At 37.1% G+C, this 115,566-nt stretch overlaps 1 protein-coding gene across 1 annotated transcript; it reads left to right on the forward strand.

The window, feature by feature from the left end:
* The first annotated feature begins 264 nt into the window (after positions 1–264).
* Positions 265–100,711, forward strand: OTOG (otogelin). The gene is made up of 56 exons (XM_032691064.1): positions 265–316; positions 418–478; positions 597–651; positions 1,886–1,976; positions 9,547–9,639; positions 9,872–10,026; positions 10,405–10,523; positions 10,912–11,117; positions 12,386–12,516; positions 13,323–13,429; positions 14,298–14,407; positions 15,215–15,340; positions 16,601–16,709; positions 17,296–17,342; positions 17,995–18,140; positions 24,532–24,664; positions 25,645–25,822; positions 27,639–27,763; positions 29,229–29,441; positions 31,023–31,188; positions 31,692–31,766; positions 33,721–33,764; positions 34,948–35,104; positions 45,198–45,305; positions 49,404–49,542; positions 49,802–49,936; positions 51,008–51,154; positions 51,762–51,881; positions 52,746–52,862; positions 54,010–54,166; positions 55,173–55,199; positions 57,993–58,160; positions 60,193–60,471; positions 69,451–69,568; positions 70,224–70,303; positions 70,705–74,432; positions 75,044–75,212; positions 76,169–76,305; positions 77,591–77,680; positions 78,043–78,226; positions 81,053–81,273; positions 82,169–82,307; positions 83,026–83,220; positions 84,028–84,240; positions 85,007–85,111; positions 85,477–85,587; positions 86,783–86,884; positions 87,338–87,436; positions 89,294–89,334; positions 90,462–90,537; positions 91,425–91,603; positions 92,405–92,509; positions 93,008–93,127; positions 94,443–94,488; positions 99,065–99,144; positions 100,417–100,711. The coding sequence occupies exons 1-56, from the start codon at positions 265–267 to the stop codon at positions 100,615–100,617; spliced, it is 10,635 nt and encodes a 3,544-aa protein (XP_032546955.1). The 3' UTR covers positions 100,618–100,711.
* The last annotated feature ends 14,855 nt before the right edge of the window (positions 100,712–115,566 follow it).

A 115,566-nucleotide genomic window follows, 5' to 3' on the forward strand; every position in this document is an offset into this window, starting at 1 on the left:
GGCGAGGTCAGCGGCGGCACGGGCGGACAGGAGAAGGGAGAAGCGACAGCGGGACCGCCCGACAGCAGGGATACCATCAGCCCGGGGACGCACAGCGAGGGGCGGTGTCCGGGGTGGGCGCTGGGGAAGGGCAGGGCCGGGGGGCGGAGGGCGGGAGGCTGATAAACCCCCGGTTCGCCCCACCCGGAAGGGCGGGATGAGCTCGAGGCGCAGGTAGCGGCTGGAGCTCTGCGGGAAGTCTCCGCTGCTTTCCAGCCGTCCCGCATGGAGACCCGGCTCCTGCTCGGGGCGCTGCTGTGCGCCTGGCTGCCGTCGGGTGAGCTCCCGCCGGGCAGGGCGCGGGGATGAGGTGGGATGGGATGGGAGAGAGGACAGGGCAGTCCTGGCCGTCGCTAACCTACCGCCTTTGCCTTCCAGCCTTGTCTCCATGGGGCGCCTGGGCGCAGCTCCCTGCCGACGGGGATGTGCCGCTCCGCAGGTAAGAGCCGGCCAGGGCACAGCGGGGCTCCTTCCCCGCCGCGGTGATGCGCGGCGGGAGGGCCGGGCCGGGTGGGCTGCCCGGGCCGAGCCAACCCTACCTTGTTCTCTGCCCGCAGCCGAGGCAGCGCCGGGGGACCTCGGACAGGAGAGGACCTCTCCGCGGCGATGCAGGTATGGGGGGAGAGCAGGGCGCTGTGATGGGGCAGCTGGCGGGCACGGCAGTGCCGGGAGCTGCGGCACCTCCTCGGAGAGGCTGGGATGTGCAGCTGGGATGTGCAGCTTCCCTCCGAGGAGCCTCGGGAGGAGAGCATCGACCGCGATGCGACCAGGGCTGATGAGGTGATGCGGTGCCGTCGCTCGTGGCCCCAGGTGGTGGCAGGTTTGCCCGGCGAGACCCTTCTGAGGGGGCAGGTGGCGTCGGATCGAGGGATGGCTGTGCTGGCTGTCTTCAGGATAACGTGCTTCTCAAATCTTGCTTGCATACGTCTGTACATTACTGCGATACCATCAATATTTCTGGTGACTGTTCTTTGTAATTCTTAAAGACTTGTCCTCGAATGTGTATTTTATCCCACTCACGAGGAGTGTAATTTATGAATGAAAGAAAACTTGGGGTTTGAAGTGTTTAAGCAGTGAGGAAAAACTGTATGGGTGTATCTAGAGCTTCAGCTCCTTCAGAAAGCTATTTGTTGTACGAAGCATCCTTGCTCAAGGGAAAGCTGAGGTCTGGTCTGGCTCATCCAGCAACAATTGCTTTGTGGGAGCCTTTTTGCTTCTCAGTAAAAGTAAGTGAGCTGGCAGTATCAGATCACTACAGCTCAGCACTCAGGTTTTTGGATGTGGTTTATCTTGGCAACTCCACTATATCACTCATGGCACGTTGCTGAAATGTAATTAGGGTGTGTGGTTCCTGCTCCCTTGTTTGAGGGTGGGAAAAGGAAAGTTTGCTTTGTTGTCCTTGTTTGTGACTCCACAGAGGAGTTGCCTTTCTTTCTGCTTTCTTCCTGCTCTTTCTGGGAAAAGTTCAGCAAAGAAAAAAATGTCACATAACTGCAAACAGGTAATGAAATCAACCACCAATAACAGCAAATGCTCATAGATTGAGGTTCTCCCCCTAAGAACTCAAAAAATAGCAATAGACTCTTTGTTTCCTTCTGTGTTAGCCTACTGAGCAGGAGTCTTCAGTAAGAAATATGTTTGGGTGACTGGAAAAAGAAAAAAGAACTATTGCACTCTTGAGTAGAGTGACTGTACTTTTTACTTCACAGTGGAGTTTTTGATAATGTTGTAGTGAGCAAATATGAAGCAATGAACTTAACTAAAACTGGTAAATTTACTGATAGACTCTGAAGCGATTTTGAAATTTCTTGGTTATAGCTGCTGATTTATTTGTTCTTTCTGAAAGGAGTCTGGAATGGCAATTTATAACACCTCATCTACTACAATGTCCTTGTCTCGGAACAGGAGACTTCACAGTATGAAATGTGGACCATCCAGTAAGTTATTTATGTTTCCACGTGAAATCTCTTGAACTTTATTTTCTGCATAATTTAATTATTTTTTAGAAAGAAAAAACCCTAAAATAACTAATACAGGTCTTTGTGGTAAAGGAGGCCTGTTCTTATCAACCTCTAAGATCCATAGGAGTGGGATAATTTGTTATGGGGTTTAACGTAGCTTTAAGTTTACACCTGGTTCTGGTTTGATCATTTGAAAGACTGTCTCTAACTGCAGTTTTTCTAATAAAAAGCTTTTACTAGGGAAATCTGCTCTTGTAGTGATATACCTAAAAAGGTGGATTGCTGCTGGGTGCCATTAAATTGTCTGCCCTGTACCTTTCCTGTGCTTGGAGGTTTTTTGTTTGCTATGTTTTTGCTGAGGTGATCTGTGGATGCTCTTCATGTGTATGGGTTAGCAAGATAGGGTGCCTTAGCCACCAGCTTGCAGTGGTGGGTATTTTCTTGAGGAATGTGTGTGTTGGTTTTTTGATTTGCCTTATTTTCACAAATGAAGTGGACAGGCTTAAAATATTTTTGCTGAAGGGTAAAGATCCTCTGTGTTAACTTTACAGAAAGGTCCATGTTATGCTTGTTCTGTACAGAGGAGAAGTATGAGGCAAAATAATTCCCAGTAATTTTAGTTAGTGATACAAAACCTCTAGTTTCTCTTCAGTTAGCCTGATGGATTGCACTGGATGTGGGACCAACCTGATAGTGAATAGTGTGGATTTGTACCCCATAACTTTATAGCACAAAAGGCAAGATGTGTGGAATGTGTAATCACTCATCAATTGTGATTAGGGTTGTGTCATCTCCAGAAGCTTTTAATATCTTTAATACACACTATTTTCAGAAGCTTTTGAGAAGTGTGCAACTAGATGTGGAGGAACAGTGCAAAAGTTTAGAGAAACATAGTATTGCTCAAATAAGAACTATTACTTATGAATCTCTCTCCATTATATGAAAAAGTCATATATGTTGCATATGATAAAGTTGCTTTACAAATATAGCACTCTATACTAGTAAAACTCCCTCTCTTTTTGAGGGTTGCATTGACTTACTGACCAAGAAGTACTTATGATTTCATTTTTTTTAAACTAAATAAAGCAACTTACAAAGAGAAGATAAGCAAATCATTCTGAGAAATTTGCTGCCATAATAATTATTTGTTTCCCTGAGTTTATTTTTTTTCTAGTCAAAGCTCCTTTAACGGGACTAGTGGATTTCATTTTTTGCTTCAAAGCAACCAGCTGGGAAAAAAAAACTTGTAAGATATGTTGTGTTACTGTTCAAGTGTGCAATAAAACACAAGTACATAAACCCTTTGCAAGATTTCTATTAAAAAACCCTTGCAAAGGTTTACGTGCAAGTTTATTGCCTCTTAAATAGGCCTAATATTTAAGAAAGGGGAGAAAAAATTAGAACGAGGGAGAATGAAATGGGTAGAAAATTTCTCATGCTAACTCATCACATGTCTAAACTTCTAAAGGAGGATGCAGTTACAATGGCAAAAATAGATTTCATTGCTCTCTGCAGATGTAATAGTACAACCTTTCTGGTTTTTTCTACCTGATATTTCTATGAGGCAAAAATATTACATATGGATTTTCCATTTCTGATGTACTTGCTTTGGAAAGACAATGTTGTTGAAGACATGCTTTAAAAGTTATTAATGATTGCTCATACTTGAAGGCAAATAAAATTAGTCTTATTAAACTTTTTAAACAGTGTAATACCCAGCCCTGGAACTTTCCTTTTTAAATTCCAGTAAACTCTGTGTGGGAAATGGAATCCATTGTTGTCTGTATGTGAAAGACATATTGAAAAACAAAACAAAAGAATAACCTGATCTGCTTCATACAAGAGTTTTTTTTGCTATCATGCTCCAAATACTTAGAAAAATAGTTTCATTTTGGCCTCTCCAATTTGAAGAGATGCAAGCTGCTATAAATCTGCCCAAGGACTGGGATTTGCACCCATTTGAGGGTATATGAAATAGTAAAGCTTTTTTTTGTTAAAAAAACAACTCACCAAACACCAAAAAAAAAAACAGAACAAGAAACAATTCCAAAAAAACTGCTCTCCCTAGTTTAGCAATGTCTCTAAGAAAATAATCTTTGAAATAAAACTATGGTAGAATGAAATATAAGTTCATTATAATCACAGGCAATTCATGTTGCAAGAATATTTTTTTCTTGCTTTTAGTTGCTCTATGGAGATAAACCAACATGTTTTATGTGGAATGAGTGCATGACTTGTGCAATAGATCTCTTTACCTTGGTGTAATATTAGTCAACTGAAAGCAGTTCAGAAAGCGAGGTCATGTCTTATCTGTCAGTTAAACAAAAAAGTTGCTACAGCACAAACAAATGCCAAGAGATAAATTCTTGTGTTAGTTTCTTCTGCCTAGGGAGCATGGCATTTAAAATGTTTATCATAATAGTTGACAAAGCTAACACATGGTTTACATAGCTTTTAAACTTTTAACTTCTTTTGGCACAAATCTGTTTTTCATGTAAAATTAAAAAAACAGTAAATGAAGTGAAAAAACCAAGCCCCAAACAGAAAACTGCAGAGCTAATATGTAAGCATATAAAGAACCTGGGACAGGCAAAACAAATTATTTGTGGAAGTATTCGAACTACTGCTGAAAATTTATAATATGTTTTATAATTTATAATATGCCAAATTTCTTGTGTCGAAATGCTGTAGCAGGCACGAGTCACTGTTACTATAGAAGATACTTGTCCCTTAAAATGTGTACTTGAAGACTGATTTGAGGAGATGCCCACGAGCAGAACATCTGCAGCTAACTGGAAGGCTCTTGGAACTGAAGGGTTAAAATAGCATCCTACTCATTCACCTCAGAATCCCGAAGAAAATTTTAGATCCTAGCGTGGCCCAGGGCTGTATTGCATCCTGTGGAAGCATGTGCCATCTGCCTACCATTGAAGGCAGATCCTTTCACAGACTATGAAGTTGAAAGGCAAAAGATAATGCAAGAAATACTTGCTCTGTTATTTCTCCACAGTCAAAGGCAGTGGAAAACTCTCAATAAAAGATTGCACCTAGAGAAAGTGTGTGATGGAAATTATGCAGAGTTACAAAATATAAAATTTAAAGAATGTTGACAGCAAAAATTTAAATAATCCATTTTAAGCTTAACTTTACTTTTTTTTAATGTGTGATCTAGGTCTAATGTAAGCTTCTTGAAAATTCTTATCCTGATCTGCTTTTCTTTTTCACTTTTCCATTTCAGAATAAAATTTAATTTTTAATTAATTGATCATTTTAGTACTTTTACCTTTAGACAAACCTCCCTCCTACACTTGCATGGAATTTTAAAATATGTCATTTTTTAAAGAATCCTAAAAAATATTTCTTATTCTATTTTTGTCTATTTCTGTAAATGACTCTCTGGGACTCTAAAACTGTTTGGGTCCAAGTTGGTGTATAGGCACAATCATATGAACTGAGGGCACAGGTTGGACCTTGTATTTACCTTACTTAAGTAAAACTTTATCACTTTCAGATCTCTAAATTAGTCTTTCATACTTAAACTTTTCTGTCCAAGTGAATCTAGTAATCGATATCCTGAGAAGAAACCTGTCTCTGTTGCTTTGCATTAAACTATTTTTTTCATGCCATGTCTTAAAAAACAATAACAAAATACAGAATTTCAACACTAGTAAGTACTTAATGTTTTACAGAAAAATAACCTATAGGAAAGTCCACCTCAGCCACAGCTCTTCAAGAATTAGGTGTGCTGGTGATAATGGTGTATTACAGTGAGGTCAAAACTGAGTTGGAGCATCTGTATTCATGTGATGGTTAAAGCAAAATCAACTATTTCAAAGTTGATGTGCATGGTAATCTCAGTAGTCAGTTGTGTTCTTGAATGAATGTGCAATAGATGTCTCTTTGATTTAGTATCTTAACTTTTGTGTGGAATACATATACATGCTTGCTTTGCAGTTGGATCTTTGTGCTCTGAGGGGTGAAAGTGGTTCTTTAGTGACTGTATCTCACTTCATGCTGAAGGGCTTCACACTATATAAATTACTTTGAGCTGTACTTATTTTATTCTTCATAGACATTAGATCAGAAGAATAAATCATGGATAAGCAAGCCAGGATGTAGAGTTTGTTTGCATAAATTCAAGGGATCTTAAGCACTCATTAGAGAGGAATTAATGCAAGAAAGTAAAATAAAATGTGTGCACAATATCATAGATGCAATATATATCTATAATACTATTTCAAAGTGTGCTTTGATGAAGATGCAGGATGACTTTGAACAGTTATTCTGATGCTCCTAAAGCATGTCTCTTTAGAGAACATAAGCAGTAGTCACTTGTGTGAAGGTGGACACTGATCTCCAGAAACCCTTGCAGTCAAGTGCAAACAGCCTAGATTACAGTCGCACTTTTTCAAAGGGTCTGATAAATAATGGGTTTGAGGCCCTGCTACTGCTTCTAGAGTGGCAGCACTGACCTCAAGGCTCTTACTGCCTGACACTGAAGAATTTAAAAGGGGGATGAACTGAAAAGGAGGTTCATGCACCCAAAGGACTAAAATAACCCTATGTGCATATTGTATGGGATTGCAGCCTATTCAGTAATTACCTGATGGTTAGGATATTTAAGCTGTGAGAACAGAGAAGAACTCTGACCTGTGTTACGAGGTGATCCCGAGTCTTCACCCTGCTCAATAAAAAGGGAATTTGGGATGAGTAGCTTCATGACTGCAGTGGTCAAATTCTGCAGGTTGTAGTGGCAACAGGTTAGAAATCCCTTAATTACCTATGTGAGTCAAATCATATTACTTAGACCTACCATTTTCTGCTAGAAAAGTCTCACAAGTTTTCAGTTTCAGATTCCAACCCAGTGCACTCAACTGGCATAATGTCGAAGGGGAAAGAGGAGCTGAGAACTTTTTAGTAGGTGTCGCTTTCAGGTAAATGAAAGACACAATATTCTTCCATAACTTTTCCCAGTTCTAGTTTTCATTTAGTCTTGATGTTTTTTTCCTTTTCTGCAGCTATTAAAATGTGTCTCACGTCTCTGGGGCAGACATGACATAACTTTTCCATAAACTTTTCCATTTGGCATGGTCATATGGGTTAGCTTATTTAGGGAGCTTATATTCCTTTAATGACGAAGATCAGAATTTGTTCCCGATATCCTATGAAGTATTTGTGTTAATTGAGTGGAGTTATATGATTAAAGGAGGCCACTTTGTTTACAGTAGTAGGAGCACTAAATGTGATCTGAAACAATGCTGCTTTTCTCAGTACATGTCTAAGGATAACTATTATTTGCACACACAGCTCTTCTATGCAATGTAAGGAAACATACTTTACAGTGATGTAAACAGGGATAGAAAGAAATACAAGAGCTATGATTATTATATTTTCTTAGAATCTTACATACTCAGAAGAAAACTTTGTAAAGAAGAAAACACTCATCACTGAGTCATTTCACCTCCAATTCAGATTTAACTCCCTTTCTCTCTAAAAGAGAGCCTGGGAGATCCTTCCTGATGACAACAAGGGCCCCCAGGCCAGCTGACTGTGTTCACAATCTGAATATACATGGCTTGAAGTAGGTTACCTGAGCCACACTTAGAGGGGAATCATTCAACCTGAAACATCAAAAGGGGACTAACTTCCTCTACAGCCAAGAGGAACATGACTTGCAGTCTAATTGCACATTATTGTAACTGGGCAGGCAATAGGGCAGAATCTTAGAGAAGCAAAGAATGGAGGCCTGAGCTCTGGTTACTCAAGTCTCACAATTCTCAAGATGAAAGAGCAGAATGTCTGCCTCTCTTGACATGAGGAACAAGGCTTTTGCATTATTGACAAGACTGGTCACTGTGAGTATGTAAATGAGACTGCTCAGTCAGAGTAAGTAGGAACCTGTCTACATGCTGCTTGCATTAGTTTTTATTGAACTCAGGCTGACCAGGCAGGCAAAGGAGCATTGCCTTTTACTTTGTCTACCTGCTTTGTTCTTTTCAGCATGGCTTCTATTTTTTTCTTTTTTTTTTTTTTCCCCCAGTGTATATGTGGGGTGCATGTTGAAAACAAAGGTATTAAAATTAATTGTTTGGATATTTTCAAAGTCTTCAAATAACTAATTAGTATTTATAAGGTGATTGCAAATGGAAATAGCACTAATAAAACATACTGTCAAATTTTGTTGGAACTTAGTAAGGGTTCTGTAAACTTGTAACTGAAAATAGTATTTTGTAAAAATCACATGGCTTTAAGTAGATGAACGCGTAAACTTTTTTCTTTCATTATATTTTGCTGTAATATTCTTGATGTCTTCCTCATTCTAACATTATGGTATTTAGCATGGCGTAACAATAATGTCTTGAAATTGGAAGAGAGCAGGTTTAGATGAGATATTAGGAGGAAATTCTTTACTGTGAGGATGGTGAGGCACTGGAACAGGTTGCCCAGGGAAGTTGTGGATGCCCCATCCCTGGAAGTGTTCAAGGCCAGGCTGGATGGGGCTTTGAGTGACCTGGTCTAGTGCAAGGTGTGCCTACCCATGGCAGGGGGATTGGAATAGATGATCTTAAAGGTCCCTTCTAATGCAAACCATTCTATGGTTTAATGATTATTTTTCAAGAATGATGTGTTTATAAAGATAAAGAAAAGAAGGCTGAGTCTTTAGTTTGTTTCTTCCTGAAACAGTTTCTTCTGAGCAACTTGTCTGCAGCAAATGCAATCTCAGTTTGTGTTCTAAGGTGCAAAAATTGCATAATTATATAATAGGCAATTATTAAAATTCAAATACTCTCCTAAAAAAACTTTATAGGAACAAGTATTAGCAAAATAAGTGAATAGATCACAATTGTTAAAAAAAGATTCAAGCACAAAGTTTGAATTTAGTAGCAAGAAACTTTATTTCTGCTTGTGCACATCTTTCTTTAAACTGTGAAAACTTGTTTGGTCATATTTTGATGAGGATCTTCCCAGGGAAAATAAAAAACCCAGCACCTCCCTGCCCCAAGCCCAAACCTGTCAAGTTGCAAGTCATGGATCTGTGTCTTTATGGAAAGTGTTTGTGGTTTGTACAGTTACAAGCTGAAAGATAGAAGGAGGACAGGCAGGTGAAAAATATACAACTGGCATCTGAACATTTGTATTTCTAATGTATTGTATTTGCTCTCATCCTGGCAGAGCTTACCCATAGGGTATTACTGGTATAAGTAAGGATATAGGCACTGTGCTTTTTTTTGTGCAGTATTTGTTCACTTCATCTATTCATTACTTAGGGGACTGAAAACAGGTCAGACTAACACATGGAACAGTCATTTTGATTTGGCTTCTCTACATCTGTAATGTATTTGCTAAACTGACTGTATGTTTTGAGGTGAAGCTTTCACAGTATTTTTCCTTTTCGTGGAGGCCAGTTGGATTCTCCAGGACCCTTCAATGCTAAGTCAACCTCTCCTGTCATTCATGTAGTGAATTTCAGCTTTGGTGAAAGCACTGGGTCTTAAGAAAATTATCATAATTTATTTTTATTATGCCTTGTTTTCTTTCCACTCAGATTCACTTACATGTTTTAATGGAGGTGAGTGTGTCTACATGGAGCTGTGCAACTGCAGTCGATTTAATGCAACTGGACCGAGATGCCAGACAGGTGTGTAAAAAGAGAAAACTAACTGCAATTCTGAGGTTGTACTTGGGTTCCCACAACTACAAGAATGACTGCCCTCTGCCTAAAGGTTCCTTTGTGCTCTAGTGTTTTTCCCTCTGATTCTTCTAAGTGATAACATTTCACAGCACGCCACATATACTGTGCCATGTCAACTAGAGTGTGAATAAAAAAAACCAACCCACTGCTATGTCTAAAGTGACTCTCCTTTTGTTAGTGTATAACACAGGTGCTGAAAGAGATCATATATGCAGAACATGGGGCCAGTATAATTTTGAAACTTTTGATGGACTCTATTATTATTTTTCTGGGAAATCTTCATACGCACTTGTGAGACATGCTGAAGTAGATGAACAGAGCTTTTCCATACAGGTAGGGAACCATGCTTCTACATTCCTTTTATGTTATTGGACATGCTAAGAGATTAAAAATTACTTGAGATGATACTATGGGGTTGTAGAATATAAGATAGATGTAATTCTACCGTGTTGTGGGCTGCCAGTTACCACAGCACAAAATATAAACGACTGGAATAAAACTGATGTATGTGCTTCCAAAGCTTGTTTTGTTTGCACAAAGCTGTGAAGAGACCACAGCTATGAAAACATCACTCAGTTTTTTGTGCTAGAGTGGGACCAAACTACTTGTTCACAGCTGAGTGTGGGATTGGGGGTATTAGTTGTGTGACATGTGGATTACAAAGAATTTGATTAAAAACTTGGCTTTGACGCTAGTGTTTTTATTTGGCAGGTGAATAATGATCCTGAATGCCATTCTTCTCCATATTCCTGCAAAAGGTCCATTAGTTTATTCTTTTCTGGAGATGAACAGATAAAGATGAGCAGTGAAGTCACCTATAAAGGCTTTGGGTAATTCCAGTCATGTTTCTGATGTTCTAGTTACATTAGAATTAATGTCATGGTAACATTTTGATAGCGAAGATGTAAACTTATTTGTATTTGTTGATAGCTTGAAAAAGTATCCAGACCACAGGTGCAATAATTACTCCCCATCTACAGAGTAGTGTCTGAGGAAGGTGATATATATTGGTGTTATATAGTATTAAGAAGTATAACCATTGACATTCATGCTTTGATTTTTGCTGTTATTTGCAACTTCATTTGGTTTAGTGGAGTTAGTCAGTATTTACGTTAGGAATTTTCAGATGCATGAGGAAGTCATTACATCAGCAAATAATTTATTTTTAATGGTTATATTTTCTAATGTAATGTTGTTTTTGATTCTGTGTCATTTCAGAGTACGATTACCTTATATTATTGGAAACTTACACATCCAGAAACTAGCTGGATACTTCCTAGTCAGGCACCAGTATGCCTTTACTCTGGCATGGGATGGTACATCTGCAGTGTATATCAAAATGGCACCAGAGTACTTGGGCAAAACACATGGACTCTGTGGAAACAATAATGCTATTCTGCAGGATGACCTTGAAACTAGTTATGGTGAGTATTTAAGATGCTTCCTGTTGTATAATATGTGGGTTTTTTTTTTCAGGTGAAATAAATGTTTCTTTGCTTAGTTTTTAATTATAATGCTAAGTAAATTTAGGATGAACAACTTTTGTAATGGAAAATACAATGTGGAAATACTTCTGGTAGATTATACTGTTAGTGAAGGGGACCAGTTTCAATACAGTTGAGGCTCTGGGGAGGAATATCTTAAAAAAGCTGCCTTGCTCAATTACCTGCAATGGCATTTGTACTTCAGTTTCCTGGGACCTGAAAGGTAAAATCTGGTTTTAAATGTTCGCTGTTCTCTTAGCAATTGTGCAGCCTGTGGAAGCCTGAGATACTGCTATTGGAAATAAATCAAGAATTACTTAATCAAATAAATGAAAACTGTCAAATTGTGTTTGATCTGGCATTTCATTTATGGTAACACTCAGAATTGACTAGTGATCCTTCATTATTAACTTCAGACACTTCCAAAAGTCTTGACTTTCAGTAAGTACTGAGTGAAGACCTCAATAAAATAAACAGGGAAAGAAAAACAGGTCTCTTGAAAGGTATTTCAAGTTAGGCTATAAATACTTCTGGAAATCATTTTTGGGCTGTTTAGCTCTTTGCTCCCCTCTAACACTAGGGTATTTCTGTAGAGTACTACTCCAAAACTCGGGGTAGATGTGGGTAATCCAAGCAGTAATCAGTGCCACCACTTGTCCATGATGGATGATAGTAATAATGATTAGCTAGTTTCACTCTAGCATGGGCATTTCTACTTATGTGAAAGTGTCACACCCTGCTTGGCTAATGCAGACAATCATTTTGAACTGTTGCAGTGACCCATGAATGCCTCATCTTTCTTCGGTTTTACACTCTCTTAGGAGCTTCATATAAAATAGAAACATAGACCTATATATATATATATATATATATATATATATATATAGTTTATTAAAGCTCTTTTTTTTTTTTTCAATTAATGGACTAAGGGAGGCACAGCCCTCCTCACTTAAGGCCCTTTCTTACCAAATTGCCTGAGTATGCTGCCTTCTGCTATTCTAAAACCCCTTCTGTAGTTCCTTTTAAAAGTATTTTTTGCTTCTTGGAAGTACCAGATCGATTTTTAACTGATTAATTTAGTAGTAGGAAGGGTTGTGTGTTCTCTTCTTAATGTGTTTTGATTATTGAGATGTTTCCCTGGGAAATCCTATAGAAACGCTATTGTTCTTCCAAGTCACTGTGTGACTGTATGTGTGTGTCTTGTTTAGGAAAACTGACAGATGATGTAACTGAATTTGTAGAGAGTTGGCAGGAAAATCCTCCACAAGGAACACCCAACTGGGATAAATCTCTTCTCAATGAACCACCGTGCCTGACACAAACCCATGAATCTCTACAGGTTTGGATCAACACAAAACCATTATTACAATAGTTGGTGATTCTAATTAGAGCAAGAGTTTGACTTAATGCTTTGAAGGAGACTAGAAATATTCAATCTCACTGGAAATATTCAAAACTCTTTGGAGAAATGAATTAAAGTGATTGCTGCAGTAGATCTTCTCATCATCTCATCCTGCCTCCCCCCTTTTCTTCTGTATTTCTTGATCTTTTCAAATATTATATTGTCCGCATAGCAGCCAATAGAAGTGTTTGAATATGGAGCTAAATGAGTGAAAAGTTGTAAAACAGAGTTGTGTTTTAGAACTAGTTCCCATTCCTTCCCTTAGGAAACATAGAAAGAAGCAGGGATGCAAAACTAGAATGAGAGCACAGTTAATTTGTCAGTGTTTAAAAATGAATTATTGTTGCTTTTGTCCATAACGCTGAAGTAATTTTTCCTTTTAAGTAGTATTTCCAGGATATAACCCTTAAATGAAGTGCTTTGAAACTAAAGCTGATGACAAGCATGGTTTATTTCTGTTACCTGTTACTGTGTAATTTAATTAAAATGAAGACCTTTTTCAGGTTATTTTGGCTTAGTTGTAGTTCCCTTGGGGAAGGAATATGTTTTACTATCACTGGTATGATACTGGTTATGGATACTCTGGCATGTAGAGCAATATGTTACTAGACACTGCTTCTAGCTGGTGAGAGGAAAGTGATTCCTAGTCAGAGATGTCTGTTCTGATTTTCCATAGTATTCTATTATATTCAACTTATGTTTATTTTTTAAAAACTTCACAACAGCTGTCTCTTTCATTTCAGAGGACATATGCTCTGTGTAATATCCTGTTACATCCCCCATTTAAACAATGTCATGAATATGTGAGTCCTCTTTCTTTTATGGCAAGCTGCACAAATGATCTTTGCATGTAAGTGAATGTTTTGGTAACAAAGCTGTTATAAAAAAAAAAGTCCTTGTATCATGAGAATGAATTGTAAATGTTAGCGAGACTGATTTGTGTCTTTTTCTGCATATTTGTTTCTGTCTAACATTATTATTTTGTCTTTGCTCGTTTGTTCTAGTTTTACTGCAGTGGAACACTGTGGAGTTGTTCCTATTTTCTTTGGTATAAGGGTGACCAAAGTCAGGCTGTGATATCTTCATAATTTGTTAATGTATCTCCTGTGAATATGGCATCTGTTTTGATTCTGAGTGTGCAACATCCTTAGTATTAGTATAGTATTACTATAATGAAAAGTAATAGTGAAAAGGTCATTTTGGTATCTACAAGCTGTATGGTAGCCACTGTAAAGAGAAATTTGATTACTATTTGAACTTATGCTAACATATCACAACCTGCTATGCTCCTTGTCCAAGCAATTTTTACCAGTTAAATCAACAGGCAGGACAGAAGGTAATTTCCATTTGCAGTACCACTGTGACTCACTGGTGGAAATCTTACACTTTCTTGTGAGTTTTCTGCAGTGTTAGCCCTTTTGTAAAACTCAAGAGCTTTATTCAAGTCTGTTAATACTGCTGTAGGTCTGTCTTCCATGGATTTATTCAAGAAATTAGTGTGAGGTCTCAAATATATTGATATTCCTATTGATGATCTGTCTTCAAGTGTGGCAGAATGTCTAATCCATTAAAGACTTTTAACCTAGACCAGCAGCACAGTACAATTTTAAAGCAGGTTCAAACAAGACGGTTGTATGCAATGCAGGAGCATTCATGAGGTTTTGATTGCGTGTTTGAATGTAGGTAGAAAATAATACGCCAGTTTTTATTTGTGTAAGGTCAGCAGCTGATAATGCAACTTGGTGTCGAGCACTAACTGAATATGCCAGAGCATGTGCCCAAGCAGGAAAGCCACTTCATGGATGGCGTGTGCACTTTGAGCAGTGTGGTATGTAGATGCTTTCATACTTGGAAGTGCTGCTTATTAGCTGCATTTTGAAAAGGATGCTCTTCATAGTTTTACTTCATTGTCCTTCCTCCTAGTTTGGATTCCTATAGCTCTTAATGAAACTGTTGAGTGAATGAAACTCACTTCAAGGCTACATAAATGAGATGGGATTTCTCTTTCATGTGTATAATTTTTACTGAATGTATTTAAAGTACTAAGCTTATTCCAAGGTGATTTAAGAGCCTTCTTACTAAATGAGATATTTTTAAAGATTAACCATTTTTATTTTCATAGAGCTACTCTTTCAAATGTCTGAATCTTCGTGGCTTTCTCATATGTGTATCATGAGTCTTAAAAATAAATTTAAATTACACTTGCATAAGTCTTCATTATATAAGTTATCTAAAGTTTGAAAGAGATTGTCTAATTTGTTCACCTACCTGTAATACAGGATCCAAACTGCTTTGTCATCCTGGACAGATTTCCCCTCTGGTTCCAAAAATCTCTGTTAATGGATGTTCTGACTGTGATGGTCTGAGTAGTTGAATAGCTCTGCTGTGAGAAAATTTCTGAGTCTCTCTTGGTGTAATTTAAGATTATTCCTTCTTAAAGCACCTTTAATAGACAAAATGTGAATATATATAAATATGTATCAATTCCGTGTGTGTGTTATGAAAGCCATTTTTCTAGACAACAGATACTCGATTGACTTGCCAAAAAGTAAATACCTGAAAGAAACATGAGCGATCTATTTAAACCCTGAGGCATTACCACAATATCTTTTCTCTACCTGTTTCTATTTTTTAGTCATTACCTGTGCTGAACCCTTGACCTACAATGAATGCATCAACTGCTGCCCTGTTTCATGTCATCAGCAATCACAGTGCATTGACAGTGAGCTTTCCTGTGTTGATGGATGCTACTGTCCAGATGGTAAGTTTTGCTTCTCAAATACGTATTGTTTAATTCCATATAACTTTGAGGTTGTTCTTCCCCAAGTTTACATCTCTATATGGCCTGACTAGATTAAAGCATTCCCAGGAGCTCTTTAGAAATGAGGTGCTAATGGTGTGTGGATGAGTGACCTTAATTTCCTTACTGATGACAACCTTTTCCTCCTTCTAACAAGTAGCAAGAGATTTCAGCACAGATGCACATCCTAGCTGTACAGACCACGATTTGAATGAAAAATGGTGTTTGCTCTGTTGTTATAGGACAGCCATCCTCCTGATTGTGGTGGTTGCTGCTTGGTTTTTGAGGAGAGGGAAGATTATTTTCGTGGGTTGGGTTTTGGGTTTTGTGTTTGTTTTGTTTGCTTGTTGCTTTTTTGGTTTTTTTCTGCATTTTTTTTTCTGCATTTTTTTTCCTGGAGACTGCCTGCAAGGTTACAGAGCTTAGGAGAGCTCAAAAACATGCCATGAGTAAAACTCGTTCATGTGGCCATAAACTGGTTTTCATACTGAGGTTCTTACACTGTTCTATGGTTCTGGCAAGTGATGTATTTACAGTGTGGCTTATAGCAAAACTTTACCCTCATCACCAAAATAGACGTCGATGTCCAGTTTTCCTCTAGTTACTGATTTCTCTTGGGTACATATTTCTATATAAAAGAGGATAGAGGAAGTTATGCCATGGATCTTCAAGTCATGCCTCTTATATGTACCCTGATTATTTATAAGTTTAATCATCTTTATTATTTATTGATCATTTTACCTTTTATGGGTTGTAAAGGCTTTTAGCTTCTGGCTCTCTAATAACAAAATAATAAACCAACCAGAAAACACCAAAGCAAAAACCTATTTCAGCAAAATAAGGACCAAAGAGTACCTTAAAATGGGCAAAGATTTGTAAATGTGTTTAAAAAATAAACCAAAGGTACTCAAAGAAGTGTAGCTTGTGTATTTAGTTTTGTTTTTTTTCGTGTGTGTGGTTTCCTCCCCCCCCCAGTATTAAATATTTGTTATTCATACTATATTTAGTGTATCTCAGGCAATTTAGTGATTTGATATATGTAATATAATTTATTTAATAAAATTCAAATGCACTTTTTTTGGTGACAATTACTAACTACGAGTCTAGAGTATATTAGCATACAAGACTATTTGTGTTGTTCTTGAATATACTTAGTAATGCTCTGTCAGTCATTTGTAGGGGTATTTCTCTTTTTTTTTCTTGTTGTTTTATTTATTCTAGGCTTAATTTATGAAAACGAATTGTGTGTCAAACCTATGGACTGTCCTTGTGACTACCATGGAAGTTTCTTTGAAATGGGTTCGGTGGTTTATGAGGAATGTAATAACTGGTGAGTAGTTTTGCTTTTTATGCTGTGGACTTCATCCTTTCGTGGTCATAAGACACAACTTCTTCAAGGCCTATTTCAGTTGGACATAACAAGCCTAATGTAAATGTGACACTAAGCTGATGTTTTTGAGAATTCCTAAGGTAATTTTATACATTTGAAAGAAATCCATAGGAAGAGAAAGTGCCTTTTATTGGATCACCTTTATTGAAGAAAATGGATGAGCTTGCAGATGCGCATCTTTTTTTCCACAAGAGTTCTACTTTTAAGTCATAGGATTCAAATTGCTTGTGTTTTTTCTTCTCAGTTTTATTACTCCTTAACTTTTTTAATGATTATTAAGGATCTAAAAATAAATGAAAGTGTTACTGGATGCACGGATGAAATTTCAGCTTATTGTATCTTCATGACAAGTTCTTGCCACAGCTTTCAGGCATTCTAATGACTGTGATATCTCTGTACCCTTTTGTAAGATGGAAGACACTTCATGCTCATTTCACAGAGAAGGAATCCAGGAAGAAGAACTGAGAGACAACTGTATATGTAATTCACAAAATAAAAGTATGAAACCTTTTTGTTTTGATTTCAGCACCTGCATTGGAGGAAAGTGGATCTGTACAAATCTTACATGTCCAGGTATGTGAAAGTCTCGAATACTTAACTTTTTGATAACTGAATTCTTCAGGTAAAACATGATGATATTTCACTTACATAATTTGCGTTTTATTTCTATCTACATATAAATGCATCTACAGACTAAGTAGATTAAATATTAAAATGGTCTGAATAGCAGGCATCTGCCTTTCAGCTTAGTGCAGCCCATACATCACCATAATGTCTCTGGTAGATGACACTAGCTGGTCATTTATTTTCTTCAACCAAATTTTCCACTGCAACCCTCACTTGACATCATTATGGCAAGTTTGATTTATTTTACTCAGTATTGCTGGCTTATCAGTTAACAGTGGGAGTGCTTAATGTTTCTGAAAATCAGTTTTAAGAGCCACAAATGAAATACCCACAATGTAAGGATTACACATATTTTTGCTTCTTCTTGGGGGAAGAGATGTTGAGGTATCCCAGCCAGGCATCAGGTACAAACCCCACTACAAAAGCAAGGATAAGGTTCAGCTGTTTAACTGTGTTCCTAGTGCCTGGTTGTAATATGAATATAATTTCATAAATTATAGAATATTATCACAGTCTATAAACCCTACAGCAGTAGTACCTGTTGAGAGTGCACTGTCTTTGCTGCATACTTAAATGCATTACTTATTGTGTTTGTCAGCTGAATGCTCGGTTTCAGGAGACACTCATTTCATGACCTTTGATGGGCGCAAATACACTTTCCAAGCTCCCTGCCAGTATATTCTAGCCAAGAGCCGTACATCTGGAGCATTTACTGTATCCTTGCAAAATGCTCCTTGTGGACAGGTAAGTCTTAGCATTTTCTTATAGTGTTTATGTCTTGAAGGGTCTATTATTTGGGGGAAAAAAGTATTAAAAAAAAAAAGTCAAGCATATAATAAATAGTAGCAACAACTTTCTGTAATGATGTAGTTGGACAGCAACAGAGCAGAGAAAGTCTCTACCTAAATTCTCATGTTTGCTTGGGATAATAGGGAAGATTATGCTAGTGTTCTGATTCACTGTTCACTGAGGTCATTCAATAGCATGTGGGGGTTCATGCAGCACACCCTGGATGATGACTTCTTTTCTTGAGCTTTCTGAGTACATCTTTTTGAACTTGCAGCCAGCACAAAGACTACTGCTTATTACTGCTTGAAGGAAGAATGACTTTATATCTTCAATATAGATTTCTTTTTTGTCTTTGTTCTTGCAACTTGAAATTTGCCTTTACTTATGTTGATATGAAAATGTTTGGTTAGGTTTTTGGGCAGCTTTCTCAGATTTGTTTATATAAATGCATTTGTCTTACTGTTGCTAAACTGGTAGCCTTTACAGTTGTTTTTAACCAAACATCCATGTGTATGTAGGTAGCTGATACTAGCAGTGCTACTAAAGGTGATATTAAGGGTACTCCTACTTTATATTTGAAGGTTTCTGGTACTGTACACAGAAATTGCCAAATGTTTAATCTGCCTTATATCCAAGACCTATTCTCTTTCCTTTGTTGTGTATGTGAATTTCTGAGCATGTATTATAAAACTATGTGTGAGGTATGGAACACTGGTAAGATTTTTGACTACATTTTCATTACAGTCTTGATAGGATGAAAAGCATAGTTGACTGAGTTAAGCCATTTTCTGGAATCAGGCTTTTCTCACTGGCTGAGTTCTACATGTGTTTGTAAGGGCAGAATTTGGCCCACATTTGTATTAGGGTCATGATGCCACTGTGGATGCCTACTTACTAAGTTGCTGGACTTGCAGTAGGGAAAAGATTTTGTATCTTGGCCAAATTTGTCTTCTGTCTCTAATGGTCTTCTGTAATGATTTTTACTTAGAAGCAACTGTGCAGGTATTTGAAGTGTATATTGCCTTAAACATAACATTGTAATTCTAGACCACCTACTTACTATATGTTAGGCCTATATTGTTACACAGTTCACATAAAATCAGATTTAGTGCTATTACTTTGTACTTCTGTGGAGGTAGCTACTTATGTTTCATTGTATTAATTTTCTTTTGTGTTCTAAATAAATATATGATCCTGCAAGTCCTTTTACATTAATGATTGCAGTCACTCTTCTCTGCAGCTTATATTGTTCATGCACTTGAGATTTCCTTGGGAAGAAAAATTGCTGTATAAGTTGTCATGCTACACTTTCTAAAGGCACATTGCACTAAATCCTACTTCTCTGTATGACAGAAAATACATTTAAGCAGAAAGAATTCTTATTAAAAGTGGCAGTGGCAAGTTTTTTATACTAGAAATTATGTATTTGCGATCCAGGTAAGAGATGGGAGACTGAGTGCAGGGAATCCCCTCATCTCAGTGATAAAAGTTGAGAGGCAAGAAAAATAGCTTAACTGGATAGAGACAAAATATATTTTACAATTAGATGATCCTCAAGTAAATGTCTCTTCTATGGTTCCTAGGAGAAGTGTAAAGACACCAGGTGAGATATGTGACAGGGCTTAGAAGTTACCACTGTTGAAAAAGTGGATTCCTGTGTTGCAAATACAGCTGCTTTAAAATGCTCTGATAGCCTCTAGCTGTTTGAGGTAGAAGCATTACAGTGGGGGCTGTGAAATGAGATCTTGGCAAGGACATGCACATTAAAAGAACTTCTGGGCTTTAACCTCTGCGTGCATTGTTCTTTGGATTGGGAAGAATCTAGTGATCCTGTATTTCCTGTTTATGGGAAGATTGAGAGTGTTTCAAGATACAATATATTCGGTTAGTGTTACAATTCCCCACTTCAGGTGCATATTTGGCTTAGCTTGTTTTTATTTTATTAATTCATTAATTCATTGTTTTTATTTTATTAATTCATTAATTCATTCTGGGCTAAATTTGGAGTCCTGAGGAGCTGATTAAGTTACTATCATTTAGAAGAAAAGAAATAAAAATAAGAACTTTGAAACAAAACATAAACATAGCCATAAATCTGTTCAGTCAGTGTCATATTCTCAGAATTTCGTGGAGTCCAAAAAGCTTGAGAAAGGTGGTTGTATATAGTGTAGCTGTACTATATCATTGAAGAAAAGCAAAGGAAATCTCCAGAGAAACACTCTGGGCAACTCTTTTATCAAATGAGAGTTGAGGCCTGAATGACTTCTTGCAGAAGCCCACAGTGAGGAACCTTCCAACCTGACCTGTTGAAAATCCCATCAATGAACAACAGAGGTCTGGAGCAAACACCTGTTGTGGTAATGGGCAGGGTATGAATATGTGTCTCATTCCTTGTGCTACAGAACAGTTATTCTGTGTGCAAAACAGACAGAATTGTGCCTTTTGGTTTAGTTGTTGTGATTACTTTTTGCTGGGGAAAGTGAAAATGGAGTTAGTTGGCTTTCTCCAGCACTGATGAGATTGCAAAGTGCTTTGTAGTAACTCCTGGTTTCTTCTTCACCCTGACTTAGCAACTCTGCTTAATGGTGTCTCTGTGTCAAAGTGATTTGTAGGTGAAAAAACAGATTCTCTTGGCTTTTACTATGTGTGGGGCTTCATACTTCACATAGCCTTTAACAAAGGTAACCTGATCAGTCCCTAATAGTTATAGGCCTTTACAAAGGTTTGAGTGAAGCATTCTGGATATCAACAGTCAGATGAGTGATCAGAGGATTATGTGATATGTTCCAGGGCTAACTTAGTTATCAGTGTACAAGTGGTAAGAGGGTAGTGAGAACAGTTTGTGTAGTATAAGGCAAGAATGTGGGGTTTTTTTCAGTGCAGCTATTCGAGTGTCTAATTATCAGCTAGCTGGTACCACTTGGCAGAAGAGTACTTTTCAGTTCCCCAGGCACCGTCCATTATCTTTTTTCCCATTTATAAAAATTAATGAATTGAAATGGGAAGCTAAAGGATTTGTAATGTGGAATCTCCTATTTCTTGATGGTTTGAGATTTTATGTACTTCTTTAAAAATGCCTTATCACTCTCATCTTATTCAAGCAGATTAAAAAATGTGGAAAGAAAATACCTGGGGAGATTTTAGCTTTCTGAATTACAAAGAATCCAGTCATCTGAAGCCTTAGAGCTGGTGACATAAACAGTCATCAGGCAACAAGTTATTTGAAAACGATGTGAAATTTTGTTTAGGCACTTTTTGGAAGGAGAATCAGTCAAATGATCAGCACAGCTTAACCTTATCTGAGTTTCAGGTGACAACTTTGCTGGCTTTGTAGTTTGTATGATGAGAAGGTCTTCTGAATATAGATTTTTTTTTTTTTAAAGTGTCTAGTGAGAGAAATGACCATTCCTGTGAAAACACCTGCTGAAAGCTGACAGGGGCAGTGCTGTGAAAGAAACAGTTCATTGGAACAGAGAACAATTGTCAGGCTGAATTTCTCCTTCAGTTTCAGCACGAAGGAATAATAAAGCTTTTGTTGATATCCTGTACTAATGTATATACTGTGGAGGGTTGTTTTCTTGGCTCTGGTCTCCTATGCATGTCACCTGCCATTCTTTTATCTTCAGCTTCTTAAAAAACCAACAGTGTCATCAATTTATAGCCATTGTTTCTGAATGAAATGCACAGAAACTTAATTTCTTAAGTAAAGAGGCAAGACAGCAAGATACACTACAAGGCTTGACTTCACAAGAGAGATGTCTGTCTTCACTGTCAGTCCAGGGAAACTGGTTAAGCTGATGAAATATCTCTAGTTATTTTTATAATTTGCTATTTTCATTTGCTTCATTTTATCATTTCAGCTGTTGGTGAAAGATCACTGTTGAATTAGTCTCTAGAGACAGGGAAATTCTGCATGTAGTTTTTAATCTTTGCATACTACTGTGTGTATTTATGTGTCCATGGTACTTGAAGAGCTGACAAATGATCTCTTTGCTAGTTCAGCATCTGTGAAATCCATGTGGTAGCGTTCAGAGATCCTTGCAGCTCTAGTAATGGTTTTCATCAAGCAGGGCAACATTTGCCCTGTATTAGACAAGTCCCAGTCAAAGTCAAGAGTTGAATAAAAGTGTAAATCCGTGAACTGAGCATTGTAATCTCTTTGCTCTGTGAATGGTGCTATTCACTGTATAATTTTGCTGTTTGTGCAACTGTCCAAGGGTCATTTTAACTGTATCTGTTTCAGTGCCTCTTTCAGCACTGAAGATTGTTAAAATTTCACAGTTTCATCATTAGTTACGCCTTCACTGAAGGCAGTGGAGCTGAACAATGCAGCCTCCCATACCTGTGCTGAACATTTCTGGGCTGCAGCACTGTTCCAGGTCCAATCAATGGGAAATTTTCTGCAGTGAGACCTAGACTGCTCTTTGACCAAGTCATTTCAGACATGTCTGTATATGTTCTGGTATATAAGACTGTTTGGGGGTTGTGCTGAAAACGGTGTTAATAATAGAGATATTTTTGTTATGACATTATGAGATGTTGAAGATGCATAATTAAGATGAGAGTAAAATGAACAAATAGTGTGACCAAAATGACCAGACCCAATTTTTGTCACTGTTCTTGAATACCTGTTGAATGTTTACAAGGTCTTACAGGGAAGGAGGCTGAACAGACGAAACAGCAGTTGAGTGCTTCCCCATTTCGTCTGTAGATGGCAGGGAATGGACAGTCTCTCGGCTTTATCCAGCTACACCAAGCCGGTGTAAATAAGCTGATGTCTCAGAAGCTATAGTAGAGAGATTTGAGGGTAGCAGGAGTTGCAGAAACCTAATTTTTTCCTAGAGCAAAGAGAAAGTAGAATGCAGACTGGAATTATGATGTCTTTCAACATGTAGCAAGGTCAATTACAGAATGCTGACATGGTATAGTTCAAGTCATCTCTCAGTCCACCTCTGTGCCTGATTCTCTGTGATAGAACATTTTTCTTTTTAAAAAATTAAGTAGTGATCAAATTAATTCTTTTAAGAAAAATCTGTTAATCTGCTGTGATTGATAAACATGCTTTAACAAGCATCTTCCCACATTGGCATTGAAAGCCAAAGTACCTGTATTTACTCTAGAAGATGGAAGTCCTGTCCTGGAAACTTTAATTGGATTGACTAGTGTTAGTCATCTGTCCAACTTGTTTCCAAGTTATTTGGTAAAAGCAAATTTGCTGCTGTGGTGTGTTGCAAGTGTTCAATATTCAGTAGCCCTCAGACTTGTGCTGCTTTCCACATGTGGTGTGATGTCTAGTAGAAGATGACTACAGCAACAGTTAAGTAGTTTGGGACTTCACTGAGGTACCCATCAGTTTCGGTACTTGACTGAGTGAAAAAAACCCCAACTTAAAAAGCTTAGAATAAGTACACAATAGGTGACTTTTGTTTTGATGAAAGCAGTTAACTTGAATTCAATTCTTGATTTTTAAGCTGTTCTGAAATTTCTTTCTGTAGCTTCTTTATGTTGTGAAACTTTTGCACTTAAGTCTAAATACTTCTGTTTTTTAGAATTTCAGTCAATTAGCTGCTATTGGTTCCACTGAAGAGGGTGGATGTAGAAATACCTAATAAGGATGATGTAGTTTGGGGGTTTTTTTTAATGTTTTACCTGGGCTTCAATGCAGTATTCCTTTTCATATCTATATGTCATTTTGACTTAGAGAAGTGAAATGAAAATGAGAATAAGCATGGTAGTAAATGGTAGTAACAATAAACAAGTCAGGCCTGTTGGATGTTGTGAAATTGTATGCTCCACGATGCTGCCTTTCTTTCACCAGTATTCATCCATGGAGCTTATGAACATACGCCACGACTCCTCTCAGAAATAATCAACTTATATGCTGTTTTAAATAATGATTCACAAGATACTTCTGTCTTTCATTATTGTTTGCCTTCAAAAGAATTTTGTATCTTAAATATACTTTAAAAGAACCTGGGTATATCAGAACACTTTAAAGTACAGACTTGGATTTCAGTGCACTGAAATACAGATAATGCAGCCTTGTTTGTGAGCAGTAATTCAGCCTCAGTGGGTCTTTAATCAGGGGGTTCCATGAATTGCAGGTGTCTATGTGAGAATTGTTTCTCTTTCTCTTTACAAATCCCACTTTTGAGCTGTATTTGCATTGCAGGTTAGAGTTATTGTTAAACATATATGAGAAATCATTCAAAATACTAAGTTTTCTTACTTAGCTGTGAAGCTGTATGTTTTACAAGTGCATTCTGCTAAGAAGGAAGGTATAACTTAAAATTTTTCAATCCCCACTAAGTATACCTTTACTTGTTTGTTTTCCTCTTACTTGTAGAACCAGGATGGATCATGTATCCAATCAGTCAGCCTTATTCTTAAGCAGGATCCCAAGAGGCAAGTGACTCTGACTCATTCAGGAGATGTTTTGATTTATGACCAATACAAAATTAACCTACCTTATGCAGATGGTAAGGAATGATATATAAGCATATAATTCTTATCAAACACTAAAGAAATATTTTATTGACATTTGTTTACTCTCGGTGTTGCTAACATACTGAAGTTAAATGGCATAGTTTAGTATTAATGTTGTTAATTTTTTATGAGTGTTTTGCCAATTAACTGCTGGCATACTTTTTACATAATAGGAGTTGTACATTAACTGTGTTGGGCTGGTGCCTCTTAGGTTAAGATTGTGTTTGTTCTAACAAGTCCACATGCCACCCCTTACACTTGCAAGGTTGGTTAGTTCTTTTCTGAGGGGGAATTATTTTCTCTGATTCTTGAACTGAATAATCTCTTTTTCCCTTTTTGGTAAGCAACTCAAGTAAATGTAGGTGAAAGGAGCCCTCTTACCCCTTACAGATAAACTACAGATTTTCAGATGAAAAAATTATTTTGGTCCTTTTTTTTTTCTTTTTAGTTTTTAAATCTCTCCCTCTCAAAGATATGTTATTCTACTTACGAATATGTGACTGTGTTCTGTGAGATTTAATGTTAGCTTTAATGAGAGCTTTTTAATGAAATCATTAGTACATTTGATGTCTGCAAGACCTTGGGTCTTTGTGCATTTCACAAAAATGTATAGGCTTTAATATAGGAAGCATGTGCCTGGTGTTAGGATTACTTTGTCTACAAGAAGTGGTCTGCAGTGTTTGTATCTTTAAATTTATTTAATTTAGTTTACTTTCATGAACATTTCAGTGAACTCTCGATGCATTTTAAAAAAGTGGTGACTCTCACAAGTTTCTTGTTTTCTTCTTAAAAGTTTGAATCAGTGTAACCTTACGTGAGAAATCAATGATTAGGGGAAAATAGGGTCTTAATAAGAAAAAATGCAACTCTAGATAAAACTTACATGAACCAAACCCAGTGAAATGACAAGAAACAAAATGTAAATTACAAACAGGTTTCTTTTGCCTTTCAACTATCTGTTTTTACTCACCAGAATTATTTGAAATACGGAAACTGTCCTCTGTATTTCTGCAAGTAAAGACAGACATTGGATTACAGATCCTGTACGACAGAAAGGGACTGAGGCTTTACCTTCAAGTGGATGAACGGTGGAAGGACGATACCACGGGCCTTTGTGGGACCTTCAATGGGAATACAGAGGATGATTTTTTGTATGAATAGCTGCAAGATTGCTATTTTTCCAGTATATGAATGTCTACAGTTAGTGATAGATCAAGTGTGTACTGAAGCTGAATGGATAGATAGCAAGAATAATTTATTTTGCAGTTTTCCATTAGTGAGATAGATAGGAGGCTTTAGTTTGCTAACAGAAAATCTGCATGATATCAAGCCAGGTTTTGCTTAAAATATTTTAATATAAAAATACAGTGAAATATGTAAGGTACTCAAGGGCTAATTTATTGGAAAGGGTTTTGTCCAAAATATGAAGTGGCCTACATAAGGAACTTTCTGCCTCCCTGCAAGCCTCTCTTTTTCCAGCTCCTGTTTTCTGTTGCAATTTCTAACCTGCTACCTCTGACAGAGCCTCCATTGTTCAGTGCCTGCAGGTCAGCAACAGGAATTGGCTGTTGCCTGAGCTTCTCTTGGTTGTGATGCAGTGAAAGGTGGTCAGAGCTGCCTGAGCACTATAGTCAAGATTACTGTTTGTCCAGCTTCTTTGCAACATTTCTCTCAGAGATACTGGAGAGCAAATTGGCTTCTGAGGGATTAGAGCAGCCAAGTAGAAGTAGGAGAAGAACAGGAATGTAGAGCATGACAGAATGTTTCTTTTACCAGTATAGGAAAAGAAAGAGTAGGAGAACTTTTTTCTCTCAAAACAGTTGGGTTTTTTCTAAATCAAGAGTAGTTGAAAAATTAAAAAACTTTCCATTATAGTTCCCATTTGGAAACACACATACACACACAAATATGCCAGTGGAGTTTTGAACAAATCTATCTTACTGATAAAAAAGTATTATCAGAATATTATTTATTATGAGACTAGGAAATATATAGACAAGATCTCAATAAGGAGATTATTTACGTAAAATTACTTAAAATATTTCTCTTTGACAAATAGTTTGATAATGTGTTTTTGATGACAGTCTTTGGATTGTTCTCATATAAGTGAGAAGTTGTTCAATAGTTCAGTATTTGCAGAAAGAAGTCCTTAAACTTGGGAAGTTATGAATTGTGCTGAGACATGACACAGACTATGGTGTGCAAGCATTTTGATTTGTGTACAAAAAACCATGATCCATGCTAGATTTGAGAGACTTGCCATAGACAGTAGTGTCTTTTGCAACACCTCCACACCCAGCTATTTTACCAGCAGAAATACTACTGATTGTGTGCCGAAGGCACTCTTTTCCCTAGACTGAAACACCCCATATTTAAATGCACAGTTTTGATCGTTCTCCCTGTACAATATTACTGTGCCTTGGTTACTTTGATCACAGTCTTTATCATTCAGCTTCTATTGCCCCTCTAATTAGCTGGGCCTTATGGATATCTGTTAAATTGGTTTTGCAGTTATATTTCTGAATGCTTATATTTCTTTCCCTTCCTCTCCCTTGCAGAGAATAAAGAGCATGGAAATACAGCTACTCAGAAACAGGCAGGAAAATATAGGTAGAGGATAGAGAAAAATGGGTCAGATATCACTGAGAAGCAAAAGTAGGAATAAGAGAGTGCAGACTGTCAGGACAGTGGTGTGCCCTCCTTCTCTCTTATAAAAATGGAACTTGGTCTATTTTGATCTTTCCTTCAGTAAAAGGTATCTAACAACTCTAGTTCACATGTTGTCTTTCCTTCCTGGGCCTTTGCCTGGAAAGAAAGAAGAGTTGTGAAACTTAAGCTGACAGTGCTTTAGAGGAGAGAGCATGAGAATGTGGAGCAGTGCAAGGGGAGCTTGAATCGACATGGTAGAACTGAGACCATTCTGTACATTCATTGTATCTTTTCTGACTGAACTCTGTTTTGTGAAAGATCTCCAGTTGGAGTAACTGAAAGCACTCCAGAGCTGTTTGGAAACGCGTGGAAGACTTCATCGGCGTGCATTGTTGTGCATGATAGTTCACAAATGGATCCCTGTGATATTCATCTGCAGGCAGGTGGGCAGTGAAGGCCAATTGTTATTGGCAAATTACTTTCTACTTAGTACATCTGTGCCCATTTTCCTAGTTGGATCAGGTAAAGTAATAACCAGTCCTACCCACTGAAATAATTATTACTTACAGGTAGCGTGTGCTGAGTTCAATCCCCTAAGAAATCATACTGTGTATTGTTTAAGGATTTTGAGATACTTGCAGAGACACTTGAAATACCCCCTTTTAATTTCTGGTTTTCAGTTATGCTTTATTAATTTAGACATGCATTAAAGGTTGATAGTATGTCTAGTATTGGTGATGCTGCTAGTTAAGATGGAAACTAAAAACTATTGCAGCATTCACTTTTGAAAATAATGAAAAAATTAAATACTTGATTTAGTTGTCTAGTATTGAAGAGGATGAGTAGGAGAAAAGTGCTGATGCACTGACAGTCTTTAGATTCAGCTAAAAGGGTCCAGTTGGGGAAATATGCTAGTGGCTGATGCCATGAGGACCACAGATGGTCACTATGTCATCCTTTAATAATGATGAACTTTTTTGATCATCAGTTATATCCATTTCACAGTTCCTACCACATCTTGTCTTCATCTCTACACACTTGTTGAGACATAAAGGTAAAATGTTAAGGGTTTACCTGTACTTTCAGCAGTGCTAGGGAATCATCATGCCTCTTGCTAAAACAGCATCTGTCTTTTGAGTATTTATACAATAGGCAGTATTAAGAAGCTGTATTCTTTGTAACGGGTTTGGATGTGAATGTAGAAAGAATTAGTCTGTATAGGAAGTCAGAAATTCTGGAAGAGGGATTTTGAAGTCCTAGTTTATACATTATACTCTTTTTGGTGGTAAATTTATCTCTTTATTGGTATGCTAATATAGCATATTATTTATTTTTACCACTATTGCACAACTATTTAATTCATTCAGAATTGAGATATTCAGGTGAGTGCTGTGTTTGGAATTTCTTACACAGCTATTTGATACTGCTCTTGCTCTCCTGTGTGACAATCCATCAGCTCTGGTGCTGGGTGCAGCCTTAGGCAACTAAAGCAATAGGTAATAGATTATTTTTTACAGTACTGACCTATTGAAGTATTTATTGGGAATGACTTAAGCTAAAGTGATGTGTAATGAAATATGTGTTCGCCAAAGGCACTGGTTAGTTTATAGCACCTGTTGCCTAACTCAACTCCATGAATCAGTTTACAGGTAGAAGACTTGACTGTAGGCACTGCCAGCATATTGTAAAGTTTTCTGAATACCTTAAAATCATACCAAGAACAAGCTCAACACTATGAGCAGCTAACTTTTTTTTTTCTACTGTACGGTTGCATAGATATCAAAGATAAAAAGATTACGTGGCAGAAGTATATAACCATGACCAGTTGCATTGTATAGAAAACACTTTTTGTTCCAAATCTTTTTAAACTCCTTCACTGAAACAGTGTTTAATCTGTTATTTGTGTAGCCTCTTATGCAGCGGAAGCTTGTAGCATCCTTACGAAAGATCTTTTTGCTCCATGCTACCCCTATTTGAGTCCTGTTCCCTATTTTGAGCAGTGCAGAAGAGACACTTGCAAATGTGGACAGACTTGTTTTTGCTCTGCTCTGGCCCATTACGCTCATCATTGCCGAAGGTTCGGAGTTGTAATAGATTTCAGAGGAGCTGTCCCAGAATGTGGTGAGTTTCCTTTCACTTCTAGTCTTAAATAGTTACTGTTGGAGGACTTTAGAATGACATTTGGAAAATAAAATTAATATGATCTTTTAAATGAGGAGAGAATTAATCCCAGCATGATCTTTTGCACACAGGACAAGGTTCTTTTTTGTCAGGACAGAATTTAGTACCAGTGTTCTTAGAGGATTGCTCTTTTACAGTTTACTTTCTTTAGTTTTTGGTTTGAAACATTGCAAAGATTTTATTTTTAAGTAGTTGGAGGGCTTCAAATATACACAGAATTTAAAATATATCTGAATCTCTTATATGCCATCGTGTATCTCATACCATGTAGATATTATTCATGAGCTGCATATATAGATTTATTCGTTTCTTCATAGGTGCTAGGTTTATCTAATTCTTTAAATGAATGAGGTGAAAAATGATGGTAATGTATTCAGCAGTTTTAGTTGGATTACTGCCAACTGACTGCTGTCTGACAGTCTGTCTTAGCTTATACTCTTAGTGTCAGTGACGCTGAAATACACAGAGTGCTTAGGTAAGTGTTGAAAATTGGTATTGTTGACATGTAGTTTAAAATGAGTAGAAGAATATAAATATTATAAAGGTAGCCAAAGGTGACAGCTTCACAAGTAGAGGAGTGGGATAATATTATTAAACTTTTTCATTTATATTAACCTCTAGTGATGCAAAAGATATTGATAGGACATGTAGTGCCCTCACATATGTTTTTTAAAAATTATAGAATTGGAAACCCTATAAAAGAACCTGAAACTGGTACCCTTGATGTTTCAGTAGGTTTGGCTCTATTAACAAGGCTTTTCTAAGGAACATACAAGAATTTAAGATCTAGTAATTGTCATCATATCGTTACGTCACGTCACAGCATTATCCATGTTGTAATGCATGATAAAGATGATATAGGAAAGTTGGTCCAGTTCAAGTTTCTGTATATATATCTGAAAAACTGACTTGCTTGCATTCATTTTGGCATGAATGGCCATGCCCACTATGACTGAATGAGTCATTCAAACCATTTGATTTTATTTTACTTTTCTAGAAGCAAGTATAGTTTTCCTGTAATATATTCTAAAATTCATGCTTCTAGGGTTTAAAATATGTGAATCTTTTTTGTATTTCAAGAACTTCAGATTTTTTTTTCTAGTAGCGTAGGAGACATATATATAGATAGATAAAGATATATAAAAGAAATTTTAAGATGGTATTGTGCAACATCTGCAAAGTATATACATTTTATGTATTGCTTTCAACAGTTTATTTAAGATGCTCTGGGTTTCCAAAAGCCCACGCACAAGGGCCAAGCGTTTTCAGAGTTAAGAGGCAAAAAGGCTTCAGTTGTTCAGTTTCCCCAGCGTAAATCTGGATTAACTGCACAGGCTCATCGCACTTGTTATTACTGTGGATTTACATCTGTGTAGTTTACACCACATAGTGCCAAGATAGCAATTTTAGTGGAATTTAATGTGATTGGGAACGAAAGAATGGAGATGTTTATCAGAAAAGTGTTGGGAGGTCCTTGAGTCTCTTGCACTGTAATTTGAGAGACTCATTTCATTTGGACAGCTCTTTCATGTGAAGATACAAAGGAGTACAGTACTTGTGTATCTACCTGTGGCAGAACCTGCCAAGCACTGTCTGTGCCAGAGACATGCAGCAGTGATTGTGTTGAAGGCTGTGCTTGTCCCTCTGGAATGTATTTGAATTCCAAGACTGAACGATGTGTACAGAGGTAGGTAAAGCTGCGGTTCTGATAGTCACACTCGCTCTTTTAGACCACTGCATTTGCAAGTCAGAGTGAAAAGCTAATAAACATGTAATGTTGTAGATGACATGCATCTGTAAACTTGTCAGAGTCTTAGAATGATACAGAACTGATGTCTGTATTGCTTAAAAAAATAGCTCTTCTATAATATGGACACTCGTCCAACATCATCAACACTAGTTGTTACATTTTGTCTGATCTTTTGGTATATGAAAGATAGGAAACATAAGGTTCTACTTGCTTACTGATTTGGTTTGGATGTGCTTGAGTTATATGGCAGTATTGAGACCAATTTCTTGGTTTTTAAAAAAAACCAACCAACTGCAAAACACCCAGCCAACCAAAAAAAAATCCTCACCAAAAGCAACAAAGCAACCAGTTGAAATTTGAACAGCAATTATGTCAGTGGGAATTTTTTTTTTCTTTCTTCAGTTTGGGTTAATCAGTTTCATGTTTTTTCTCTACTCCAGAAATGAATGTCCATGTTATTTTCACGGAATTGACTATCCCCCTGGAGAAAATGCTATGACATCTTTAGGCAAATGGTAAGATACAAAACTGTGTTTTCATGTGACTAAATGGTATCACTTTAAGAGTTCTGTCAAATCATTCTGGCTAGAATGCTGGGTTTTGTTCTTTTGGTATTTTTTTTAATGGAACACACAGAGTAAAGGTACACCTGTTTTCTATGCATATTTGACAGAGGTTCTTTAGAACTTAACTAAAAGCAGAACAGAACAAATAATGTCTGTAATGGATATCACAAGTATTATCAGCATAATACTTCGGTTTGTTGTAAAGGCCATATAAGAGATTGGTATTTTCAGACACCTATTCAATAGGGGCACTTAGACTCATTTTCACTTTTATCAGCAGTCCATAAATATTGATCATCATAAATCTATATCTTAATCATCAAGTTGGCTCATTTTTACCTTAGGGCAGATTTCCTGGAGAGTGTCAGGCAACCCATTCTGCATATGGGGCTGTGCAGAGGCTGGGTGCAGTGTTGCCTTTGGTATTGCTTTGCCCGTCACCTGGGTTATACTGTGGAGTCCTTGAGAACTTTCCCTGCAGGGCTTTGAGGTCCAAACAAAACTCCAAAAGTATTTACAGAATGGCTGTGGCACATGCAGAATTTGATTCTGAATCTGCTGACTAACTGTAAGGACACTGGGGATGTCGTAGCCATTGCAAAGAATGGAAGAATAGTGCTGGAGTTCACGGGCTCAGGTTCTCTAGTGAAGCACAGGACATGAAATTAAGCCAGTACTGCTTCAGTTTTCCCTGACAACGAGTTGCAACCAGAGCTGCTACCATTTTGTGAAAGTACTGGACCATTTTGGCTTCCATTAGACAGGAGCAGTCAGTGTTAGGTTTCTCGGTGCTTCCCTGCATAAAGTATCTTGTTAGGGTTGAGTTTTCTGCAGTTTTGAACTGTTTCATGTAGGGGGAAAAATGTTTTGTCTGTTCCTGTCTGTGTGGTATTCTGCATATGTGAGTGAGTAAACATGCTACAACTTTATATGATAAAGTAACTGAAAATTTTTATTTTGAGTATTTGATTAGCTTGGAATTCTTTGAAATTTTTTAGGTTCTGATTATGAACTGTAGTTCCAGGTGGTTCTGATAATAGCCACAGTAGGCTGTGATTTCATATTCCTATCATTTTGCTGAAGCAAAATTACTTTGAGGCAGCATGAGGATGAAATTTAGCAATTGCTTCACTGTTTCCTTTTGTGAGCCAGTAACACTAAAGTAATTGAAACATTCATTTTGTTATAAATGAGATGGAAATCCGTGATCTTGTCAGATATTTGCCGGTAGGTACCTGTTTGTGATTCATGCTAGGAGTAGTTGAGAGAAGAACAAGTTACTGATCTGCTGTTACTATGCTGTGCTTGGGTAAAAGTCACTCTAGTACAAAATATTGTTGCAGATACAATAACTTGTGATTTTATTATATTCAACATTGGGGTTTTGCCTTCAGCTGTGGGATAACTTAAGAACTGTTGGTGTCATCAAGGTTTTCACCTAAACTAGTAGCTTGCTTTTCAGCAGAGTTCTATGATTATGGTGAGAAAAATGGAGCGTTAAGAGTTTTCATACATGAGTACATACCCAGAACTTACTGTATCCTATGCATATGTGTGTTTAGGGTTTGGCTTTGTTGCTATTGCTCCTTGCATTTTTGTTTCAGATAATAACTTTTTTAAGTTCGTGGCTTGGTTTATTATTACTGCATTGATATTTAGGGAGCAGTGTAGTGGTATATTTCTGTATGTATTTTGTTGTCAAGCAAGCTATCTTAACTCATAATAACATCATGTATAAAGCAAAAGTTTGAAGTGTAACTTATCCACTGTTCTAATGTTCAGTGCAAACATTTATACAGTTACTTTTTAGTGACTTATAGTGCATGCTTCATTATTAAATAGAAAATATTAATATTTCAGATCTTCCCGGCTCTCATTACATCTCTGTATATTTTTATTGCAGCCATTGCAGTGATGGAGTAATGAATTGTGATAACAACATAATAGGTGAGTGAAGAGAGAGGTAAAAGATACTTCAAGTCCAATGAATACATATTCTCCAATCCCTGTGGAACCTCTTGCCTGTAGTAGAAGATTGTGCAATGTGTACAAATTAATAACTTCCAGGAGAGGATCCATAATTTAGAAATTATATGGTTGTGTATTTGAAAACAAGGCTGGTGCAAAGAAGCAGTATAACTGTTTAAAATACTGTTAAATCTGAGCAACTTTTTTCCCCAGTGCTTTAAAATATTATTTTTTTTTTTAGATTGCTAATGCAGATAAGCTTAGCTGCATGATAAACAGCAGACTTTCAGTAGGGCAAACAAAAATTTGCTTTGCCCCATAAAACATGAGTGTAGGAATTGGATACTGGCATTAATTTTTCATGAATACGTTTTCTTTCTCTCCACAAACTCTGAGTAACAGAAATATGAAAAAAAAATATTTATTTTGTCATACTTTGCAAAACAATGTAACAAGTACTTTTTCCATTACGGTATATTTCATATATCATTAAGTATTATGGTCCATACTCATGTTATAATGTGTTTTACTTCACTGAAAATAACATTTGTTTTTTTGAGGTTTCCATTCTGGAATTGCCAACTCTTTGACCGGAAATTCCCCATGCACTTGAAGGTGGTGATTTTACCAATTTTACAATTTTCCAGAACCTCCTTAACAAATAATTAAGTAGTAAGCAAAACCCCAGCAACCAACCAAAATCAATTTAACACACTGAGACTACTTCTGGCATTTCTGGTTTGTGTACACAGTATGCTCAGTGCAGCCCTAAAGCAATTTTGCAAGAGAGTTGTTTTATTCATGGTCAGTGCTCCAGCATGGAAAGTCATATCTAGTTCTCAGATTCTTTGTATCTTTTTCTTTCTGTTGAAATATGTTTCTCTTTTGGTAGTACTTTGCATGTCTGGACTGATTCCTGACTAACCATTTAGAGAGTCATGTCCCTTACTAAAGGAATATATTAATTTCAGTATTATATGTGAGATTTATAGATGTTCTATGAAGTTAACTATGTTTAGGAATGAGAGGCAATTGGATGTTTAGTAGTATTACTGGATTTTATACTTCCGTGTCATATCCTCAATCTAAATTTATTGCACACACTTACAGAATACAAAATTTCAGCTTTGAAGATCAATGTGTTTGTCAATTTTTCCCCCAGCACACAACTGCCCAGTCGGACAGATTTATATTAACTGCACAAGTAATCCACAAGTTGATCCTGAACTCAGCAGAGAGAGAACTTGTGAAAATCAGCTGCTAAATCTCACTTTCTCAGCACACCTTCCTTGTGTGTCAGGTTGTGTCTGCCCACGAGGGTGAGTACAGACAGATGTGCATCTTTTGGTGCACAAAACATAAATAAATTACTACCTTCAGTAGTGATTGAGTAATTAATTCAGCCGAGGTTTTCTACTCAGCAGAATTCTGCTTGGAGAGTGTGAATTGTCAAAGGGTGAGCATCCAACTTGTGAAGGCTTACACCACAATTTTGTCAGTTGAAGTCATAATAAATGCTAAACCAAGAGGCAAGAGGAGCCAAAGGTCTAATATCTCACAACAATAAAGACAAAATAGCAAAATGGCAATGAAATAATGTGATTCAATCCTTGTAGTGCAGCAGAACTGTGTTTATCTACAAATTTTTTTCATTTATCTAAGCTCTTATTTGATTATTTTGCTGAGGGAAACATGTTTCTTCATTTATAGGCATAATTTTCAATATTCTCTCCTTCAAAAGGGTCTTTAAAGCTTTGGGAATTTATGTTGATAATGTGCAGATGAACTTTTGTTGTGTTTTGAAATCAAGCACTATATTGATGAGGGATTTTTGAGTATAAAAATAAGTGTGTTTAAGTTATGCTGGTTTTGATGGAATTTAGTTTCTTGAGCACATAGCTTGAAGGTTTTGAGTATTATCACTTTTAAATTATTGTTTATACCTTGTGAGCCACCTCAAAACAAAGAGTAGAATCCAGAGCCTCACTTGATCTGGGTTGAAATAGCTCAGTTGAAGTGTGTGGACTCGTACTGATTGATGTGTGGATATTTCTACGTTATGGTAAAAGGTTGCTACTCAGAATTCTGGGGTTTTACCTAATCATTCAGAAACATGAAATGTCAAATGGTTCGCATGAAATGGAACCTGTAATTAATCCAAGTCACAATATGGTACTGGGGTGAAAAAGTGCAGTGCTGAGGAAGATTTTGAAATTACCTGGAGGTGAGTATTTTCAGAATCACAAAAACTCACCCTCCTAGACCTGGCAGATACCCTTCAAAACCAGTAGCTACCTTCAGCAGCACTCAGATCATATAAACTTCTTATTCTCTGCTGTTCTGCTGTGCATAATCTCTGAGGTTGTGAACTTTTCTCCTGCTTCCTGGTTCTGGAATTTAAACAATTAAAATTATTTTTAGTGTTGGAAGGCTCGCTGTCAAGTGTTAGTGATCCCAGAGCTCTGGTAATATGGCTGTATATTTAAAGGAGGCAGAGTTTTATGATTTCCTAGGAACAAAAATAGAAAATTAAGAAGTTTCATCTTTACTTTGGCAAACTGAATTCTGTTCTCCTAAGGCTGTACGCTGCCTGTAAAGATACTCACATAAACTTTTTTGGTTTTTTTGGGGGAAGTGGGGGAAACATAAGGAGAGGTTTGTTTGGTTTTCAGAATTTTATCCTCAATGCTTAAGGTAGAACTAGGAAATGGTTTTACAAACCTAGAATTTGAATTAGAGTTTGAACTAGAATCTGTACTGAAGAAGTAGAAATTACAAAGTTATTTGCAAGCTTGTCAAAACTGATATCTTTTAAATATTCAGCTCTAGTGGTCTGATATTGCTCGTATATTTATGTTGTTACTTGAGATTGCTTTAGGAAAAATTGAGATGATCCTGAAAGTGCATGTTTTTAGGTGTGCTTTTGGAAACATGAGAGACTTCTGCTATGCCTTGACCATGCAGGTTTAGGAATTTTAATAATAGTTGCTTTTGGATAGAATCTGTTAGAATTGAATAACCCTAACATTTTAAGTCAGTCACTGAATTCACACTCCAGTGATTTGTACTGCAAATTGACCACGTTTGAGTCAGAGCAATACAGTAAGGTAAATCTAAATTGTTGGAAGAGAAAGATAGATTAAATACCATTGCCTTCACACAGTACCTTATCCTGTGTTGATAACAGTTCAAGTAGTGCAGAATTCAAATGCACTGTGAATTTGTGCAACTTTAAAATCACCTTTCTAGGCAATCAGTTCTTGCTGGTGAAATATAAAACTGAGATGACACTGTCCACTTCAAAAGGGTGAAACAGCCACAGAATTTATTTGATCTTAACGTTAATCTTAGTCCTTTATTCAGGCTTTTGCTCCTTTTCCAGATCTTGTATCTGTTTATCTTGATTCATTACCTGTAAGCTAAACAGACTTAAGTAGTAATGAAATCAGTTTAATGTATTTGATTAGTTGATTTAGGTAAACTAATGAAATCAGTGAAATAAAGTGAATATGTCACAATTAAGAAATCTGTATTGGAAACTACATTTTTTCATGAGGAAGGACCTTTCTGATCTGTTTAGTGGGCTGATTATTCCTCAGTGATACCGTGAAAGGTACTTAACACAAAGAGAAGGAAAGAACTTCTTTTCACAGAAAAGGTGTTAAGATTTCAAGAGGACAGTATTTTTATTTTGCAGTCTTATTTTTCTAGTGTCTAGTCTGAAATATTCTTTCAAGTACTTTACTATTTCTAGCATTCCTTCTTTCTTGTGCTCAGAATACATTCTAATGGTCCTTGCATAAAGTGGGGATTAAATACGAAATAAGTAGATCATAGGGAAAAGTAGCAGTTTTCTCCAAGTGTGCTTCATTTGTCCTTCTTTTTAATCTGTAGTGAGTAAATCAGATGCAAATAACCATGCTTAAGTAAATACTTAAATTTACAGGAGATCATTCTATGGGTTATAGTTCTTATGGTACAAAAATTATGATTATATACTTTCCCTCTGTTTTAGAAGTTGTTGAGGTTACTTTCTAATGTTGGTCTACCCTGCTTTGTTTGACATATTTAATGGTTTTTAAGATTTTATTCGTTTTTTCTTACTGTTTTTCATCTCTCACTATTTAGATGGAAATTTCCTATATTTCTGTGCTGCATTTCAGAAAAAGAATTAATACTCTGTTTACAGCACAGTTCATAATCTTTCAAGTTCAGTCTTTGAATTACATTTTCTGCTTCTGGGTTGCTATGACTCAAGTGATTTTTGCCTTCCTTAACTATACACAATGTGCGTGATTTGACATGAAGACAGAATCTATAATCAGACTACAGAAGAAACAAAGAGCAAAGACACAGTGGAGAAAGAAAGAGAGGAAAAACAGTAGTATCTTCCTGTATTTCTGCATACTATATAATGTTTACCACAAAAGGACAAACAGCCAGCTTCTGTGCATTGTTCCTTATAGCTTGCTCTTAGTGTTGCTGCCAAGAAAAACATTCATTTTCCTGAAGGAATTATTTTTTTTTCCACTTCCCCCATTGACGTCATTTTGCCCTCTGACTGCAGCATGAGTTGGATTTAACTTCATGAAGTGTACAGCTTAAAATCAGTACTGTAGATACAATGTGTGTAGTTTTGTGTGGGTATTATAACAACTGGAGTCAATGACCTTAGAGATCTTTTCTAACCTAAATGATTCTATGATTCTAAGAGCAGCCCTGTAGGCTTTTTGAGGACAGATGCTTTTATTTGGACTGAGTCATGTGAATTGTTTTGTAATGTGCATTAGTATATATTCTAGATCATGTTATCTATATACATTTCCAGTAACTGAAATATTTAGTAATTTCCATTTATATTTTACACTAATGCCACCTTGTTGGAAAAAACAAGAGACCCTCCAGCCCCTAAATATGAATAATAAATAAGAATTCTGAGAGTTATGTCAATAACTTGCACTACAAATTGTCTCAGATGCAGAGTAATGTTTTCTATTACTTCTGTTGCATCTACCTAATAGATCTTCCTTATTTTTTCCCTTTTGTGGTTCTATCCCCTCTATAAGCTATGTTAATTAGACCATCTGCTATACAATTAACCTAAAAAGAGGAGTCTCTGCTAATTTCTCAGTATTTTGAAACAAAAGAAATTGTTGTTGTGATTAACTTCATTTGAACTTTAAATCATAACCAACTTCTCTTCCTAATCATAGTTATAAAACTGGCTGTAATTTTCTCCTTGTTTCAGTGACTTTTTTCCCCCCTCAATGTTAGTAGTGCAAGGCAATAAAAGATGGATTCTCAGGTGGCTACTAGTAGTGATTATCTGTCACTTAATTTCTCACAGCTCAGCAACATCCAATACCCAACTGGATATTTTATGGAGTGTCAACAGACTGTCCTTACAAAAAAAGCAACATCATTACCAATTATTGATTACAATTACCAAGAACAAATATTTTGGGATAACAATTCAAAGTATGAAAGGAACACTTATATACTATTTCAAAATAGTGTGCTCCATTTTTCCAAGTATGTATATTTATTTATATGGTCTGTGAGCCTGCAGGAACCTCAAGAATACTAGACAGAATTGCTGTATCAAAGTTTTCTTTTTTTCCTCTCCACTATATCCTTTAATTGCCTATAACTGTGTGAGCCACCTTTTTAAGCAGCATCTCTGAAAATTTTTTTTCTTATGTAAATTTTGGAAAAACAAAACCACTCCCTCTATCCCTGCCCCCTCCCAGAAAAACATTTCATTTTACAAACTTTACACCCGTGGATTTCTGCAGATGTGGCTTCTGGTTGACAGTTCATGAAATGGGAAAAGTTAACAGGGATTTTTATTTTCTTGATGCCAAAATGTATGTAATTTATGCAATGTTTTCTTTTCAAACAGTTTAGTGTTATAGTTATAGTCATGAAGACTGAAATCTGTGGAACCAGACTTTGATTCTAGTGTTCCAGTGTCTGCCTCAGTTTCTCTTCTGAATTAGTGGTGTGGAGTTACAAGGCAACAGTCTCCGGTGTGGTGGGACAACACTCCACCTCTGCAGACAACTGTTATCATTTATGACAGAGAATATTATCTTTTGTGCTGAAACTGGACTCTACTAAATTTGGGGCAATTTAACATAATAAGAATTTTGTCTGTTCCTTTTTTCATCACTTGTTGCTCTCATAAAACAAAACTATGAAAAGATAGTAAATTCAAAACTGTGGTATCCTGTAATTGCAATGAAGTTTTGTAACTAAGGCATGTCATGCCAGGTTTTCTTTCCAAACATCTCTAAATTATCACAGTATTTCTGTGGTGGTGTACTATATCAAATAACACATAAGGAGCTTAATTTCATTCTTGGAAGGTTTTCTCAAAAAAAACCAAAAAACAACTCATCACTTTCTAATTTTCACAAAGAAAACAATGAATTTTGTCATCTTATGAACATACCAATGGACAATCAAACCTAGTAATGGGGGAAGAATGCAGTTGAATTTCAAATATTTTAGAAAACTATCTTTATTGAAGTAATTATATTGACTATATTATGTCTTCAAATATGTCTCTGTAGATGAAATCAAAGTCTTGTGCTTCTGGTGTGTGTTTAATATCCTTTTTCGAAAGGTTTCTCCTCCTCAGTTTAAACTCAGAATTTATTGTTTTTAGTATAAAATAAAAAGTGTGTTCTGTTCAAACCTCTCTTCTGGATGGCCCTGTTGTTGCCATTGGGTTAAGTATTTTTAATATTTTGCTTCATCTGGTTTAGGCAGTGTTTTGGAGAGGTCTGTCAGGAAGATTTAATGTTTTCCAGGCAAATCCCTCCATGGATACCATCATAGCTATGCACTCCACTATTTCCTCAGGAAAATAGAGTTCTGTTACAAAGACTACATCAACATTCCTGTATTTGGGTGCTTCAGTATTCACACTGAATCTTATGCTGTTTTCCATTTCTGATGGCTGTACAATCACAGGATGCTAAAGGTGCTGGATTAGAGCTCATTTCCAAAGAATACACTTATTGCAGTGCCATCACAAGACAACCCAGTTCTTTTCCATCTTCTCCTTCCTACCAGACTTGCCGCTTTCTTTGATACATTTCAGTGTTCCTTATTTCTTCTTGATTGCCTACTTTCTAGTTTACACTATCTGCAAACAGATCTCTAGGGTTTTTTTTCAGTACTTGTATTCAATTAACAGTGAAACTTCACCAGCATAATTCAGAGTCTTGAGCACCTTTTCATATTACCTTTTGTCTTCTGACTTGTTTTTAAGAGAAGCATTGAACTCTGTCAATTGGTTTGAAAGGAATACTTCTGTTACCTTTGTGGTTACTTTATGAAATTAATTTTCTTACAAAAATGTGGTATTTATCGAAACTTGTTAATTAAATCAGAAAAATGTTATACCAAAATACCATTAGTGTATTTCACTTCTTGTGAGTTTCTTTGAGAGGAGTTGAGGATTTTGAATTAGTCAAGCTATCTTTTTGGGGGTTGTTTTGTTTAATTTTTAATTTCCACTAAAATGTAAGCAGATACTTGATCTGATTGTAAAAAACAAACAAACAAAAAAAACAACAAAAAAAAAGAGGTGGTGTTATTTACTGTCAATGATGATTAAGTCCATTGTCCCACCACCTCTAGTTAAATCATCTTTGTTGAAAACTGCTTCAGCTATATAACTGAATTCTGTCATCTGACACATAAGTTACCATCTTCTTTTACTGTGGATTCAGAATTTGGAGTCAAGGAATATACTTTGATCTGTATCTGCAAATATACATTGATTCCCCCCAGAAGCATAATTAATAAAAATAGGTTCATGTCCCCCCCCGAGCATGCAATTCTCTTCAGAAGAACTGGTGCTGACAGAGTAGGAAGAGCTTATAGTATCCTCTTGGCCATTCACAAACAGCAATGTTTGGTATCTCAGTTTCCCCTGGAGTCCTGCCTTACATGCTTTTTAGCACTGAATTGTACCCACAGCATTCTTAAAGGAAATTAGGATGAAACACAGGATGTTGCATTGAAATGCATACCCACATTTTATGCAGCTCTCAGTATAACATAATTTTGCTCTGTCTGCACCAATCAGTAGGTGTGTGACGGCAGAAACTTCTTTCTGTTTGCGGATACTTTAGAGGAAGGACAGGCAATGGATGAGCCAAATTTCAGGTGTCTGTGTGGGAAAGGTTGCAGAATAGGGGAAGCTGGATGAATCCTTGTCCTCTACCACTTGCTCTTGTTTTTCTTACTCTCATGTACTTCTGGTCTTTAAGCTGCTACTACCATTTCTGTTTAGGGCCTGCTCTGCTTAGCACCAGTATGGTGCTGATGCTACAGCTGATTGCAGGAGAGTTTCCCAATCCAGGAGGAAGCTGCACAAGTGGAGCATCAGTTAAAGCATCAAAATCAGTCATTAATACTTAAGGATATAACAAGGATACTAAAAACCTGCCAAACATTCTACAAAATTACTTAATATTTTGGTATAATAAGCTAAGAGAAAGGGGAAGAAGAGGTGGACTGGAAAGAGCTCCCCAAACAAAAAAGAAAACACTCAGCGGGATTATGGTAACTCTCCCTGTCTAGGCAGTGTGTGGACAACAATTAAGCCGTTAGGTGCTACAATAATGCTCTTAATATCTGCTTTTCTTTTGAAATTTGTTCATCTTTTTTTCTGGTTAGGCAAGTCAGGGGTGGTGGTGGAATTCTGGTATTAGAAATACTACTTGTTGCTTATGTCATTCTTTTTTGCTTCCCTTAAACTCTTGTTATAGATGTTTGTAGGAAGATTTGTGAAACGGTCAGAGAGAAAATTTGTTGTTGGGGCAAAAGTATTCATGGCTGCAAGAATCAGTTGACAGTAGGCTGTTGCCTGAGGGAGGGGAAGGAGCTTGTGCAATACATAACCTGTTGAAAACTGCTCTGCTGGAAGCTGGGAGAGAGTTATTTTTTCATGTTTTGGTCCAGAACTCTGTGCTTTGCAGAAGCGAAGAAGGGTTTGGTGATTCACAGGTGACATGTTGCTTCTAATGATGCCAATAATTATTTCCAAGACTATTTACATATCTTTGTGTGAGTGAAGAAAGCTACAGGTAACAATGAGATGATAATAGAAGTGAACATTCAGCGTGGTGAAGTGTGATAGCTGTCCTTGTGTCTTTGCAGTAAGTATAACCATCAAGAAAAATTTCAAATACTTCAAAGAGGAGCTGTGCAAGGCATCTCTGTAGGGTATTTGTGGTGAATTCTTAGATCATTGAAATCTATCCATTTGCTTGGCTTTACAAGAGAGAAAACTGTTATCATGTCTTTTTTTTTTTAATCCAGTGTAATAACATGAGGGAAAAACTGCATTTAGTGTTACCTTGTCAGTGTGATCTCTTTGTGTCTGAATGTCGCCTGTTCAGTTCTGGGGAGCTTTTCAGTCTCACAGTTGATTGTCTCCAAGTGACAAAATACTTGAAATAGGTATGGGTTACAAAGAACAATTTACATACCCTGGAGGGAAAGAACGATTTTTAAGTTTAGTCGGGAAGGGGGTTTACGATGTTCTGTGTGTTCCCATTAAGAAGCACTACAGAGTTGCAAATTTCTGTCTGAGAAATAAGACATAAAAAGGAATCTAAGTCATAGTATCCAAAATACCAGTTCATTAATATGAGTAAGTAAAATGTTCCATGATAAGTGCCATGATGAAATCTTTCCTTTTAGATACTAGGGAAACAAAACAGTATCGTCATCCTGTTTGTGCCTCACACCTACAATTTCTTGCCCAAATTACAGTGCTACACGTCAGAAACACCAAATCTGTGTTCTTAAGAAAACTGTTGGGAACACAGGCAAACCTGTATAAAACTTACATTACTACGGAAATTTACTGGAATTCTAAACACACCTTGGAAAAAAAAAAAATCTTATCAGCCCAACAGTACTGTTTTCAGGGACTGTTTATTTCTCAATACAAATACATTTCAAATGTTAGAAACAAGGATAATCATAGATTGCACGGTGCCTGTAAGGAATCCTTTCACTATGTCACTGGCACGTTAGTTGTTCCAGCTGATTGTGTTATATCAAGTGGGATCCTGTATAGGATCAAAACAAGCTGGAGCCACAGCAGTTGGAGTGAAAGATGCTGCTGCAGCTTATCAAGAGTGTTTCACAACTGTCATTTGGCAGATTGATTTGAGATAACAGGTGTTTTTTTATCGGTTATTGAACCTTTAGGTCCTATACTGGTATCCTTTTACCTATCCAGTAGCATTACAATATTTATTTTTTTTAATAAAAGAAACACAACTTTCTTGGGTTCAGTGAAAAGATAGTTTTTTAATAAAATAATTCAATACTTCTGGTGTATTTCCTGATATTTATTTGTAGAATCCACTTGAGCTCTCTTTAGCTTTCATACTCTCATATTTCAGATTTTCTGGGTATTATTAAAAGCTACAAACATTTTACTTTAAAATTTAGACCAGTTGCTTTATTTAGTCTTGCTGGGCAAGAATTCCTCTGTTCTTTCTCTATTAAAGCAATATTTTTAACAGCTGTGGGTTGTTTTTTTTTTTTAAATCTGTTACTCTAGGAGTTGTGATTATAAGCAAAAATTTATAGCATTAGTCTTGAACTGTAAATAGCTGTGCATATGGTTATCTATGTTCAATGAAAATCTCCCTTAAAGACAGGGAGGATATTTCTGCCAATAAAATGAAGTATATTTGTAATTGCTTCCATGAAGGTGCCTGTCATACAGAAATACGTACTCAATTTCATGCAACGAGGGTAGCTCTTTTGATATTGATTGAATTATTCACAGAGCAAGAGGTGTAACTACACCTACAGGAAAACTCTGCAGCAAATTAAAACCCTTTAAATTAGGTAAAGAAAAGAAAAGAACCAGAAGAAATCCTCATTTAAAAATTCTAAGACTAAATATGCCAGTAATTTTTGATAGTAAGAGCATATACCACTAGAACAGAGAGCCATGCTGGCTCCCATGTCTCATGAGTGATCTCTTGGCTTAAGTTAAATACAAGTTAATTGGCTTATTTACAAGAAATTTGGAGAAATTTAGAGGATTTCTAGAAATTCTTAGTTTCCCTGAACTTAAAATTTTTCTTAATGAATCAGTCTTCACAGGGTTAGTAATTGAAGTGCTAGTGCCCAAAGTGCTGGTACTTAGTAAAGATAACATATTCAGGTACCTGTGAAAGGAATGTATCAAATTACTTATCCATAATTAGTAATAAAATTGTGTCTTTTCAATTTCAGAAGTTTTAAAATATTATTTGCTTTTCGCTAATAATAATGCTAATGATTTTAAAGTTTAGGAAAATACTGTTGTATCTAGATAGCATCTATACTGCTGCTGAATTTGCATTTTTGTTCTTTTTTTGACAGTCTTGTTAAACATGGGGAAGTGTGCTTGGATGCAGATGAATGTCCATGTTCATGGAAAGGAAAGGAATATTTTCCGGGGGACAAAGTAATTTCTTCCTGTCATACCTGGTAAGCAGAGGTCTCTTTAAGTGATTATTTCATTTTAGTTATTTATTTGTAGATTGATTTTTTCCTTCGTGTGTTTTAATCATAAATTTCACAGCAGATTATGGTAAATCATTTACTTTGATTTTGTATTTACATTTCTTCAAAGAGGTATTAAAATGACATTGGCTTAGGGTTTGTTGTTTCAAAGAGCTTTTACATAACAAAATAATAGCTATTTGGGATTTTCTTCTCTTTTAAAAAAAGCTTGATTTAAAAAAAAGTTTGGGTTTTTTTGTTGTCAAGGTCATCTAAACTAATATTCAATGATTAGTGTTCCTAAAGTAGAGGAAAAGTACTTATATAACACCTTAGTGACACTTGTTAGAGCTTCTTATTTATTCATTTTCACATTTAGCATTAAATCTGAGCAGTCTAACAACCAAAATATAACCCTGTAGCCATAAGTATACACCCACTACAATGATAATTTAAGGAGAGTACTGAGCAACATCATGTACTGAGCATGGTAGCAGATAAATTGATTGCTAATTTTGCATATGTGGATAACTGATGAATCAATTGGCTTTAAAAGGAGGTGTTCCAATAGGCAAGGTTTGATAGGATCACTCAAATACATGCAGAAACCTATTCCTTTTACTGTCCAGTGTTGTGAATGCAGCCTATAGGTACAGCTATGTTACCCTGTGAAGTTTTCTTGAGCGCTCAGTAGAATGTGTTACATTACCATTTTAATAAGTTTTACAAGAGTGTGACAATATTCCACATCTGCATGATCCTGAAACAAACTTTTTTCTTGATGGTCCCCATCTGCTTTCTTCTCTGACCACAGCTGAACGTTGCAAGCTGGCACTGAGCAGTGCTATTTGTCTTACCAGAGCCTCAGAAAAATCAGCTGTCAAGCATGGAGATGCTGAGGTAGTGGTGTAGCCTCCAGATTCTCTGTAGAGCAGTTCCTTCCTTTTATCCCCTTCTTGTAGCTCACCAGGAACGTGTAACTGGGGTCACCTGGTGAACTGCTGCTCCTGGCCTGCACAGCTTAGTATAGCCTGGCACGGTGAAGGCTTCTCCAGTCAGCACTAGTCACTGCCTTGTCTGGATGTCATTGCCCCCTCCAGCCTTGTGCTGACTGCCTACCTCTGCCTCTCGTCAGGTCCTCAGTATCTACTCTAGAAGAGATTTGTAGCCCTTTGGTCGACTGGTGAAGCGACTTACAAGCCATCTCCACTGGGCAGGCAGGTAAAGCGACCGGGTTATTCACCCCCTTATTTCCAAAGGCCTCTCCATTTGGACCTGGTGTGGGATTGCTTGCATCAGAAAGAGTTTATTAGATCCCATTTAATCTGTATGAGACTTCACCAAAGGCAGCTGCAGTGCAGGCAGAAAGACACTGGATATTTAGCTTTCTCTCTTTTTTTTTTTTTTTCTGAGGCCAGGCTCATTAATTCATGTACAGATCTTTAAGGCTGTCATGGTTTTTCTAGTCTTCCATGTCCAGAAGTAAAGATAGATTAAGTGATAATAGCTTTTTGGCAATCAGTTGTCTGCTGACAGATGGGAGTCTGCAACAAGGTCTGCTTCATACAAAGCATATCAAGTCTTTGAGTCTGCTGTATGTGTATGCAGGGGTATATCTGATATGTTAAAGGAAATGTTCAAAGCATGAGAATACTTCTGTGCAAACAAACCCACTTAGGCACTCATAGAAGTTATAATTTAGTGGTTTTTAGTGCAGAGAATTAGTGTACATTGATATTAAATATAATCTTACTCATATAAGATGTAGTATTCAAAACAGCTATTAATCTGATTTATCTATTGAACAGTAAAATGGCAAATAAAATAATTTCTTAAGTTGTCAAAACTACCTGTGAAGTGCCAGGAACTTTCAACTCAAGCTCTGGGATCTTACTGAACTGTGGTTCTGGGTTTTCTGATTTTTGGTTTTTGTGCAAGTGCCTGAAATTTTTAGGATGTGCTGTCAAGGTTCTAACAGAAAGAGTTCTGATGCTGAGGGTATGACAGCATTTTGGTGCTGTGCTATGCAAGGTAAGATGGGTGGTGCAGTGCTGGTTTGCTGTCATGTGTTGAGACCATTGACCAACTGCTGGTTAGTGTTCGTGGGCTGCTGAATTGGGCCTTTTGTTCTTAAACAAATACTTCTTGGAAATATGTTTTTTTAAAAAGCTTGTTGAAGTTTGGAAGATGCTGATAGTTCTGCTTTTCCGAGTAGGGCTCTCTAGATCCTGATAACTAAATGTTAGTTCACTTAGTATGAAACAAGCCTGGTGCAGAGGACATTGAAGACATTGTGTACCTCTTAATCCCTCCCTTCTGACTGTAAACATGTTAAGACTCCTGAAAAAAGGAAAGTATGAAAGGAGCTCCCTACTCTTTACATGTTAAGAAATGTTTCCACATGAGTCCTTAACAGATTGGCATGTGGAGGAGGATTTGAATAAGCCAAGAGTAAAATTAAAATCTAATGTCTCACAGAGAACATGAGAAGCAGTACTTAGTCCTTCAGTCCAAATATAATTCCTTCCATCTGCCCCTCTCTTGATCAGCTTGATTAGGTTCCTGCCTTAGGTGCTGCCTTGAGGTGACTAGGGTTAGCTGGGCGAGCCCTGCTACTGTCTCCTTGTGCTTTGGCACAGCAAACACTTCATATATCATACTTTTAACTTATTTTAGCCATGTACTTAGTGTATTTATATATGTACCTACACAAAACACAAGTGCTGGGGCCAAATCAATGACGGGATAAGCAGAGTCTTCGAAAATCTGGACAAAGATTCCATGTAGGTGCAAGTTACCTGATAAGGGAACAGGAGGAAGACGATATTAGTATTTGGAGCTGCTTAGATTTTCTAGATATTTGCTACTCTTTTGAAAACAGCGGTGTTCTGACCCTGTGATAGCAATATGAACCGAGAAGGAAAAATTATAATGACAAAAAGTTATACTGAGAAAAAACTTCATACTGCTTGGTGCTTCAGTATATGAGATGCCAAATGTTAGCAATTTATCCACTATTTCCATAAGTCAGGTTAATACATTAGGTGTAAAATGTGAAACATTCATTTAATGAGGAAATTAAAAATAATTTTATTTTTTTTTTTAAAGTAAACTTAGATACCATAATTACATCACATGCTGTATTTAGTTTAACCTGTATTTATAAATATACCTGTAGTAAAGCTGTATCGGGGCACCAGCTCTGCTGTCTTTATCAAGAGAAGTTTTTTAAGTATCCAGGTCATTTAGAAACATAAAAATAACATTTTAAAGATTACTTGTGGATATGGGAAATAAAATTATATCCACTATTTATAAAACTTAAGTAGTTTCTGAAAAAGTAATTTAGATTGCAAGAGGGTGATGCGGAAAGAGGTTTGATATCCAATGCTGCAGAACCTCTTACAAAGCAAAGGGAAAGTCTGAACAATCAATTATATGTGTGATGAAAGCCCCTTGATACTTAAGTTGGCCATAGACAGAACTTGAACTATTCTGGAAACCCCTAAGATATTAGGCTAGGGTTTGGGGGTGACAATATGTAGACATCAGGAAAAAAATAAATCCAACAGCCCAAAACATGGTTCTTTCAAGGAATCTAAACAACAAACTGAAATGTTTCCTCTGTAATTCTGTGAAATTCCCACTCAAGCAGAGAATGCATAAAGACTGGAGTAACAGGACATGTTATTTTTTGATTCTAAGATTCAACTTGTATAGAAAAACATGTTCAGTGAAAAGCTGAAAAAGAAAGCTTTGTCCTTGTGGCATGTTATTGATGTGCCAATAGGGAATAAATTGTATTACTTTGGGTGATTTTTTTTTCTTGTTTTGATGTCTATATTTTCTGGAGCCTATAAATTCTAGCAGAATAAGAAGCATAGACAGGATGAGTTCAATGTGTACATTTTTTTTCCAGAGAATCAATTTATGTATGCTGCTTTTGGACAACATTTCAAAATGCTTCTGTCCACACTCATCACACTTGCATGCCTTTTATTTTTTTACTTCTCAGTGTAATAGCTGTAATAATTTTTCTGGGCTTGCAGCTGATATTACCGTTATTGGTCATACATTTTTCAGCGTTTGCCAGCACGGATCATTTCAGTGCACCTTCCATCCTTGCCCATCAATGTGTACTGCGTATGGGGACCGGCATTACAGAACGTTTGATGGACTAACTTTTGACTTTGTTGGAACTTGTAAGGTTTACCTAGTTAAGGTGAGATTTTTTTTTTTTTTTTGGTAAAGCCTCTCTAAAACTGGATTTAAAACTCTCCCTTAAAATCTACCATTCTACTTATTTCCTGTCTGTACATTCTATTGAGTCCTACATACTGGTTTTTCATTTTTGATGTTGTCTAGAATTTGAATCATACATAGTATAATAAATATACGCTGAGGTTTCTGCTAATCAAACTTTGTATATATACGTATTTATATTAGTATATTTAAAAGTCATCATTTGTTTTTTTTTTCAGGGTACTTCTTCAACCAGTCTTTCTGTTATTATAGAGAATATTGACTGCTTTAGTACTGGAATCATTTGCAGAAAAAACATTTTCATTAATGTTGGAAAATCTTTTTTAGTATTTGATGATGAGACAGGAAATCCAGTAAGTTTCAGTTTCTACCACTGATCAAAATGTAGTGTATGTACTTCTATGGGTGTTTCTTCCTTTCATTACCAAAAACTTACTGTGCCACTTTAGTAGCAAAGGTGTAAATATCTTTACTGTGAATGCTGATCATATCTGTATTGTTCAATGGAAATATTAAACAAAATCTTGTCTGTATTTGACAAAACTGTTAGTTGAGATATTGTAGCTCTTTTGTTTAGACTTGATTCCTGTTTAATATCTTAGGAAAAATCCAGATGTTTTAAAGTCAGTGGGAATTTTGGTTTTAAGTCCACTAGAACTTAGAATTTTCTGCTCTGGAACGTATAAGAGGAATATTTCTATACAGTTAAAAAAAACCCCCAAATTACAGCCCCTGGTATACTCTATAGCCTGAATGTAATTTTTATTTTGACCAAACTGCAAATTCTATTGCTGTAAGCATTTAGTATTTCTAGCAATTTTAGTATAAATGGTACTATTTACAGCTTATAGACTGACTATTTAAAGGAAGTTGAATCTCTCTGTTTGAGATATTATGTAGTTAAACCAGACATCGTAGTCCATGCTACAAATAAATTGGAATCTGATTGTTACTGGATGAAGAGAAGAAAGGTTTATGTAAATGAGATTGTAATCTATGGATATATTTGGACAGTTCCTTATTTCAGGACATTGTTCCATGCGTCTTTATTACCTATCCATAGTAGAAAAAAAGGCAGGTGGCTGAGAGTGAATTAGGTATAGTTGAGGGGAAAATCATAATCAGGAACCTTAAAACTACTCTTATACCTCCCAGATGAACCATTAACATTTTAACCTTCACTCCGATTGCTGTTACCCATCCTGTAAATTTGATAATCAACTTTTAAAACAGGAAAGTCATAAAAATACAGTACAATTCCAGACCCCTTTTGCTTGAGCATTTGCCCCTTTGTGGCCCTCTGTCTGCTTTTGGACTTACGTCTGAGCGCCATGTAGTTCATTTTATTTAGGCATTTCATTTCCTGTCAAGTGAACATGAAGACATTGCTTCCATTATAAACTCCCTTGTTTTATTTTGAACAGAGCTTATCTAGTTACATAGACCACGTACAAAAATTGCAATTATGGAAAGCTGGATTTTTCACTGTTGTTCATTTTCCTGATGAACATATCACCATTCTTTGGGATCAGAGGACAACAGTTCATGTCCAGATGGGTCATCAGTGGCAGGTAGGTGAAAGTCAATGCTCTTATTGCCATTTCTTCGAGGTGTTTATGTAAATCTCATTAAATAAGACATATCATTATACAGAGAATAGACAATGTGTCAGAAATCAAGGAGAGAAACATTCAAAGTACCTTGTCAATTACAATATTTATTCTCATTGATTTTTTTTTTTTTTAAGTTACTCTTTACCGTATAGCTGCTGTAACAACAGAAACAAATATCTTTGGGGAAAAATTCTCCTTCAGTACTCATTCCTTACATGACTGGAGTAGGTGTTATTTTGCTGAAGCAAAAGAAGAGCACGTAACTGGCTAACAGCTCACTTCTCTGAACAAAAAATCAGCTCCTTTCTCAAAGGCTTGGGGATACATAGTTGAAAGGGAATAATACTGGCATTGTCAAAATAAAATATTCTCCATAGCTTTATTATCACGAAAAACTGAATTGTTTTGGGTGAAATTTAGCTAAAGAGGGATCAAAACCTGACAAATTTATAATTAAGTAGCTGAAAACAAAAGTTTTGAAAGTTGTTATGGGTGGTAGCATTTTGTCACGTGAAAATGTTTTTATATATGTATATGTATGTGTGTGTAATTTTTTTTCCCCTAGGGTGAATTGACTGGATTATGTGGAAATTTTGATTTGAAGACAGTAAATGAATTGAGGACTCCAGATAATTTTGAATTAACAAACTCACAAGAGTTTGGGAACAGCTGGACAGCTGTAGAGGTACATAGTAAATAGAATGTGTTTGTTTGTAGATTTTTTTTTGCTGTTATGTCATATAATTTATCTAGAATGAAATCAGAAATTCATTCCTGGAAGTATCAGTAAGACAGCAATGGAAATGACAATATCAAGGGTTCTTACAGATGCCATAATCTGTTAAGGAAAAGAAAATAATCACCTTTTTTTACCTTCACAGTGCAATAGTGTGTAGAAAAATGCTTTACAATATTCTGAACATTTTTGAAGATATTTGAACAGTAAAGTAGTAATTTTTTTTGCTTAATAGAAAAGTTGTGGGTTCACTTTAGACTGTGTTGTTGGTTTAGCTGATCGTTCATAGCTGGGAAATATTTAACTGTGCAGACCTAACAATGGAAAGAAAAAAATTCTTTCCATACACTGTAAAGTTAAAAACGGAACTTTTTTTTTTTAATGTCACGTGTCTAGTGGTGTTCACAGAAATGTCCCTTCCTAGTAGTTAGAGTAAAAATATCTGATTTCTGACACTTCTAATGTGAATTGTCCAAATGACCCTTGTTATTTATGTAAGTGAGACTGTTCAGGTGTAAGGACTGCAGGTTGGGACTGCCTGGCAGCTCTGGTTAGACCTACATGTACATGTGTGTTTTTCTGCTGCTTTCAGATAAATAAAATGTTTTTTCAGCTTGTGTAATTTTCCCTTTCTTCAGATTAGCATCACCTTTTAATTCTATATCTTTGTCCTGCTTTAGTTTCATAAGCTATACATTTGTTTCATGGTTTACATCTCTTAAAAAAAAAAAGCTGCAGAACTATACTTTGCAAGTTCAAACACAAAGTGGTTATGAAAAAAGTTTCTCACCTTAATTTTGCTTTCTGGTTAAGTGTGTTGACAGCTCTGACATTCGAAATCCATGCAGTTTGAATCCCCTTAGAGAGCCATTTGCCAAGAAGGAATGTGGAATACTATTAAGTGAAGCATTTGAAGCTTGCCATCCAGTGGTGAGTTGTGGTCATGTATAGAAGCAAGTGAAGGTGAATATATCAGTAGAGAAAAATGTTACTTTTAAACTTGAAACACTTCAAATCTTCATCTTGTCTCCCATTTCATGATAATTTTGACTAGCAAAAGAGAACACAAAGAAGGTCTAACCCATGCCTGTTCTCATTCTAAAATGTGAATGTTAAACTGGACTGTCTGCACTTAGCTGATGTAGACAGGAAGTGACTTTGGCACCAGTTTAGTCTTCTACAATATGGGTAGTCCTAGTAGTCTCCTTTGTAATTAATGCAGACAAAAATGCACCCATTTTGAGGTGATTTTTTTAATTACAAGCATTATTTACCGTCTTTTCCTCAAATGTATTATATAGCACACACATTTTTCACACATATGTAAATAAATTAACATTTAGGTAGGCAGTATCAGATGTGAAGAACTCATTCCTAGGAAAAAAAAAAAGGGCATATATCTTCTCACTCAGGCAAGCAACCACCTAAGGCAGTAAATGAGCCACTCAACATGTTGTGGCAGTCAAATCATCTCAGGTTCATTGGAGCATGGAGGAGAAGCTCTTTTCCAGTGGTAGGTCTTACATGGAAAATTACACATCCCAAGATGATCAGGTATTGAGACTGTGTGCATGGCTTAAAAGCTTGAAAATACTGTAAGGGCAAAATGACAAATTCTCTTGTGAAATTGTCTGATAATATGAAGAGAATGAATCACTCTCACATGAGGAGTTGTCCATCTACTGTGTTATTTCTTACATTTTATGTGTATCTGACTTTCTCAATGCTTCTGAGGTTTATTGATGTGTGATCAGCTTAGAAAGTCTGTTATTTCGTAAGTTTCTCTGTAGTTTGTTAGGGCTTAAATATTAAAAACCATACAAAAGACAAGCTCACATCAACATCTTAATGTGCCTGTTCTTAATGAGTTATTGATTTAATTCTGTTCTTAAGTGCTGGACAAGATGATGTGTTCTAATAAACCTTTCTTCTTGTCTTTCAGGAAACACTTAAAGTAAAATGTTTATTGCTTCATAGTTTGATATGTTAACTTCTGAAAGAGTCATAGCTTTGTATCAAGGTGTTGGTTGGCAGTGTCTATATGAGTATTTTTGATAAGTGATATTTTCGTTTCCAGATTGACGTCACCTGGTTTTATTCCAACTGCCTGACAGATACGTGTGGTTGTAACCAAGGAGGTGACTGTGAGTGTTTCTGTACAAGTGTATCAGCATATGCCCATCAGTGCTGCCAGCATGGAGTTGCAGTGGACTGGAGGTCTCCTAGAGTGTGTCGTAAGTTTATTTAAACCAGCATTGCCCATGGCTGCTGCTGTCTGCATGCATGAGAGACAGACCTGAAAAATCAATCACATCAGGGTACCTGGGCCATGAATTGAATGACTAAGCCACACTGGTAGGAAGATGAGTTGGTGCCTCTCACTGTTGATTTCTTTTTGATGGATTATGTTCTTCTCGCTGTATTTGTGAGCAGCACTTTTCTATTTTTAATTCCTTGCCCTATGATGTGAAAGGAAAAGTAATGGAAAGTATATATTAGGGTACAGCATGCATCCCCCAAACCAAAGGTACAAAGTTAACAGGTCAAACGATTTCTGTTTTCAGTATGACTTTACTTCTCATTAAGGTCTAGGAAACACAGCTGCTTTACTAGAGCCCCCAGATAAAGTGTAAAATATAAAGGTCTTCTGAAGAAAACCAGTAGGTTTTAAGCATTACCTTAGTATCCTTATCCAACAATGCTTAGAAGTTGTAAAACAATCTAAGGCCTTTTTCTGTATAGTGGAAGTACCTAATATGAGACAGTCATTTCCCCAAAAATGTGATAAGAAAGGGCAGGATATAAAGAATGGGAAGAAATAAGCAGTTTTCTAACTTTGCAGTTGCACAGAGTATGCAGCTTGCTCAGTTGCACAGCAAATTTACCACAGAGTGAATGGATTACTCTTAAATTTTGATAGAAAAGGTTTGTGTGTTTTAGTGAGAGCATGGAAAAACAACGCAGCTCAGTCTTAGCCACTAGAGGTCACAAAAAGACAACTGTATGCGTGTAAGCTTAGTATTTCCTGCTAGGAAGCAAAGCTTTCTTTAAATCAGTGTAGTTTAAATTAGTATTTTACCTAAAGCAATAAAGTAAATATTTGGCAATAACTTTTTAATAAACCTTTGTGTATGATCTCATTTGGTCAAGCTTTTGGCTTACATCTTAATTGTAAAGGGTAATAGAAAACCAGTTTATCTGCAGAATGCCTGTTAACTGCATTTATTTTCTTTTTTTTAGCGTATGATTGTGAATATTTCAACAAAGGTAAGTCCTAAAGGAGTTGATAAAATGTCACTAGAATCTTTGGTTTCTTTATATAAATCTTAGAACTTTGTATAAAAATAATTGCGAATTATTTTTGTGAAATAATAACTTGTGAATGTTTTATTTTTTATATAGCCGAGATTCTGTTTTACTGGCTTATTTTTCTTTTTCAAAGGCTTTTAATTTCATAATATTTTTTTTATTCTTGGACCTTTCCCAAGAGCATATGTTTAGCTAATTTTCTTTGCAGTGGTGGACCATGATTAAACAACTAAATCATTAAGTAATTAATAGACTATTCAACTGAATAGTACTAGGGGCACTACTTGCTTAAGACATAATGCAGTTCAAAGCCAATCCCCAGTGGGTCTGTTAAATCACTGATGGTCTCCTGTGCAGCCTCCAGAGGGAGGTAGCTGTTAAGGTATGACAACTTTTTGCCTCCAAATGGGGAATAACTCTCTATTTAGGTATGTCTGCCCTAACCTGAAGTTCCTAAGCAGCAAGCAGTGCTACTGCATAGAGTGGCTCTCAGCGAGGGGTGCAAAACTTGTACAAGGTGCTGGAGTAAACCTTGAATCCACACTGGCTGCTGTACTGCCCTGTTAGCACTGGAATCCATCTTCAGACTATTTTAAAGTTACATTGCCAGTGTCTGCATAGTTAGACGTGGCATGCAAGCCAGCCTGATGTGAGGAATGGTCAGGACTCCTGCTATTTATTCTATAACTCTTTTTATCAAGCTCATGTAGAAGCCTATCTATCCGCATGGTTTGTGGTATTTTGGTCTTCTTTTAGACTCAATATTGCAGGAGCTCACCCCCAGAAACATCTCAGAGAGGGACCAAGTTTAGATTAGAAGAGACCTGTGCAGTTTTCCAGGCCCAAACAATATGGCCAAGAAATCTGCATTTTCTTGTACACTGACTGCTGAAAAGATTTTGCGTGGGGTCAAATTGCTAATGCATGGGAATTTCATCTAGATCACTATCTAAGCCTCTAAATTAATTTAAATAAAGGAGAGTTGAACATAAGAGGTGATTGAAGTTTTAAATTTCCTGTTTGGTTTAGGGTTTTTTTTGTTTTGTTTTGTTTTATAAATGAAATACATCTAGTCTGATACTAGATGATCGTAGTGCAGTTTTAGCATTGAAAGTGCAGTGCCTCTAACATCTGTGGTAATCATCAAGCTAGATGATAATACATACTTTTAAGATGTGTTATTAGTTTTATTTGTTACTGAACTCTCACTGATAGAAATTAGTTGAAAGAGTGGAGAGTTTGTGCGTGTGACCAACCTTGTAATAAGCATGTTTATCATATACTTCTTACTTTGTATCTTGTTTGCTAATCCAAGTCATCAGTATTTAACATACGATGTTTCAGAGCTGCCAGTGGGGAAAAAGAAATCATCTCCATGCTAAAGATTTACTTGTCTACCTCACTTATAGCATTACCTAGAATTACTTAGTTTTGGAGAGAGGAAGGTTGAGGCATCATCTTAGACCAGAGGGATGTTTTCTCTGTGTAACTTTGTCATGAATCTAGAGTGACATAGTTCTGATCCTACTAGGAAGCAGAACCTATTGTCTTTGGAAAGGGAAAATTCTCAGCTGGTGGCTGTGGTCTTTCAGGTTTTGGATGGACCTGAGATATGAGATTAAAGATGTAGTAATATTTCTAGAACACTGGATGTTTTAAGTAATAATTTTAAAAATGTTTTTCAACTCCCTGTGCTGAAGGTGATGAGGTATCACTGTACATGGTTTAGGTGAGCATGGACTTCTGTCCTAGCTGCTTACTTTTTTAAAGCTCTAGAATCTAAAACTCTTGATGTAGTGCAGCCTCCTTAGGATTTCAAAATTCTTAATAAATTTTAAAATTAGTGAGAACCAGAATATGAAGGCAGACTGTAAATTGCAGTCCAAGCTTTTAACCTCTTTGAACAGATTTTAAAGGTCAATGGTATTAGCTGTGACTATCAGCTGAGAAGTTCTGGGACACTTCTATCTCAGATGTATGCTTACCTGGCTCGTGAGTAAAATAGTAATGAGGTGAATTGCTAAAGTGTGGTCTAAAATGCCTAATTTTAACAGAGAACTTTACAAAACCGGTTTCAATCGTTTAAAAATAAGCTTTAAAATATTTTTCTGCAGTGAAATTGGAACTAAATGAGAAGGTGTGACATTTTAAGATTTGTGAAATCATAACTTTGCATGCTTTTGACATTTTTTAGTTGTAGGTAAAATATGACCATTTCTTTGCTTATGATGCCAGTTTCTTCCTGTCTTACTTCCCAGTGGTTATGTTTATATCTCCACTGTTTGATACTTGATGACAACAAACTTTTATTCCTTGCAAAATGCCTCACACATTAAACACTAATAAAATAGATTTTAAAGAATAATAAGAAGTGTATAATCAGTTTGACCATGCAAATAAACAATTTAGAGGGATCCTAGGGTGGTCTACAGACATACTGTTTACTTCTAAGTCAAATAATGGAGGGGTCAGCTAACTTTAATAAAGTAACTATGAAACCAAAGCAGATGAGAGGGACAAAAAAGAAAAGCTAATCATGAGTCTTGAAAATTGAAGGTAGGTATTCTTGACAGTTTTCAGAACAGGTATTTTCTAAGAGAGTTTGACTTCATTTTGATTGTCATTATAGTTTAGTCCATGGCACCTAGAGCTGTTTTCAGAGTGGTGAGATGTGTGCTCTGTCCTAACGTTTAGAGCTCAAGCATTTGTGACACTTGACATGAAAGATAATTGTGGTTTTTCTCTCAACAGCTCTGGGAAAGGGCCCATACAAGCTGGTCAGCTATTTGGATGGAAAATTTCTGATGGCAGTGAAATCGATGGATGGTGTTGTTTTCCCAGCGAGAGAAGAAGATCCTTTTGCTGGACATGCAGTGAGCTTTATGATGACTTCAGGACTTTATAAACCCAAAGCACATGGTAAAGTCACAGTAACCTAGCATCTTAATAAGACAGAGCAAATTCTGCCCTTGAATACCAACTTATGTTTAAGAATAGACCTGGGTAAAAAAAATCTTTTCTTTATGTGCCAGCTGAATGTGCACTCAATGTCTGCCAAAATTTTCATTGGGTTGGTTTTAGTTGGATGATCACAGCTTTGTAAACAGATACCTTTAGCTGAAAAGCAACAAACCCCCCCCCACCTTCAGAAGCACCAAACTGGTATTGTAGCCCAGTGCTCCAGATATGTGTTCCTCCCTTTGCCAAAAGTGGGACGTGGGAAAGAATGGGAGAGAAATGTGCTCCCTACTTCACTCGCTCTGCCACCATTGCTCATTGTCTGCCCGCTTGTACAGAGATGCCCACTGGCACTAACCTGTGCTTTGTAAGGCTGAGTACTACAAATTTGTCTCCTTCAGGTCCTGACTTAGGTTTCCCCTAAGGGAGCATGGTGCTTATCCAGCAGACAAAAGATGTCTTGCACACTTTCAGACAGGTGGAGAAAACTTAGGAGAGTATATTCAGCATTTGTGACATTAATTAAAATGCTAGAGTTGTCTGCGTACACAGCTTTAATGCCCACAGAGCACTTGAGTTTCAGTAGAGTTTTACTGCCCAGAGTCCCCCCATCAGCTCTTTGGACAGCCTGAAGGTGGCTGTCTTTGTGTAAGCAAAGGAGGGATATGGGTCAGTTGAAAAAATGACAAGCATTTGATTACTAATACTGCTGTCTGTAGAACTGGCACAAGAACTCATGTAACAGAATATCTAGGGCCAGATTTCTTTTATTAGTCATAGTTTTGAGGCACTTGTACATTGCATTCAATTTATGTTTGGAAAGGGAAGGTCAGTCCTACCGCTCTATTCCCATATAAAAATCTGCTCAAAATTTAACCTGGCAAATAGAATTTGTGCTTTATAGTCCAATTTGAACAAATGGAATTTCATCATTTGGTTATGGAGGAGTTCGTATGATCAATATGATATATCTTTCATAGAAAATTCAAGTAAATATTATGCATATATCAGCAAAATGCAGGTCTTTTATCAGTTTCAGGCCATTTGTGGACAATGGAGAGTTTTGGGCATTGATGCACTGACTGGCTACATAGCAGATGTTAAAAATCACGCTGACTGTCCATTGTTATTTATTTAATAGCTTCTTGCTACAGGCAAATAATAAAAAGACATTCACTAGTACTGCTAGGGTTTTCAGATTAATTGAAGTTCAAATGCTCAGAAAATAAGGTGATCTTCCAGAAGTGTTATGCCAGAATGTGATAATGTATCCTTTTAATAGAGGATACATTCCATACAGTCCTAGAGTGTTAATTGATTTTACAGTAGTTTAATGACTGTTTTCAAGAGAATAGCAGAGTTTACAGCAAAATAGAATGAAGTAGTTCTGTGAGCAACAGATGCCTGTAACAGGCTCAAAGTCTGCTGCTCTGCAATTGGTTGTACAGAGGCTGCTTGAAATCAGCAGTGCTGATTGCAGGGTAAGGTATCATGAGGGGACATTTGCCAGAAAACAGACTTTGCTGTAACATTTTTAGAGGAAGGGGCAGGGAGCTGAATGCAAAATATGTTTTCGTAATTTGTTTTTAATGAAACGCTGAGCTCTTAAGCTATAAATTCCTGATGGCAAATGTTACTTGTAAAGCTAGTCAAATGAAGTTTAAATTTTTATTAATTAAATGGTTTAGCAAAGACTGCAAATTAAGTTCTGCTTGACTGCAGGGCTGGTGTGGGCAAATGTCTTAATCTCCTTGTATTCCTCTTGAAATCTGTAGAGTATTTAGAAAAGTAACTATCCTTCACAATGTAGTACTCTGAAATCTATACATAGTGTATTTGCTTACAAGATTGAGACTGTTTTCACTGGAAAGGCCTAAGTCAGTTTTCATTCCTCACACTACTAATATCAGTAGTGGTACATCAGAATGAGCTTAATTTATTATACGTATATCAGCAAGTAAATGAGTTCTGTGTATTTTATTTTGTTTTTCAGATTCCAACTTGATTTCATTTGAAACAGCTGAGAGACCAAACTATTTTCTTCAGTTGGTCTCCAATAATACTCTTGTTCTTTCCAAATGGAAAAAAACTGAAGAGTTTCACAACAGGTCTACATTTGTCATTCACAAGAATACATGGCTTTCAGGATACAGTTCCTTTGAGTCATTTGCAAAACCAGGATATTTCATCCACATTTCAGCCTCTTCAGTTGAGCTTTTGAAGTACCATCATTCAGAGGAATTCAGACTGTCAACCCTTTTTAAACTTGTAGGTAGGTGATTAAAATTTAATATTATGAGCAGCAGTTTGCTCCCTGTGAAAATCCAGCCTAAATGGTGCTGATATTTTTGGAGGTTATGAGATTGCTTACTTCTCCCCTACCTCACAGGGACCAGTGGGTACTCCATGATGTGCAGGGTGAAAATCTGAAAAGGTTCTAAAATCCCTGAGCGTTGTAATGAAGATGAGATTCTCTTTTCTTGTGAAAAACCAGTAAATAGCTTGACATACAGTGTAGTTTTTTTGTTTGCCAACTGGTTTTGGAAATACATGTCCTGGTGTATAGTTTGTGGGCAATACTGGCCTTGTAGATGGTAACAAAATTCTTAAGGAGTCGAAAATTTGTGCTCATGAATAATGGATTAATGAAGGGAATAGAAAAGAATGGAAAGGATCTCTAAAAGTTGAGGTCTGTCGATGATGTTTTCTCCTCCTTTCCCTTTGCCTGCTGCCAAGAGAGAGATTTCTGTACAGTGCATTCTCATTCCAAGCTTTATGGCCTCCTCAGAAGTCATGTTTCCTGTGAAAAACACCTTGACTTTTATCCACTACCCACTCAGAGATGCTCTGCCCTTTGGGATGTTAACCCCTAGTATTTTAGTCATCATCTAGTTGGAGGTATTCACCTTTTCTTGAGGGTCTTGATATCCATTTCCCTGATGTTTCTTGAGCAGCTACAACTCTTGAATACAAACCTCAGACTGCTGTAAGAGTGTTTCTACCTATTTGAGGGATTCCCATTCCCATAATAGTTTCATTCCACTGAGACTTCAGGATGAGAAATGAAGGGGATACTCTCTCCTAGGACCATTCATAGGAGCTGGCTGCAGAAGTTGCTCCTACACAAACTGATAAAGAAAACACACAAAAAAATCATTAATCAATCAAGATCTTTCTTTTTTAGATTATTAAGGAAAAGAAATGGTTGGAATAACTGTCTTTACATATTTCTAAACACTTGGGAACCATGTGCTGACATGAAGATGTGCTGACATGAAGAGGTCAAGAAAAAGATGCAAGAAGTTATATTGACCTATAAAAGAAAGCAAAGCAGATTATTCAAGAAACCACTGTTTGCTTTAGCTTCTGTTTGCTGTGACGTATCAGATACAACAGACGTATTCATATCACTTTATGAAATTCAGCAACAACCAGTACTTGCTGAATCCACTGGCTATTGTGTGGTATATAAACTTCCAAGATCACTGCAAGTGTTTATTTTTATGTTCTAAAGCTTTTTATTGTGCTGTAGTTTTAAATGGATTAGCAATTTGTTTATTTGGGTAACGGGAGTATTTTAATAAGTATTCCTGGCAATACCATTTTTAAAAATCATCTCTTCGTTCTCTGACACTGAAATCGCTTTACGAACAAAGAAAGAAAATGAAATATTGTATCAAATGAAGCATGGCCTGGCCATGTTTTACAGCGACCATGTTGAATCTTGGCACAGACAAACCTGAAGCAGCCTCTGGCTTCTGTGATAGAAGAGGCCAACTGTATGCCTCGTGGAGCTTCTTGTTATCAAAACATTGAATTAAAGTGTTAATGGTGTCATTGTGAATCTACCGGTGTTTTGCAGTACATTGTGCTGACAGCCTAATGCAGCTGTTGACTGGCACACTCCAACTTCAGAAAAATGACAGATTTTGTCATTGCCAAATGCCTGTTGCCTCTTGACAAATGCTTGTAATCGCAGAGATGTTGAGGTTTTTGGACAGCAGAATTAGGGACCTAATGCTATTACCAGGATGTTCATACAACATTTCAAGCAAGGAACTTTTTTTGGACATAACAAAAATATCTCCTCAGTCTTTTATCTTTGAGGGAGGAATGAAGAAGGTTAAAACATGTTCCAATTCTCAGTGGTCGTCCATTAGCACAGAATGGTACGTCTTTTCAAGTGTGAAGTCTTTACCCTTCAGTCATTATATCAAAAAATCCTATCTATGCGAATGGAAAACTAAAACAATTTACCTCAGCAAGCAGGATCAGATCAAATGATCGAGAGGTATTTCATTAATCGCCACATCCGAGGGCTTGGGTTTCAGAGTTTTATAAGCAGAGAAACACAGGGCTTGAATCTTTCTCCAGTGTACTTTCACAAGGGCCAGGCTGCTGATGTAGGGTAATTACATGGTCTAAAAATACAGCAGCATTTGTTTAAGTTAATGGAAAAGTTACACCAGCTCCAGAGTGCGCAGGCAAAAGCATATTGAGTTTCCTGCTGACTATTGTAAATGCTTTACATATTAGATCACAAACTCTGGAACAGCTATTCCTGCGGAATCAGAGGATAAATATCGGGAGCAGAATAATAGGCCCAGTAAATCCCCTTGGCCAGAAAGTTCCTCATGAGACTTCTTCATGCTGTGACGCACATTCAAAAGGAAGAATTTTAAATGACCTGATCACCACAGCAATAGATAGATATCTGTTTAAAGTCAGCTGACGAGTCACTTTTTCCAATTTCATCGTGATAAATATTGTCGCATTGGAATACTTTGGCTATAAATTGCACTATATAATAGCACATGGGCTAAGACTGCGAAGTGTTTTTCCATGAGAATTCACTTCAGCTTTTAAATTGAGTTATGTCCATTATACTTAGATTTGTCTGCTGTCCTGTTCCCACAAACATTTGAGGAAATTGAATAACTGATAACTGAATTTTAATATCTAGCCTATACTTACAAGAGAATACGTTTTTGCATTCTGTTCAGGAATTTTTACTGGCAAATGGGTTGGTATGCATTCAGTGAAAAGAAAGAAGGCACTTGGCCTACCAGATGGACAAGCACAGAGGTATCATGTAAGAGTGATCAGTTCACATTTGAAATTGTTGGGGAATCAGCATATGTAGGGAATTGATGATCTTTTTATGGATATAGCTGCAGTTTTCTTACCTTTTTTTGAAATCATGTGCTCAAGCTAGTTACCTTTCATCTTTCATATAATTATCATCCCTTTAAGATCACTATGGGTTATTTTTATATGTGTCATAAAAATGTGATTTGCCCTATACAAATTTTGCAACAAAGTTCTAAATGATGTTAGTTATGTGCTTTAATAGCTAACTCACTGTAAACATATGGCCTGTTTTAGGGAGTTTTCAGCTAAAATTAAAAGCTCAAGGTACAGACACACTGCACAGAGGTATTTTTCCATGTTTAAGTTTGATACAGAGCATTTTTGGTTCCTTTTAATGTTAGTATCTTAATTAACTGGATCACATTTGGGAACACAGTACAAAACCGAAAATTTAATAAATTTTAATGAAAAAGCTTTTTTTTGCAAAACCATCTTTCCACCTTAAGCCAGATTTATACATAATAACATTGACTATTTTAACTTCAACTTACTCTTATCCTGTTCCATGAGTAGAATTAATTTTCTGGAATGTCCTGTTTTACTCATAACAAGTTGCTGTTGAGTTTAACTTGAGCTCATGTGCTTTTTTGGCCCAAAAGATCATGACATGGGCCCTGAGACTGGATAATGCTGAGCAACTGCTGTTGAACCTGCAGATCCAGGGTATGTCACTGAGCACATCTGCTTGGTAGCTCACAGAATCAGACTAAGGTTACTGTAGAATAATGTTTTACCTCTCATTTTCAACTGCATAGGAGGAGATTAAACAGTTAACATTGTAATGGTAAACTGAACCGTAAGTATTTGAGAGGTAGATAATTACACTTTTCTTTCAGGGATGTTTTGGCTGGGCACGAAGTTTAGTTTTTCCAGTGATGTTTGCTTACATTTCTCGTTGAAGAAACTTAGAAGCCATGAACAGAGTTTGCTGGTAGTTTGTGTACGTTAAGTGGGTAGATAGGATTTCATGTTTCTAAACTTGTAACTGAGGAGATAGGCAATCTAAGTTACTAAGCAGAGTTTTGCTGCCGTTATAAATAGAACTAATTCTAAAGCAATTTTTGTACCTATTAAATTTTTTTGGAGTTTGGGGGAAAGACAGTAAAACAGAAAAAAGTATCAGGTAAGAGTAAAAATCCAAGTACTTAATTTTTTTCATTATTTTTTAAACCCTGATTTTAAATACAGCCTTTTATTAACATTAAAACATTTCAATTTTTAGGGTTTACTCTTCAGTAAATTGCCGTTTTTGGGAGCATAACATGCAATTAATCATAATATACAGATTCTAACATTGGCAAATTTTGTCTCTGTGAGGTAAAATCATAGAAAAACAAGGCAGTCTGGACTTGCGAACTTTAGGAATTGTCAACACCAAAAAAGTGGCCAAGCTACTAAGAAAGGTGGTTGTGACTCAACAGAATACCACAGTCTGTCAGTGATAAAAACTTAAAATTCTTCATTAAATGGTAGCAACTGTTCTTGTTATCACAGTACCATTTTTGAAAGCCACAGAGAAAAGAAATCCTTAGTTACAGGGAAGAAAATGCTTCTCTTAAGTCCAAGAAAGTGAGCAAGCAATGGAGTTGGGGATTATCTTTTAATATATCGTCTTTGGCAGTATCGTCTTTTGCAGGTATACATTCATACAAAAGCTTTCTGCAGTACTATAGTATGTTGATATGCTCAGCTCATATTAGGTAGGAGAACTGTGGGCTCAGTTGGTGTGTCAACTGCAGCAACTGCCACCCAGGACATAATTCACCATTTTGTGAAGGATTTGCTGTGTCACCAAACAGAAGACAAATGCTTGTAGACTTCACTAGGAGACACATGGATATTTTCAAATGCCATGACGAATCCTTTTGAGGAGCACATGCCTGATACCAGAAGCTTGATTCATTGTCTGTAAACTGTGTATCATTCTTTTGTTGTGAGTGAACTTTGCTGTTGCATAGGGTACAGTAATCTTGTATTAATGGTTGCTGGAGGGGGAATTTAAGTATAAAAAAATGGGAAGCATGTGGTGGAGGTGGCTGATTAGCATCCTGGCTAGCATAGAGAATTCATGCCATGACACTGGCAAAATCCAGAGTTTCTGTGCTGTGATGGTTTCAGTCATAGGAATTGCAGTATTGTAGTAACAACAAAGCTGAGGCTGGCCTGATGTGGAAGGTAATGTCTAAAATCTATACAGAGACTGAAAGGAACATTTCCCTCAGTTTAGGGAGACAGGTGCTTGAATGGCTTTAAAGCACATTGTTACTGCTTTTCCTTATATGTTAAAGATTAAATGATTGTGGGTATTGGGGTCACAGTTAATATATAGATTACCAAGAGAAGCAAAATAACCTATATTTTAGCTAGATATTTTATTGTTCTCTTGGCTTATTCTTGACTTCATGTTAGTTCAGACCATGGTTCTGTGCCTCTGTTTCCCCTCCTCTTCATTTTCTGTCTAATCTTTACTTCATCTTAACTTTTTAAGCAGGAACTGCATCTTCATAGAATGATAGAATATCCTGAGTTGGAAGGGATGTGGACACACAAGGGTCATCGATGTCCAACTCCTGGTCCTTCACAGGACAACCCCAAGAGTCACACCACGTGCCTGAAAGTGTTGTCCAAACACTTGAACTCTGTCAGGCTTGGTGCTGTCACCACTTCCCTGGGGAGCCTGTTCCAGTGCCCAGCCATCCTCTAGGGGAAGAACTTTTTCCCTATATTTAACATAAATGTCCTCTGACACAGCTTCAGACCGTTCCCTTGGATCCTGTCACTGGTCACCGCAGAGAAGAGATCAGTGCCTGCCCCTCCTCTTCCCCTCACAATGAGGTCTCCACTCAGTCTCCTCTTTACCAGGCTGAACAGACCAAGTGCCCTCAGCTGCTCCTCATACAGCTTCCCCTCAAGGCCCTTCACCATCTTCATTACCTCCTTTGGACACTCTCTAATCATATATTGTGGTCTTAAGGTGAAGCCGTACCAGTGCAGAGTAGAGGTTGTTTCCGTGCTGTGTTTCTTGTTTTGTTTTGTTTTACAGTGGCTTGTGCAGTCAATGTTAGGTCCTTGGGATGCTTAGGCATTTCAGAAGTGATGTTTACAGTAGTAAAAACTTTAAATATGATAAATGACTGAAGTTCTCCTAATGCTTGAAAGGCATTTTCTAATAATTCATAACAAAGCACAGATTTCACTATACCTCATGGGTTTACTGAGACATACTGAAAACTTCTAGAGATAATGGAAAACAATGCAATATCTTCAACTCTTACTGTGGGGATTTGGTGTGCTCTGTAATGTAATTTCACACTAATACATGCTAATACAGCTTGGACTGGCATACTCAATTCTCTAAAATCCCTTGACTGGAAAACAAAATGTCAACTGGTTCTACAGCTTTTGAAAGCAATTTTTGTGATCAGGTTCATGAATTCATCTGTTGTCCATAGTTCTTTCTGGAGAAGTAGGGGCAAAATTTGCAGACAAGCGTGACTTCGTTCTTGACTCAAAGAAGTGTTTATGAACCACTCAACAAATGCTATGCCTTTATGTAGAAATTCGCCCTAATTCCTACCAAGGCATGCAACACCACCAAACTCTGTGAACTTAATCTGTAAAAAAGCTTGAGGAAAGCATGGCTATCATTTCATAAAGTTTATTTGGAGAATGGGAGATGGTATGTTAATCCCAGCACTTGGAAGTGTTAATTCACGATCACTGTTCTGCTAAATTGAGAAACTATCATTCATCTTTGGGTTACAGTATGTCCTCTGCAAAGCTTGTACCTTTATTGTGTTTCAGACTTATTCAGTGGTTAATGGTGAGTTTTGTGGCAAGAGTTAAAACCTGTGGATTGGTCTGTGCACTTAATCTAGGGTAGACTGATGAATGAGATTTCCTGGATTCCACTAGGCTTTACTGTTATTGCTGGTTGTTACTATTGTTGGTGATTTTCTCTGCCAACAGGTCTCTAATGTATTCTGTCTTTCTGTCATGTATCTTCTTTTGTTCTTAAACCTTATCACTCTGACCAGTCAGTGCATACAGAACCCTATACATCAGTCAGAAAAACATATGGAAATAATTCCTTAATTCCTCCAGTAGATTTAAGTAACTAAAATTAATTTCAGTAGAAGGGGTCACAGAAGAATTCAGTGACATGTACTTAATTTCTTATGGGAACATAACTTCATAAAAGCATTTGTTACTGTCATAAGAATAATGTTTTTAAAAGCAGTGACAAGTTACGTCCATGGATAAAGTGAGATGTAAAAGGGGTGACACTAGATGGCAACCTACACATCCTTTTGTCTGAGTTTGACTTATATTTTTAAGAGAATTATTTGTATTTTAGAAGAAGACATTAATGGTTAATAATGACAGAGAGATAATTACTTGTAAGTACAGATGTCCCTAAATTTCAGGAAGAACAGTTTCTTAAGATCTTCACAGAAAAATGGACTGTCTTCAAGAAGATATAAAAGAACTACTTTCTTTGTATCTCAGTCAATCAAAGATCAGCAAAACTTAAAAGAAAAAATACTTCAAAACATTAAAAATGGAATCTCTTTCTAAGCAGTCAGCATTTTCTTTCTGGTGATTAATGTAAACATTAAGAGCAGTTACTCTTTGTAGGCTCTGAACAACATTACTCTAAGCTCAGGTTTACCAGTTCAGAGGGGATCCATGTATCATGATGGAGGCATAAATGTAGGGAAGGGCCACTGCCCTGCCCTACTGCTACTAGAAGGAGCTGGGGTGGGCTGTCACAGTTCAGGTACTGAAGTCTAGATATATTGTGTAAATCTTGCAGGTGCTGGAAGAGCACTGGATTAATGTAGTATTGTGTGGGAAACTGTTCTGCAGGCAGAAGGGGAGGGCTGGAATTGAAAAAGAAAGTGTGATAGTGCATTTGAACATACAAGTGTGTGTCACCCACATGACTATTACCATAAATTTGTTCCTCTCAGATTTTACACTCTGTTTCTTCTTTACATTAATTTTGTAAAGTTTCTGCATAATTTAGTAAGTACTGGAAGTATAGCTGATCCTTATTTCTGTTTATTCTCACTTTGAAGTTTAACTCTTCCTCTATCTGAACTTGTACTTTCGGTTCCCATTATGTGACTTGGAAATCTTTCAATAAGCACCGTCTGCACAGATGCTCTGAAGTCAGCTTGGGGTGTTTTTTTGTTGTATTTTGGTTGAGTTAGGTTTGGGATATTTTTTTAAATTTGCCATAGAGTTTAATTACTGGTACCAGTTTCATTTACTGGTACTAGTATTCTGTGTGGTGCAGTATATGTTTTAAGCTTTGCAAGACTACATGTTTCATCTTAAGTGAGTTGCTTTGTTCATTATGGAAGCAGTTAGAATTTCAGATTCAGAATATTTTGAGGTTTTGAATTAATTTCTCTTGGAGTGGCTATCTTGTATGGCTTTTGAGAAGATCAAATGTTAAGACATACTGCTTTAAAGAGCCTTAGCTGGCATAATTTCTGATTGCTTTGAAATGGTGCTTTGTTTTGGCTTTTAAAAATACAATTGTATTGTACAAGTTATGTACACCTTTGTGTTATATCAGCAAATTTTACACATGAAGTAAGCAATTGTTATGATGGCCTATGCTATAAAGTGTATCAGTGCATCCAAATAGTGCATTTAATTTTGATTCTAATAGCAGTAATTGTACAGAAACATCATAATCTTAATTTTACACTTTGTTTGAATAACCAAACATATAGTTTTGTTGTTGATATAGTTTTTAAAACTTAAAAGCAACAGCTCTAACTTGTCTGATTTTAGTTTTCCTATGATTGTAATGTACAGTAAATGTGGCTAATTCAATGATTTTTTTTATACTGTAAAGAGTAAAATACTGTAGAACAAGCATACTCTAATATATGCTGCATAAATGTAAACCAGTTTTCTATTTTAAAAACCTTAGTAGTTAAAAATATTACCAATTTTATTTGTAGAGGAAACAGGTAGAAATAGTAGCAGAGCTGCAGTGAATGCAAAGCATGCCCCTTAGGGATACGTATCTCTGTGTGTTTCTAGAAATATATGAGAATAACAGATCTTTGTTGGTTTTCAGATGTCAAATTTAAATTTCTGTCCCGTTCTACATGTGAATGGCATTATGATGCCTGTACAAGCCCTTGTTTCAAGACATGTAGAGACCCTTTTGGAAAAAACTGTCAGACAGTACCAAAGTAAGTATCTGTATTTTTATGGAAAAGTGTGTAATTTGGGCAATATACTTAAGCAGGATAGTAGAAATATAAGTGACCAGAATTATGCTTAGTATATCAGGACTGTGTTCTTGTATAAGGAGCTAAGGCAAAGGCAAAAGAAATGGAATAAAACCTGTTGCTGCAGCTACATAAAAGTGACATTTCCGTCGTTAGTGTACCATCAGATTCTGGATGTATATTTCTGTGTGTACAGCCTGGGGGTGGTATTAATAAAGAAAGGTTATTACAAGTTTGTTTCAAATAGTTGTGCTCCTGTGTTTCCATTATCTCATAGCAACAGCCATATCTGTACTTGCTTTTTCTTCCCAGTTGGAATTTTTGCAAAGCCTGATAAAATTGGCATTTTGTTTTTCGCATGTAAAAATATTTGGTGTCTCTTAAGCAATAGTATTCACTATTGAACCTGTGACTGTTGATTTCAAAGGCTGAGTGTCACAGAGCTTATGCTTTAGCTTAGGTCTGAGTGAGAATGGAAGTCATGGCAGTGACATTTTGAAGGAGTACACTGAGGTGAACCAGACATACTTTATATATAAATTCAATTCTTCTAAAATTAAATTCTCAGTCCGGAAGATACTGTTCATCTAGTTAATAATAACTGTTTTTCTTTTAGAGTGGAAGGATGTATCCCTGCCTGCCCTCTCAATATGTTGCTGGATGAAATCACTCAAAGATGCGTGTATTTTGAAGATTGTATGTCTGAAAAAATGATATATTTTATGTATTATACTTAGCTTATTAATTTCTTAGTTCTTTACTCATAATTTCAAATATCAGTGCCTACATTTGTGTAACTGTGACCTTAGTTATATGAATCTTGAGCTCACTTAACATATACTTTTGTTAAAATAATTCCATTTGTCAAAAATATGAGACAAATCTTAAACTAAGTAAGATGTTCTTGCTTCAAAACATTTCAGTAACATTATATTTCAAGCAAATGATTTAATGAATTTATTTTTTAATTTTTCTCCGAGCTTTAGAAGTTTAAAGGCAATTGAAGAGATCAGTTATATGAGTTAACCTGTAACTAAGCTAGCTTCATACTATAATTATTCATGAATTTCAGGCTGTTTTCCTGTGTCTGATTTCAGGCATTGAACCTGCAGATGATATTCCACCTTTGCCTCCCAGCATTCAAACACCAGCAGTCCCACACATAACATCAAGTGCAAGTTTGGCAGTGATCGGTGAAGCGTTAACTTCGTTTCCTGTAACGGGAGCAAAGGACGTGAAAACAACACTTGCTACAAAATTGCAGCTCACTGCAACTACAGGGAAAACTGAATTTTCAGCTGTTACATCTAGTACAACACTTCCAACAATAACTTTATCATCAAACATTTCATCACAGTCAACAGAAATGACATCTGGGGGAAGCACAACAGCAATATCTGGGACAACAAAATCTAGTGTAAGCTTGTTTGCTTCTGTTGACACTTCTCCTGTGTTTCCATCAGCTGTCAGTTCAGAAACTTCCACAAAGATACAAGTGATCAGTAGTGGTTCCACTAAAGTATTGAGGGCCACAGAACCTCAGACACTAACTGCTACACATGCAGTGACTACAAGCACAGAATCAGAAAGCAAACCAGTTGCTACTTTTTTTACTGGGACGCCACTCATACTTAGAACAACAGAAATGCCAGTCAAAACTAAAACAATGGAAATATCTGAAATAGCCATAAGAACACGTCCCACAAAAGAAGCACAAGTAAAGCCAGAAGGAGTTATAAGGTTTACACCCAGTTCGTTTGAATCAATAACAGATAAAACTACTGCATATGTGCCACAGTTTTCCAGATCCCCACCTCTGGATGTGCCTTCATATACAACACCAGTAAACTTAACAGGAACTTCGGAAGGGACAAAAATCAGTGTAGAACAGTCTTTTAGCACAGTAGCTAATGTTACAGTAACATCAGTTTCTCCTATGCTCACTACTTCATCTTTATTAAAACCGGTGTCTTCAGCAACAGCTGTTTTAACCAAGCAAACTGTGAAGACAACATTTTCACCAATGTCCATGCCATCTATTTCATTAGGAAAGACAACTATAGAACCTCCTTTTGTAATGGTTCAACACCTGACTGGTACTCCAGAGGTACCTTTCACTACAACTCTAGGTTCGAAGAAGACAACTCTACAAACTCAAGAGAGATCATCAGAAACAACTTTATCATTTGCAACTCATAAAAAGGAAATTCCCAAAACAACATCTCATGTGGAGCATACATCAAGTTCCTATTTCCCTCCGTATTCGCTACACCCTAGTTCTACAACTGAAGAATATTTCACTCTTTCTACAAAAAGACCTTCAGTGTCTGTTCCTACTCCTGCTTCTCCAGCTTCAGGTGAATTTAAAAAAACATTTAAAACTGTTTCGACTACAGGTTACCCCTCATACACAGTTCTAAATACAACACAGTTCCTGACTACATTATACACAAAGTATCCTGTTGTGGCTGAGACTATCAGAGTGACACCTTTGTCTGTTAAGGAAACATCCAGAATAACATCCCCTCTTGAATTAGCAGCAAAGACAACTTTGTTTTCTGGAAAAGCATCTACTGAATACAAGTCAACTCTGGTTTCAAGTACAGCGAAGACAAGCACTTCAGCATATTCAGGTAGTGTTACCACATCAGAAATGAAAACCAAAGAAACCACCACAGTTCCTTTTGTAGCTACAGAAAGAGAATCATCTCAAAGAACATCCATTGCTGGATCTCCGCTTACTCTCCTTAGTGGGACTGAAACCACATTGTTGACAACACAGCCTGATAAATCAGAAGTGGAAAGTATTACTACCATCTCTACTAGAAAGCCATCTGCCTTGACTTTTTCACCATCAAGTTCTCTAATCCCTTTAAACATTTCTCTTCCTTCACTACCCTCAGATGGAAAAGAAGTATCACTGACAACTCTCAGTCCCATGCATACATCCCATGAAACAATCTCTTTATACCCAAGAACAACTATAGAAAAATCTATGTTAACGACAGAAAAGACCTCTCCAGTTCTGACTTTCTCTATTTTATCCACTATAACAGAACAATCAAGTCTAGTAACAACGGAATCATATGAAAAATCACCAGGCAAAGCCATTTTGAATATCACTAATGCCACAGTCTCCCCACCCTCTGAATTTAGCAGCCAGCTCATAACAACCACAAAAGTAATGACAGGCAAAGAAAAACCCTCTCTGTCCCCTTCTGTTGTACTTCCAGTAACAAAGTCTTCTTACACTTTCTCTGTCTCTCAGTATCTAGGAGATAAATTAGTTTCTTCACCTTCTTTAACACAACGGATACCAGAAGTAACAACCACACCAAAATATTCAATAGAAACTAAAACAGTTTCTACAACACTGAAACCTACAGTCCAAAGTATAACAGATACAGTGAAACTCACTGCAGCTGCAGCTCAGCCATCCCTGCCTCCATCTTCAGCAGGCCCCTTCTCTTGGCAGACATCTTCAGGACATAAACTTTCAGTACAGACCACAAAGACCATGGTTATACCACATTTTTCTACTCAGAAGATTATGGAACTTGATCATCGGACTTCTGAACCTTCCCTGATGAGCCAAAGCATTTCCCCAGCTTTCCAATATCCTGCAGAAACACTAACAAAATCCACTACAGCAAAACTGCCTTCCTTATACCCCTTAATGACCTCGCTACCAGAAGGCATTCATTCAAGTATATTGCCTTCCTCAGTAGGTCCTACAAAAGTTATTTTACCAACTGAAAAATATTTGCGTTTAACTGATTCGGTCACGCAGCCAGAGGTATTAAGAACTTCTGTTTTGCAGTCTACAGTCCCAACTAGAACAACAGCTGACTTTATTTTTGGCACGAAAATTCCCTCTTTCTCACCAGAAGTGCTTGCAGCTTCCTCCTCTTTAACAACAATTAAAAAGGAGCCATTTCCTTCATTTTCCACACAAAAGGCAGCTACGGATCTAAAATTCACACACCAGGCCTCGTTTTCTGAATCACTTGATTCAAGACAAACACTTGAAACAACCTCATCTTCACCAGGTCCTAAGTCAACCTCTTCAACAGTTTTGTTACCAGAAACAACAGAAATTCCCATTGTGATGGGGGGTGGGCCATCCACATCAACAAGCAAAAGCGATACAGAGAAAACTGTGGTGTTGCCTAAACAGGTCACACCTTCAGCCACCACCTTGAGTTCCACGTTTGTAGCAAGTACAGCTGCAGCTTCAGCCTCTTCAATGATAAGCAGTGCTGGGCAAAATCTTAGTATTGCATCAACAACTTTAGGCAAAGCAGAAGTGACCACAGAACCCATCACAAGTGCTGTGAAGCCCACTTCTGTTACTTCAGAAGCAAAAGGAGCTGTGCCCCTTGACACAGTAAAATCTGAAGAGCCACAACTACCAACACAAGTCCAACCTGTTCTTACTCAGGGTGTTACCCCAGAAACACCTCAGACATTTTACTCTCCATATTTCACGAACAAAACTTCAGTTCTGTCCACTATACATACATCTTCTGAATCAAAACCATTTTCTTCTACAGCTGCATCATCAATCAGTACTACTCAAAGTTCAAAACCTGAAATATCATCTGAGATGCAAACACCTTCTCTGAGTTCCCTGCTAATGATACCTGGTCATCCAAATGACACAGAAGCTCCATCAGTTTCCTCGTTTGCCTATTTATCTACCAAACCGCTTCATGACTTGACTACAACACTTTCTGATGGACTGGCAACAGCTGAAGCCGTGTCAGGAGTCACAGCATCACCTTTTATTGTGCCTCCAGAAACAGCAACTCTTCAAACTTGTACAGTGAGTAGCTATAAATATTTATCTGTCTGTTTTGGAATATGTCTTTTACACGCTGATTAAAAAAAATTGTGAGCCGTACCTTGATCTTGAGAATTTAAAATATCTGTATCAAACAGTTATGTTATCAATTGTATCTGAAACCTTGGATGATTTCATTGCACATAATGTTTTTTTCCTAGATGCTGTACTGTACTCAGTTTTATTCCTCAGTTTTCTGAGGCGTGACCATTAAAAGGGTTTTTTGGCAAAAATGGTGCTTTTATATGCTTTTGTCATATCGCTCTCCTTAAAATATATCTTTCCAGAGATCCCCGTTATTATGCCTGCTCGTGCCCTTACGTATTTTTCCTTCTCAGCTTTTTTCAAAGTAAAGTTAAAAATTCAATAGTGCTGTTCTCACCTTTACAATAGGACAGCAGTGTTAATGGTGTCCTCAGAATGGTCAGGTTTTCAACATGCTCTTCACTTGTAGCTTCTATGAGTGTCGTAGGGATCGACAAGTATTCTGTACCTGAAGAATGTGAACCCCTTTTTTAAACAAAAACTTTACAATATTTTGATACTAGATTGATAAGAATGGTAACCTGTGTCTTTTATTAAATGTGCCTTAGCCAATCACAGAGAATGAGTGCATAAAACACATTTGCTTGGATGGACAACTGATCCAAGTTAATAAGTCCCAGAACTGCCCATACAATGCAACTCAACCCAGCTGTGGAGTTTTAGGATTTGCTACTCAAATGAATGGTGACAAATGCTGCCCAAAGTGGGAATGTGCATGTAAGTTTCAATTATGTACCTTTGAAGTGAATTTAGCTAACAATTTAGTGCATGTGTAAGAAGGCTAAGAACTGACACTTCTATATCATAGCATAGAAATAGAAGATGCACACTGTAGGGGGTTACTGATTGTCTAATGGAAGTTATAATTCTAGTGGTACCTCCAGGGAAATTAAATCAAAATGCTCCTTTAATTTAGGATATTCCTCTTACTCAACTTTAGGTATCTGCAGTAAATATGTCCAAGTCTGACTTAGACCCATCTTGTCATTGGTCTAATCAGGGGACACTTAATCAATATAGTCAGTGGATTCTTTGGTTCATTTTATGCCTACTTGAGGATGAGAAGATTCCCCAGACTGTTAACTATCTCTGTTAGCAGTTTGGGGATTCTGTACAGTAGTCACTCCCATCAGTTACCTGGAATTGGGTAGAAGGAATCCAAACCTTGAAGACAGTTTGATTTAGTACATAACAGCAAGGAAAGTGTGCAGAGATAAGCAAGTGGAATTTCTGGTTGTGCTCTAAAGTTTGAATGAACTCGGAGTAGAACTTCAAGCCCTTTGAAACACAAAAGCTTTAGCAATGAGACTGGGAAATAGAAACTTTCCACCTTAGGAACAAGACTAGAAGAGAACTAAGGATCTGGTGGGAGCTACTGTCATTCATGATTTTTCCTAGTTTAGCGTTTCTAAAAATTGCAAACCCTTGCTGCTAAGACCTGTAAGGATAATTGCAGAGGTCTGCAGGTCGTCCCCCTGAAATATGCAGGATTTGACTCTGCTGTCCATTTCCAGACATGAAACAGTATCAAATATAGCTGAAAATATATGTTGCATATATGAAACTCTAGTAAGCTAATCTTCTAAAATTTATTTGTTTATTTTCATATTTTGTAATACTTACTGAAATTCTAAAATAAGTTAGAAAAAAATTTACTGTTTTTTTTCCCTCAGGTCGTTGCACCATTTTCTCTGATCTGAGCATTGTAACCTATGATGGAAATCATTTGGCTTTATTCAAAGAAGCATCCTACATTGTTAGTCAAACTCAAGATGAAACTATAACCATCCATGTCCTTGACTGTAGAATGGTAACTAACATTTATCAGCTAACAGAAGGTGTTTGGTACTACTAGTAAGATGTATCTTAAAAGCAAGAGCATAGTAATACTACAGAGTTGTGGTTATTATTCACTCCTGTGCAATATCTATGAATTGTACTTGCATTTTACAACACTCACAGTTTGTATAACACTTTATCACCTGACTGCATATGCATAGTTCCTTCTGAGACAGCTGGAAGATGAGAAGTAGATCCATGTTATTTTAGAGTATGTACAATACAGACAAGGTGGTGAGAGGTTAAGTGGATACGCAGCACCAGTCACTTCTGTGAGTGCTGTCACCTAACAAATGCCACTGTAGCTGGTATTTATCACCAGTGTATTTCAATGCATGATTTCTAACTGTGTTCATGTGGAGAAATTCACACTGAAAACACCAATCTTCAGAGCCGTAGAAGACTGTAGGAATGCCAGACTGAATTGGATCACGCTGTGCATTCTGAGTTTCTGACACGGGAGGAAGAGAGAAATCCTAGTGGGCATACTGTCTAATGGGTAGTGTGGATTGGCTTTTGTCATGAAAAGTTAATTTCTTATGAGCCTTTACAAAACTCTTTAAATTCCAGTCTCTTCCATGAAAGCTAGGTAATTTTGTTATCCATATAAATGTCGATTACAAAGTTTGGTTCCAGGTTGTACCTTACGCAAGTTAATTTCAGGAATTCAATAGGATTGATTTGAAAAAGATGTGTTTATGACTTTCAGATTTGCTTTCCTGTTGCATTCAGTACTTTCTGTTTTGGTCAGTGCCTTCTAGCTCAGGAATTATGCATGTATTTCTGATCCATTACTTCTCTACTGTACATATATCATAGAGATACATCATTCCTAGTCTCATTCTTGCTCACCTTCAGGCAGGTAGTTCATATTTTTTGGTGTCCAAACAGCTAGTCCACTGATTTTCTTTCCCCTGAAAACCTGTATTTCTGTTATAATTGTATCAATTGTATAAATTGATTGTATCATACAATCAAATGATTGTATTATATCATACAATCAAAAGATTGTATGATACAGCACAGTTGCTGTAAACAAGAGGTTCACAGTATTTTCCTTATTTATTTTACAAGAATGCTATCCAGATAAACTTTGTAGTCCTGACTTGAAACTGTAATCAGCAATGGATTTCCTTTCTTAATAATATATCCCCCAAAAATCCTTAATTTCCCAGTGCCTAAAAAGAGTAAGCAGCTAACATAGAAAGATTTTGCACATCATGACTATGGTTAATGTATTTTTGCTTTCTCCACAGAGTAATTCAAATTCAACTTCTTTGTGCCTGGCAACATTGAATCTAACCTATGTGTCAAACCAAATTATTATCAATCGTTTAAGTAGAAAAGTAAGTATTATGAAGCTTTTTCTTTTCCTTTTAGATAGCATATTTACTTCTGTAATCAACTACCTTCTCACATGGGTGCTGGGGATTAATGTAGAACAAAAAAGGTCATATAAATTGTTGATTTCGTAATTTAGTAAAGTCCTACTAAATTCAAAGAGCCAAACTGTCATACAGGGACAGTTACTGAGGTAAGTCACAGAGTAAGGCACATAAACTCTTAGTCCCTTTGGTGTCTATATTATCTTTGTCGAGGGGAGCCTGACTTCTTTTGAATTTGGTTATGATTTAGATGTCTAAACTGCTGAGAATCTGGCCTTAGTTCTTCTACCTGACAATTATCCTCTCTTCTGCCTGTCTTTTAGATAACAGTAAATTCAAGATCTGCTTGGCCTACTGTTAGAAAATATGGATACAAAGTTGAAGATTCAGGCTTCAAGTATGTGGTTGAGACCCCATCAAAAATCAGAATTCAGTGGTTTCACAACACAGGTGTGATGATTATTGAGTTTAATAGTAGCAGAGAACCAAGCACTTTGGGACTGTGTGGTAAGTATAGACGAGTGTACGGAATAAAGGCATTCAGATGCTTTGCTAGGGAGACACATTTTCCTAATTATATAAACTATTTATTGCAGGATCTGTCCCAAAAGAGTTGTTGCAGATCACTGCAAAGTTTAAGATACTATTAAAATTAGTCTATTATTAATTTTTTTAGTTGTTGAAATGATGTCTGACATCTATCCCTGTAATCACTTTCTGCCCATAGTGTTGCTCCTGTCTGTAACCTGTTTGAATCACAGGCATGATTGCTGTAACTAAACCCAAATAAATAAGACAGGTATAAGTCCACAATATCAAATAGATCCTTTACAGATACAGTGTTTGATATCCATCTGATAGGAAGTGATATGTACTATTTTCAGTTTCTAAAGGTCAGATTTCTCAGGAAATGTTAACTTGAGAGAACTAGTCTGTTGGAGGAAATAGTTCAGAGGGAATTTCTTAATAGTAACAGGTTAAATAAACATCATGTTGCCCTCTGTTAGATCAGTTCAATAGTTTTACCTACTTTCTTTCTTTCTAAAAAGCATAGCCTTGAAAAAGCTGTGGGTGTTATAACCTTTGCAAGCATGTATTTGTTGATGTAAATCCCTACCGTGTTAGCTGAATCTGTAAATTTATCTCCTGTAAATTGGAGCTGGAAAACGGGATTAAAGAGATCATATAATTGCAGTGGATATCTTTCCAGTTTCAGAAAGGGCAAATGCCTTGAGCTCAGTATCAAATACCAGTGATAGCTCAGTCCAGTTCCAAGTCCTGAAGGCAGTAATGTGCTTCTCACAAAGTTTGAATTCATGCCATTTTGAAATTGGATTATTATCTGTAATTTGCCCTAACTTTTGTTTTCAGAACCATTCTTGCTCTCTTTGTCTAGTTGTTATTGTGATTAGATCAAACAGAAACAAGAAAGTAAAGACTGGGGTTTTTTAGTAAACCCGATTCAAGTTATCCGGAAAGTCTCTTTTGCCTTTATGTGTTTGATTACTGTGATAGGGAGCACTGAGAACATTATATTCCTGGTTTACAAGGCATTTCGACTAGATGACAACACACTTCTGTGGATGATGTTGCAAGTACAACTTCTTCAGAGAATGTGCTGTGTATTTCTGGTATTCCTCTCTGACTGGGATTTGCTGCATAGGTCTGCCTGCACTGTGCTGTCTGGTGCAACTTACAGAGCCTGCTTTTAGTGAGCTTCTTGTGGTGCATCTTTTCAGGCTAAATTAGTTCACCCTCATCTCCCGTGCTTTCTGTGTAATTCTGCTGCTTGTATTTGACCTTTCTCAGATGTCTTTTAGCTGAACTGCAGTACTGGTAGTTCCTGATTTCTCAGCTTCATGGAAATGCTAAAACTCAAGACACCATTGCAGTTTTGTAGTACAGTCCTCCCTTGGAAGGATTTGTGTCAGAGACAACAGTGTGTTTTACAGTACAAGGATTGGCCAAATGTGGCAGCTGGTGAAGAGCTGGTGGGGGAGAGGAGGGGTTTGGGAAGGGAACATTGACATCTCTACAGCAAAACTGGTGAAAGAGAGTACAAGAATGTCAGTTTTAGCTGTAACCAGATCCTGCCAAGACAAATGTGAAGCCTTAGTTTTGCTGTATTAAATCTCCTTGTCAATGTATAAGAGAAGTGAAAAAAGATATCCCTGACATGACAGCAATCCTTTGAAGTCTTTCAGGACCATCAAGTACTTCCTATCTGTGTTGCATATACTCACAACCTCAAAAAGTTCAACCAGAAACATTTTTTATCAAATAAAGGTTACAGTTTGAAAAGCTGTTTTACTCTTTGAATGCCTGTTGCTGTATCACTGATTGTCAGTGACTTCCTCTTGTCATAAGGGATTGTGAAAAATGGTAAAACAGACCAGTTCTTTAGAAAAGGGTGAAATCCACAAATAGTTTTTGAACAGATAAAGATTTAGGATTGTGTTTGTGGAGACTTCAGAAAAAAAGATTCTAGAAGTCTGATACAAAAGTCTCAGAAACTGATTAGGAAGAAAGAACTGGGGACTCATCCATCATTCTGCTTTTTTTCTACCTGCTATCTTTTAAAGGACCTTCTGAGGAGGCTACTGTAATACTTGGATGTTCTGTGTTGACCAGACTCACCCTCCACGTTACATTGCTTCTTTTGCTCCAAAGTGTTTCAAAACTGCCGGCTATCTTAGCTAAAACAAGGGGGAAAAATGGTGATGCTGCCTTCTGAGAAGCAAATATAGAAAAGTTGGATTTTTTTTTTCTCCCGCTGAGTGATAATATAGATATACCTGGAAGTGCCAAAAGCTGCACTTCTATGGTAGCTCTTCAGCCAACAGATGCTTAAGGTTACTCAGAAGCATAAGTAGAATGATACAGTATGAAATACTGTATGATACAGTCTGAAATACAGTATCAGATAAGCATCTTTGCATTTTATGGGAGTTCCCTTTTCTTACAACATTTACAGTTTTAATTTGTTGCTATACACAGAGGTGCTTTGTAACCTTTTTTTAAAATAGATTTTTGTTTAGTACCTGTGCAACTGAGGGGTGAAGTTTTGTGCCATAGCTGGACTTTCTGAATAGCTCTTTGATATGCAATAGATTTCCACTCATAGATGCATCTTTACTTTCTTTTTTCTTAATTTTTCTGAAACTTGTGTGTTTTGATCCTACCAAAGGCTTTCTACATCTGTTGTAGGTTGTTATACTGTTATATTGTGTAAGATTTTATAAAGCTATTTACTTGTTTGAATGTGCCACTTCAAACATTCTTCAGAATGAACCACATGGTGTTAACCTTTCTTTTCCTTCTGGTGATTCACAGGGTTTTGTGATAGAACCTTGGAAAATGACTTGATGCTACCCAACAGGACAGTTTTAAGCAAAAGCAGTTCACCATCGACTTTTATAGACAGCTGGCAAGTGCCAGACACATTAAAGTATGCTGGAGAAGACAGGCATCAGGAAACTAATTGCTCACTCACAGACTGCTCAGAGTGCTTAAGAATGGTGTTGAACCAGACCTTCAGCAGCTGTCATCCTTATGTATGTTAACTATTTTGAAGCTTACATTTTGAGAGAGCTGCAGTTCAGATATAATCTTGCATACTTGATAATTTCATTTCTGTGAGACTGCATGTAAACACATTTATTGAATGAGATGTGTACTTTATCTTGTATCTACAGTTGCAAGGTAAAACTAATTGAAGAGTATGGCAGTTTGATAGGAGAGTTGCAGTTAGCAATAACACTTTCAGAACTTCATCTCTGTTAGGTTTGAAATAACACCTAATTCATAAACCAGTCTCAGCTAATTCAACTGTATCAATAAGATGTAGAGAAAAGTAAAAGAAAATAGTTTTAGAATCTAATTAACCCTTAAGTCTTCAGCAATTTAACAAGTCCCAAATTGCAATAGGTAATCTGAGAACCTGCATTCTGAAAGGCTCTAGAGACACAGTTCCAGCTCAGAGATGTGAAAGGGTAGAACAGATCCTATAAAGCAAGCCTAAGGCAAATAACAAACTCACAGTGTGCAAATAAATTATTTGTGATCATATGGGTGCATTACCATTTGACCTTTTGTATATTGTTGAGTTTGATGAAGAGGAAGCCAAAACCAGGTAAAAATATAGAGGTAAGGAAGAACAAAGAACAAGTAATTATGCCCTCTATTGGAAAAACTGTATTACCTCTTACTTTGTCACTTATAAGAGATGAAACCGAGGAATATAAGCATGGCAACATTCAGAAAGTCTTACTCTTAAATACTAGTAGATTACCTCTGTACACCAATGAAGGCTTACTGTAAACCAAGAACTTTTGGCTTCACTGTTTGTAGCTGACACTTTAAAAGTGTCAGCTTTAAAGGTCAGGATTTTTCACACCTAGCATAGTCTCTATGAAGGCACCATATCTCTTTTTTTTATTATTTTGTTAGGTTCCACCTGAGCTGTTCTGTGATATATGGGTTCAAGACACTGAGTACATCCGAAATCCATGCATTTCCTTAGCTGCCTATGTGGCAATGTGCAACAAATTTAATATTTGTATAGAATGGAGGAGCTCTGATTACTGCCGTAAGTATTCTGCACGTATGTGCACCTCTAGTGCTCACAGAGGCAAAACTTGCCTAGTACAAGAGTTACTGTAAGTTGAAAATGCCAACTGAGTCTTTGTGTACTTTGGAATTATTATTGAGATAATAAATTTAGCATTTTTTATTATACACTCCAAGCAGTGTTCAGAGGAATCAGGATCATTATAGCCATTTCAAAGATGGAAAAGGTAAACTGAAGAACCTTGGTCACACGCCTACCTCTGGTTTATTATGTACATTTATGCAGAAGTTAAATCTTCTCTCTTGCAATGTAGTGTTTGTTTCTCAACCACTTCCCAGTGATAAAAACAGAACACAACAGAATTGGTGCGGAAAGGAGGAAGCCACAAAAAAATAAGTTCTGAACAGTATTACTGATCTGTGTAGTATTTGCAAAGGTTTTTGAAGTTTGAATTATTTTGTGTCAACACTGTTGACATAGTTTGATATCTCTACTGCCAAAAAGCAAACCGAAGCCTGATGAAAATGTTACTACAAAAAGAGATGTAAAAGTACTTGAAAATACCTTTTGATTGAATTTGTCATGTAGAAGGTAACTGGTTTGTATTGCTGTGTCAGGCTGGTAGATTTCTGAATTGGCAAGCACAGGAAGTTGACAAGACAATAATTTCTTCTCTTAGGTATTGCCTCATGTGATTACAACTTCAGAATGTGTGATCTGTTTATTTTATTTCTAGCCTTCCCCTGCTCTGAGAACTTCTCCTATCAGCCTTGTATAGCTGCCTGTGAGGTTCCAGATAGTTGTCAGAATAATGAGGTTGCTTCTCTGGATTCAGACTCCTGCTCAGTGTTGACAGAAGGCTGTGTCTGTGCTGGAGGGACCATCCTTCACCGAACTCATACTGCTGTCTGTATTCCTGAAGAAAAATGTGGTATATTTGGATGTGATTTTCTTCTTTATTATCTGCAAGTTGGTGGTCAGATACTTCATTATTAATAAGTTGAGTTCTGGTTTGGTGTTGTGTGGGTTTTGCATATGTCATTCAGTTGAGGATTCTAGATATTCAGCAAACATTAGCTGTGCAGGTGAGCGAGCAGGGAATGTCCTTGTGACATACAATTTTGCTCACCTCTTAGCTGAAGAGTGCTCTTCAAAATGGAAGTCTTTGTTTATACATTCTAGTATTCTAAGCGTGTTAGTTTTGACCTCCTTTTCACCTAAGCCCTTTGCCAAGGGTCCAGCCTTTCAATACTAAATGGCATTCAAAAAATATGCAGCAACAGTTAATTACACATTTTGAATAATACATGTACATGTCCTATATTCTTTCTGCCAGCATTCACGTTTATTTTTATTATAATTCTGCCTCAGCACACCAAATAGGAAACCAGTGCCTAACAACACAAACCTTAAAGATGTAGATTTATTAAGATTTATTATGATAAAGCAGACAACATAAAGCACTGTAAATTAGTAATAGTTTTGATACGTGTGAAATACAAAAGTATTTTGTGTGGAGACACAAAACAAAGTGGAGGCTCAGATCTTCTGGAGGATACTGAGTGTCTTGTTTTCCCGTAGGAACTCAATCTCAGACTGTCTTCTCTTTCACTTTCTTGTGGGGTGATGGAAATGGGTGAAGCCTTTAAAATTCTGCGATTTTTAGACTTCATAGAAAATGGTGGTCAAAATTTGAAGTAAAAAAGGATTACTTCTGTTTTCTGTTGTCCTGATCTAGCTTGTACAGACAGCTCAGGAACACCTCATGCAGTGGGTGAGATTTGGAACACTTCTTTGAGTGGATGCTGTATGCAAAAATGTGTTGACAGTGAGACTATTATTCCAGTGGAGTACAACTGTTCAGATACCCACGATTTAGACTGTCAGCGATTTGCAGAAGTGACCTTGCATGTTCCTGGTGATCAGACATGTTGTCCTCAGAAGATCTGTAGTAAGTATTCCTTAATGATTATGAATACTGCCACTGAAATATGCAGATATCTTTACTCTGTGGTTGGGGTTTTTTTTTCCCCATTACATATCTTACTTTTGAAGCAAATGGAAACGACTTTGGTTTGAATTAACAGATTACATAGAAAATTGTAGAAACTTTTTACTGTTTGGCTCAATATCCAGTAGGTTTTGGGGTAGAGGTAGAGGTACAGATGAGGGTTAAGAGGACTAAAAGAGCACTATGTTTATTTGGATATGAATTGTGTTTCTCTCAGCCGTAAAGGTTACTGTTTTATTTTTAACATCTGAATACAAGCAAAAGATATAAGTAATTCTGAGAAAAAGTGTTCTGGTGATTGTTTATCAAATTTACAAAGTGAGCAGTAAAAAATGATAGAAAAGTGTTTTGTTTTGTTTTTTTTAATCCTTACTCAGTTTAGAAAGCCCATCTTCAAAAAGAAATTTCAGTTCCCATGTTTTGATCACCTGATATGATGCAGTGAGTTTGTCACAGAATTTTATTTTTTCAGTTCTCACTAAACTATAGTTTAGTGTTGCCTCCATGGAGAGTGCTGCAAATGATGGACACTTCTTAATATTGCCTTGGGATTTTTTGCTAGTTCATTGTGGTTTCATATGCATGTTGTTATTTGGAGATTTAGGGTATCTAACTGCAAATACTGCTTGTCACTGATCTACTTGACTTAAAAATGCATAGTTTAGAAAGTAGTTGTTATTTTTTTTTCTTTCCCTGTATGTAACAGTTTGTAATCAGAGTCTCTGTGAACACTTGATCCCTGAGTGTAATGCTTTGGAAAAATTGGTCACTTACTACAGTGAAGAATCCTGTTGTCCCAGCTACGTTTGTGGTAGGTTTCTTTTCAAAAGGTAAAAAAGTTCACCCTGTAAAAGACATTTAGTAAACTAAATAGATCAACTTGGATGCACAACGGTAGTTAGTGTAGATACCATTGCTAGTATGGTCACTTACAAAATTTGTTTTAGTCTAAAAGATTGGGGTTGGTCTGTGCCTCAATTTGAGCAGATATGATGTAGTCTCGGTTTACTGATAAGGCAAGAATGTCTTTGCTCTCTTGTGATACAAGGTAGAAGTTTTTTCTAAAGCAGCTTGTAGTATCTCTTTACTCTGCACTGCCTTTCTTAGGAATATAGCATAACAAAGGAGGAATTCTGAGCTTCGTATAAAGAAATACATCTGTTGTACTTTTTTCAGAATGTGATTCAGAAAAATGTGAACCAATGGAGGAGATACCAAGCTGCCAGGACGATCAGACACTAATTGCTGCTCGGGTGGAGAATACCTGCTGCATTTCCTATATATGTGGTACAGTAGCCTGACTGGTTGACATTATAAGTGTGTTTTTGCATATGCAATGTTATTTATTATTATCTTGCAAATTAGGGCTCCTTGTACCTCCTTTAGCTCTCCTGTCCTAGTAAGGCTTGAAAGTGGTTAAAACAATGGGCATTAAGTTTACAAAACATAAGAAATGGCAACAACCATGAAAAGTCACAGAACGCCTTTGTGCAACTGAATAGTATTCATGGGTTATGCAGAGGACTGGTAATGGAGTCCATGGGTGAGGAATGAAGGAATTCAGGGCTTTTGAGAAACTGTCCATGTACAGGGTGTGAATTAGCTGCATAAATATTTTGTCTGAAAGAAGACTAAAGTTATATATGCTTTTACTCCCTATGTTCTGCTATATGAGCCATGGTCCATCTTAATCAATGACAAATATGCCATATGATAGTAATATGCAAATTTATTCAAGTCTTTTGGGATTTGGCCTTTAATGACTTAATTCGATAAAAAAATTGCACTTTTGGCATTAGTGTAAGAGCCCCAATACTACTATACAGTTGTCTTCTGCATAATAATGTGATAATCAGGTTCTATTGAGTTTATCTTTGCACAGATATCTGTGATTCAAAGGCCCAGTTGCCTTGATTAGCACTTCCATGTGCAAAAATTTGGGCATTAATAAAACCCGTGAATTATACTTCTTTTATTTACAGTAATCAGGAGACTACTTTGATCATGTGATAACAATGTGCAGTGTTTGGCTCTTCTCACTGTCTGCAGAGCATCCTTCTGACTCTTTTTTGATATAATGAGTCTTTATACTGTACATGTTGAAAAGTACATGTTGTAGTTTTCATATGTGTTCAAGTGGGAAGATAACACTGGGATCACAGGAGATGCCCTTTATTTGGGATCAAAGATTCCAGAAAACAACAGTGTGAGCTAGTAGGAGAGAAAACCTAGCAAAATTTTTCATAGCAAAAAAGGGAGGGAATATCATGTTTGGTCACAATGTATTCATTCTTTATAGCAGGGGACAAAGGAAAAGGCAAGCTGCACTGTGAATTAACCTCTTGTATAGGGACTATAAAGAATGAATGCAGAGCACCTCTGTTCTCTTTCATATGGGTCTGTGATAAACTTATGGGAATGTGTTGTAGGCAGTAGTAAAATTTCTTCCTATGTTTTAGATTTAAATAATTGTTTTCTTCAGCATGCCCGGCTTGCTCCGATCAAATACCCAAATGTCAAGAAGGAGAAGTTCTTATCGTGGATGGCAACACTACTGACAGGTGTTGCCCTATGTACCAATGTAGTAAGTTTTGACTTGATTTTGATATTCTAAATAATAGAGAGCATGTCAAATTTTGTAGTGTGGAGGTTGAGTGCCAAAAGTTGTGAATTAGAAATACTGCTCCCCTTGTGCATTTAAGCATGCTGTCATCTGTAGTCCTGAACAAATAATCTTTACTTTTAAACCTTTGTATGTAAAGCATCATCCGAATATCTGTATTATGGAGAAAAATGAATAAATTCAGGCCCCAAATTCAGGATATTTAAAAACTATTTAAATATTTGCTTAGAGTGTTTGTACTCCATGCTACCATCACCTGATATCTGACAATTAAATTTCTATTGTAAGTCTTTTTGAATAAGATGTTTTCTAAAGGTATTTATTATAAGTAATTTATTATATCTTGATTCATATTTCTGTTCATCAAAACATGACAACCTTGCATTTATTGAACCTTCTGTTCTTTATTTTTAGTTTGTGAAATACATCGTTGTCCTGAATTCAGATGTATGCTGGGCATGTCTTTGGTGGAGGTGTGGAGCCCAGAGAAGTGCTGCCCCTTTCGGACATGCGGTAAAGTCACTGATTTTCATTATTGTTGCCTTAGACAAGAAGATATTGAAAACAGCTTTGGCCTCTTGGTTTTGAGTCTGGTTTCAGCCAGCTGTACCGTTGTGATCTGCTCATAAACAAATGATGTAGCAAAGTCATTTCACAGTACAGAACTTCCTAATCTGCCTGTTTTGATTTTTCTTGCTTCAAAACGTTGAATAGCATCCTGTAGAATTTGCTGTCCAAACTGGGTGATTTATCATCTTGAAAATGTTGTAGGAGTTTGTATTGGGTTTGCATGGCAAGGTTTTGGTGGGGGTGAGGGCTTCAAAGGCGGGTTCTGTGAGGACCTGCCAAAAGCTTCCCCCATGTCCAATACAGCCAATGCCAGCTGGCTCCAAACTGGACCCACTGCTGGCCAAGGCTGAGCCCACCAGTGATGGTGGTAGCACCTCTGGCATAGTGTATTTAAGAAAGGGGAAAAGTTGCTACATGACAGCAACTGCAGCCAAAGAGAAGAGTGAGAGAAAGAGATATGTGAGAGAAATAGTCCTGCAGGCACCAAGGTCAGTGCAGAAGGAGGGGCAGGAGGTGCTCCAGGTGCTGGAGCAGAGATTCCCCTGCAGCCTGTGGTATAGACCATGGTGGTGAGGCAGCTGTGCCCCTGCAGCCCATGGAGGTCTGTGGGGATGCAGAGATCCACCTGCAGCCTGTGGAGGACCCCATGCTGGAGCTGGTGGATCCCTGAGGACGTTGTGACCCCATGGGAAGCCGATGCTGGAGCAGGCTCCTGGCAGGACCTGTGGACCCATGGAAGGAGGAGCTCATGCTGGAGCAGGTTTGCTGGTAGGACTTGTGGACCCCTTCAGGGATCCACACTGGAGCAGCCTGTTCCTGAAGGACTGCACCCCATGGAAGGGATCCGTGCTGGAGCAGTTTGTGAAGAACTGCAGCCCATGGGAAGGACTTGCACTGGAGAAGTTCATGGAGAACTGTCTCCCATGGGAGGGGCCCCATGCTGGAGCAGGGGAAGAAAGTGAGGAGTCCTTCCTCTAAAGAGGAAGTAATGGCAGAGACAATATGTAATGAAATCACTGCAAACCCCATTCCTCATCTCCCTGCACAGCAGGTAGGAAGGAGGTAGAAAAAAATCAGAAGTTAAACACAGGAAGAAGGGAGGGATGATGGGAAGGTGTTTTAAAAATCTGGGTTTATTTATCGTTATCCTATCCTGATTTAGTTGGTAATAAATTTAGTTCATTTCCCCAAGGTGAGTCTCATTTCCCCATGATGGTATTTGGTGAGTGGTCTCTCCCTGCCGTTATCTTGACTCACGAGCCTTTTGATATATTTTCTCTCCCCTGTCTGTTTGAGAAGGGCAGCTTTGGTGGGCACCTGGCATCTAGCCAGGGTCAACCCACCACAGTTAGTCAATTGTTTTCGTCTATCAAAAATGAAGTTAGGTTCACAGGTCAGGAATTTGCCAGTTTACAATGACTGCGGCATATATATCATACATCTTTATGATGCCTTAAACACAATTCTGAGTTGCTTTATATTGATTGTAATGATTGTCAGCACTGCAAGGAGACCAGCAGCTAGAATGACCATAATTTTTTTAATGTGTTCAGGTGAACTGCAGTTGATACTCTGCTGTCAACTGTTGTAATGAGTAAAGGGGGTCAGAGAAGCTGCTATTAGTTTTCAGAATGACATAGACATCAAACATGATTCTGAACTCCCTAGGTGGGTATATTTCAAGAACTTCTTCAGTGATGACTTTTAAATCTGGAATTTCTGTTCTCTCTGATGGTCTGTTTTACACAAAGGGCATATAACTTGCTAAACTACTGTTTCTATTATTGTATTTTGTTTCAGAATGTGCATGTGAAACAATCCCCAAACCTCAGTGCAAACTGGTATGAAATTTGTCTTCTTTGTCAGTATTCTTTTATTAATTTCTTAATAAATCTGCTTATCAGCATCTTACTAATAGTTTTATCAGTGAAATGTGAAATGCCACATCATTCTTTGTTTTCTTTTTTAATTGCTCTATAATAAGATAGATACATTTTTAAGAAACCAGTTTAGTTTGAATGCCTTGTAGAATAACATGATTGTATAGCATTGGTATTTCTGGAGTTTATTACCATATCCTCCCCCAGAGTATTAGTAGAGTGGAACTGCCTTTGTGCACCCAAGGATAAAATTTTTATTTTAAAGTGTTAGAACTAAATGCATTAGTATATCAGTGTTTTTTTAATATCATTTGTTGTGGTGAATATGTTAACATTTATCATGAACTTGGACTGCTGACTAAGCAGAACCTTTAAACTGTATTTCATTGTGACTTGTTCTGCATTGCAAAAGTGCTTATTAGCATTCCTGGGCTAGATTCCCAGTTCGTACTGGGTGTACTTGGATTTTGCTTGTCACTGTTTTATCCAGAAAATAATATTACTGTGGGAATAATTTATAAAAATTATAATTTTGAGTCCTAGGAAGAAATTGGAAAGAGTACTCTTTTTTTATAGAGAAAATTCAGTATGTCTTGTAAGGTGAGATTGTTGTTAGTACTTTCATTTCTTAGATGAAGAAACTTGGGCATGAGGAATCAGAACTTGCACTTGCATAAACATAGGAGAAAAATCTTACTGTGCCCACATAGAAACAATAAAAGGCAAAATTAAAAAGTGCATCTGTGCTATTGTGATACTGTTTGCATCCATTAAGTTATGCTCTGAAAGAATACATTCTACACTGTGTGGAGACTTTTGTACAAAGGCAGGCCATTGCATTTCATTGTTGACCAGTCTTAGTTTTTTTCTGTCCTAAATGTCTGCTGTACTGAGTGTAAAAAAATTCCCATTTGGTTATTATTAATAAGTTAAATGTCTCTGAGGGTGATGAAAGTGGATTCAAAATAGGTTTCTAGGAGCAAGAGATACTGCTACCCAAGTTCTGAAGAAAAGTTGTTTAAAAGAAAAAGATCAAACAGCTAAGAAAACACTGTCGTTTCATTTTTTTTCTGCTTTTGTACTCTTAGGGGCAAAAACTTCAGATAGATGAACAGTTTCAGAACAGTACAGAAAATATCTGTAACTGTGTGAAGTACAAATGTGGTAAGTCAGAAAATAATTTAATTCAAATACCCTTTCAAGTAAGGTAAATTAAGAATCAGGTGTTCACTTTGAACATGGCACCAAGGAGAAAAGAATTAACTGACAGAATTCAGAAACAGTGAAGGGAAAGGCAAGAAAATAGGACCCCTCACTAAATATTTGGTTGATTGTGGCCTGTCCTTGTATTCTGTTAGTTCCTGCAGTGAGAAGTTTGTGCAGGGAAATAGCAGACAGTTTTAGGATGGTTGAGTGGTGTTGGCTAAGCAGCGAGGACTCCAGCAAGAAACTAGAACACACACACAATGTCCACATATAGAAAAGTCCCACTAACCCTTGTGAGGCTACTCAGGAGCTGGTAGACATGCTTACACCCTTTACAAGGTCAGGAATAGCATTCAGGACCATGTGAGTTCATCTTAAAGTGTGGCAAATAGTGTCTGGGAAAACTTGGAGAAAAAATAATTCCTGTGGGGCACCCAGTTGGCCAAGAGAGTTGGGATTGTCCTTGCTTAGATTTCTACAATAAAGATATATATTCTGACCTGATTATCCTCTGTGCCCTCAGTAATCAGTGGGGAGAAATAGACATTATCCTGAAGTAGTCTTAAGAAACAAAACAGTTGAAGAAGCCTGCACTGTCATTAGGGTGGTACAGGTAATAGAATATTATGTGCTTATTTAGATTTCATGCATGGTTATATTTGAAATAATTTGGTGATTATAGTGAAGCATTAGACTATTAACAATTCATGTTTGAGAATGTGATCCATAATTCTTAATGAGGTGGAGTAGCTTTTTCCATTCCAGTTTTACTGTTGGAAACATTTTTAATGGAGTTTTCATACCAAGCTGATTGTCCTGACCATGCTGTTTGTGTTTTCCTGTAGTGAGAGACAAAGTTTGCCTGAGTAATGAGAGAGGTGTGCTGCTTCCTGGACAGAGAATCGTGGAACACAGTGCAGATGGCATTTGCCATATTTCTTATTGTACAAATGTGATTGATCCCTCCACTAAATACTACCAAATAAACACATCTTCGATAGACTGTGCTGTCAAGTGCAAAGCTGTAAGAAATTCAGAAATTTAGACATGTATATTGTAACTGAGTGTATATTGTAACTGAGTGTATATTGTAACTGTCTTAATTACATTATGATGGGTTTTGTTGAGCAGATTACAGTCACAGGAACAAGTTAGAAAGAGTAACCAGGAGATCTCCCTCTAATGATGTGCTACCACACTTCTAATAGAAGTTTATAGAAGTCTCACTCCCTTCACTGTTTTCTCTCCTATGTACATCTTATACAAACTAATGTATATAGAAACTGCCTCCTTGGGTTAATAGCATGCTGCCTCCTTGCACCCTGCAGAACTTCGGCTGCATTATGAGCATACTGGTACAAATTCCTGGCAGACATTAGCTCAATAGGAGTAGAGAAGAGAGTAATTATAAATAGAATAAAAATTCTAAAAGTTGTGAAAACAGCTTTATAAAATAAGCAAATGTTACATTGTCTTTTTACAAAGTATGATATATTACCATAGGAATATTATATAGATGTGTAAAAAGTCAAAATTTCAGTGGTTCTTGAAGTAAGCTGTCACTTATATTTGAAAAATGATAGGTAGACCAGTTCATTCTCTCAGTTGGAACTTCTCCCCATTTACTTCAGTTGAGAACAAAGGTATTTCATGAAAGCTTCATGAATGTACAGTGTGTATGAATGTAAGCTGTCCAGTTTTGAATGTTATTTAAAAAATATCCCTAAAATCAGATACCTAAAAAAAAAAATCTGCCTGTTACAATAATAAAATGTTGAATTGTAAAATAGTCTCATACAAGGAATAATGTATTTGATTTTGGCAGAACCAAGTCTATCAGCCTCCAAAAGATTTAACAACTTGCTGTGGTAGCTGCAAGAACTTGTCTTGTCTCCACACTTTCAGCAATGGCACAGTTTCCCATTTTAAGGTGAGTTTATACATGTTTTATTCCCTCAAAATATTTAGAATTAAAGAAAAAAATTCTGAAATACTGTATGCACGTTGCTATATAAAATTTGAAAAAAAGAGCTTTATTTGGCCAAATACTTGGAGTAGTTTTGCATGTACACAACATTAATTTCTTGGAGAGTCAACCATACAGCTGTCAATAAAAGTATCAGAGATTTTTATATCTATCTATATATATAGATATATAGATATATAGATATATAGATATATAGATATATCTATCTCAGAGAATTATCATGAACTCAACTATTTTAGAACCTGCTTAACATTATGTATTTGGTGGACTTTCAAATCTGTTGCTTAAACAGAACTTTAATATACATCTGAATTGCATTTTGTTGTAAGTATTACTGTTGATTCATGCAAGATCACATTCAATGAAACTGTTATATGCATATTTGCAATACTGTTTTTGCTGAGTTGCCCAGTAAAATTTCTGTTTTACAATTTTTGACAGCCTGGTGCTGTTTGGATTTCAAACTGCATCAGATATGAATGCACCAACACAGCAATAGGACCAGTTCTGGTTTCCTCTGCAGTTGGCTGCCCACCCTTTAATGAAACTGAATGTGTGAAGGTCAGTGTACAATACATTGTTTGCATTCCAGCTATGGTTTATGTTGGTGTGAAAAGATTAACACTGACAATAAATGTTTTTTACCTCAAGAAGGGAGAAATTATATATTCTCGCAATGCCTACATTTTTGCCTGGCCATTTAAAGGTAAAAAATTATAACCATACACATATAATGTGCTACCAGTCTGCCCAGTTATGCAGCTGGAGTCACATCTTCTTATTCTCAGAATTCATTTGTTTTTATTTTTTTAATAGAGGCTTGTAATATCAAACTAGTCTTCATACAGCTGTGTGAACTTGGATGCTTTTCTGAGGTGGACGTGTCCTTTCTGACTGATTTTCTGTGTATGAAAACTGATCCAGTATCAAACTGATTTTATTCAGCACAATGGTCAAAAACATAGAAGAAAGGGAAAGATTGTCTGAATATCAGGAACAGTTTTTAAGTACTGACACATAAAGTTTTATGGACTAGTTTTGGAGCAAGAAGAAAAGTTCTGTTTGAATTTGCAAAATGAGATTAGGTTAAGTGCCAGGAAATGTAGGCAGGGAGTGATCTCGCTCTCTGTAATTCCACATTTACATGTGGATGGGAAGACTTTCCTTGATGAATGATGTCATAGAAGCGGGGAAGAGTCCTGAAGGAACAGGGTGGCTGTAGTTCTTCCTTGCAGATTACAATGGGTTGGTTCTGCAGAGAGTCTCTTACATAGCTGGTGAAAGGCTTTTTGCTGTTCTAGGCAAACTAAGTTAAGGTGGAGAGAGAGATTAGCATGGCTTTAGATACTGAGTTGGATGTCAAAAATTGAACTCTCCTTCAATGTAATCCTGAGAAAGCTTTTAATATAGCTGTAGGTATTCTTCCCACAGTATTCAGGGGAGTGCTTATTGCTCAGCATTAAGACATGAATCTCCACTACGGGGAGTCAGTGGCTTCCCATTCAGATGAGATTTCTTCCTTCTCTGAAGTCAGATTCAGGTTTTTGTAATTGTCAGTAGAGCCTCTACAAGAGGTCAGGGTTTTACTCTAATAACAGGTGATAGAGTCAGACTTAACACAGTCATTCCCTTTCCGAATGGGGGAGCTATTTGGATAGCTGGTGATGTATAGTGGCATTTGGTGAAAGCCACCTGTGCGAAAACAGTGAAGTCAAATCATTTATAGCCATACCTTCATCCATTCACCAGAATGCTGCATTTGCCTGAATAATGATGTAGAGCTCTGTCTGGAAGATATTTCTAATAGTGGAGATATATGGGAATGAATGTTTGAGAAAATCAAGGGTTTTTTCCCCTTTATTTCTCTCTTGGTCAGGTTGGAGGCTACGTTGTACCATTCTTAGAAGGATGCTGCAAAACATGTAAGTAATTAATGATACTGCCTGCCTCACAAGTCTGTCTAATTTGTTGTTATTTTAGAAATAAGGTGGTTCTTTCCTGTATAGAAGCTTGATTCACTGATCTCAAAGGCTGTGCTTTTCCCAGTTTTACTCAGTGAATAACACTGAAACTAGTGGAGTTAAATCAAAAGAAAATACTTTACCATTGATGCTACTACTCCACTGACAGTGATTCTGGCTGGTCAAATCACTAAAATTCATACCCTTTATTTTGTAGTTCTCATGTAAAACACCTCAAAATATTAGTTACTGCATTTAGTATAATAAAAGGTACTGTGTTTTAGAAGGCAACTTAAAACATGCTTCATCTACATAAATATCTTCATATTTGGTAAAAATGAAGATTGATTCAAGTAGTTTGTAAATTAATTTTGTAAATAATAAACAGATTGTAATATAGAAATTAGTAGACATAATTCAGAAACCTTCAGGCAGTACCTTTTTAAAGATTTCACAATAAAAAAATTCCTCCTTACTTTTGATAACCAATATATGGTTTGGACATCTGTGAGAGCTAATAAAGATTCTCTGGGGGGAAAAAAAACCCAAACAGAATAAAAATCCTCTAAGGAATAGGTTCCAAATATACTATTTCTTAATAGAAATAAGGAGTTAAGTGCATTTTATTTTCTTAACACAGTGGTACATAGCTGAAACGTTTTGGTTGATTTTAAGAAGAACTTAGCCTGAGGAAGACACCTAACCAGATGAATTTAAACTCAAATACTTGAAGTTGACACTGTTAAAAGCAATTGAAAAGGAGATTTTTATACTGGGCAGTATCATGCTATCTTTAAAACCATGCAAAATTCTGACTCAATCTGCTTAAGTGGCCAAAATAGTGACCTAAAAGTGTGGGAGAAAGATGGAGAAAAGTGCAGGTATTTCTTGCTGGGTGGGATGGAACTTGCACAGTCACGACTACCAAATCTCGATATATGTTGCCAACAGGGAGGTGCCTTTTGGTGTGATTCATCTGTATTATATTTGGTACTAAAAACTTGATTGAAACTGTGGGAGATTTATCTCGAGAGTTTTTTTATGCTCCCACTGTAAGGGAATGGTAATATCTCTTCACGGTTTTTCACTCTGGTGGACCTGTGTTTCAAGCACTTTTCCTAGTTCCGTGACTGATTCTCCATAGGCTCTCTGACATCAGTTTTTGATTATCTGACATTACCCTTCAATGCCTTGGCAGGCAAATAAGCCACTTCTGAAAGATTTAGTAAGACAGTTAAACATCCAGTAAGCTACTTTTCAGCAGAGCAGAAGATCTTGCTAGTGTGCTTAGAGAAACATCATAATCACCTCTTTAATTATTAAATTATTGATCTGTGGCATGCATAACAAAGTAAAATTAAGCCCTTGAAAAACCCAGTGACTTTTGAGACGCATTTACAAGTAGAGTCCTAGAGTTTTGATTTCACACCTGTTGGTAGACAACACAGTAATTCTGTGAATCACGTAAGTTCATTCTGACTCCAAACAAATCTACTGTCATGAGAGCTGTCAGTTGTAATTGTCTGAGACATTTTATGAGAAGGATTATTGGGGTTTTTGTTTTCTTCTGAAGTACTATACCATTAGAAACAATTGTGATTTTTGTTTTCAGTTTTAATTGGTATTTGAAAATTAAGACCCAGGAGTTCCATCAAAACCTGGAGAGGTATTACAAATACTCCTGAGAGGAAATTATACTATTTCTTTGTTGTAGCCCCAAAGGGCACATTAAATTCAGGATAGCAGACTGGTTAAGTTATATAGATCAGATTCTTCCTGGTTTTCACATGAGGCTTAGCAATGCAAGTAATGCTTGGACATGGTCCTGAGCCACTGGCACAATGAACCCTGCTTAAGCAAGGAGGAACCAGATGTCCCCTCCTACCTCAGCCGTTCTGTGATCCTGCAATATGCAAACATTTTAAAGTTGAATTCTGTTTTCGAATATGCCAAAATCTTGTAATTCCCAAATGTTTTCATACTATAGGGAATCCTCTGTAACATGTGCTCTGTTCAATGTGTAATATTCTTACCAGGTTCTTCTGTGTCAGTGTTCCTCCCATTCCCTGTTAGCCCAGTCACTCCTACAGCCTATGCTGGCTGTCACACAGGTACATTTTCCTCAAATAGGTAGGACCAACCCAAACAGCATCATTGTTGATTTCCAACAATGTACTCCCTGCTAGGATCATCAGACCTCACATTACCCAATAATGCCAAAAGCTGCAGTGTAGTGTAACTGCTCATGGTTCAGAGTGGCTCACATTTTTGTTTTGATTTGTTTTTTCATTTTGCACTGTGTGGGCGGTGCATTGTTGTTAGCCAACAATGTACTGTTGGTAGTAAGCACTTGCATAGTCTTTAGCTTGCTGCATGAGTAAAATTGCTGTGTTTGAAAAAGTAAACTAATTCTGTCATGTTTACAGTGCTGTAGAACATAGAGAATAATGGCTTTGCTTGTTAAAGCTTTACTGTGTAAGCAGCATTTTTGCAGGTGATGTATCATACAGGTTTGCTTTGTGCCATATACAGTAGAAGCAAATCATTTCTTTCCCATCTGTAGTTAGGACAGCATACTGAAAATAACAATCCAGTGTTGACTCCATGAAAATTGGAGATTATCTTTGTTCTTTTTCATAGAGCATGTTAATTCTTTGAATTGTAACGTATTATGAATGCATTTGTTTTGGCATTTATTTTGTGAAAACAACTCTATATTTCTCTCAGAGAAATTATGTTGACTCTAATTCTGTGCATTACTGAGTGACACATCCTACATTAAATTATGCTTCTGACTCTAGGACTACTAAACTGAAATTTGTATTTCTCTTTCGTACTGGTGTCACTTTAAGTGACAAGAGTGCTATGAGTCAACCCAAAAACCAAGCAAGGATTTTCAACCATATGGACAGTGAAAAAAAATCCATAATACAACACGTATAAAACGCTCACATGTTTTGTAAGTTTCTTCATGGAAAAGTATATTGTGTTGTAAAGCTCATAAACAGCCACTGGACATTAATGTACATGCATGGAAATACATTGTATATTTATTTTTTATGGGATATGATGTACTTTCACTGTAGCCTGGGTGAAGTCATAGTCACAGCTGCACTGAATTCTCTACCCTAAACACCATGTATAATGTAAAAGAAGACAGAACCGTGAAAAGAACTGTGAAAAACATGAAATAATGGTGAGTTTATTATCAAGAACAATTTCTTTTTTCTTTGTTTCTCAATTTACTTTTTCACTAAGCAAATATAATTCAACAGCAGCCAAGCAGTAGCCAACCATTTATGTTTGCAGATTTTTATTTGTTTCCAAGAAGATTTACTGATGTAGTTTCTTTCATGTTCTAGAAAACTCTGTTGTGTCTAGAAACAGTAAGAGGCTTAGATAATTTAAGAAAAAAAAAAAAAGACAACAAAACCAGCAACCAACCAAAAAAAAAAAAAAAAAGAACAAAAAATTGTTTCTCTTTGAGAAGCAGTATTACTGGTTTGGCAGTGATTAGAGCAGGGAACTGGATACTGCTCATAAAGATGTGATAAAACTGTGTCCCAGTTCAGTATTGGGTATTGGTCAAACTGATGAATCCTTTAGTGCCCTTGCTTTTCTGGAGCTAACAGTATTCACCTTTTGTCAACATCCTTGGGTTTCTTGACTGAAAGAAAACACATCTCTGTAAGTGGGGAGTCATGGGGGACTGCATCAAGATGCATAAAATCTGGTGTGAAACAGTGGAAGCTGTTATATTAAAATGAGCTGTTCATTTCTCTTACAGATCTGCAGTATAATGTGGTTTCTCCAGCATAGAGAGGGTCATCCTAAGAAGACACTGTGCTTCCTGATCTCTTACAACTGAACTTTATACTGAACATCTTTGTTTTTCTTCAAATGTTCAGTATTCCCTTCTTTAATGAAGCTTAACTCAGTATTTAATTCTGTGATTTCTTGTTATCTTTTTTGTTTTATTCATGTACTTTGTAAATGCTTCTATGAGAAAAATTGTGGAAATGATGTTAATGGAAATGCAAATAAAAATTTTCATTTGTTCACTGGTGTTCTTTTATTTAATAAAAACATAATAAAACCAAATGTAAAGCCCCCTGAAGCCCTGTTCTTCATCAGATTCTGCTGTTGCATATTAATTTTAAACTTTGTTTATACCACTGGAATGCAATTACTGCTATTAAAGTTTGTTGCAGGTATTTAATAGAAAATGCACTTTATACCTTTTTAACAGGTCTTCTCACAGGAGTGGTTGATCAGTTTTGCAAAATTTTTTGAACACAGTGGACTTACTCTTAAAAAACTTCTGAATGAAGAATGAACCTTTTATAATTGTTATTAAAGATATAATGAGATGGATACTTTAATGCATGAAATAGAATAGTTTTGAAAGTGATTCAATATATAGCTAATGGGTATCTTCTTTGTGTTTCTTGACCCAGTAAAATGTTGAGGAATGTTCTTGTCTCAGAAATGTTTAGAATTTTGAGCTGATATTTTTTGATCTGTGACCATTTTGCAGGTAAGGAAGATGGAAAATTCTGTAAGAAGGTGACTGTTAGGATGACTATCCGCAAGAACGACTGCAGGAGTAACACACCAGTAAGTAGATAACTATCACAATTTCCTTTCATAGAAGGGAAAAAATATGAGAAATAAAATGAAGGAAGAAAAGGAACCCAAATTTCACAAGGCTGTTGTCTTCATCTCTGTCACAGAGACAGAGATTTCTGTTTCATAGAGCTATTTTAATGTTTCCCTACATTCTCAGCAATCATCTTCTCAAATAATAAAAAGGAGGCTGTTACTTCTGCTTTTGTATGCATCTAGGTGCATGTTGATTTCGTGCAAATCCAAAGTCTCATTTCACCCTATAATGCAATTATTGTATGCAAATTAACTTCAATATAACTGAATCTTGCCCCTGATATTCTACAGTTAAAACGGCTGCAGATGTGTGTAATTTTCCATCTGCCCAGGGAAAGTATTAAAATGCCAACTTCGTGAAGAAAGGAATCTTGGGTCCTGAAAGGTTTTTTTTAGACAGCAGCATGAACATACTGTAAAATGTGAAGGAAGAATGAGGCACTATCGAAGGATTTACTGTTGAAGGACACCAGCAATGTCCTGCTGGGCAGTAAGACTGTGAGCAGCAGCAAGGGTGCAGACAGACGTCTCATGTGAGATGTGTAAGAGCGCCTGGAAAAGCTGTAATAAAAGAGTGTAGGGAAACAGCTGTAACCTCTAAAATGACTCTGAGAGTACATTTTGTAGAGTAAGCTGTTGAGCAGCCAGGAAATTTAGTCTCAGTGTCTCATTGAACAGAAACACGAATCTTAACTATTAAATATGAAAAAATTATTCAGTTTCTATGACTATTTCTCTTACAGTCTGTATTACAGATCTGGTGTCATTAGTAGTAATTCCTCTTGGCTTTCCAAAGAGCTGGTTCTTTTATTCCTCCTTACTGATACCAGTACAGCAACACTGCATCAGTGTATCACTGAAATGAATACGGCAGGGAGTTGGAGACAGAACACTTGGTGCTATGTTCAAGCCAAGGTTGTTATGAATACTTTAAAATTCAAAACCAGAATTGTTTCTTTGTGTCTGTTAATAGCCAAAACCTGTTACAGAAATGGACAGAAAAGTCATCATTGATATCAGTAAGATAAAAATTGAGACCTCTCTGGGCAATGTACTTCAGAGCTTATTTTCAGATGTAGTGGGATTTCATAAGGGGCTAGAGGAAATACCTCCCAAATTTTTCATTGCTTTGCCATTGAATTTGGGATGCCTAATGGTTTTGGACTTCCTTGAGAACTCCTAACTAGCTGCTTCAGTTTGCTAATTATTCATGGTGTTTGTTACCAGGTGAACATTGTTTCATGTGATGGGAAGTGCCCTTCTGCAAGCATTTACAACTACAACATCAACACGTATGCAAGGTTCTGCAAATGCTGCAGGGAGCTCGGGCTGCAGAGGCGGACTGTGCAATTGTACTGCACCAGTAACTCAACCTGGGTCAGCTATTCAATCCAAGAGCCCACAGATTGTTCCTGCCAATGGTCTTAAAAAAAAAACCAAAAACACATAAAAGGAAAGAAAACAGCAAGCCCAGCTGTTCCCAGCATAAGATGATTTTAATAGTTAATCTCTTAAAAATAAAACAGCCAATCCACTGAATTTCACTAGTTTAATGCAAAAGAGAGCACAAATACTTTTGGACTCTCCCAAATTCTGGAAAAATGGCTTTGCATCATTTGTATTGTGATTTGTCTTCATTTTCATTCACAGGGATTGTTTTAAGGGTTCTTGTGATATGTGCCAACTTAAAAGGTGATTTATGTTAGTGACACTTCAAGAGAAAAGAGCACCATCTGTTTTGTTCTGGAAGGCTGGCCCACTCTTTGTCAGGCACCCATTCCTGTTTTAAATCATTGACAACACTTACCTGACAGTAGGTCACTATTTTGAACGCATTGCACTTGTGCAAATACATTCAGAGTCTATTAAGAAAAATTGTTTGGACAATATGAGAAGAATTTTCAGTTTAAATCATATTCCTGTTGCTAAGTAGAGCATGTATAAGAAATTAATGTAAAGATTTTTTATTTTTTTTTAATATGGGAAGCATTATCAATACTGATAACCATGTAGTATTCCCTGGTAATAATTTCAGTTTTTTCTAGTGTATTTTATATTGCAGTGAAAAGCATTATGGCAAGCATGTATTTTATGGAACAGATTGGCTGATTTTAGGTTATCTAGATTAGTCATTAGTAGTTACTTTATTTTTCTGCTAAACAATATGATGTAAACTGAAAATGCACAGATTTAAAAAATGAAAACCATTTTACATTCCTTTGTATAGATATACCTTAAATGAAAACTTTCAGCTTATGAAATGAACCATACTTAAATTGTTTCTTTAGGAGAATGAACATTGTTTAACACTAACTTTAAAGATGTGAAAGTTCATTAGGAAAAAGAAATGAACTTTGTTTTTCTTTTTGTTTCAAAGAAAAACAAAGTTCAAAATCTTTGTCACCTATATAGTAGAATGTAACTTCTTATGGCAAGTGCTTGAAACTGAAAATGTACAATTGTAAGGTTTGAAATTTCAAAAGCAATTTTGCTTATGAATTTGAAATATTAACATTATTTTTTCTCCTCTAAGCTAATGTTATTGTTCTGTTCTTTTTCAAAAAATGCCACTGAGATTCAGCAAAAATTCAATAGCTTTCATTTTGTAGATTAAAACTGTAGATAGCATGCAGTGATACACCTGAGATCTTTTAGTAGAAAATAGATCTCAGCATGACATCTTTAAAAGCTGCTTGTCTGCAGTTAATCCAAAGAAAAATCAATCATGTGAACATTTTTGATATTAATTTTGTATACTGTACATTTTATTCTTACAATATCTAATAAACAACAGGAAGACTTACTTTGTTACAATTAATTTTTATATAATTGTTCAAGCAATTTACTGTCATGTGATGCAACATACAATGTTTACTCTTTTTTTTTTTTTTTTTTTTGCAGTGCACATAAGTAGTTTTAGGGTTTGCTGCTATCACTAATATTAATGATCTAATACTACAGCATGAAGGATGTAGTACTACAGCAGGAGGAAGACCTGCATAGGGGATTTTGAAAATCTACATATTTTTCTGATTCCATCACCACTTTCATCCTCAGAAGTGCAAAATTCAATTATGTCATTTGATTCAAAACAAAAATTGGAAAACTGTTGTTCATGGAAGTGTAACAGTGCATATCTGACATTGTCAGATAGACTGTCCTGGAAAAAAGGGGATGAGGGGGAAAGAAGATAAATTTCTGCACATTCCCTTTACACATTTTTTTCCTAAACTGACCCTCAGGGTTGACTGCAATCAGTAGACAGTGTTTTGAGTGGGCAATATAGTTGTTCTGTAGTGATGATCACCCTTCAGTATGTAGGGCCAAATAAATCTTAAGATCTAACTTCTAGGTGCAGTCCCTACCCACTTCACATGGCCTGTTCCTTGTCAGTCATCTTCTACATAGCAAGAAAGGACAGGATTTGGGAAGAGTGCATCCTTTGGAAAACCAGAAAAAAAAGTGCTGTTTACAAGACGTTGAACAGAGCTAAACCCTTGAACCCAAGTGCCTAAAATTCAAGCTTTCGCATTTGCAAAGGTAAAGTTCAGCCTCCCTTAGTTCACCAGCTGGCACATGCCTTCCTAGAGGGTAGGAATTAATAAAAAGAGCTGTTTCTTTTGCCCTCGACCAAGACAGTATTTGCTGTGAAGTGCCAGCCACCATGAAGGACAGAATTAGAGCAGGAATTAGGCCAACCACCATGCTTCCCTCATGTGCAGCATGGTCCCTCCTCATGCCACTTGAGCAAAGAATTCATTGTTTCCAGCAGCTCAGGGCAGTAACTCTGAAAGCCATTCAAGATGGAAACTTTCAGCTCCTGGTTGAAGAGCAAAATGAGTACTGGTAGTGAGAGTAGAAAGCAGGCTGTGCCATATGTGGTAACTGTAATCAAACACTGCTACTGCTTCTACTTCAGCAGTAAAATAATAAGCACCATGTCAAGTCCCTACTTCTGATTTTCTAAACTTTAGGCTTATGCTGAGAGAAACAAGGGGAAAGATTCAAACTGCCTGTGGCTTAATAGGGGAAGCTACTTTTGTCCCTGCCTCTGTGTTAAATTCCTTTACATGTCCTTAACCTATCTGTGGTTGTTCAAAGCCACCCAGGCCCTTATCGTGTATTTACCTTGCCCTGCATTTGCAGAAAGCAGCTCAGCTGGAAAAAGATTGTGCCTTATTTGTAATTCCACATCTTCGGAAACCAAAGGGACCTCAATGTGGGTTTCATCTGGCCCTTCCATGCTGGAGGTACTGGGACTGTTAACAGTGACTGAGTCCTAAAACAAGTTTATATTCTTTCTGCTGTCTTTTGCTTGGAACTGACCTTCTTGAAACTGAGGCCTCTTACATTTCTTTGCAAGTCTCAGAACTTTACTCCACCCCAAGGGCGATGTTCTCCACACATGTTTGCATACATGGAGTTTCTCTCCAAAAGTGATTCCTAATGTAGGTGTAGAAACATCACAGGCTTGTATCTTGTTAAATCTAGGATTTAAAACCTTTCTCATGCTGGGGTTTTTTTCCCGTCTTTGAATAAAACATTTAGTATATGAATATGAAAACATTGCTTGTTTGTTATGGTGCCGATTGCTCATTGTCATCTCCTTTAAAAAACACTTTATTTGCATTACCTCAAGCAGGCTTACCCACCCTTGATTCACAGGAAAATACAAGCAATTTGGCAGCTGAAGTCTTGAGTATTATGTATATTGGCCCTTAAGAAAGACCTTTAAAAAGAAATGTAATTATATCAATTGTGCTATCTAAAGGCTCACTGTCTGGCTTATTAGTACGCGATCTAGATTCGGGATAACAGTCTCTTGAGTAATGTTTCCTCTAATTAGTGATAGTGCTGCCTAGTGGTTTGGTAAGTTAATCTGAAATATTGGCATCTGCTGGTCTGCAGTTTAATGAGAACTGTTAGTCACAAGTTAACTTACACTCCCTCGGACAGCTCTCAAGTATGCAGTCCATGAACTCAGATCAAAATCATTCAAAAAATTTTGCCCTCACTCTTATCTCTCTGGTGCCCACACCATTATCTCTCTCCCCAGTGCAAGCAGCTATGAATAATTAAAATGAGGTAACAGCTGCTATGCACATGGTGGTTTTTTTGGAAAAAGCCCCTCTTAGTGTGATGAAGACATCAAACCTCTTTAGAAATAGTACCTGACAAATTGCCATCAGGTCTCTTTTCTGTATGGACTTTTGACCAAGGCTTTGACTATGTCAGCTCACATTAGCTGTTTAAAACATCGATAACTGAATAAACTGAATTAACTCAGGTGGCCAGGCTTCATCCATCACCAAAGAAAGGTATGTGCATCCAAAGAGTGACTCATCCTATTCTAAAATAAATGTCTAAGATCGATGTGGTGAATCATCCTCCAGATGTATCATCTTTCTTTTTCACTGTGGAGAGAACTTGGATGGCAAGATGTGGTTAGGCAGCTTGCTTTTGGGTTATTAAAATTAGCTGGAATTAAATTCACCTTTAATGGTTAAAAATATCTCAACAGGCTCAAAGCCAGCTACTCTGATAGCGATTATGACATGTCTTATCTGACCACTTTATATGAGGTGATTAATGGTAATATATGATTTGCATGAAGCTGAATGGGATGTAATTTGTCTTGTATGGTTTTTCCTTGTGTCCTAAAGTATACTTACTTTGTATGACAGCTATAAAACTATCCCTGTATCTCTAGAGCTGAAGACAGACATCGTCATCAGCCAAATCTTCAAGATGGAAAGTACAACTGAATTTGCAAAGATGGGATGTGTTTATTTCCATGACAATATGCTATATTAGCTGGTAAGGTGAGTGAATATTTCTGGTTTATAGATGTTTTATTGTGTAGATGCTGGCTTGAGTCTTGCAAGTGATTTGTGATCTTGCTTTTTAAGCTTTTGGCTTCCAAGATCTTTAAAGTAATACAATTCTTCAGAAAATGATGAAACCTATATATGAAATATCTTTGTGTTTTAGCTCTTTAGATTGTCTGGAGTTGAGTTTAGGGCAGCAGAGAGGTTTTTCAATACACAGGCCTTTCCTCACTGTTTTCTATACAATTGCCCAGGGGCAGATTCTGACCTCAGTTACTCTTCTACTTGAAAAGACATCAGATTTGGTGTTTGTTTTTTCTCAGGAGTCATATTAGTTCATGAATTGAATATGTGAGATTTGTCCAGCGTGTGCCTTGTGTAGTCAGTTATTGGGAAAAAATATAGCAGAGCACTTTAATAACATTTCTTTTTGATTAAAAATTCAGAAGTCTAATCTTAAGCGCGAAATATATAAGACAGAATAGCTGGAGTTATGCCTAATGCCAAGACCATGCCCGTTCTTGATCTCTGTGCTTAATCCCTCAATTGTCTTTTCTGGGTCATATTCCTTATTGAACTTCACATTTATTTTACTGAATAGGGGAAAGGCAGAAAAGGACTGTCTGAGAAAAGGGCATGCAACTGCCTAATAGGCTTAATCTCTAACCTGGCTCTATGCAGGGTGGTGTCCTTTGACTGTAAGACAGGAGCATCACTAATAACATGCTTTTAATTTCTTAGCAAGAGAAGACAGTGCTATGTTTTCTTCCTCCTCATGACCACCAAAGAACCACTTTGCCCAAGCAAAGCTATTTCAGTGAGAGGCAGAAGTTAGCTGTATAAAAATTAACCACTAAAGTTCTTGTTAAATGTTGCTGGAGTGACCAGAGGTTCCCAGATAACCCAGTGTGTAGCACAAAAAGATCAGGGTTTTGTATGAGAATGGTAGCTTGTACAGCCCAGCATTCTGTTTCTGACCTCTTGTTCCTGAGGAAACTGCAAGACGGGGGAAATTTTATATTAGTGTTTTTGGAATTAAAAAGTGATTTAGAATTTTACATTGTGAAACCTCATTTTTAGGCAAATACACCTATGGGCTGTCCAACACTGTAATAGGAAAGTCTCCCACGTCTTATGAATCATAAAAACCCCTTTCAATTATCTTTGGTGGCAATTGATTTCGCAGGCCAATTGGATGCTGTGAGGAAACACATGGTTTCACAGTTAGGTGGGTTTTAGTTCACAGGAGGGGAACGGGCCCTGGCTGTTGGTATCATTTATTGTTTGCACAGGTTCACCACAACCCTTTTTAGGGCCGCGCTGTCTGCGAGCACCAAGAGCGCACTGGAAGCATTGTTTGCTGTTGCAGTGTTGATGCTGTTTGGTAAATAGCTTCCCCTCACCACTACTTGTTTCAGGCTCTACAGCTGGACATCCTCTTGGCCTTTCCCTGTGCTATTGTTTAAAATAGTGGTTGTTTAAAAGCATTTTTCCACTACTGGTCTGACAGTATTACAGTAGTTCCACCTGGGGCAGGACGAGCCCTGTGGAAAAGGAGGATAAGTTCACATTGTACTCCTGCTTATATATTTTCCTGGAATTCCAAGTATGAAAACTTTTTAGAAGAAGGCCTAACAAAAGGGCTCACTTAAAATATAAATAAATGCCTATTGTATCTACTTGAGACAACTTTGAATAGAAAAAGCCCTCCACTTTTGGTTAAAATCCCTAAAATATTACAAATGGTTTTCTGGAAACCTCCTTATTTTCAAATATTCTGTTGAGATGCCAGTATTTTAGATCCTGACTCTCATCCTTTTATTTTTGCTCTGGAAGAGGCATAGAAAGGAGATGAGAGATGAGATTTTTAATGACAACATTTAGAAATTTTTCTCTTCAAATTGGACCGGCAAGCCCAATTCTCCTGAAGTTGTTACACAGAAGGAAGTGAGACCTGAAGGGGCCTACTGTGAATTTTGGTTTTAGAGGGACAGGGGGAAAGAGCCCCTCCCTGGATAATGAATGGAAACCATCATATTCTGTGGTTACTCTGATGGCAATGGGCTTGGGTGCAGCCCTTGGTGTAGTATTAGTAGAGGTTTTCCACATGTGTCCATTGCCCCTCTGTCTGTGTGTTTTGTGGTGATGCCTCAATAAGGTCAGAGCAAGCTGACGTGTCAGGGACTGAAGATTGCTGCTGTTTTTTCCCAGCAAATGCCTATGGGATGTTTGATGAAATGTTCTGGCTCCATAAATTCTTTCAGTTCAGGATATGTTGTCCGTGCTTTCTCAGGGTGGCAGTTTGGGACTTGTCTTTAGGCAGTGAGGGAGATGTAGCTGCTGCACAAGACCACAAAGTTCATTCTGTGTTGCAGCTTGGCCATGAAACTTTGCGCTGTCCACCAAAATAAAGAGTCGTAGGCCAGAGTTAATGCAAGGATTTCTGTGTTGTTACAGTATTATGAACTGGTACATACTTTTTTTTCAAATGAAAAGAAATATTCTGCAAGCCTGTATTTAATGGTAAAAAAATTGCAAATACTGCTCTGCTTAAAAAATAAAGTTTTATCACTTTTAAATTATTGTTATTATATTTTTAATAGTAATTACTCTCCTATCTTCTTTCTTGCAGGACTAAAGGGGAAGTGTGGGGTCTTCAGATAGCTCTAATAATGGAGTCTTGTAATTACCTATAATCGACATGAAATGAAAGAAAATATAGCCTAGTGCCCTATAAGTACTTTACTTAAGCTGATTTCTGAAAGGAAATTCACAGCACTATTGCACATTTGTTTCTCAACTCCATCACAAGAGCACAGGGGGAAGGGAAAATAGCATTTTTAGCTTTAGATTTGACCATTTTGTAGCACTTCCAAATCTTCTGTCAACACTGGTGTGTTAAAAAATGCACGACCTTTTTAAATATCCATCTGTTATATAAATAAAAATAATGCAGCCCTATATTTTTAAGGTATGCTAATCCTGCATAGCCGTGGTCTAATTATCAAATGATTTCATGCTACCCTGGTGGCAGGCAACATCCAGACCACTGAACACTTGCTATGGATCTCTCATCAAATCCCTCTTGCACAGTTTCATTCATAAATTTACCATGGCTTTTAAAATAAAATAGTTTGATGCTTATACAGCAATATCAAATAAGAGCAGTATCTTTCCAGAAAGCAGCAACATTTTTCAGATGCTCCACTTCACGCATGACTGAGTAATTGGTGGCAAACTCCATTATTGCTGCCTTTTACCTTGAATGGAAGCCATACTGCTGGTTGTGGTCAAAGACAAGGTTCCCTGAGTGTAACCTGTCCATACCTTTGTGGAGCTTGAATATTCTACTCTGTACACCAAGCTTCATTTTGACAATAGGTGTGCTAAGCTGGGTATCAACATTCCTGACCCACACCCTGCTCCATTCTGGCTACGTTGCAGCTAGCACAGAGGTGCTGGGGTGCTCATGGCTCTTGCCTTCTCTCATGTTCTTCCAGCACTGCCCTGTGTCTGCTCCCAAGAGAGATACAGTGTCTTGGAGCTTTAGAAACATGTCATATTAAGCTTGGACACCCAAAATCCAAAGAAAATTGTGGTTTTGTTGGTCTTGTTGTTAATTTAACTTTGAAAAGGCTTGGAAAGTTACGTGGTGGAAGTGTTTGCTTATTTCCATATGGCAATTTTTAACCTTTGTGTTCAGTGCGAAGGGCTTATTCCCAAGTGGCCATGCAATTAACTCCATTAAAAATGGAATTATTAAAACCAGAATTGAAGTATTTGTCCAGATTTACCCTAGGCTGCAATTTATCCTAAACAACTTCATGCCATCTGTGCCATCAGCTCTTTTACAAGGCAAGTTTTGCAGCTTAACAAGACATTTTCCTTTTGTCTTGTGACTTGGAGTAATCTGGTAATATCGCTTTCTCTGGGCTTGCACCACCCTCCATGGTGTGTCTTTTAAAGCAGTATGTACCCCATAGATCTATTTCCCTTGATTTGTCAAAGCACTTCTTGGGCAGAATTGAACAGAATTTTTTCTACCTCTGTGTGAGAGCTGGTAGAGAGCCAGTTAGCTGGATCCAAGTCATGGTGGGGAAAAAGAGCCTCTGACTCACAGCGGGCAGATCAAAGCATCCTCAGCAAATTTGCAGATGAAACTAAGCTGGGTGGTACTGCTGACACACCTGAAGGACAGGATGCCATCCAGAGAGACCTGCAGAAGCTCGAGAAGTGGACGCATGGGAGTTTTATGCAGTTTAACAAGACCAGGTGCAAGGTCCTGCACACGGGTCAGGGCGACATCCGGTTTCAGTCCAGGCTGGGGGATAAACAGATTGAGAGCAGCCCTGCCGAGAAGGACTTGGGGGTGCTGGTGGATGAGAGGTTCGACATGAGCTGGCAACATGAGCTCACAGCCCAGAAACCCAACCATATCCCAGGCTGCATCAAAAGCAGTGTGACCAGCAGGTCAAGTGAGGTGCTTCTGCCCCTCTACTCTGCTCTGGTGAGACCCTACATCAAGTGCTGCATCCAGCTCTGGGGGCACCAGCACAGGAAGGACATCAGCCTGTTGGAGCGAGTCCAGTGGAGGCCACCAAGATGATTAGAGGGATGGAGCACTTCTCCTACAAGGAAAGGCTGAGAGAATTGGGATTGTTCAGCCCGGAGGAGAGGAGGCTTTGGGGTGACCTAATTGCAGCCTTCTAGCACCTGAAGGGAACCTAGAAGAAATATGGAGAGAGACTATTTACAAGGGCATGTAGTGGCAGGACAAGGGGGAATGGCTTCAAACTGAGAGTAAGTTTAGATTAGATATTAGAAAGAAATTCTTTACTATGAGGGTGGTGAGGCACTGGAAGAGGTTGCCCAGGGAAGTTGTGGATATCTTCAAGGCCAGGCTGAAGGGGTCTCTGGGCAACCTGGTCCAGTGAAAGGTGTCCCTGTCCATGGCAGGGGTGTTGGAACGAGATGATCTTTAAAGTCCCTTCTAACCCAAACCATTCTATGTTTCTGTGATTCACTGAAGATAGCAAACATCACCAGTGTGCAGGTAGCTGGGGACTGCTGGGGAGGGGGGACATAGAGAGAGTCGCCTTGTGATTGTGCATTTGGATTAATTTCCCATCCTTGCTGCATTTTTTCCTTTTCCTTGATGAAAGTTTTGTCACTTCCAGTACTTCCATATTCTAGTTCAAATCACCTTGCTCAGCTCAAAATATTTTTATCAGCCTTTTATGTTTGCCCCAAACTGCTTCAAATAAGAATGAGAAAGTACCACAGGAGTGATTTGCACCAATGTACTATCAGCATCTCTGTCTTCCTGCTAGAGTGTAATGAATGAATTTCCCTTTTCTCTGGCACAGCTAATTCTGATTAAAGAATTTGTAATAAGCTGGACTTTTCAGTGAGTTACATGCTTACTCACTGACCTACATGTCTTGCTCATTGCTTACAGAGCTTGTTTTTGTTAACAGGTCATTTGAAGTTCAAAGCAGTTGAAGATCTTTGCAGTATATTCCTTAAGATACTGCTATTCTCTGTGTAGAAAAATCCTTATCCAGAGCAATGGAGAAATATCTGTTGGAAGTGGAATTTGAGCAATATTTCTTCTAAACCATTTGAATAAAAGATGCCTGGGGACTGTCAGGGTACCAGCCTGTGCTAGCATTCATGCCACTTCCCAGTTTTTATGCTGCAAGCCATGTGCCCCCATGGCTGGACTGCCACTGTCATCAGAGGTTAGAAGAGCACAGACAAGGCAGAGTGACATGTTGGGGCATCACACAGACACATATTTAAAATGGGTATATTTTCTAATCATGTTTTATTTAATCTCCTTTGTGGGTCATCTGAAAGCTGTGGAAATACAGATGGTAACAAAAAAGCCCTAAATAATCAGAGCAGCCTGTCTTATCACTGCCAGCTTTCTCTGTTTCTGTCTGCCACAAGCCTGCCTCTTTCCTTCTTCTTCCTCTCAGGTGGTTTGTTTTCTTCATGGCCCAGTTGAGATGTATGAGGTACAGGATGGTGGAGTGTGGCTGAGCTGGGAATTCCTGAACAGGGGTGTGTGGAAACAACTGTGTCTGGGCAAACCGGGTGAATTTTTACAGGCTAAAGTGACCACCTTTGCACTCAGGCTGGTCCTTTCCATGTTTCTCTTCCAAAGATTGTAAGTACCAGAAACTCCCAGGCAGATGACTTCACAGACAGATATATTCTAATTACACAAACAAGCAAATAACTTTTTCAGTGGAGAATTTCAGTAGCACACATTGCAAACGAATGGAGGATTGTGTCCATTACAGAAAACTTCTGTCCAAATTATTTGCTTGTCTAAACTGTAACTTCCAAAATAAATATTTTTACCAGGGAGGGTTATGGGTAAATTGTTCGGGGGGTGAGGTGCTTCCACCATCTCTAGCAAATAATAATGTGTGGAGAATTAATGCATGTGCAGCTGAAATGTGTTACTTGCTCTCCAAGGAGGTAAGTTGTGGTGGGAGGGAGGAACAGAAGTAAGTGCCAGCATCGGTCAAGTTAGCCTTGCACTTCCAAGAAACAGGTAACTGAAAACAGGAAAACTAAAAAATAAATTTCAATTATTTGATGTTCTGGTTGTACTTGAAATGTATATACACTATGTATAATCTATGTGTGTATGTCATATACATGCATGCAATGGTAATGTGGTGGCCAATAAACAGCACCCAGTGGTCACGGATGTTTTCTCTTTATACCTGTTGAAGAGTCCATTAAAACACCATTCATTTTATGTATGTGTGCTTGTCCAAGTAGGTAAAATCAGATATTACCATCTAATATGTGTAGTAATAGGGTTTTTTATTCAAAGCACTGGTTACTAATTGGATTTTCAGTTCACTGACTTGTCACATTGCTGCTGAGTTCAAGATGTTAAGAATATTTTCCAAATGGCCAAATCTCATATTCAAAATTCTAATGTATTTTACATAACATAAGAGGTTTTTAGTACCAGAAAAATTCCATTTTCCTCAGTCCAGTTTCAGGTTCCTAACCTGATTTTCTGGGCTTAATCCTCTTCCTGTTGAAATCAGTAAGTACATTGTAATATAATGATTCACGTTCAAGGTTCAACCATAGAAAATTAAGACTACATGCTGATTTTACTGCCATTGTTGAAAGATGATCTCTTAAAATGTGTAAAAGCACAATAAACTGTTTAACTCTTTCAGTCCTATTTTTCTTTCTTAAGAGAATCTAAACACTTAAAAAATGGATCTTTGCTTTAGACCTAATGAAGACAAAGAGATAAAAGCTGAGAGATGCTATTTAGATAGGAATACCTTTTATGGTTTCATATGTGGAATATGGTTTCATATTTCCAGTCACTGGACAATATGGAGCTTGACATAAGATGCCAGGAAAACTGTAGTTTACTTTGTCTACCTTTCTTGATGCTTGGCTGTCACTTTTTATTTGCCATGTGACAAATGAGGATGCTTTAGAAAACACCAACACTTGCTCTAATATCTGTTGGTGAAAAGACATCCAAGTTGAGATGGTTTTGTTCCTTATTTGCATACAAACTGCAGTCAGTTTAGTACCACTTATCTTTCCTTAACTAATGAAGGTTAAGCAAGACTGAAAGGGTGTAAAAAGCAAGTGGAGCATATTTTATTGTTTTAACACAGGACAATATAATTAGCACTATGGAAGTATGGGCTTTGATTTGTTTAACTCTTTGAGGGCTGTGGAAAAGCTGCCCAAATCAGTCTGTCTTGCTGAAATGTACTGGATGTGCTGTGAAACACACTGTGAGAGTTTGGGTTGCCCTGTTGTCATTGAACAGCCCTGCAGCATCTTGTGTGCTCTGCACAAAGGTTCTCTGGTTAGGAGGGGACTGACTGATGCTGGTAGCAGTGATGGGCCTGCATCTTAAAAGGTCAGTGTTTCAAAATGGGCTTTGGAGTATGCTTCAGGCTGTCTTCAAATGGCTTTTCTGGAAGTTTCAAGTGCTACCTTTTCTGCTTTGCTGCATCACACAGATGCAATAACCACAAGGATATCAGAAGGGTGAATTCTGCCCTTGGCTGCCCCAGTTGGAGGGGGGGGCTCCACCTCAGGGCTCTGCTCCCGGTGGGTGCACATATAAAGAGTCTCTATCACTGCTTTCCAGCAGAGCTGTTTGTGAAGGTCATAAATATCCTGATGTCGTGTGGCTCCTTCCTGGGAATAAAAGTCAATATAGCTTCTGCTTCTTAAATATGAAACTGCCTGTTTATGGAATAAATGCACCTAAAGCATGAACTTCAGGCTCTTTGGCATCCCAATTGACCAACTGTTTTATTTTTAACTCCAAAGTTTCTAGGAAAGAAAAAAAATAAAATTAATCTCCATCTCTCTTCCCTCTTCCTCACCCCAGCAGACTTTCTTAGGAAGGAAATTTCCAATAGGTTTCCAGTCTTCTCATTCAGGCACAGTGATTTCCCCTCAGCTGCTGAAGTCTCATCTCCCTTTCTGGTTTGGATGGAGGAAATGCTATGTTCTTTTCCTTTTTCTTGAAGGAGTGTGAGGGCATTCCATCCCTCTCACTGCTTTTGAGACCCTGTATGGAAACACAGTTATCTGGAAATGGGAGTCTGTGCCAGCTGTTTGGGGAGCCCTTTCTTGTACAGGAGGGCAGGGAGACTGAGGCTGTGACAGAATGAGAGATGTGTTTGCTTCCTAGCACAAAGGCTTGTGGAAAACAGTGGACTGATCAACAAGTATTTCTAGCATGAGTGTAAACATGAGTGCAGTATCCAGAAAAACTTAGTCTGAAAATATATGGTAAAAAGTAGGTTTTTTTAGGTGTCCCTATTGATTCCAGTTCAATGTACCCGTTATAAGATAAGATACTAGTTTTCTTTTTTTGTGAATTGCCTGATCCACCAGGAAAGGACTCCCAGATTGCAGATCTCTCCTCCCCATACCCAGGTGCTGGTTTGTATTAAATCAGTAAGGATTGGACTTTTTTTTTTTCTTTTTCTTTTTTTTTTTTTTGTGGAAAAGCTATGGCTGATCCATGTTAGACCAATGAAACTTCGCTGAGGAGAAAAAGGCTTAAAAAAGTAAAAGGTAGAATAGATTCAGCTTGGTCTCCTTGTAGATGTGCTCTGCTGGTAGAAGAGTGGAGCTGGCAGTTTTAGCAAAGGTGGTGGGTATGTGTGCTCCAGGTCAGGAGATACCAGTGTTCCATACTTCCCAGTAAAATGGAAACTTTTACAAAAAATGCTAACAGGGCTGGCAGTTCCCAGTGTCTTGGACTTCTCTAAATGCTGAAGTGGAAGCAGTGATGAGAAAAGTTGCAAAATTTTTCTCTAGCTCATATGGATATAAAGGAGTACTAGTACAAATGTGGCTTGTTTTGGTGTTGGTTGTTTTTTGGGGTTTGGTTTGGTTTGGAGTTTTTTTGAGAGACGAAGAAATGATCTGGCCTTTTTGGTTTTGGATTAGTTTTTGTAATCTCTCAAGAGATTTGTATGTAGCCTACAGGCACTGCAGACAGCCGCAGATGCTGAGAGGGAGGACTTTGTGGTGAAATGAAAACATCGGGATGTTTATGACCTTCACAAACAGAGGCACCACTGACATTTTATTTGCAAATACGCCTTCTAGTTCATAAGTAACTCCTATACCAAAGAGCAGTGGTTTGTGCTTCCTTCTTTAACAGATAGTGATTCTGGCTTGTTTGGTAACAGTGGAAGGAAGATTGTTCCAAAGAGATGGTGTTGATACTTTGCTTTCTGGACCAGAGCAAACTGACTTATTTTTAGACCGATCTTGATGTGGTGTGAGCTGCCAGTATACTTAAGGAATTTGTGTTGCATAGTTTTCCCAGCAATATCTAACCTTTGACTTCTAGAAGTGTAATACAATATACATCCTAGATAAAAGCATCACAGTGATAATGCCACTTGGAATCAGAGTGAAAGTTTTGGAACAAATGGAAACACTTCTTAGAAAGATGCTACAGCTTGTACTTGCAAAAGCTTTGATGAATTATTATGTAGTGATATCCTTACTTTTATTAGATAAGATCTTGAAACTATGAGTTGTATGTAAATAAATCAAAGTTGTTCTTACTGAGATTTACGAATGGAGGAGTGGCCTAAAAATTAAATACAAGATTATCTGGATGTACAAAGTGTTTTTGGCTCTGCACAGAACAGTCAACATATTGCCAAATCACATCATGCCATTGAACATGGAGGGTCATGAGTATTTTTATCGGGGCAGCTTATGATTAAGAATGGTTAAATCCACTTCAGATGGCTTTTTTTCCATTTGTAAGAAGCTGGGTAGGTTTGGTTCTGTTGGTTTGGTTTTGGTGGTTTTTTTTGTTTGTTTGTTTTTTTTGTGTTTAACAGAATCTGCTATTAAATTTTGCCTTGACAGCTGGAATCTGATTTCTAAGTTTGATGAGGATATTGCCAGTGTGCCTTCTGCATGTAAAAAATGTCTTCCTAAACATATCCTGTATTTGCCTCTCTGTTGGTATCTATTTACGAGATTCTAGATGTCTTGA

This window comes from Chiroxiphia lanceolata, chromosome 6 (assembly GCF_009829145.1).
Source record: "Chiroxiphia lanceolata isolate bChiLan1 chromosome 6, bChiLan1.pri, whole genome shotgun sequence".
Classification (NCBI taxonomy): domain Eukaryota; kingdom Metazoa; phylum Chordata; class Aves; order Passeriformes; family Pipridae; genus Chiroxiphia; species Chiroxiphia lanceolata.

Coding starts and splice junctions, on each gene's coding strand:
- OTOG (XM_032691064.1), top strand. CDS start 265: ATGGAGACCCGGCTCCTGCTCGGGGCGCTGCTGTGCGCCTGGCTGCCG. Junction 55,200..57,992: donor TTGTGAATATTTCAACAAAG/GTAAGTCCTAAA, acceptor TTCTCTCAACAG/CTCTGGGAAAGGGCCCATAC. Junction 86,885..87,337: donor TTGCCCTATGTACCAATGTA/GTAAGTTTTGAC, acceptor CTTTATTTTTAG/TTTGTGAAATACATCGTTGT.